The following is a 144,179-nucleotide window of genomic DNA, read 5'->3' on the forward strand; positions in this document are numbered from 1 at the left end:
CATGGTGAGCAAAGCATACCGTACGAAAGAATCGTGAAAGAATCTCATGGTTCAATTTTGGCTCAAATTACCGCCCCTATGCCCAGTCATTTCAGTATTTCGGGTCAAAGATACTGAATAGTTTGAATAGATTGTACATACTGTTGTTAAATAGTACTCTCTCTGTTTCAGTTTATATGGACCCATTTTCTTTTTGATCCGTTCCAAAAAGAATGACATCTTTCTAAATTTGGAAACAATTTAGCTTAAATTTACACTTCTATCCTTAATGAGAAGCTTTTATAACCACACAAATACTCTGAGCCCCTTTTTAACTTGTTTAGGACCACAAATTCCAAAAGTCTTCAATTTTTTTTTAAACTCCGTGCTCAGTCAAACAGGTTCACATAAATTGAAACGGAGGAAGTAATATTTTACTATTTGGTTTGACTGTATCGTACTGTACTGTAACTGATAAGTTTACTAAAATACCCTTAATTATTTAAATATTAAATTTATCAAGAATACCACATAAAAATAATTTAAGAAAACTCCTTTCTACTAATTTATGAACAAAGAATTGCAGTTAAAGTAATTCTATAAGAGGAAAAAACGAAACAAAAATCTCATTAGGAGGAAAAATGAATAAAAAATAAGACAAAACCTATATGTTGGAGTTGGAAGCGGTAGAAGTTCTAAAAAAAAGGACGAAGACAAAGTAGGTTTTTAGGTTAGAGATTTGGAGTTAAGCTTAAACAAAAGATAAAGGGTAAAATAAAATTATGGAGTAATAAGTTAGGGCATAATAGGAAAGAAAAATAGGAAACAATTCCATCACACCAATAGGCTATTTCAAGAAGTGGAACTTTTCGTTGTTCCGGAATAATGGATTTAACAATACAATACAACCAATTTTAATAAAACAAACACAACAAACATTGTTTTGAGATAACAATACAAATGATACAATAGTTAACAACCATCCAAACAAACTGTAAATGTGTTTGTGGCTGTAAATTTTAAATACGATAAAATTCACGATTCTTTCGTACTGTATGCTTTGCTCACCATGAGATCCTGCTACAGGTGTGCATCAGTTTCCACCATCCACTTTCTTAACCAAAGAATTTTATTATGTTCACGAAATAAAACGTGTCCAACTCAACAAGAATTTTATTGTGCGTTTCACTTCTCTTATGTACGCAGTATTCTTGTCAATTATTTCTGCATTTTGGTGAGGCTTTTAGCATGAAAAAAGACACAGTCCATCAACAAACCTTTACATTGTCTATCTGTTCTTCTACAGTTAAGAAGGAGAGCGCTTTTTAACTGTTTGTGGTCAGTAAAATCACGCGCTCCCTTGGTTAGAGCATCTACTACTGTTATTGCTTTTTAATAAAATTGCTCTCCGTTCGATGGTATGTGAACTTATTTTCTTTTTGATCCGTTTCAAATAGAATGATTGATTTCCAAAATTTAAAATAATTTAGCTTAAACTTCTAATGAGAAGCTTTTATAACCGTACAAATACCAACTCTTTTTAATTTGTAAATTTTAAAAGTTTTATTTTTTCTTAAATTTCGTGGCCAGTCAATATGTTCAAATAAATTGAAACGGATATAGTACTAAGAGATTCAAATTGTAGTACGTACTTTTGTTTAAAACTTGAAATAAGTTAGCGCGTCTAGTCACTAAAGTGACGTCTTGTTTGTCCCGCAAGAAGCCTACCCTTGTATAAATTTTCATTACACTACTTAGTTATTTTGCAGCTCGTAATCGTTTGATCCAAAAATTTGAAGAAATATGTTTTTTCTCTTGGTTGGCCCACAAATCGTACTCCCTCCCCGTTTCAGTTTATATGATTATTTTACTTAGGAAATTTTACCTTTTATAGCAAACCAGTAGAATTCTACCTTTTCTATTTTATAGTAAAATTAGTATTTATTTATACCTACCATTGAAACATGAAATACGCCAGTTATGTTCTCTCTCTCTCTATCAGCAAGATTCTCAATCCTCTCTTTTCTCCCTCAAATCAGCAAAACTGTTACACCCTAGGTGAACGGATCTGGCCATGACTACGTCAGAGAAGATTTGAGGGACAATGTATACAGTATTTTGCTGGGCCGAAAAATGCCATCTCCGGCGAACTTTCTTCTTATTTTTGCTATTTAGTTACATATAATGATACAAATACACATTATATTCTGTACAAATACACTCAAATATATTATATTTTTGTATAAATACATTATTTTTTCGCTTGTATTTATATATTCCGAAAGTCTGTATTGTTTGAATATAACCGAATATCGCAGTTGTTTTGTGATTTTTGTTGTTTGAATATAGTCAAACACATTCAATACAATGAATTGAAATAAATACAGTCGTGAGAATACATGAAATACATTAAACAGATGTAATCCTTATTTTTAAGCGGATTACCTCACTGTATTTATAAATACAGTCGCGCGAATACATGGAATATAACACAGTAGCTACAAAATTTATATGGAATTGATTTTGTTAAGTTAAATTAGGAGTGATACACGCTAATTGATCCTCTTTATGTTATTAAATAGCTGGATTCCCCTATTTTTAGGCGAATTCCGCTATTGCATTCATGAATATAGTAGCGCGAATATAGGGAATACGATCTCATAGCGGGACTCCCCTATATTTAGGCGAATTTCGCTACTGTATTCATGGATATAGTAGCGCGAATACAACGAATACAAACACTGTTTAACAACTAAATAGTAACTATAAGAAGTAATAGTGATTTCTAAAAATTCCACTATTACTCTGTTTGAAAAAAATAATATGTAAGAACAATTTAACTTTTAACTTTTTATTTACTCATTTTATTTTATGAGTTAGGAGAAGATGAGACTATGAACAAATGGTTTTATAATATTGTTCATGAATTTGAACAGCGAGGAACCTTTTTTAATTATTTAGTTCGAAGGGATAAAGCGTATTTTGCTTTCTTTGTTCAACCTTTAACTTTCTTCCTTTTTATGTACTTCAGCTTCTTCTATTTAAAGCAAGCGGAGATCAGAAAAACCTTCCCAACTTAATTCACTCATTCTTTCTGTTATACCAATTAATTACAGTATAGGAATCCTGCTTGTAGCTTCTTCTACAACAATGGGTTCTTCTGCCTTTTTGGGAAAAAAGTTTTGATTATTGGTGTAACGATTCGGCCGGTCGTTTTATGAGTTACCGAGCCATTTCCCCCATTTCTGCTTCTTATTTGTCTTGTTCAGCTATATTATGTGATATCGGGTTGGTTGGTTCAGGTTCGGAGAAGTTTTGGAAAGGAATGAGACACTTAGTCTCTTTTGAATAAACTTAGGTTGAAAAAGTCAACCGAATGTTGGCTTATGTGAAAAAGTGCTCAGATGTGAATTTCAATGACTCGAATAGTTTCGGGAGGTGATTTGGAACTTAGGAGCGTGATCGGAAGGTGTTTTGGAGGTCCGGAGTAGATTTAGGCTTGAATTGGCAAAATTGGAAGTTTGGCGTTTTCCGGTTGATAGGTGAGATTCTGATATAGGGGTCGGAATGGAATTCCGGAAGTTGAAGTAGGTTTATTGTGTCATATGTGATGTGTGTGCAAAATTTCAGGTCATTCGGACGAGGTTTGATAGACTTTTTGATCAAACGGAATTCGGAAGTTTTTGGAACCTTAGGCTTGAATCCGATGTTATTTGGTTGATTCGATGTTGTTTTGGGTGTTTCGAAGATTGGTAAGTTTGGATGGTAGAATGTGACTTGTTTGTATTTTTGGTTGAGGTCCTGGGGGCCTCGGGGTGATTTCGGATGATTGACGGGGAGTTGGAGTTGGAAAGTTACAGCCGAAGTTGCTGAAGTCTGTCATAACCGCACGTACGGCTTGGGGATCGCAGATGCGGAAGTTGGTGTGAAGGGCTGAGCGCATGTGCGGATGATTTCGTCTCTACGAGACCGCATGTGCGGATGATTTGGTCTTTGCGAGACCGCAAGTGCGGAAGACTAGGCGCAGGTGCAGACTTCTGGTTTTAGGTGAAAATCATAGATGCGGTGCTTTGACCGCAGATACAGTACCGCAGGTGCATAAAGCCCGGGTTAGAAAGTATATATTTGGTCCTTCGCGATTTTCAGCCTTTCTTCACTATTTTAAATCGATTTTGGAGCTTTTTTTGGATTTTGAAGAGGGAATCCAAAGGAACTTCATTGAGGTAAGATTTTTGAACATAAAACTAGTTCATGGTGTTATTTCATTGATTAGGCTTGAAATTTATGGAAATTTGTGCGTAAATATTGAAGAAACTAAGGCTTGAGATTTGAGACATTTGATTAAGGATTTGAGGGGTCATTTGTTGTCAGATTTTGGTATTCTTGGTATGTATGGACTCGTGAGAGGATAAGGAGTTTATTGATATAAATTTTATCGGATTCCGAGATGTGGGCCCGGGGGTCGGGTTTTGTCAATTTCGGAATTTGTGTTGTAAATTGATTAATTTTGCATGAGCTTCGTTCCCTTAGCATATTTTGACGTCATGATTCTGATTTTGGATAGATTCGACGCGAGTTGAGGCCAATTCGAGAGGTAAAGGCATCGCGGGCTGGAGTTTGGACCGGATTGAGGTAAGTAATGATTGCAAATGCTGTCCTAAGGGTATGAAACCCCGAATTTTACATCGTTGTGCTACTTGAGGTGACACACACGCTAGATGACGAGCGGGGGGCCGTGCACCATTGGGGATCGTGACTTAGTCCGTCCCGTATGACTGTTTAACCACGTATTTGATCGAAAACTATTTGCTATCATCATGTTTTGGGCTGAATGGCGTATTTGGGCCTCGTGCCAACTGTTTTGGACCCTTAGGGGATTTTTACTGCTATTCTTCACTGCTTTGACTTCGTATTTGTACTCAGTCATGTTATATTCTACTATTTTCACAACTCAATCATCTTTACTCGCTTGTGATATTTTAAATGATATTTTGGGACTGAATATCATGTATTTACTGTTGCCCGAGTGGCTTGTGAGATTTCTGACTGAGTGAGGCAGAGGGCCCGTGTTGTGAGGATACTATGGGATCGGGCTGCGCGTCGCAACAGCGATGTATTGATTCATGATTTTAAGGTCGAGGGCCTGATTTGTTACGCCACAACGTGGCTTGATATGAGGCCGAGAGCTTGTTTGATTATGCCACGAGATGACTTGATATTACGCTTGGGCTGCAAGGATCCCCTCCCGGAGTATGTACACCCCCAGTGAGCGCGGTTACCCAATGTGTGATATTGGCCCGAGGGGCTGTTGTTGTTCATGTTATTGCACGAGGGGCTGATACGAATGATTGTGAGATAGCCCAAGGGGCTGGTTCTGTTGGTATTTATTTATGTTTCATTCCTTATCTCCCTATTTTCATCACTCGTTTGAACTACTAAAAGATGTTTTAAAGAGGTTTTCACTGAAGTAAGGTGTTTTTACGAGCTTTTACTGTTTTATTGCATTGTACTGGTTTTATACTGTTTTGTTGTCGCATCTTGCTGTGTTTTACGTGCTTTCTTATCGCTCAACTGCCTTTGCTTTTATTACTTACTGAGTTGGCGTACTTGTAGACAAGTGATTTTTGACCCTCCCCAAGATTTTTCATATTTTAGCACGTAAATATTTAATTTAGGGCTAATATAGCTATTTTAATTAATTTTGATTATTTTACTTTATTTTATTACAAGAAAATGAAAATTATAAGAAAATAGTTAAATTAATGTGCTGTAGTAACTTTTAATCTTGAAAAATACCAAAAAAATAATTTTAAAAAATAGTTTATTTTAACGGTCAGTCTTATTTTAATAGTTTATTTTGCTTAAGTAGGATTAATTAATAAATAAGGTCGTGTTTTTAATCTCGTTCGCGGGGAACGAATAAAACTTGGGGTCAAGCAACCTATCTTTAGGCCTAATTTTGGACATAGCCCATAATTCCAAGGCCTATACCCCTAACCTAATCCCTACCCCTATATAATAGTACCCAATCCCTAAACACCCCGGGGAAAAAAAAAACCAAAAAATTCTGCCGTTTTCAGAAAAAATAGAATCATCTGCTTCTTCTCTAAAGAAAGCAACCATGACCATGGCTTTTTCTTAACAAAAATCCACCAATCTATGGCCACAGATCCCAAACAAGAATCTCCATGTTTATTTTTAGAAGAAAGACAATCGACTCCTATATCTCCAAAATCCTTTAAGCTTCAACCCCCACTCCCCTCAAAAATTCCAATAGTGATTTAGTCACTGAAGAATAACAGCCCCCCACAAACACATTAAAGAGAAGGGACGAAATGGAAGGTAAAACAAAAAAAAAGAAGTGAAAAAGAAGAGATAAAATCGGATAGAAATTTGGAGGTCTTTGGACAAGAAAAGTGAAGAAAAATCAATTTCGTCTAGTTTCAATTTTACTTCAAAGTCAAAGATCCAAGAAAAATCAGTTTTCTCCTTTTGGATTTTTGTTCAAAATGGAGTAAAGCCGAGTGGTTGTTCGAATTTTGGTCGCTAACTTAGGTTTCGATCGAGGTTGCAGTTCGTGTTGTTGTTCCTCCTCGTTCGGATTTAAGGTTCAAAGCCCTGTAGCCGACTTCATTTTTATTATCAAAAGGAAACTTGAATTCTCAGGTTCAATCTTATCCCCTTTATTTTATGCTTTGGTTTTGGCGATAATATGGTTTGAATCTTGGCTAAATTAGATGAATGAACTTTGAATTCGGTTGGGCTTCATTCCATGACAAAAATAGTGTTCAGATTCCTCGTTTAATTTGAAGCTCTTGTTTGAATTTTCTTTAGCTTTCTTAGAGTTATATTAGTAAAAGAGTAGATAAATATGGTGGAATTCTTATTATTTGAAAATTTGTCCTACTGTCAGATGCTTTGAACAATTTTACACTATTTGAGCCAAATCTAATTTTTAATCTTTCGTAGTGTCGAAATATTGTCCTTATTAGTTGGGTTAGAATAATTGCCACAAGTCAGTTTAATCCGTTTTGCTCGAACTTTAATCCGTTTTGCTCGAGACAAGTCAGTTTTGGGGCTCGTGGTTGGGGATAAATGCAGTTTTCATTCTCTTGTTTCAATTGTGTGATCCTTTAACGTTGGATTTTAGACTTTAGTTTCGACAGATTCAAGGCACTATCTCGCGTTGCCAATATTCAAAATGAGTCATTTGATTTTGATATATGGTTTTCAAAAATCTAATCCACTGGAACGAACATGTTTCGTCACTTTAGTGATTTATTTTGTGAATTAATTGACATATGGGAGATAATGTTAAGGAATTGAATAATGTGTTAGACACTTGGTATTTGATTATTTGAGGAATTAACATGGATAGTTAAAAGGGATTTAAATGACTTCTGAAAACTTTGATTCACTTTACCATGCTCGTTACCTTTTCGATTTGCGTAGTTTTATTTCTTGCTAAATGATTCGGTGGTGCATTTCATGTAACCCGATCATAACAACTCCGAATAATAAAACCCTTTGAAATAATTTGAGGCGTGCCATGCCAACTAAAATCCCTAAGCCCATGACCCTCACAAAACTAGTTAGATTTTATAGAAAATTTGAGGTTTGCCATTTTTATTAAATAGTCCATGATCCTCATTCAATTAGTTTTAACTCTTTCAAAAATTGAGGTGTGCCATCAATTGAACTTTCCATGGCTCTCGCAAACTTTGTCATTAATTTGAACTTTCGTAGTTGCTTTAGGCGTGCTATTTAACTTGATTTTCTTTTATTAAATTCGGGTGTGCATTTCATGTGACCCAAATCCAAATCTCAACAACGTTAAATAAAATATGTCGCGGACCGCGGGTGCATTTATGTGATGTGGTTCAAGACGTGTTTTGGATGACGTTGAATCTTTCCTAAAAATAATTAAATAAAAGCGGTTTTAAAGTTGAAATTACACCATAGTCTAAAACATATACTAAAATCAAGTAAATAGGCCAATAACAACAGTTGAGCGACCGTGCTAGAACCACGGAACTCGGGAATGCCTAACACCTTCTCCCGAGTTAACAGAATTTCTTACCCGGATTTCTGTGTTCGCGGACTGTAAAACAGAGTCAATCTTTCCTCGATTTGGGATTTAAAACCAGTGACTTGGGACACAAAAAAATTATCCCAAGTGGCGACTCTGAATTTTAGATAAATAATTCCGTTTCGATTATCACTTAAATTGGAAAAAAACTCCCTTATACTCCTTACGGGGGTGTAGGAAAAAGGAGGTGTGACAGCTCTGGCGATTCTGCTAGGGAAAAGAACCCAGAATCTCTGGTTCAAGGTTCAAGAATTCGAGCTTAGAATAATTGTTATATTTGGCTTTATTTATTATATGATTTATTGCATGTTTGAGCCTAATGTGCTAAATGCCGCTTGTTACCACTTTGATATTATTTGAACTGTATATAAACTGTTACGAAACCCTTCTCTTCTCATCTTCGGGGATGTGCACGCTGGCGTGACTCCTCCTTCTGTTAGTATCATACCTTGAAATAAGAAAGAGGCTCGGACAAGTTACAAAGCCGGATGACCTTTTGGTTCCCAGTACGTAGCCCCCCAGCTCAAGTTGTCCGCTCGGGTACACAAGTTTAGAACAACATACCCAGGTTTTGAACTTAGAATAACTCAGCCTCATACCAGATCCCTAGTAGGAACGCTTGTTTACCTCATGTGCATTTGACTTTGGGGATCCAACACAGGGGTTGGGTCCGTCTAGGACAAGTGTACCCAAATTAAAAGTCCATCCTGATGCATCTTACGTGCTACTTGCGTATCTATCTATTTCGGCTTGCATGTTGACTGGCTTCAAGAATAGGGAAAGAAAATTAAAAAAAGAGAAAAAAAGAAAATCAAAAAAAAAGGAGAAAGAAGAAAAATGAAAAGAGAGTGAGAGGTAGGTATTTGAATTACCCTGAAATTCTGTTGAAATTTTGAAAAAAAAAGAAAAGCCATTTCAAATTAAGTAATATTTTTCTGTTGCGTCAAAATTGGCAAACTACGCAGGTCTGATTCTCACCGGATGTGAAATACGTAGGCAAACCTCATCGGTTCCGGCACATAATTTTCAAAAAATCCAAAAATATTTTCCTTTACTTCCTCTCAAGAAAAATCTTTTTTTTGAGACCCCAATTTTCAAAAAATCCAAAAATATTTTTCATTACTTGCTTCTTTATAAAGCCTTTCTTTTAAACCCTAATTGTTTTTTAAAAAAATATACAAAACTATTTTCTTTAAATTTCTTTCAAAAATCCAAAAATATTTTCTTTCTTTTAGAAGCATTTCTTTCATAAATTCAAAATAAAATTCCAAAAATATTTTCTTTCTTCTTTAGAAGTTTTTCTTTCAAAATTCCAGAAAAAAAAATTCAAAAAAAAAAATCTTTCTTTGCAAAAATGTTGAAGAAAAATCAAAATCAAAAAATATTCTTTTTCTTCTTTATAAGTCTTTCTTTCGGAAAAATAAAATAAAAATAAAAAAGTTAGTTTATTTACTTTATTCATGATCTTCCTGAACTACGCAAGATCTGATTCATGTTCCCACATGATACGTAGGCAACCCATATCAGGTTCGATCCCCATTAAAAAGAAATTAAAAAATATTGATAATAATAAGTACCGACTGAGTCAATTCTAACATGTTTTGTTTTGAATTGTGAAGAAAGTTGAGGTGGTCGGTTTGTGGTAAGCTGGAAACACAAGATCCAAGGAAAAATGATAACTGACATCGAAGTGTTACAAGTGCTCAAGAGACTCAGGGTCAGAGGGTTCAACAAGAGTCTATTGTGTTTGAGAAAAATAGAATACTGAAACAGCAAATAACCGAAATGTGTCAAGCATGGGCCAGTGGTCAAGGACAGCCTCGTCATGAGTCACAATTTGCTACACAACAAGAGCAGTACCACTCGTACTCGTTTGATCTTCCTGCAAACATTGAGAAGCCTGCCCGAAAGATGGTACAGGAAGAAATGATCCAAAGAGTTAAAAGCTTAGAACAACGGTTGAAAAACATGTAAGGGTTGGTAGGTCAAAAGAGTGTTGCCTTCAAAGATCTATGTATGTTCCCCGATGTCCACTTGCCGCCTGGTTTCAAGACTCTCAAATTTGAAAAGTATGATGGACATGGAGATCCCATAACCTACCTGAAAAGGTATTGCAATCAACTGAGAGGTGCGGGAAGAAATGAAGAATTGTTGATGACTTATTTTGGGGAAAGCGTTATGGGAGTAGCCTCCGAATGGTTTATGGATCAAGACACGTCTCGTAGGTATGTCTGGGATGACATGGCACAGGCCTTTGTCAAACAGTTCCAATACAACATTGACATTGCCCCAGATCGCAATTCCCTTTCAAACTTGAAGAACAAACCAACTGAAAGTTTCAGGGAATATGCCATTAAATGGAGACATCAAGCAGCTAGAGTTAAGCCACCCATGGATGAACATGAGTTAATCACTGTCTTCCTTCAGGCTCAAGAGCCAGATTATTTTCAAAACATGATGTGCGCAGTGGGTAAATCCTTCTCGGAAGCAATCAAAATGGGGGAAATGATTGAGAATGGTCTTAAGATAGGCAAAATTATAAGTCAAGCAATTCTCAAAGCCCCAACTTAGGTTGTCCCGATTGAATCCGATAACTTTAGTGACACGAATGAGAAACACGAAGAAATCATTATGACATCAGGGTCGAGAGGAGGTTCTAGGAGAGCATCTCGAAGGTATGAGCAACCTCATCAGGTTTCCCATGATTCCCTTGAATACTATTATCCACTTTAGAACCCTCAATACTCTATTGCTGCACCTCAGTATGTTGCCCGGCCACCAAGACACCCCAGAAGGCGAGCACCAGCACCGCAAAATCTCCACCAACCTCCATAAAATTTTCAAATGCCCTATAACCCACATCCAAGCCAGGGATATAGAAGGGAACAAAGGCTGAAAGATAATTTTACACCAATAGAAGAGTCCTATGCAAGCTTGTTTGAGAAATTAAAGGAGTATGACATGATTGCACTTATTCCTCCAAATCATGTGGACTCCCGTGCAAGAAGCTTTGACCCTTCTAAAAGGTGTGAATACCATTCCAATGCCCAGGGGCACAATGTTGAAAGTTGTCGGGATTTGAAAAGAGAAATAGAAAGGATGATCCAGGAAAACCTGATTGTGATCCAAGACAATGACATCCAGAATATTGCGTTGAATCCTTTACCTGCACATAATGATGTACACTTTGTGGGGATGATGCCTGGTGACACGGAGTATGAGAATCCTCTCGGAAACTTGCTAATTGAAGTTAATGATGTTGAAATTGGAGAAGGCTCTGCTAATTCTGATGAGCAAATTTATGGCTAAATGTCAAGCCTAGCAATTGAAAAGTCATTCCCTCCTCATTAGGAAGGAATCTTGGTAGCTTGTTTTGATGCTTTTTATATTATCTGGGTTATTTCAGGGTTGTGATCCAGATTTTATTTGTTTTATTGAGTCAAACCCTTCTATCCCTCCATTCTTTTTGTGTGAGTCTTGTCTGTCTGTTCTGTTGCTATTTTCATTATTTGGGTTATTTTTAGAGTTGTAACTCGTATTTTGAGTTGCTTGTTTAATTGTAAAACTCTTTCATCCTTTACTCAATAAAATACAGTTTGTCCTTTTGTGTCATTCTGTTCCTAGTTCTTTTGTCGCTAGTTCTAATGACATGACATGCATGCGAAAATTTTGGCCAGATCTTAGGAACTGATTTAATCTGGAATTGGATAACTAAAAAAAATAAAAAAATAAATTTGAGGATGAATAAAGAGTTAGAATACTTTGAAACTAAGGTCGAGTAGAATTCACCTTCAAATCAATGTGAAGATCGGGCTTGAGGATGTTTAATCAACTGAAGTTTGTTGGAAAGTTTGTCACTAAGGGCTGAAAAATGTCTTGTGACCACGACATACCAAGAAGACATACATGTTCGTCAATGTTGTGATCGCAAAAAGATACCATGTTTGACGTTCTCAAGGTTGGGAGGCCCTTTTTCTGCTACCCAAACACTTTATATCCTTCGCTACCGCTTTTGAGCCTGTGTTATTTTCTTTGACTACCCTCTTTTGGAATCAAGTTTAGAGTAAAAAAAAAAAAGAAAAATAAAAAAATTCATGTACCAAGAGTACAAACTAGGGCAATTCTTAGGAAGTTAAAAAACAAAGATTTGTCAAAGGTCCGTGCCCTAAAAAATAGGAGCTGGGGCAACTTGTTTTGAAAAAAAAAAGAAAAAGAAAAAAAAGAAAGAAAAATGAAAAAAAATTAGTTAGGTCAGATGTTTGAACTACGTTCGACCTGATTCCTTAAAAAATAAGGATATGTAGGCAGCCTCACGGTTTGGTCCAACCAAATAAGAATTCAAATAAAAGATCCAAAAAAAAGCCCAATAGCTGAAACTAGGGCAGAGATTTTTATTTCACTTGTAAAAGAGTCGGTTCCAAGAGTTGTAAGTGCATAACCCCTCATTTTGAGTTTACTTTGAGCCGTCATACCGACCCTTCTTTCCAACCCTATCCAAAAACCTTCCAAATAAAGACCTCCCGATGCGCCTTCAAGGATGCCAAGAGAAGCATGCACTGAGCAACGGTTGTCACGCGACATAGAACACTGTCAAGTTTTCCACACAAGAAAGCAACAGAAAAAAAAGAAAAAGAAAAATGAGAGTCTTACTAGTGAAAACCTTCACGGGCACTGTAAGGCGACAGTAAGTAGAGATAAATAAATGAGAGAGACTTGTAGGTGAAAATCCCTCGGGACACCACTAGTCGAAAGTGAGTCGTGAAGCTGATGCAAAGGAATGACACAAACAAACCCGACTTCAAAGGTCATAAGAATGGTAAAAGGGAAGATTGGATTAGTTTGATCAGGCCGTTGAGTCCAAAATACATGTCATGATCATTAAGGCTAGTTATTGAAAGAAAAAATGAAAAAGAAAAGAAAAAGAAAAAAAATTCTTCCTTCTATCCTTCCGACAGGGGCATTTCTTGTTAATACTTGTTTCCTGCACCATTGTGTCCTTCACTCTGAGTCCGTCCTTGTCAAAACAAGCAAGAAAAGATTTCAAAATCTGCTACCAGCTTTTCAGTTGCACAAAGTAAATTTGGCCAGCACACTCAGTTGTTACTGTCAATATACCTTGAGGATTCATACAAAGGCTTCCCCAAAAAAGACTCTTGCCAGCTTATTTGGCGCAATCAAAGATAACTGGTGATTCTCTCTGACAGACAAATTGCTCAAAAGCAAGAAATCATTCAAGATATCGGAAAAGGTCACCTAAGCAAAGATCTCCAATTGGGATAAGGCTGTTTGAGCTGCAAATACAAATGGTACTGGTGTAAAACAATCAGAGTTGGTGCAGAACAAAAGTCTTTTGAGACCGACTCAAGCTGATTGAGCATAAGCCAAGCTGCCCAAGATCAAGGCCACAAATCGACCATCATTTTCAAAACTGACCAATTTTTCTTTGTGTGAAACAGGAACGAAGCAGTGCAAGGAAAGTGGTTCAAAAAAAAAAAAAAAAAACTAAAAAAGAGAAGGAAAGAAAAGAAGAGAAGAGACTACAAAAGGGAAGTTTCTCAAATCTTTGCCTTTGTTTGTCTTGCTATTGTGCATAAAATCTTGTCATTGATCTTTACATTTTTCCTCCTAGGATAAAAAGTCCTAGTCTGATGAATTTTCTCCTACGATAAATGTCTTAGTCTGATGAATCTTTCTCCTAAGATAAGAACCTAGTCTGATAAATCTTTCTCCTAGGATAAATGTCTTAGTCTGATGAACCTTTCTCCTAAGATAGAAAACCTAGTCTGATGAACTTTCTCCTAGGATAAACATCTTATTCTGATGAATATTTCTCCTAAGATACAAAAAAAATTTAGTCTGATGAATTTTTCTCCTAATATAGAAAACCTAGTCTGATGAATTTTCTCCTAGGATAAACGTCTTAGTCTGATGAATCTTTCTCCTAAGATAACAAAAAGAATACCTAGTCTGATGAACTTTCTCCTAGGATCAAAATCTTAGTCTGATGAATTTTTCTCCTAAGATAGAAAACCTAGTCTGATGAATTTTCTCCTAGGATAAACGTCTTAGTCGGATGACAACAAAAAAGGAAATTAAAGACAACAACAACAACAACAACGACCCAGTATAATCCCACAAGTGGGGTCTGGGGAGGGTAATATGTACGCAGACCTTACCCCTACCCCGAAGGGTAGGGAGGCTGTTTCCAGGAGACCCTCGGCTCAAAAAACAATAGGAGATGATATATTAGTACCATAAAAATGCGTAATAAAAATAACAACAATATATAAGAGATATGAAATATGAAATATAGGATATTAAATACGAAAATACGAAAATACGAAATAGATGGTTGGTATAGTACAACTAGAAGGTAAAGCCCTGCCTCAATAGATGACCAATGACATTCCTAGTCTAACTCCTAATTGGATAGTCTCCCTCTATTGTGTTGTAGAAATATTCACACTCTCCCCTAACCTACAACCCTAATGCTCGACCTCCATAAATCCCTATCAAGGGCCATGTCCTCAGTAATCCTAAGTCGTGCCATGTCATGTCTGATCACCTCTCCCCAATACTTCTTAGGTCTCCCTCTACCTCTCTACGTGCCCACTACAGCCAGTCGCTCACACCTCCTCATCGGTGCATCAGTGCTCCTCCTCTGAATGTGCCCGAACCATCTGAGTCTCACTTCCCGCATCTTGTCCTCCATGGGGGCCACACCCACCTTCTCTCGAATATCTTCATTCCTAATCTTATCCATCCTTGTATGCCCGTACATCCACCTCAACATCCTCATCTCTGCTACTTTCATCTTCTGGGTGTGTGAGTTCTTTACCGGCCAACATTCAGTTCCATACAACATGGCAGGCCTAACCACTGCTCTATAAAACTTTCCTTTTAGTAACAGTGGCACTTTCTTGTCACACAAGACTCCCGACGCTAACCTCCACTTCATCCACCCCACCCCTATACGGTGTGTGACATCCTCGTCAATCTCCCCGATCCCCTGAATAACCGATCCTTTCTCCTAAGATACCAAATACAAAATAAAAAAAAAGAGAAAAAAGGACATAGTCTGATGAATTTTCTCCTAGGATAAAAGTCTTAGTCTGATGAATCTTTCTCCTAAGATAGAAAACCTAGTCTGACGAATTTTCTCCTAGGATAATTTGAAAAAAGGAAGTCCGGATTTGAAAAAAAAAGATTAATGTTTAGTTTTCTTGAAATCAGGGGCCCCGCATGGAGAATAGGGTTAGTATTTACTTTAGTCAAGCTTAGTTTACAGTTTTTCGCAAGCTCAATCACTTTTAGGAGACGCACATCCTAGTCTAGTCTTTAGTTTACTCTCATCATTGCATCAATAGTATAAGTGGTTTACAATATTGCTAACAACTCACAAATCTTCCTAGTACAAACTGGGGCAGAAAATTTCGTTTGTTTTGTTGGTTTTGATTGCAGGCACCCACATGGAAAACAAGGGAACACAGAAAGTGTCAGTAATCAGGAGCCCACTTGAAGAACAAAGCAATTCAAGTGTCGTTAATCAGGAGCCCACCTGAAGAACGAAGCAACAATTCAAGTGTCAATAATCAGGAGCCCACCTGGAGAACAAAACAATTCAAGTGTTAGTAATCAGGAGCCCACCTGGAGAACAAAGCAATTCAAGTGTCGGTAATCAGGAGCCCACCTGAAGAACAAAACAATTCAAGTGTTGGTAATCAGGAGCCCACATGGAGAACAAAGCAATTCAAGTGTTGGTAATCAAGAGCCCACCTGAAGAACAAAGCAGTAATTCAAGTGTTGGTAATCAGGAGCCCACATAAAGAACAAAGCAGCAATTCAAGTGTTGGTAATCAGGAGACCACCTGAAGAACAAAGTAGCAATTCAAGTATTGGTAATCAGGAGCCCACCTGAAGAACAAAGCAGTAATTCAAGTGTTGGTAATCAGGAGCCTACATAAAGAACAAAGCAGCAATTCAAGTGTTGGTAATCAGGAGACCACCTGAAGAACAAAGTAGCAATTCAAGTGTTGGTAATCAGGAACCCACCTGAAGAAGAAAGCAGCAATTCAAATGATAACAATCAGGCGCCTACTTGGAGAATAAGGGAATTCACTTCAGAACGCAACTCAAGTCAGCAACAAAAGAAGCTCGCGGCAAGAATGCGAGTCAATAGTCTGAGATGATCAACGGAAGTTAGTCACAATCCAGAAAAAAAGAAAAGCAAGAAGTGAAGCCAAATATATAAGTTGATGAAAGATGTGAGCTACTCAAGACATAACTGAAGTCACAAGCATGGTGTGTCTGGTCTTGATCCGAAAAGCTGAAAAAGAACGAGCTAGCACCTGTAACTAGCAAGCGTCAAGGTTCAAATCCAAAGTCTGCATGAAGAACCCTTCAAGACTCAAGCTTCAGAAGACTTATAGATAGGAATCTTGTAACTCGTAGTTGACAAGCTTAGCTAGTCTTTTCCATGTTTTAATTTTGATGTAATAACAGGACCGCGAACCGGAACCTCGGCTGAACGACACCTCAACTGGCTCTCCACCTCGGCATACTTCATCATCTCACTCACTTCTGAACTAAACGTGGCCTGATTCCTTTATAGCCAAGGATATGTAGGCAACTCAGATACCAGGGCTCAGTCACATTTCACTTTTCTCTTAGTTTTAGTCTTTCCAAATAAGGGTCGAGTCAAAAAACCTGTCTAGTCGTTCTTTGTCTGAAAACTCTTCGCGTTTCCAGTCAAAGAGGGGCTGCCGTAGACATGTGATTTTTGACCCTACCCAAGATTTTTCATATTTTAGCACGTAAATATTTAATTTAGGGATAATATAGCTATTTTAATTAATTTTGATTCTTTTACTTTATTTTAATACAAGAAAATGAAAATTACAAAAACAATAGTTGCATTAATGTGCTGTAGTAATTTTTAATCTTGAAAAATACCAAAAAAAATAATTAAAAAAATAGTTTATTTTAACGGTCAGTCTTATTTTAATAGTTTATTTTACTTAAGTAGGATTAATTAATAAATAAGGTCGTGTTTTTAATCTCGTTCGCGGGGAAAGAATAAAACTTGGGCTCGAGCAACCCATCTTTAGGCCTAATGTTGGACCTAGCCCATAATTCCTAGGCCCATACCCCTAACCTAATCCCTACCCCTATATAATAGTACCCAATCCCTAAACACCCCGGGGAAAAAAAAAACCAAAAAATTCTGCCGTTTTCAGAAAAAATGGAATCATATGCTTCTTCTCTAAAGAAAGCAACCATGGCCATGACTTTTTCTTAAAAAAAATCCACCAATCTACGGCCACAGATCCCAAACAAGAATCTCCATGTTTATTTTTAGAAGAAAGACAATCGGCTCATATATCTCCAAAATCCTTTAAGCTTCAACCCCCACTTCCCTCAAAAATTCCAATAGTGATTTAGTCACTGAAGAATAACAGCCCCACACACACATTAAAAAGAAGGGACGAAATGGAAGGAAAAACAAAAAAAAAAGAAGTGAAAAAACAAGAGATAAAATCGGACAGAAATTTGGAGGTCTTTGGACAAGAAAAGTGAAGAAAAATCAATTTCGTCTAGTTTCAATTTTACTTCAAAGTCAAATATACAAGAAAAATCAGTTTTCTTCTTTTGGATTTTTGTTTGAAATGGAGTAAAGCCGAGTGGTTGTTCAAATTTTGGTTGCTGACTTAGGTTTCGATCGAGGTTGCGGTTCGTGCTATTGTTCCTCCTCGTTCGGATAAGGTTCAAAGCCCTATAGCCGACTTCATTTTTATTATCAAAAAGAAACTTATATTCTCAGGTTCAATCTTATCCCCTTTATTTTATGCTTTGGTTTTGGTGATAATATGGTTTGAATCTTGGCTAAATTAGATGAATGAACTTTGAATTCGGTTTAGCTTCGTTCCATGACAAAAATAGTGTTCAGATTCCTCGTTTAATTTTGAAGCTCTTGTTTGAATTTTCTTTAGCCTTCTTAGAGTTATATTAGTGAAAGGGGAGATAAATATGGTGGAATTCTTATTGTTTGAAAATTTGTCCTACCGTCAGATGCTTTGAACAATTTTACACTATTTGAGCCAAATCTGATTTTTAATCTTTCGTAGTGTCGAAATATTATCCTTATTAGTTAGGTTAGAATAATTGCCACGCTGAATATAAAATAATCAGTTTTGCTTGAGACAAGTCAGTTTTAGGGCTCGTGGTTGGGGATAAATGCAGTTTTCATTCTCTTGTTTCAATTGTGTGATCCTTTAACGTTGGATTTTAGACTTTAGTTTCGACGGATTCAAGGCACTGTCTCGCATTGCCAATATTCAAAATGAGTCATTTGATTTTGATATATGGTTTTCAAAAGTCTAGTCCACTTGAACGAACATGTTTCGTCACTTTAATGATTTATTTTGTGAATTAATTGACATATGGGAGATAACGTTAAGGAATTGAATAATGTGTTAGACACTTGGTATTTGATTATTTGAGGAATTAACATGAATAGTTAAAAGGGATTTAAATGCCTTCTGAAAGCTTTGATTCACTTTACCATGTTCGTTACATTTCCGATTTGCGTAGTTTTATTTCTTGCTAAATGATTCGGTGGTGCATTTCATGTAACCCGATCATAACAACTCCGAATAATAAAATCCTTTGAAATAATTTGAGGCGTGCCATGCCAACTAAAATCCCTAAGCCCATGACCCTCACAAAACTAGTTAGATTTTATAGAAAATTTGAGGTTTGCCATTTTTATTAAATAGTCCATGATCCTCATTCAATTAGTTTTAACTCTTTCAAAAATCGAGGTGTGCCATCAATTGAACTTTCCATGGCTCTCGCAAACTTTGTCATTAATTTGAACTTTCGTAGTTGCTTTAGGCGTGCTATTTAACTTGATTTTCTTTTATTAAATTCGGGTGTGCATTTCATGTGACCCAAATCCAAATCTCAACAACGTTAAATAAAATATGTCGCGGACCGCGGGTGCATTTATGTGATGTGGTTCAAGACGTATTTTAGATGACGTTGAATCTTTCCTAAAACTAATTAAATAAAAGCGGTTTTAAAGTTGAAATTGCACCATAGGCTAAAACATTTACTAAAATCAAGTAAATAGACCAATAACAACAGTTGAGCAACTGTGCTAGAACCACGGAACTCGGAAATGCCTAACACTTTCTCCAGGGTTAACAGAATTCCTTACCCGGATTTCTGTGTTCGCGGACTGTAAAACAGAGTCAATCTTTCCTCAATTCGGGATTTAAAATCGGTAACTTGGGACACCAAAAAATTATCCCAAGTGATGACTCTGAATTTTAGATAAATTATCCTGTTTCGATTGTCACTTAAATTGGAAAAAAACTCCCTTATACTCCTTACGGGGGTGTAGGAAAAAGGAGGTGTGACAGTACTCACATTACTCCCCGCACCCTGTGTATAGATTCAGGAGTCTCGAGTCACGCTAGCGAATGCTGATTTGCTTTCCAGCAGGCTGTTCGGAGTTGACTAGGCAGCTGCTCGACGTTCGCAGCCCAGTGCTTCTCCTTCCTATCTTTATTTCGCTTTGTACTAGCCTTGTATTAAACTATGTTGTCTTTTCATACTCTTAGACGGATTTTAGATGCTCATGATTGGTGACCCGGATGTCGGGCTATGTTTATTTCCGCACTGTTCCATTCTACTCTATATTTTAGGATTTATAGTTTATTAATGACTTTAAATAAATTACTATATCTGTTTAATTGATTTGGGGGTTTGTATCGGTTGACCTTGTTTCACGATAGACGTCATCACGACTGGTTCCTATTTAGGGTCATGACAATTGGTTTGGTGCCCTCCTTTTCCATCCATTCATACCACACAACTTTGGGAATAGGCAAAGTACGTATTGATTATGTTTCATTGGAAATCAACTGATCTTTCTCAATTGCTTCCTCTGGTCCATTTTAATTAATTTTTTGGTCTTGTTCATAATATTTAATTTTTTTTTGAGATATCACAGAGTTAACTTCGTTTTTTTTTCAAAGTTACCCTTGGATTAAAGAGTCTAGGAATATTTGTTATATTTTTAATGAATAAATTAATGTTAATATAGTTAATTGTATTATTAATTAATGTTAAAAACTAAATTCCTTAATATGTGTGATAATAACGAAAAAATTAATTAAAATGGACCGAAGGGAGTATTTCTACTTGTAGCCTAAAAAAGATATAATTTTTTTAAGGAAAAGGGTTAGATGTGTCCCTCTACTATCGGAAATTAGTTATAGGTAGCCTCCGTTATACTATTCTTCACTATCTGCCCATGCCGTTACCAATTTTAATATTTCTACCCCTTCATCTAACGGACCAATTCATAAAGACACGTGGAAACATCTTAAACAACCTAACCATTTACCCTTTTGCATTAGTAGAAATGGCGTGGGATAGCCATTTTTAAAGTGGTATTTACTTTTTATCCAGCGTTTTTAATGCTGAGCAAAAGTAGCCACTACTCTATTAAAACTAATATAAAAAGACGAAGTTACCCTTTCTTCTGTTCTCTTTTCCATCCCTAACCCTCTATCAAAATTTCCTAAACTCGTTACTTCTCTTCCTCGTGCAATAAGTTCTTCCCCAACTTCATCCCGCTTCCTAAACCCAAAGGCATACCACTTCCTCGACGTTGCAGACCATTTCTCCAACTTTATTTATTTTTCTTTTTCTTTTGGTTGGTTAGGTTCTTGTTGTCTTTTAGGCTTCAGTTTTTAATTAATCTGATAGCTATTATATGTTATATGTAGTGGTTTTGACTGTACTATTTCCATTTAGTTGATGGGACCCTTTACCATTTTATGAAATTGAATTTTGATTGGAAAACTGAGAGATCTAAATTTTCAAACAAAAAAAATTCAAAAAAAAATTGTTTCTTTTTGTTATTAGCTTTCTGTTGTGTAATTTGACATCAATTATGTAAATTGCAATTATTATTATTTTTATTTTTATTTGTAAAAAAATACAAATAACGTTTGGTTTTCTGCTACGTTATGGATTCTGAACTTACAGTTACAAGTTCAAAAGTTAAGGACACCTGGTCCTGAACTTCGAGTTCCAAGTTCAAAAGTTAATGACACTTGGTCCTGAATTTAGAATTACAAGTTCAAAAGTTAAGGACATGTAATCCTGAAGTTAAGTTCAAAAGTTAAGGAAATGAGCATAAGGGTATTTTCGTCCGAGTAGTTAAAGTTTATTAAAGCGTGACTAAAGACATTTAAAATAGTGGCTTAAAAGTAAATATATATGTTATTAGTGGCTAACCGTGCACTTCCCCTTTACATTACCCGTATTCGCCCTTTAAAAGACCTAATCTTATTTTCTTCTCCAAAACTAGGATTTTGTAATACGATGGCGGATCCTCCACGGTTTCCAGCGATCTAACCGGTGCTGGAGTGTCAGCGACAAAGCAGAGAGAGGATTTAATGAGCAACAAACGATTAGATTTAACAATTCCTTAAATTCCTTGACTTTGATTAAAGTGCTAGTAGTATATATTGGGGTTTCCGTTTTGGTATCTCAGATTGTCGGTCGCATATTAAAATTTTGAATAGTTTATCGGGTTTAGATGAGGATGGTGCTGGTATTTAGCATTGGGCGATCTTCACATCCCGCATAGAGCTGCTGGTTTTCCTAAGAAATTAATCCTACGCTTGTTCTTGGCAAGATTCAACATATCATATGTAGTGGAAATTTTTACATTAAAGGAAGTGTTTCTCTTCCTTTTAATTAAAAGTAGTGGAATACGTTATATAACATATAACCAAAGACATTGATATAATTTAATTCATCAAAAGTAGTGATAATACTCCAATGTGGGTTGAGAAGTGGAATACGCTGTGGGTTGGGTCCCAAAATGTAACCAAAGCTTTTATGATGTCACATCTAAGTCTGACGTTCAACAAACTGGTGAGACCTCCCAGATGTGGTTTGATCTTATCTCGCTCTGACTTTTCCAAATCCTCCCACCACAAGCGCAACTCCAAAGGGATCTTGCTCCTAACTGTTACCGACAAACTTGGACCCGTGCTCATTCTGCATGTTTGTTTGGGGTGATTAAGACTCATTGGACTCAAAGAAAGAATAAACTAAAATTGACACACATTTAAATAAAACTCCGGTCTTGTCAATACGGCCTTTCAGCACTTCGAAGAAGATTTAAAGGCTGTGTTTTACCAACCGGACAAAAACCTTGAAAATGACCAACAATGGCTGTTCTCGCAAAAACAGCCTTCCGGCGTCTTTTCAGGGACATTCGGCTATTTTTTACAAGAATGGAATCACCCGACTTATTTATGACGAAAATTAAAATTTTGACAATTTTGTAAAGGGGAGGTTGGACCCGATGAGGGTTGCCTACGTATCCCGCACCCTGTGAGAATCAAACCGGCGTAGTTCGGGTAGATAAAACAAACTTCTTTTGAAAACAAGACTCTTTTCAATGGCAAATAAAAACCATTTTTCATAAACAACCCCCCTTTTTTTTCATTTTCTCAAAAATTCGACAGAGTTTTGACGCTATTTAGACATTGATTTTTTTCAAAACAGGCGATTAACTACCTCTATCTCTCTTTCTTCAAAGTATTCAAAAGCCGGTCAGCATGCAAATTCGAAGCAAACAAATGCACAGGTAGCAAGTTGGATGCATCAGGATGGTCTTTTGTCGTTTTAGTACACCTGTCCTAGACAGACCCAACCCCTGTGTTGAGTCTCCAAAGTCAAATGCACATGATGCAAACAAACGTTCCTACTAGGGATCCGGCATGAAACTGAGTTATTCTAGGTTCGTAACCTGGGGTATTTGTTCTAGACTGTGTACCCGAGCGGACAACTCGAGTCGAGGAGGGGGCTACGTACCGGGGACCTACGAGATCGTCCGGCTTTGTAACTTGTCCGGCCACTTTCTTATTTCAAGGTATGACGCTAACAGAATAGAGAGTCTCAACCAGTAAGCACATCCCCGGAGGTGAGAAGAGAAGGGTTTCGGCACAGTTTTTATACAGTTCAGATAATATCAAAGCGGTAAAAGCATCATTTAGCACATCAGGCCCAAACATGTAACAAAATCAGATAAAACCAAATATAACAATTTATCTAAGCTCGAATTCTGAACCCTGAACCAGAGATTCTGGGTTCGTTCCCCAGCAGAGTCGCCAGAGCTGTCACACTTCCTTTTTCACCTGGCGCCCCCGTAAAGGGGCGTAGAGGAGTTTTTCCAATTAAAGGATAATCGAAATGGGATTTTATTTAAAGATTCAGAGTCGCCACTTAGGAGATTTAGGGTGTCCCAAGTCACTGGTTGAATCCCGAATCGAGAAAAAGATTGACTCTAATTATAGTCCGCGAACCAGAAATCTGGATAAGGAATTCTATTAACCAGGAAAAAGGTGTTAGGCATTCCCGAGTTCTGTGGTTCTAGCACTGTCTCTCAATTGTCATATTCGGCTTATTTATCGGATTTTAATACATGTTGAACCTATGTGCAAATTTTAACTTTTTACCGCTTTTATTATTATTATTATTATTTTAAAAGAGAATTGCAACGTTATTAAAACACGTTTTGAACCACGTCACATCAATGCACCCATGATTTTGGACACGTTTTAACATCGTTGAGATTTGGATTTGGGTCGCATAAATGCGCACCCGAGTTTAGGGAAGTAATATTATTAAAGGCGCGCCTAAAGCGATTAGTGTATTATTATTTTGGGTAAAGTCGTGAAATTTTGCTAAACGGCCCATCCGAAATCTAAGTAATTTTACCAACACGTATAGAGGGCCCCGTAGCTTGTGTACTTTTATTTGTTGAGGCTCGTCTCATTCATTATTTTTAAAGGAATTTGCAACGTCGTGGAAATGCATCTCGAACCACGTCACAATCAATGTACCCGTGATTAACGACACATTTCGACTCCGTTGGGATTTGGATTTGGGTCACATAAATGTGCACCCGAATTTGAGAAGGTAATGTTATTTAAAGTACGCACCTAAAGAGATTAACGCGTGGTTATTTTGGGAAAAAGGCCGTGAAGTTCACTAAGCGGCCGATCCCAAGTTCTAAGTAATTAATACATACATTTGTGAGGGCCCCGCAATCTATGCGTTTCACTAGGCGAGGCTCATCTCGTTTATTTTAAAAAGACAATCCTAAAGTGACTACATTTCTATTAAGTTCGTCTCTAAAATAAAAGAGAAGAAGTCCTAATTAGTTAATATTATAAAAGCGGGCTTCGAGTTCAAGTTCGAGTCCAAACAAAAGGACGGACCTTTTAATTTAAACCCGCTACCTAACTCAAAGCTCCAAACTTATATTGTGTTAACTATATACTGAAACCTTTAAATCAGGCCCAAATTAAATGGGCCAACTAATTCTACTTGTGAACGAACAACAACCGGTGGGCCTTGAGGCAAGCCCAAAACCGAATGGGGCGTGCCAAGTTGCGTAAGAGAGATTGAGGGATCGAGCCCCTGAAGTCAAGCATTTACTTATTCATTTGCATGTCATTAGGTAAGCATCCTGATTTTATAGTGAAACCAGTACGTCGTTCTATTTGGAACAACTTGAACAAAATAACCACAACACTCTTTATGGACCAATTTTAACATGCCATGATGTAGCAAATAAACAGTCCTATTTTAGTACAAAACACATGACGACCATTACTAAAGGTTCATTGCAATGTGAATCGCTTTCAAATGACTTCACGAAACAAATTACCAAAATTGAAATTAATCTAACTATCCTATTAACCTAACATAAAACTAAATACAATCACTGCTCGAGATCACAGGCTTATATACATTCAAGACATATCGAGTGATAATCTAGCTAATAAAGAAACAGTTTCAGTTTATTTATACAGTCATGTCAAATAGAACTAACAGCTGTATTTCCATTTCATCTCAACTTCAACTTCAAATTCGAGCTTACATCAACACAGGTTTTTAGAATGTGTACCTAGATAGGGAATACAATGGAGAATAAGAAGGAGTGATCAGCACAATAGATAGCACATCACAACAGCAACAAACAACAACACAGTGACAGAACAAACCAGTAACAGATTTAAAAGGAACCAGCAGAATTCCAGCAAACCCAATGAAACAGTAGCAAATAATCAATAGCAAACACAAACATCCAGCAGAATTCCCAGCAATACCAACAACAACACAAACACCCAGTAACTGACCCCAAAAACAGCTTGATAGCAACCAAATATCAATCAAAACACAAGCAGAAACACCCTTAGAATTCAGTAATCAAGCAAAACTCGAAAATACAACTCCACAGTTAAAGCTGAAACTCTTTTTAGTTTCAATGGGATAGCACTAGTTGAACTAGACTAGCTCTTAAAACTCTCTTCCAGTTTTCAGAATGTTCAAACCCTTAAGATTTCCCGAGTCTTTTCTCTTCTAAAGTCTGCCCCAAAGAACAGCCAGACCAGACTAAAAAAGGATCCCCCCTAATTCTGTCCAAACCCCTATTTATACCCAAACCTCAGCCCCTTTCCAGCTCTAAGGAGCACTTAGCTAATTAGGAAAGTATTTCTGCCCACTACTACATATTTTGTTCTCCTTTTAATTCACTTGTTCCCCACTAGAGTATGTCTTTTCCCATTATCCCTTGTCCTTCCCTTTATTTAAATTCAAATAGGTATGGGCACCTATTTCTTAATCCATTTCCTTTCAACCTTCCCCCACCATTATGTTTTGTTCCCCATTAGCATTTAAACAATTCATTAGTTTAATGGTACTTTAGTACCCTACTGTCAGAACATTCAACTTAAACCAATTTCAAACCTTTCAATCCCAAAATACCCTCCTGAAGTCCCTGACATTACTGCCCTGCCCTAAACCTCTTAATCTGATGGTAGAACTCTATAAGTTATAACCTTAACAACTGATTTCTAACTGATCACTAAAGTACTACAGCTATAACTAATTCACAACCAAATTTAAACAATGATTCAATCAGAATTGAAGCAATATGAATCAAATTATTATCAGGTTATTCTAACATTCAAGCATGTAAAACTAATCGACGACACTTATCTAATCGACTACACGAATTACAACACATACAATCAGTAGAAAAGCAGAATCGAACAGGCACATAGGTGATTCGAGTCGTATTGATAGAAACAGGAATTTATAATAAAACTTAACTAATCGACGAAACTCATTCAAATCGATTATATAGTTTATCATATACTTGACCATGACTAGAAAAAGTTCGACCAAATAAAAGGTCATTGAAGAAGGACAGAATCAATCGACAAAAAGAATTGAAAAATCAATAAAACTAAACAAAACAAATAAACAGATATAAACAAATACAAAATGGAACAAACAGGAAAGAAAAAAATACCTCAAGAACTCGGAAAACTGGACGACCCTGACTTGGACTCTGACTCGGACTCTTTGAGGTCGAACAGACCTTAATCGAGTGTTCTCAACTGAGAACACTTCGACGAAGGTCGATTAGACCCCAAATCATCCTTTAATTTGGACAGATTTCAAACTTTGATTTTGTAGGGTTCTTCGGGGTTCGATTTGGGGTTCGAACAGTTCTAGCCTGATTCGAACCAAACCAAAGGTGGTTTGGTAACGAGGGAGGTCTGGGGGCGTCATGGTGTGAGTTTGGGGCTGGTTGGGGTAGTTTCAAGTTTTGCTCGAATCTTCGATTGAAGATTCGAGAAGCTACAGGCTGATTCAAGCAAAACGGATAAGGGATTCGTGGAGAAGGTGGTTAGGTGCTCTAGGGGTGTTAGTTTCATGGCCAACGGCATCGTTGCCACCGGCTTTCAGGCGAAGGGGTTTCAGGGCGGCTAGGGTTTTGAGGGGTCGTCTCTGAGAGAGACGACTGAACAGGGGGGTGTTTGGAAATGAAAGGGGGTTAATGAGTCTGGGGTATTTTGGTATATTAGATTGAGGGGATTAATGGGATCCGTTGGATCCATGAAGATCGACGGTCCAGATTAGGTTAGGGGGTCAAACGGGGTCGTTTTAGTTAAGTACTGAGGCGGGTTTGGTTCGGGGTAGACGGGTCGGGTTTGGGAACGGGTAAGGGAGATTGAATATCAGCCGTTGGATCGATTTAATCCCACGGTCTTGATTAAGAGTGACCAAATGACGTCGTTTTAAGACGTCTCTGGCCAGGCCAACTGGACCTGGTACATGGGTGATTTGGGCCTGATTTTTGGTCCAAAAATAATGGCCCAATCCGATTTTCACTCTTTTCTTCTTTTTCTTTCATTTTCCTTTTAATTCCTAAATACCAAAATTCCTAAAATAAATTGTAAAACCAAGATTATTTTAAAAAGATATTAATTAACCCTTAACAATAATTAACACACAATATCAAATATTGATTAAAATAAAATCACACAATTAAACAATAAAAATGACAAAGCTGCCAAAGATTCATATTTTTGTGATTTTCATTCTTTAAAATAGGACATGGTTTAATTAATTCAAAAATGCATAATTAAATCCTAAATATGCACGCAACAGGTATTTTGATATTTTTCAATTACTTAAAACAAGGTAAACATTCACAGACAAAAATAATTATCCAAAATGTCACGCAAAATTCTCAAAATTGTACCCAAAGGCAATTTGTTTTATTTTTTGATTTCTTTTGGGGTAGTTTTCGTGAAGCAAAAATCACGTGCTCACAGTTGCCCCTCTTTGTCTGAAAACACAAAGAGTTTTCGTGCAAAGATAAAGTGAGCGGATACGAGCGATATTTGCCCGTTGGAATACTCCGTGTGAAGCATTTTTGAAGAGATTTAACCGAACCTTTGCTTCACAGGTTTCCTACATATCCCTGGCTAAAAGAGAGTCCGATTAATGTAGTTCGGGAAGTTTTGGTAGCTGGGACTACCATGGGACTGCAATGTTGCTGTTACTGTTGTTGCATGTTGTTACTACTGCTTTCCGACCTCCTTATTACACCGTGCTAAAAAGAAAACAAAAAGCTAAGCTAAACTAATGATTACAGAATCTTATCTATCTTCGACTTGCTCTTGTAGTCTTCTTTCTGATTTCTGAAATGAGATTCATGCTGGGGGTATTTTTGTTGTAACCCTCCGTATTACTGACTTCTGACTTGGTCTTGAAATGTATTACTGGAGATGCTAGCATTGAATGAAGGTGATTCGCCAGTATTTGGAATAAAGAACCTTCTATAATGAAGAATAGGATATGAGCGAAGTCTAGTCGACTAAAAGAAGAGAGGAATGTACCTACCAATCCAATAAGGAGATAGAGTGGAAGAGAAGGGAGCCTTATTCTTAGTCAAAGTTTATTCAATATACCCCATAGTCTAGTGGTTAGGACACCTCTCTTTAAAGGAGGTGGCGGGAATTCGAATTCCCCTGGGTTATGGGTTACTACGAAAGTAAGTTGAATATATTTTGTATTATGGTAAGTTTCATGGACGTTGCAATGGAAAACTATGATTAGTAAAAGTTTGTATTTTTATGTGTATGTTTAGTAATTCTTGAGAATTTCTCTCTATCATTATCAACGGAGTACACATTGATGCAGAAAAATCTGAATTGGCCACTTGGGTGGCCAATTGGAGGATATCTTGGCCCTCAGGTAGTGATAAGAAGCTATTCTTCAAGTTCTTTGTTTCCTTTTCATAGTTAATGTTTCCTGGTTTCATAAACAAATATCTGTATGGCATAATAAACTTTTCTTGTGCCCTCACCGGGTAATAGGGACCTTACTATTGTTCAGTTGGCGCAGACAAAGCCTTTGGCCGAGATATTGTCAACTCCCACTACAAAGCTTGTTTATACGCCGGCATCAACATTGGTGGAATTAATGCGGAAGTTATGGCAGGCCAGGTAAAACTGTAAAGAAGAAAAAAAGAACACTTTCATGTAAACCCCATGATGTGGTCAAGAGAGGATATTGCAGAGAGTTGGATTAGGGAAAAACCTCATGTCTGGTCCAGAGGGCGGGGAGTCGTGATTCCAGTATCATTATGCTTGCAATGTTATTTGGTTCATGTCTATTTGTGATTGAAACTATTTGTTGCCCCTCAAATTGCACCTAACTTATGTTTTTACTTTGTTTTGATCTAGTGGGAATTCCAAGTTGGACCACCAGTAGGCATTTCTCCTTGTGATGACCTTTGGGTTGCTCGTTATGGTAGTTCTCTTTCACTTCAAGGAAAAGTTAAAAGGAAGTTTTAACGTCCTACTTTAAGTTTCTTTGTTGTGGTTCTAACAGAGGATTGCAGAAGCAGCTGGTGTAATTGTTTCTTTTGATCCAAAACCTGTTGAGGTTAGGTTTGTTTATGGAGATTAATCTTTTATTATACCGAGAATTTGTGTTTTCACATCGGGGAGCCTTGACGTAACGAATAAAGTTTCTGCCGTGTGACCAAGAGGTCACGGGCTTGAGCCATGAAGCAGCCTCTTGCATAAATGTAGGGTAAGATTGCGTACAATAAACCTTTGTAGTCCGGCCCTTTCCCGGACCCCGCATAGCAGGAGCTTAGTGCACCGGGTTGCTGTTTTTTTTTACATCAATATGTCAAATATCTGGCCATTTTATCACCCATCTTTGATTCTTAATTCGTCTCTGTCACACCTCCTTTTTCCGCACCCGAGAGGGGGCGCAAGGGAGTTTTTTCCAATTAAAGGACAATCGAAATGGGATTGGTTTATTTATTTCAGAGTCGCCACTTGGGAGGTTTTAGGGTGTCCCAAGTCACCAATTTTAATCCCGAATCGAGGAAAAGAATGACTCCATATTACAGTCTGCGTACCAGAAATCCGGATAAGGAATTCTGTTAACCCGGGAGAAAGTGTTAGGCATTCCCGAGTTCCGTGGTTCTAGCACGGTCGCTCAACTGTTATATTTGGCTTGATTATCTGATTTTATACAAATATGAACTTATGTGCAAATTTTAACTTTTTACCGCTTTCATAATTATTATCATTATTTTTACAAGGAATTGCAACGTCGTGAAAATATATCTCGAACCACGTTACATCAATGTACACGTGGTTGTTGACATATCTCGACTCGGTTGAGATTTGGATTTGGGTCACATAAATGTGCACCCGAGTTAAGGAAAATAAATTATTAAAGGCGCGCTTAAAGCAACTAGAGTATTGTTATTTTGGGGAAGGCCATGAAATTCGCTAAACGGCCTATCCCGAATTCTAAGTATTTTTAATATGTATACATTTAGAGGGCCCCGCACTTTGTACGTTTTTATTTGTCGAGGCTCGTCTCATTCCTTATAAAAAGAATTTGCAACGTCATGGAAATGCATCTCAGACCACGCCACAATCAATGTACCCGTGATTAGAGACACATTTTGATTCCGTTGAGATTTGGATTTGGGTCACATAAATGTGCACCCGAGTTTAAGGAGATAACATTATTAAATACGTGCTTAAAGAGACTATCGCGTTATTATTCTGGGAGGGCCGTGAGATTTGCTAAACGACCCGTCCTGGAAACTGAATGCTTCGATATATACATTTAACGAGGGCCCCGCAACTTGTGCATTTTTTATTTGTCGAGGCTCATCTCGTCTTTATTTTAAAAGGATATCCTATAGCAACTACGTTTCTTGTCGCGTTTGTCTCTACTGATTGAAAGCAGAGATAGTCCTAGTTAATTATGTGCTTGCAGGTCATTTATAGCAGGATTCAGAATGCTTTAAAAAATCAGAAACAAGGCTGCGCCCCACGGACAAGCGATCGAATCTCATGGGCCCAAACCCAGTTTTGTGCGGGATTGGCCAGGCTTGGGCCACTGATTTTCCGACGAGGCCTGCTTGGTCCGTTTCAACTTGGGCTCGACCTTCATGAGGTTGAGACCGTAAACTTGTGTTCTTTGTTCTAAAGGTGTGGTTTATCACTTATAATAAGGCAGTTTATCAAAAGGAAATGAACCTAACTAGTAATGGATAGTTTTCATGCTTGGCATGTATTAAAGAATATGCTACACATTTAGACTAAGTCTAAGATACAACCTACTGCATTGGGAATACTTTTATCTAACAGCCTACATATACAAACTAACATTCAATCACCATACATTGATATCTACTAGGCGTGCAAGCTACCTTCAGTATCCAAACAAGACTGCAAACTATTATACATTACATGAGGTTTAATATAACAGTCTATGTATGAAATAAACATCTTTAGCTCTTCTCTTTTATATTCATGCTCAGCTTTCAAGTTACATTGACACTATTAATCGTGTACCTGGTATAGCAAGGTAAAAGAAGAAGGAGAATGGTCAGTTGAGTCATATGCAGCGAATATAGCAGCAGCAGATAAACAGCAACAACACAGCAACAAACAACCAGCCACAATGATGAAGTTCACAAGTGGCCGAGCAACAAACAAGCAGTCCCAGAAACAGAATGGTGACCCAGTAGAAAAAACCAGAGTATTCAATGTAACAGCACTAACAGTTCAACAATCACAAATAGCTCGGCAAATAACCAACAACAATTAGCAAAGACAGCTTGGCCAACTGGAACTCCTAAGCAGTTTTCAAACAGTGTTTGGTTACAATATTCTGAAAATTTCTTTATGTTTCTTTCTATTTCTGAAGACTAAAAGTCCAGCCCCTTTTATGTTCTGAAACAGTCCCATTTATAGGCAGAAATGGCAAGCACTAAGCTGCCTTGAACCCCTTTTTCTCCTTTCTGCCCATAAATTCTTTTTAAACTAAAAGTATTCCCCCATGCCCATCCATTCGACAGGCCTTTAGCCTGTATTTTCTGCCCAAAAGCATGGGCAGCCCTTTTTTATTCAATCAGCCCCATGCTAACAAGTTTGGCTCCCCACTATTACATTATTTTAATCCTAATCCAGTACCCTATTTGTCAGCTCATTTAAACTAATTATTTCTGCTCTTTTTTACACCCAAATTACCCTTGTTAAAACCCTGGTTATTACTATATTAACCCTTTGCAACAGTAGGGCATTTTTGAACTCATGAAAGTTCAAATTCAGAGCTGCCCTGGACTGAATCTTTTCAGTTGTTTTGCAATGCAAACAAACTAATTTCAAACAATGTCGGGCATTCAGTCAATGACAGGGTTCAATCAGTCATGTGAAGTTGTTAATCCATTTGATCATTCAGTCATAGAAAATTAATCGACGATGTTTATCAGGTCGACTATACTAATTATAACCAGGTATAACAAGTCGATTAAATAAACAACACGTACGGGGTCCTGAATAACTTCAGACAACTTTGCACAATATTGGGAGGCCATATGAATTATTTATGCGACGACTAATCTCATCGAGCATATATATCACAAGACGTATTCACATATACACAGAAGAACAAGTGACCAAATAAAAGGTCTTTACAAAGACGGAAGAAAATTGAAAAAATATCAGAAACACCAAACAACTACAACAAAACATGCTTAACAAATTCGGACAATACTTAAACAAAACTGAAAAGAAAAAGAAAACTTACTGAAAATGTTCAACCAAAGCCGACCCAGGTCTGAATTAGATTTGACCATTTGAGGCCGAACAAACTTTAATCGGGGTGTTCTCAACCAAGAACACCTTGATTAAGGTCTATTAGACCTCAAACCCCTATTAAAACTGGCCGGATTCCCCAGGTTCTTGTGTTCTAGGGTTTGGATCCTCAGATTTGAAATTTTAGGATTTGTGGGTAAATTCGGACCAAACCAAGCTTAGTTTGGTCACGAGGGAGGTCAGTGGGTTGTCCATTGTGAGTTTGGGTTGGTTTGGTGTAGATCGGGGTTTGGTCTAGAATCTTCAAATCAAGATTCGAGATGATGGAGGGTGATTCGAGGCTAGGGGGTAGTAGATTTGGGTTTGGGGTGGTGAGATGCATCAGGGGTGTTAAGGGGGTGGTCACCGGCGTCCTTGCCGCCGGCTTTACGGGGAAGATGAAGGGGGGCGACTAGGGTTTGGGACGTTAGGGTTGGGCTCTTGGGGACGATGGAACCGGGGGTGTTTGGATAGGGGGGGCGTGGGGTGTGATGGAGGGTTTATATACGGAAGGGGGAGATAGATCAGGGCCGTTAGATCAAGTGATCTCAACGGCTTGGATCTACTGGTGATGGACGAGACGGGGCCGTTTGGTATAGAAAAGGGGTCGTTTGGTTTAAGTGAGGGGTTGGGTTGAACCGGTTACTGGGTCGGGTTTGGAAACGGGTTGCTGAAAGGAGGTCCTGGGCCGTTGGATTGGCCTGGACGGACGGCACAGATCAAACGCCTTTATACGGCGTTGTTTGGGGGGATTTGCCTGAGCAGGCCTGGTTTGGACTGGGTCAGATGCAATTAATTTTGGGCCTCAAAATTCAGAATAAATAGGCCCACTCCGATTTCTAAACAATTTGCATTAATTCTTTTGTTTTCTAATTTTAAACACAATTAAAAATAAAACGAAATTTAAAACACCCATTAATTAACACTTAACACATTTATCACACACATATTAAAATATTTAAATAGGTTAAATCACATCCTAGAATAAAAGATGCATATTTTGTGAATTTTCTTTTAATGACCGAATTATGGTTTAATTACCAAGACATACATATTTTGTATTTTGTTTGTTGAGACTCAATAAAAAAAATGGACCGAAACACAAATGACTACCAGCCCATGTCACGTGAAAATTGTACCGCGATGCCATTTATTATTTTTGATTTCTTTTGGAGTGATTGTTCGTGGAGCAAAAATCACGTGCTTACAGCTGCCCCTCTTTGCCCGAAGACACGAAGGGTTTTCGCGCAAAGACAAAGCGGGCGATTTTTGCTCGTCCGAGTACTCCGTGTGAAGCATTTTTTCGAAAAAGATTTGACCGAACCTTTGTTTCAGAGGTTTCCTACATATCCTGGGCTGAACAGGAATCAGGTCAATGTAGTTCGGGAAGTTTTGGTAGCTGGGACTACCATGTGACTGTCATGTTTGCTGTGGTTGTGTTGTTACATGCTGCTGTATGCTGTCATCGCTTACCGATCTCCTTGTTACATTGGGATGAAAAGAAAGCAAGAAGCTAGGCTATACTATGGATCATAAGATCTCATCTATCTTCAACTTGTTCTTGTCGCCTCGCTTTCTTGTCGGCTTGCGCTTTCCTCCGATGCTTTTATTTTGTGAACTTGAGGGATGGTACTGGCCCTTTGCTCTTATGAGCACCAGTTTTCATCATTTTGCTTGGTCCACTGGGGATATGACCTTCTTCAATAAGCTTTTCAATGGTTCCTCTGGTGGCACGACTCTCTTCATCCAATTTGTTATGCTGGGCATGGTCTAATGTTCACAAACTGCTTCTTTCAAAACGCGTCCTTTCTTCCTTTTGCCGCATGCAATTGAGTTTGCACCCTTTTGCTTCCCGGTGCTGGGGTTTTTTTATTGTTTCCTTGCTGGGGATTCCTGTTGTAACCTTCTGCCTTCCGATAGGGTTACTGATTCCAAAATTTGTAGTACAAGACTAAAAAGCTGTCTGAATGCAAAATTATGAAATGTATGCCCGCATTATACTGGTGGGTGACCTAGAACATAATGGTATTCCCGCATTATACTGGTGGGCGACCTAGAACTGAAAAGTATTCCCGCATTATATTGGTGGGCGACCTAGAACTGAAATGTATTCCCGCACTATACTGGTGGGCGACCTAGAACAGAAATGTATTCCCGCATTTTACTGGTGGGCGACCTAGAATATAAAGTATTCCCGCATTTTACTGGTGGGCGACCTAGAACATAAAGTATTCCCACATTTTACTGGTGGACGACCTAGAACAGAATGTATTCCCGCATTATACTGGTGGGCGACCTAGAACAGAAATATTCCCGCATTTTACTGGTGGGCGACCTAGAAATGAAATGTATTCCCGCATTATACTGGTGGGCGACCTAGAACATAATGTATTCCCGCATTTTACTGGTGGGCGACCTAGAACAGAAAGTATTCCCGCATTTTACTGGTGGGCGACCTAGAACATAAAGTATTCCCGCATTTTACTGGTGGGCGACCTAGAGCAGAAAGTATTCCCGCATTTTACTGGTGGGCGACCTAGAACAGAAAGTATTCCCGCATTTTACTGGTGGGCTACCTAGAACATAAAGTATTCCCGTATTTTACTGGTGGGCGACCTAGAACAGAAAGTATTCCCGCATTTTACTGGTGGGCGACCTAGAACATAAAGTATTCCCGCATTTTACTGGTGGGCGACCTAGAACAGAAAGTATTCCCGCATTTTACTGGTGGGCGACCTAGAACAGAAAGTATTCCCGCATTATACTGGTGGGCGATCTAGAACTTAAAAGTATTCCCGCATTTTACTGGTGGACGACCTAGAACATAAAGTATTCCCGCATTATACTAGTGGGCGTCCTAGAACTAAAATATTCCCGCATTTTACTGGTGGGCGACCTAGAACTGAAATGTATTCCCACATTATACTGGTGGGCGACCTAGAACATAATGTATTCCCGCATTTTACTGGTGGGCGACCTAGAACAGAAAGTATTCCCGCATTTTACTGGTGGGCGACCTAGAACAGAAAGTATTCCCGCATTTTACTGGTGGGCGACCTAGAACATAAAGTATTCCCGCATTTTACTGGTGGGCGACCTAGAACAGAAAGTATTCCCGCATTTTACTGGTGGGCGACCTAGAACAGAAAGTATTCCCGCATTTTACTGGTGGGTGACCTAGAACTGAAATATTCCCGCATTTTACTGGTGGGCGACCTAGAACTGAAATGTATTCCCGCATTATACTGGTGGGCGACCTAGAACAGAAAGTATTCCCGCATTTTACTGGTGGGCGACCTAGAACATAAAGTATTCCCGCATTTTACTGGTGGGCGACCTAGAACAGAAAGTATTCCCGCATTTTACTGGTGGGCGACCTAGAACTGAAATGTATTCCCGCATTATACTGGTGGGCGACCTAGAACATAAAGTATTCCCGCATTTAACTGGTGGGCGACCTAGAACAAAAAGTATTCCCGCATTTTACTGGTGGGCGACCTAGAATAGAAAGTATTCCCGCATTATACTGGTGGGCGACCTAGAACAGAAAGTATTCCCGCATTTTACTGGTGGGCGACCTAGAACATAAAGTATTCCCGCATTATACTGGTGGGCGACCTAGAACATAAAGTATTCCCGCATTTTATTGGTGGGCGACCTAGAACATAAAGTATTCCCGCATTATACTGGTGGGCGACCTAGAACTGAAATATTCCCGCATTTTACTGGTGGGCGACCTAGAACTGAAATGTATTCCCGCATTATACTGGTGGGCGACCTAGAACATAATGTATTCCCGCATTTTACTGGTGGGCGACCTAGAACAGAAAGTATTCCCGCATTTTACTGGTGGGCAACCTAGAACAGAAAGTATTCCCGCATTTTACTGGTGGGCGACCTAGAACAGAAAGTATTCCCGCATTTTACTGGTGGGCGACCTAGAACATAAAGTATTCCCGCATTTTACTGGTAGGCGACCTAGAACAGAAAGTATTCCCGCATTATACAGGTGGGCGACCTAGAACAGAAAGTATTCCCCCATTTTACTGGTGGACGACCTAGAACATAAAGTATTCCCGCATTATTCTAGTGGGCGACCTAGAACTGAAATATTCCCGCATTTTACTGGTGGGCGACCTAGAACTGAAATGTATTCCCGCATTTTACTGGTGGGCGACCTAGAAATGAAATGTATTCCCGCATTATACTGGTGGGCGACCTAGAACATAATGTATTCCCGCATTTTACTGGTGGGCGACCTAGAACAGAAAGTATTCCCGCATTTTACTGGTGGGCGACCTAGAACATAAAGTATTCCCACATTTTACTGGTGGGCGACCTAGAGCAGAAAGTATTCCCGCATTTTACTGGTGGGCGACCTAGAACAGAAAGTATTCCCGCATTTTACTGGTGGGCTACCTAGAACATAAAGTATTCCCGTATTTTACTGGTGGGCGACCTAGAACAGAAAGTATTCCCGCATTTTACTGGTGGGCGACCTAGAACATAAAGTATTCCCGCATTTTACTGGTGGGCGACCTAGAACAGAAAGTATTCCCGCATTTTACTGGTGGGCGACCTAGAACAGAAAGTATTCCCGCATTTTACTGGTGGGCGACCTAGAACTGAAATGTATTCCCGCATTATACTGGTGGGCGACCTAGAACATAAAGTATTCCCGCATTTTACTGGTGGGCGACCTAGAACAGAAAGTATTCTCGCATTTTACTGGTGGGCGACCTAGAATAGAAAGTATTCCCGCATTATACTGGTGGGCGACCTAGAACAGAAAGTATTCCCGCATTTTACTGGTGGGCGACCTAGAACATAAAGTATTCCCGCATTATACTGGTGGGCGACCTAGAACAGAAAGTATTCCCGCATTATACTGGTGGGCGACCTAGAACAGAAAGTATTCCCGCATTTTATTGGTGGGCGACCTAGAACAGAAAGTATTCCCGCATTTTACTGGTGGGCGACCTAGAACAGAAAGTATTCCCGCATTTTACTGGTGGGTGACCTAGAACTGAAATATTCCCGCATTTTACTGGTGGGCGACCTAGAACTGAAATGTATTCCCGCATTATACTGGTGGGCGACCTAGAACAGAAAGTATTCCCGCATTTTACTGGTGGGCGACCTAGAACAGAAAGTATTCCCGCATTTTACTGGTGGGCGACCTAGAACAGAAAGTATTCCCGCATTTTACTGGTGGGCGACCTAGAACTGAAATGTATTCCCGCATTATACTGGTGGGCGACCTAGAACATAAAGTATTCCCGCATTTTACTGGTGGGCGACCTAGAACAGAAAGTATTCTCGCATTTTACTGGTGGGCGACCTAGAATAGAAAGTATTCCCGCATTATACTGGTGGGCGACCTAGAACAGAAAGTATTCCCGCATTTTACTGGTGGGCGACCTAGAACATAAAGTATTCCCGCATTATACTGGTGGGCGACCTAGAACAGAAAGTATTCCCGCATTATACTGGTGGGCGACCTAGAACAGAAAGTATTCCCGCATTTTACTGGTGGGCGACCTAGAACATAAAGTATTCCCGCATTTTACTGGTGGGCGACCTAGAACAGAAAGTATTCCCGCATTTTACTGGTGGGCGACCTAGAACTGAAATGTATTCCCGCATTATACTGGTGGGCGACCTAGAACATAAAGTATTCCCGCATTTTACTAGTGGGCGACCTAGAACAAAAAGTATTCCCGCATTTTACTGGTGGGCGACCTAGAATAGAAAGTATTCCCGCATTATACTGGTGGGCGACCTACAACAGAAAGTATTCCCGCATTTTACTGGTGGGCGACCTAGAACATAAAGTATTCCCGCATTATACTGGTGGGCGACCTAGAACATAAAGTATTCCCGCATTTTATTGGTGGGCGACCTAGAACATAAAGTATTCCCGCATTATACTGGTGGGCGACCTAGAACTGAAATATTCCCGCATTTTACTGGTGGGCGACCTAGAACTGAAATGTATTCCCGCATTATACTGGTGGGCGACCTAGAACATAATGTATTCCCGCATTTTACTGGTGGGCGACCTAGAACAGAAAGTATTCCCGCATTTTACTGGTGGGCAACCTAGAACAGAAAGTATTCCCGCATTTTACTGGTGGGCGACCTAGAACTGAAATGTATTCCCGCATTATACTGGTGGGCGACCTAGAACATAAAGTATTCCCGCATTTTACTGGTGGGCGACCTAGAACAGAAAGTATTCTCGCATTTTACTGGTGGGCGACCTAGAATAGAAAGTATTCCCGCATTATACTGGTGGGCGACCTAGAACAGAAAGTATTCCCGCATTTTACTGGTGGGCGACCTAGAACATAAAGTATTCCCGCATTATACTGGTGGGCGACCTAGAACAGAAAGTATTTCCGCATTATACTGGTGGGCGACCTAGAATAGAAAGTATTCCCGCATTTTATTGGTGGGCGACCTAGAACATAAAGTATTCCCGCATTATACTGGTGGGCGACCTAGAACTGAAATATTCCCGCATTCTACTGGTGGGCGACCTAGAACTGAAATGTATTCCCGCATTATACTGGTGGGCGACCTAGAACATAAAGTATTCCCGCATTATACTGGTGGGCGACCTAGAACAGAAAGTATTCCCGCATTATACTGGTGGGCGACCTAGAACAGAAAGTATTCCCGCATTTTACTGGTGGGCGACCTAGAACAGAAAGTATTCCCGCATTTTACTGGTGGGCTACCTAGAACATAAAGTATTCCCGTATTTTACTGGTGGGCGACCTAGAACAGAAAGTATTCCCGCATTTTACTGGTGGGCTACCTAGAACATAAAGTATTCCCGTATTTTACTGGTGGGCGACCTAGAACAGAAAGTATTCCCGCATTTTACTGGTGGGCGACCTAGAACAGAAAGTATTCTCGCATTTTACTGGTGGGCGACCTAGAATAGAAAGTATTCCCGCATTATACTGGTGGGCGACCTAGAACAGAAAGTATTCCCGCATTTTACTGGTGGGCGACTTAGAACATAAAGTATTCCCGCATTATACTGGTGGGCGACCTAGAACAGATAGTATTCCCGCATTATACTGGTGGGCGACCTAGAACAGAAAGTATTCCCGCATTTTACTGGTGGGCGACCTAGAACATAAAGTATTCCCGCATTTTACTGGTGGGCGACCTAGAACAGAAAGTATTCCCGCATTTTACTGGTGGGCGACCTAGAACTGAAATGTATTCCCGCATTATACTGGTGGGCGACCTAGAACATAAAGTATTCCCGCATTTTACTGGTGGGCGACCTAGAACAAAAAGTATTCCCGCATTTTACTGGTGGGCGACCTAGAATAGAAAGTATTCCCGCATTATACTGGTGGGCGACCTAGAACAGAAAGTATTCCCGCATTTTACTGGTGGGCGACCTAGAACATAAAGTATTCCCGCATTATACTGGTGGGCGACCTAGAACATAAAGTATTCCCGCATTTTATTGGTGGGCGACCTAGAACATAAAGTATTCCCGCATTATACTGGTGGGCGACCTAGAACTGAAATATTCCCGCATTTTACTGGTGGGCGACCTAGAACTGAAATGTATTCCCGCATTATACTGGTGGGCGACCTAGAACATAATGTATTCCCGCATTTTACTGGTGGGCGACCTAGAACAGAAAGTATTCCCGCATTTTACTGGTGGGCAACCTAGAACAGAAAGTATTCCCGCATTTTACTGGTGGGCGACCTAGAACTGAAATGTATTCCCGCATTATACTGGTGGGCGACCTAGAACATAAAGTATTCCCGCATTTTACTGGTGGGCGACCTAGAACAGAAAGTATTCTCGCATTTTACTGGTGGGCGACCTAGAATAGAAAGTATTCCCGCATTATACTGGTGGGCGACCTAGAACAGAAAGTATTCCCGCATTTTACTGGTGGGCGACCTAGAACATAAAGTATTCCCGCATTATACTGGTGGGCGACCTAGAACAGAAAGTATTCCCGCATTATACTGGTGGGCGACCTAGAATAGAAAGTATTCCCGCATTTTATTGGTGGGCGACCTAGAACATAAAGTATTCCCGCATTATACTGGTGGGCGACCTAGAACTGAAATATTCCCGCATTCTACTGGTGGGCGACCTAGAACTGAAATGTATTCCCGCATTATACTGGTGGGCGACCTAGAACATAATGTATTCCCGCATTTTACTGGTGGGCGACCTAGAACAGAAAGTATTCCCGCATTTTACTGGTGGGCAACCTAGAACAGAAAGTATTCCCGCATTTTACTGGTGGGCGACCTAGAACAGAAAGTATTCCCGCATTTTACTGGTGGGCGACCTAGAACATAAAGTATTCCCGCATTTTACTGGTAGGCGACCTAGAACAGAAAGTATTCCCGCATTTTACTGGTGGGCGACCTAGAACAGAAAGTATTCCCGCGTTTTACTGGTGGGCGACCTAGAACATATAGTATTAAAATTGTTTCCTCGTTCTTCTGAGAAATTTTTTGACAATGGCAGAAAATTTTCTGCCCCGGTTTTGGTAATTTCCCTGGCATCGCGTCCTGCTGCCATCATCAACCCTTTATTTTCCTGCAGCAGACAAAAAGGATTTTGTTAGTTTTAATCCTGGTGGGTAGAGGTGTCTTTCCGATGGGGGATGATTTTTCCTCTCTCTCTCTTTTCTTGCTCTATGCCCCCACAACTGGTTGGTGGACAAAGTTGCTTGCTGGGGATTGGTTTTCCATTTATCCCCTTTTCTGCTTTCTCTTTACAGGACATGCTGGGGGAGTCTGCTTTTACTCCCGAAACCACTCCCTTTAGGAGTTTACTTCCTCCCAGAACTGCAAGGCACGGCATTGCGTTGCCTGGGGCTAGCCTTTAGGACGGTTGGGGTTATCCTGCGTCGGATGAATTCCCTTCGGTCTCTGGTAGTAAGCTTTGAAAAATTCTTTTCCAAACAAATTTTAGAAAGAAAAATGAAAAAGATAGAAAAGGAGAAAATCTTTCTGAACCAAAACTTGGTGAAAAAAAAGAACTTATCTGGATGACCTGACTGGTCCTTGTGATCATGACGTGTACCATATATTCCCGACCCAGTCTATTTGTATCAATCGACTTTACCGATGACCTTACTTGCTGGGGATAAATGGGTGTCCATTTCTTTGCGAACGTGGACCCTTTTGTTGATCTGTCTTGTCGCCGCATAGTGCCCTTCGAGGGGTTTTCACTAATGAGACTCTCTCTTTTCCCTCAGCTCCCGGCGCCTTATGGTGCCTGTGAAGGTTTTCACCAATAAGACTCTCTCGTTTTATATCTCTCATCTTTCGTCGCCTTGTGGTGCCTGCGAAGGTTTTCACCGCCAAGACTCTCTCATTTTATTTCTTCAACGGAGGATCGGAGTGCTGTCGATATGATCCTCTCTTTTGGGGATTCCTTTGGACTATCAATTCATTTCCAGTTTTATGATCCTCTTCTTTGCTGGGGATCAGTGTATTGTTCTCGGCTTTATTTGCCTGACTTGGCACCTCTTGGATATTGATCGGGAGGTCTTTTGGGCGTCAATGTTGGTTTTGGTGTGGGGCTAAAGAAAGGCTATCAAAATGAAATAATTTGATGGGTGATATGCTACAACTTTTGGAATCAAACCTTTGTTGGAACCTTAAAACATAACCTCTGCCCCAGTTTTCTTGCTTGGGAGATTTTATTTTTACTCTATGTTGAGCTATGTGCATTACGCAGCCTATTATGCATGCTATGGACATTATGCACACTATGACCGAGCCGTGAGGCGCCTACGTATCCTCTTTGAGGAATCAGGTCAAACGTAGTTCCCACGGTTTTGTATTTCTTGTGATTTTTATCTCTCTCTTTTTCTTCTTTTTCTTTTAAAATTTTCTTTTTTTTTCTTTTTTTTTCTTTTTTCATATCTTTTCCATTAGTGATTCCAAAAGAGGGATATGAAAGAATAACTTAAGGCTCAAAAGGGGGAAACAAGGGTAAAAAGTATTTGGATAGAAGAAAGAACTGCCTCCGTCATTTCATTATCCAACAAGTACCAAGTACAACCAAACGAACCAATAATTGCCACAATCAAAGAAATTACACATAATATCTCTTGACTGCATCCGAATTGATAGCCATGTCAACACATCTTCCCTCGATATCCGTCAAACACAAAGCTCCATTGGACAATACTCTGGTCACGATATAAGGCCCTTGCCAATTTGGGGCGAACTTGCCTTTTGCCTCGACCTGATGTGGGAAGATCTTCTTCAATACCTGCTGCCCTACTTCAAACTTCCTGGGGCGTACCTTCTTATTATATGTCCTTGCCATTTTCTTCTGATACAACTGACCATGGCATACTGCTACCAATCTTTTCTCGTCTATCAAGCTCAACTATTCCAATCGAGCTTTGACCCATTCATTATCATCAATCTCAGCTTCAGCGACAATCCGGAGGGACGAAATTTCGACCTCCGCTGGTATTACGGCCTCAGTTCCGTATACCAACAAATAGGGAGTTGCACCTATGGAAGTCCGTACGGTAGTGCGATAACCCAACAAAGCAAAGGGTAATCTCTTGTGCCATTGTCTAGATCCTTCCACCATCTTTCGCAGTATCTTCTTGATGTTTTTATTGGCTGCTTCGACCGCTCCATTCGCCTTGGGGCAATATGGGGTGGAATTGCGGTGTGTAATCTTGAATTGTTGGCATACCTCTCTCATCAGACTGCTGTTAAGGTTCGCACCGTTGTCCGTAATGATCACTTTTGGGATCCCAAATCTGCAGATGATATGGGAGTGAACGAAATCCACCACTGCCTTTTTAGTTACCGACTTGAAGGTTTTAGCCTCAACCCATTTGGTGAAGTAGTCAATGGTTACTAGAATGAACCTATGACCGTTGGATGCTGCTGGCTCGATATGTCCAATGACATCCATGCCCCATGCAACAAACGGCCAGGGTGCTGACATCGTATGTAAATCTGTTGGCGGAGAATGAATTAGATCTCCATGTATCTGACACTGATGGCATTTCCTCACGAAAGTGATACAGTCATGTTCCATGGTGAGCCAATAATACCCTGCTCTAAGGATCTTCCTTGCCAATACATATCCGCTCATATGTGGCCCGCAAACTCCAGCATGTACTTCTGCCATAACCGTCGTGGCTTGACCGGCGTCTATACATCTTAACAATCCCAAATCCGGGGTTCTTTTGTACAAAACTCCTCCGCTGAGGAAGAAACCATTCGACAAATGCCGAAGGGCTCTTTTTTGGTCTCCAGTGGCCTGTTCCGGATATATCCCCATTCTAAGGTATTCCTTGATATCATGAAACCAGGGCTCGCCATATGCTTCTTCTTCCACCGTGTTGCAATAAGTGTGCTGATCACGAACCTGGATGTGCAGAGGGTCAACATACATTTTGTCAGGGTGGTGCAACATTGATGCTAAGGTAGCCAATGCGTCCGCAACCTCGTTATGAACTCTCGGGATATGTCTGAATTCCACTGATCGAAATCGCTTGCTCAGGTCGTGCAAGCATTGTCGATATGGTATGAGTTTTAGATCCCGCGTTTCCCATTCACCCTGAATCTGATGTACCAAGAGGTCCGAGTCTCCCAAAACCAAGATGTCTTGGACATCCATGTTCGCAGCTAATCGCAGACCCAAAATGCAAGCTTCATACTCGGCCATATTATTGGTGCAATAGAAGCGTAATTGAGCTGTAACAGGATAATGGTGTCCTGTTTCAGAAATGAGTACTGCCCATATTCCAACCCCTTTCGCGTTCGCAGCTCCATCGAAGAAAAGCTTCCAACCCGGTTCCTCGGGTAACTCCCGCCCATTTGTATGCATCACTTCTTCGTCGGGAAAATACATTCTTAAAGGCTCGTATTTCTCATCGACGGGATTCTCTGCCAAATGATCGGCCAGTGCTTGGGTTTCATGGCGGTCCTCGTTACATAGACGATATCGAACTCTGTGAGCAGAATTTGCCATTTGGCCAACCTCCCTGTGGGCATAGGTTTCTGAAAGATGTACTTCAACGGGTCCAAATGGGATATTAGATAAGTAGTATACGAGGACAGGTAGTGTTTCAACTTCTGAGCTACCCAAGTTAGGGCGCAACATGTTTTCTCGAGCTGAGTGTACTTGACCTCATATACTATGAATTTCTTGCTGAGATAGTAAATGGCCTGCTCCTTCCTTCCTGTGTCATCATGTTGCCCCAGTACACAACAAAATGAATTTTCCAGGACCGTTAAATAAAGAATTAAGGGCTTCCCTGGCTTAGGCGGGACCAACACGGGTGGATTAGACAGATACCCTTTGATTTGGTTGAAAGCCTCTTGACACTCTGTCGTCCAACTTACCGCAACATCCTTTTTCAGCAGCCGAAATATGGGCTCACAAGTTGCTGTGAGTTGAGCGATGAACCTGCTGATGTAATTGAGTCTACCCAGCAAACTCATTACCTCTGTTTTGTTCTTTGGCGGTGGCAAATCTCGGATGGATTCGATCTTGGATGGGTCTAACTCAATCCCCCGTCGACTGACGATGAATCCTAACAGCTTTCCTGAAGGAACCCCGAATGCGCATTTGGCCGGGTTGAGCTTGATATCATACCTTCGGAGTCTTTGAAAAAATCTCCTTAGGTCTGCTACATGGTCCTCTTGACGCCAAGACTTTATGATCACATCATCTACGTACACCTCAATTTCTTTGTGCATCATGTCGTGAAACACAGTAGTCATTGCTCGCATGTACGTTGCTCCGACATTCTTCAATCCGAACGGCATTACCCGATAGCAGTAAGTTCCCTATGGCGTAATAAAAGCTGTCTTTTCCGTATCCTCCTCGTCCATTAGGATCTGATGATAACCCGCATAGCAATCCACGAAGGATCCAATCTCGCGCCCGGCGCAATTATCGATCAAGATATGGATGTTGGGCAATGGAAAATTGTCCTTGGGACTTGCTTTGTTGAGGTTGCGGTAGTCGACGCACACCCTGATTTTCCCATCCTTCTTTGGAACTGGTACCACATTGGCCAACCACTCGGGATATTGAGTGACCCGAATGACTTTCGCGTGCAACTGCTTAATCACCTCTTCTTTGATCTTTACACTCATTTCTGTTTTAAATTTCCTTAACTTTTGCTTGACCGGAGGGTATGCCGGGTCAGTGGGCAATTTGTGAACCACTAACTTGGTGCTTAATCCCGGCATATCATCATATGACCATACAAAAACATCTTTGAATTCCACGAGGGTTTTGATCAATTCTTCCCTGACATTCGGCTCAATATGGATGCTAATTTTGGTTTCTCGGACATTATCAGTGTCTCCTAGATTTACAGCCTCAGTGTCATTTAGGTTAGGTTTGGGTTTTTCTTCAAATTGGCACAGTTCTCGGTTTATCTCTTCGAAGGCTTCGTCTTCGTCATATTCAGATTCATCATCACAAACGACCTCTTGTATCATTGAGTCGGATTCAGATTGATTTATTAGACTAGGTCGAGGATCCGCTGTGCATGCCATGTCATTAGAACCAGTAAAAAGAGAACTGTTCAGAAAGAAAGAGAACAAAACAAAAATTAAAATAGGACAAAAGAAGAGAACTTTATTAAACTCGCGGGATAAAAGGGTTCACACTTTTACAAAACAAAAGTAAAATTTGGATTACACTCTGGAATAATCCGAACAAAACAAAACAAACAAAACATAAATCAAAGCCTACTACCAAGACTCCCCTCGGACAGGAAGAGGAGTAACTGTCCAATTGTTGGTTTTGGCCTCAGGCCCCACAAACTGTATCTCTGCTCTGCTGGAACCTTCTCCAGCTTCTACCATACTGACATCAGCGAATAGCCTCTCGAAACTCTGATTCAGGTCCCCATCCATACCAATCAATGGTCCTAGAATCATTGGGACCGGTGGACCTTTGGCGCTTGCTCTGACAAAAGATCTTGAGAGACGTGGCATGGGTTTGGGAAGATACCAGACTTTCTTCTTCATTTTCCGTGCTTGTTTTACATCTGCTGCGGTTGGTTTGAACCCTAATCCGAAAGTTTCCAGATTTTTAGGCAGGGAGATAGGTTGGATAATCCCCTGAAGCTCGACTCCCAGGCCCTTTCCCGGCACAAATCCATTACCCAGCATTTCTGAGACCATCATGACTGTCGCGGCAGCTACCCTAGGGTGCGGGATGATTTCTCCTTCAGCAATTTTGTTCGCCGACCCTGTATCGAAAATCTGGTAGACCCAAGGACCTTTGTCATCATCGGTCTCTATGAAGGGCGCAATGGCGCCACCCATGGTGCACGCCGTGTCTTCGCCGTGCAATACGACCTCTTATCTATCCCACTCGAACTTAATCATCTGATGTAGGGTGGAAGGGAACTGCTTTGGCTGCATGAATCCATGGTCGTCCTAACAGAAGGTTATAAGATACTGTGGCATCCAACACCTAGAACTCCATGGTGAACAAGACTGGACCGATGGTCAATTCAAGCACGACATCCCCCACAGTGGCTGTTCCGTTTCCGTCAAACCCTCGGACGCAGATGCTATTCTTGCGGATCCTTCCGTGGTCGATCTTTAACTGGCTTAGGGTGGATAATGGACAAATATTGGCGCTTGAACCGTTGTCCACCAATACCCGAGTGACTACCGAGTTTTCACATTTGACAGTTAGGTAGAGAGCTTTATTATGCTCCGTACCTTCCATCGGCAGATCATCATCTGAGAATGTTACCCTGTTCAACTCGAAAATTTTATTGGCAATGGTTTCCAGGTGGTTTACAGAAATCTCGTTGGGCACATGAGCTTCGTTCAATATCTTCATCAGGGCCCGGCGATGCTCCTCAGAATGGATTAGTAATGACAGCAGCGAGATATGGGCCGGTGTTTTCCTCAGCTGTTCGACCACGGAGTAGTCCTGCATTTTAATCTTTCTCAAGAACTCCTCAGCCTCTTCTTCGGATACAGGTTTCTTGGTCGCAGCTGGGTTGGTTCTTCTCAACTCTACCGGAGCGAAACACCATCCTGATCGAGTCAGCCCTTGCGCTTCACAACTAACCTCTTCCACTTGTTCTCCCTTGTACATCACTACTGCCTTCTCATATTTCCAAGGCACGACCTTGCTATCAATCATAGGTAGCTGGACTATAGGCTTTATGGTGACGAGTTCTCTGTATACCCCCTTCAACACAACTGCGGGTGTGGGTGGAGTCCCTGATATTACCAACTTGTTTAGCTCGGGTTTGCTTTTTCTGGCGGACGGGCTCTTTCCCAATATCACTACTGGCTTGACGCCTTCTCCCTGCGATTGTACCCTCGTTCCTCCACTGGTTGATCCTTCTTTTGGGGCGGCCTGGATCATCATAACTGTCTGTGAAGGTTTTCTCAACTCTCCTCCCTCATACACCAACTCAATCATGTGAGTCTCGTGGTGCGCTGTCAGTGGGTTCTGGTTGATGTTAGGAGCCTCCGGTGTATGGACCTCGATCTTATTGGTGTCAATAAGATCCTGTATGACATGCCTCAATTTCCAACACTTTTCGGTATCATGCCCCAACATCCCTGAGCAGTACTCACAGCTTATTGATTGGTCCAAGTTTTGGGGCGGGGGATTTGGTCCTCGAGTCTCGACCGGACTAACCAAACCCAATTGCCTCAATTTGTGGAACAAAGCGGTGTAGGTTTCTCCCAGCTCAGTGAAACGTTCTCTGTTTCCGCAGCCTGTCATTCCTAGCAGCTGGATTTCCCCAAAAGCCTGCCCCTGGAGGGTTTCTATATGCCCTCGGTGGAGGATAGGTGTTTGGTGGTGGTGCATATATGTTCTGGGGAGCCGGCGCGCGCCATTGCGGGCGAACCGGTGGCTGAGTGTATGCCTGGGCCTGGTGTACGGAGCAATGTGGTTCTTGAGGCGGATAGCAATGTTGCGGTGGGTTGTATGGGTAGTTTGTCCTGTGAGGTCTGGGTTGGTTGTAGTGTGGCTTGCCAGCCCTGGACCGACTGCCTGCCTCGACCGTGACAATTTCTTCTTTCTTTCTTCTTCCCAGCGCACCTCCCGTGCCGCTCTGAATAGCCTGGGTCGTGGCCTTGAGTGCCGAATAATTCAAGATTTTGTCAGACCTCAGGCCTTCTTCTATCATGACCCCTATCTTCACTACCTCGTTGAAGGATTTTCCAACTGTCGTCACCAAGTGACCAAAGTAGGTTGGATCCAATGTTTGCAAGAAGTAGTCCACCATCTCTCCCCCTCTCATGGGAGGATCGACTCTGGCCGCTTGCTCTCTCCAGTGGAACCCGTACTCGGGAAAACTTTCCCCGGGCTTCTTCCCGGTCCTCAACAATGTGAGACGGTCAGGGACTATCTCGAGATTGTATTGGAAATGACATGCGAAAGCCTGCGCCAGATCATCCCAAGTGTACCATCTACTGGAATCCTGCCTGGTATACCATTCTAGTGCAGATCCGCTCAGACTTTGGCCGAAATAAGCTATCAGCAGCTCATCCTTGCCGCCTGCCCCTCTCATTTTGCTACAGAATCCCGGAAAATGTGCCATGGGATCACCGTGCCCTTCATAAAAATCAAACTTAGGCATTTTGAAACCAGCCGGGAGTTGGACATCGGGGAAAGGGCATAGATCTTTGTAAGCCACGCTGACTTGGTTGCCCAATCCGTGCAGGTTTCTGAAGGACTGCTCCAGGCTTTTGAACTTCCTCAATACCTCATCTTGTTCAGGGGCTTTAACCGGCTTTTCAATCTCTGCCGGTACCTCCAAGTGCGGATTGTAGGCCTGTGGTTCGGGGGCATGGAATGTGGGCTCAGGGGGATAGTATTGCGTATCGTGAGCCTGAAACAATGGCTCACTGGTCGTTCTTTGCAGGGTGGCTGATGTAGGTCCCACAAAAGTGGGAATATTTGGTGTTGGGAGAGGTTGATGGGGTGGTGGAGCTTGGGAATCATGTGGGCTTCTTTCCTGATGATAACGGGGATTCGAGAGGCATGTTGAAGGACCGGAGTGAGGGTATTCCGGCATGTTCCCCAGTGGCTCAGGGCTCTTTTGTGCTTTGGCTAAAGCTAGCTGCATTGCATTCATCTCTAGTCCCATCCTTTCAATCTTTTCCATCGCTTCTTTTAACAATTGGCTCATCGGCCTTTCTTCCTCGTTACTATTCTCTGAAGTAGTCATGCTTATTGCTACTGGTCCTTTGGATCTGGTTTGGTAAGGGTGTGTTGCCAGAATTCTTTAACAACTAACTGTCTGGATTCAGACAACAACAAACTTTGTTAGCGTTAGAGCTTAACAGATTTGATCATAACACATAGAGGATGCAATGCTCCTAGGCAGTTAACCGTTTCTACATGCTTTGCTTCAAACAACATGCGTCATCCCGGCTTGCTCATTCGTCCCCTTTAAAAGTACTTTGGGAAACCCAGTATTTTATTTTATTTTTGTATTTTCTTTTCTTTCTTTATTAAAAGCGGTCGAATCTTATGGGGATTGCCTACGTATCACGTCCCCGCGCGAATCAGACCAGGCGTAGTTCTGCTACAAAGTAAAGACACATAAAAATTCTTCTGGAATCACTTAATTTCATTATCAAAATTTTGCTATTACAGACTTAAGCCAAGAATAGCAATAGTAAAGACTCCAAAGTTCTTAACCTTATTTGATTAAAGAAAAAGAAAACAACACATGGGAAAACAACAAAGCCAAATAAACAGGACTTTGACCAAAGATTAATTTTCCAACTTAGGGGCCCACGAGGCATCATTCGGCCCTTTCGCGGCCCTAGGTATAAGGTCTCTCTGCAAGCTTCTCAATTCATTCATGATCCGGTGGACGCAGCCCATGATGGAAACAAGGAGGGTCTTCCGTGGTATTTGCTCACATGCTAGGCATTTCATGTAGATGTAATGCCCAATTTCGTCGATCCTTCCTCGAATGTTGTTCCTTTCAATGAACAATTGCCCGATTTGTTGGTTCTTTAGTCCCAGTGCCTGAGCATTGTCAGCAAGTTGATCCTGGAACAACTCCATTTGTCTCTCCATGCAGGCCATTGCATCGTAACAACGTCTTCTGTCAGCCTGAGCGTCTCGTGCTTGTTTGATGATCCGATCATGTAGAGTGGAGTTCGTTTCCCTTAATATCCCGATGCTCATTTCATAATCCCTTATGACCTGTTGCAGACGCTGCCTCCGGGCCATTGTACCTTATGCCCATTTGACCTTCATCCTTGCTATGCAAGTTTCTGATTGTTCTAATTCTTCTTGGCTTTGGATGACCTGATTTCTCAAACTCGCTATCAATCTTTCGTCGGAGCGACGCTTCTGCCGGTCAATGTTACTCTTACTAGCTTGGCGAAGGCGGGCCTTCAGGGTCTGGTTCTCTTGGGCTAGCTTGTTTCTTTCAGCCTGCTCCGAGGTGATTTGCACGTTGTTTTCAAATACAAGCCTTTCAACTTGTCGCTTTAGCTTCCCGATTTCAGCTCGGTAACCTTCCTCTTTTGCGAGTCAGCCCCATTGTTCTTGTGATGACTCAACAAAATCTTGGAGGTGAGGCCGTTTGGTTGGCCGCTGCTCTGCAATGTTCTTCTTATTATGCCAAGCAAGATAGGCCGGCGGAACTTCACCTCTAGATACATCATCTACCCGAGTATTTACCGTCAGGTACTGGCATTCTCCCCATATGCAACGAACTATCTTTTCAGGAAATTGGCCGTCACTGCTGACCTCGACTGCATAAGTGCTGAGATCTTCGTCCGGGTGCACCACTTGACACCTTCCCAATTGCCTCATCACCCTGTAAGGGGCATAAGGCTGAATACCTCTGAGTCCCATTAAAAGGAAGTGAGGACCAGTGGCCGGCATGTATACAATTTCTTCCACAGGAAGCCAACCTAAAGTCCAATTTATTTGTTCTGCAGTGATGGCACGGAGATAGGATATCCATTCTTCAAACCCTTCTGGTAATCGGCAACCTGAAACCCTCAGGTGATAACCTTCGATGCAGTCTCCGTTTGTAGAAATGTAGCGCATATACTGAGGATGGCGACACAAGTGTTCGATCATCCACATCTGTAATAACAAGTTGCACCCTTCGAAGAAATCTGCGCCGACCTTACAAGCTGTGAGGGCTCGGTATATTTCCGACACTATCATAGGAGCAAAGATGCTTTTATCGTTGGTAATCAAGACTTTGACGATTCCTGCCACCTTAAGATCGATATTTCTATCTTTTCGGGAAAACACCACAATGCCCAAGAATGCCACCATGAAAGCGAACCGCCTATGCTCATTCCACTTTGCCAGATTTCCTCTACTGCAGACACCACTTTTCGGATCATTGAATCCTCCTATGTGCCCGTACCTCTGGTATATGAATTTCAGGGTAGAAAAACCTCTATCCAGTTCAGCGTATGGGACTCCCTTGATTATCTTCAACAGATCCATGAATTTGTGTGAATTCACAGCTCTTGGAGCGATCAGGTATTTGTGTCTCAAGCCTTCAGTGACGTCCATGTAACCTGCCACTTCTTCTAAGGTTGGGGTGAGTTCAAAATCCGAAAAGCAGAATACGTTGTGGGCCGGGTCCCAAAATGTAACCAAAGCCTTTATGATGTCGCATCGGGGCCTGACATTCAACAGATTAGCCAGACCTCCCAGGTGCAGTTTGATCTTGTCTTGCTCTGACTTTTCCAAATCCTCCTACCATAATCGCACCTCCAGAGGGATTTTGCTCCTAACTGTTAGTGGCAAACTTGGACTTATGCTCATTCTGCATGTTTATTGGGGGTGATTAAGCAAAGATCCAGACTTATTTGACTCAAATACCAAATTGACACACCTCTTTCCTAGAAAAACGAAATTTGGTTGTTTCTGAAAAGCATGATGTCACCTTGACTATTTCAAAACTTTTGTTCTTTTGGACTGTACCCATTTTTGAAAAAGTAAGTTGGGCCCGATGGGGGTTGCCTACATATCTCACACCCTGCGAGAATCAAACTGACGTAGTTCGGGCGGAAAATATAAACCAAATTTTGGAAACCATATTTCTCATGACAAACTATTTTTCCTTATCTGTTCAAAATGAAACAAAATCCATTTTTTTTCTTTTCTATTTTCTTTGGCTTTTTAATAAAACAAATTGATAAGACACATTTTGTTTATTTTCTCAAAATTTCGGCAGAGTTTCAACCGCTTTTGGGTATTGGTTTTTTCGAAAATAATTAATTCCCTAACCGTTACTTCCTCTTTTTTTTTTCTTCTTCTTTTTCACAACATTCCCGATATTCAAAAGTCGGTCAGCATGCAAGTTTGAAACAAGTAAATGCATAAAGCAAACAGGATGTAGCAGGATGGTCTTTCATTTTAGTTTGCTAGTCCTAGACGGACCCAACCCCTGTGTTGAGTCCCCTAAGTCAAATTCACATGATGCAAATAAGCGTTCCTACTAGGGATCCAGCATGAGGCTTTGTTATGCTAAGTTTAAAACTTGGGTATTTGTTCTAGACCTGGCTTACCCGAGCGGACAACTCGAGCCGAGGATGGGAGCTGTGTACCGGTAACCAAAAGGCCATCCGGTTTTGCAACTCCTCCGAATCCTCGTTCTATTTTGGTGTATGATGCTAACAGAAAGAAGCCACGACCAGCGTGCACTCCTCAAGAGAGAGAAGAGAGGGGTTTCGGCACAGTTTATATATATAGTTCAAATAATATCAAAACGGTAAAAAACATCATTTTGCACATTTAGGTTAAAACATATAATAAAATCGGATAATAAAATAAAGCCAAATAATAACAATTATTCTAAGCTCGAATTCTAACCCTGAACCAGTGGTTCTGGGTTTTTTGAATTCCCCAGCAGAGTCGCCAGAGCTGTCACACCTCCTTTTTCCGCACCCGAAAGGGGGCGCAAGGGAGTTTTTTCCAATTAAAGGACAATCAAAACGGGATTGGTTTATTTATTTCAGAGTCGCCACTTGGGAGGTTTTAGGGTGTCCCAAGTCACCAATTTTAATCCCGAATCGAGGAAAAGAATGACTCCATATTACAGTTTGCGTACCAGAAATCCGGATAAGGAATTCTGTTAACCCGGGAGAAGGTGTTAGGCATTCCCGAGTTCCGTGGTTCTAGCACGGTCGCTCAACTGTTATGTTCGGCTTGATTATCTGATTTTATACAAATATGAACTTATGTGCAAATTTTAACTTTTTACCGCTTTCATAATTATTATCATTATTTTTACAAGGAATTGCAACGTCGTGAAAATATATCTCGAACCACGTTACATCAATGTACACGTGGTTGTTGACATATCTCAACTCGGTTGAGATTTGGATTTGGGTCACATAAATGTGCACCCGAGTTAAGGAAAATAAATTATTAAAGGCGCGCTTAAAGCAACTAGCGTATTGTTATTTTGGGGAAGGCCATGAAATTCGCTAAACGGCCTATCCCGAATTCTAAGTATTTTTAATATATATACATTTAGAGGGCCCCACACTTTGTACATTTTTATTTGTCGAGGCTCGTCTCATTCCTTATAAAAAGAATTTGCAACGTCATGGAAATGCATCTCAGACCACGCCACAATCAATGTACCCGTGGTTAGAGACACATTTCGATTCCGTTGAGATTTGGATTTGGGTCACATAAATGTGCACCCGAGTTTAAGGAGATAACATTATTAAATACGTGCTTAAAGAGACTATCGCTTTATTATTCTAGGAGGGCCGTGAGATTTGCTAAACGACCCGTCCTGGAAACTGAATGCTTCGATATATACATTTAACGAGGGCCCCGCAGCTTGTGCATTTTTTATTTGTCGAGGCTCATCTCGTCTTTATTTTAAAAGGATATCCTATAGCAACTACGTTTCTTGTCGCGTTTGTCTCTACTGATTGAAAGCAGAGATAGTCCTAGTTAATTATATGCTTGCAGGTCATTTATAGCAGGATTCAGAATGCTTTAAAAAATCAGAAACAAGGTTGCGCCCCACGGACAAGCGATCGAATCTCATGGGCCCAAACCCAGTTTTGTGCGGGATTGGCCATGCTTGGGCCACTGATTTTCCGACGAGGCCTGCTTGGTCCGTTTTAACTTGGGCTCGACCTTCATGAGGTTGAGACCATAAACTTGTGTTCTTTGTTCTAAAGGTGTGGTTTATCACTTATAATAAGGCAGTTTATCAAAAGGAAATGAACCTAACTAGTAATGGATAGTTTTCATGCTTGGCATGTATTAAAGAATATGCTACACAATTAGACTAAGTCTAAGATACAACCTATTGCATTGGGAATACTTTTATCTAACAGCATACATATACAAACTAACATTCAATCACCATACATTGATATCTACTAGGCGTGCAAGCTACCTTCAGTATCCAAACAAAACTACAAACTATTGTACATTACATAAGGTTTAATATAACAGTCTATGTATGAAATAAACATCTTCAGCTCTTCTTTTTTATATTCATGCTCAGCTTTCAAGTTACATTGACACTATTAATCGTGTACCTGGTATAGCAAGGTAAAAGAAGAAGGAGAATGGTCAGTTGAGTCATATGCAGCGAATACAGCAGTAGCAGATAAACAGCAACAACACAGCAACAAACAACCAGCCACAATGATGAAGTTCACAAGTGGCCGAGCAACAAACAAGCAGTCCCAGAAACAGAATGGTGACCCAGCAGAAAAAACCAGAGTATTCAATGTAACAACACTAACAGTTCAACAATCACAAATAGCTCGGCAAATAACCAACAACAATTAGCAAACACAGCTTGGCCAACTGGAACTCCTAAGCAGTTTTCAGACAGTGTTTGGTTACAATATTCTAAAAAATTCTTTATGTTTCTTTCTGTTTTCTGAAGACTAAAAGTCCAGCCCCTTTTATGTTCTGAAACAGTCCCATTTATAGGCAGAAATGGCAAGCACTAAGCTGCCTTGAACCCCTTTTTCTCCTTTCTGCCCATAACTTCTTTTAAAACTAAAAGTATTCCCCCATGCCCATCCATTCGACAGGCCTTTAGCCTGTATTTTCTGCCCAAAAGCATGGGCAGCCCTTTTTTATTCAATCAGCCCCATGCTAACAAGTTTGGCTCCCCACTATTACATTATTTTAATCCTAATCCAGTACCCTATTTGTCAGCTCATTTAAACTAATTATTTCTGCTCTTTTTTACACCCAAATTACCCTTGTTAAAACCCTGGTTATTACTATATTAACCCTTTGCAACAGTAGGGCATTTTTGAACTCATGAAAGTTCAAATTCAGAGCTGCCCTGGACTGAATCTTTTCAGTTGTTTTGCAATGCAAACAAACTAATTTCAAACAATGTCGGGCATTCAGTCAATGACAGGGTTCGATCAGCCATGTGAAGTTGTTAATCCATTTGATCATTCAGTCATAGAAAATTAATCGACGACGTTTATCAGGTCGACTATACTAATTATAACCAGGTATAACAAGTCGATTAAATAAACAACACGTACGGGGTCCTGAATAACTTCAGACAACTTTGCACAATATTGGGAGGCCATATGAATTATTTATGCGACGACTAATCTCATCGAGCATATATATCACAGGACGTATTCACATATACACAGAAGAACAAGTGACCAAATAAAAGGTCTTTACAAAGACGGAAGAAAATTGAAAAAATATCAGAAACACCAAACAACTACAACAAAACATGCTTAACAAATTCGGACAATACTTAAACAAAACTGAAAAGAAAAAGAAAACTTACTGAAAATGTTCAACCAAAGCTGACCCATGTCTGAATTAGATTTGACCATTTGAGGTCGAACAAACTTTAATCGGGGTGTTCTCAACCGAGAACACCTTGATTAAGGTCTATTAGACCTCAAACCCCTATTAAAACTGGCCGGATTCCCCAGGTTCTTGTGTTCTAGGGTTTGGATCCTCAGATTTGAGATTTTAGGATTTGTGAGTAGATTCGGACCAAACCAAGCTTGGTTTGGTCACGAGGGAGGTCAGGGGGTTGTCCAGTGTGAGTTTGGGTTGGTTTGGTGTAGATCGGGGTTTGGTCTCGAATCTTCAAATCAAGATTCGAGATGATGGAGGGTGATTCGAGGCTAGGGGGTAGTAGATTTGGGTTTGGGGTGGTGAGATGCATCAGGGGTGTTAAGGGGGTGGTCACCGGCGTCCTTGCCGCCGGCTTTACGGGGAAGGTAAAGGGGGGCGGCTAGGGTTTGGGATGTTAGGGTTGGGCTCTTGGGGACGATGGAACCGGGGGGTGTTTGGATAGGGGGGCGTGGGGTGTGATGGAGGGTTTATATACGGAAGGGGGAGATAGATCAGGGCCGTTAGATCAAGTGATCTCAACGGCTTGGATCTACTGGTGATGGACGAGACGGGGCCGTTTGGTATAGAAAAGGGGTCGTTTGGTTTAAGTGAGGGGTTGGGTTGAACCGGTTACTGGGTCGGGTTTGGAAACGGGTTGCTGAAAGGGGGTCCTGGGCCGTTGGATTGGCCTGGACGGACGGCTCAGATCAAACGCCTTTGTACGACGTCGTTTGGGGGATTTGCCTGAGCAGGCCTGGTTTGGACTGGGTCAGATGCAATTAATTTTGGGCCTCAAAATTCAGAATAAATAGGCCCACTCCGATTTCTAAACAATTTGCATTAATTCTTTTGTTTTCTAATTTTAAACACAATTAAAAATAAAACGAAATTTAAAACACCCATTAATTAACACTTGACACATTTATCACACACATATTAAAATATTTAAATAGGTTAAATCACATCCTAGAATAAAAGATGCATATTTTGTGAATTTTCTTTTAATGACCGAATTATGGTTTAATTACCAAGACATACATATTTTGTATTTTGTTTGTTGAGACTCAATAAAAAAAATGGACAGAAACACAAATGACTACCAGCACATGTCACGTGAAAATTGTACCGCGGTGCCATTTATTATTTTTGATTTCTTTTGGAGTGATTGTTCGTGGAGAAAAATTCACGTGCTTACAGTCTCGTGACAGGGTGATCCCAACGGTGCTGCTGCTCATACAAATTACAGGTACATTTTGCTCCCTAATGTATGAAAAGTTGCCCTCACAATATGTGGTAAAAAGAACATAGTTTATCAAGGAAAATACATATTCAATGAATAAGAGTTTGGCTTGACGTAATATTTCTGTTGTGATCAGTACCAAGTCCATGAGGGCTGAAGAAGGGCTACGAGTAATAAAGAAAGCCATTGAGAAGCTTGGAAAAAGGCACAAGGAACACATTGTTGCTTGTGGCGAAGGCAACGAGCGTCGTCTTACTGGAGAGCATGAAACAGCTGACATCAACACCTTCAAATCTGTAAGTAACACTTTTAGCTCTATTTCCCTTTTGGTTTCTCAGGACGATTTTTATTTTGGACTTATCAAAGTAAAGCATTGTGTTTACTTTTCCATAGGGAGTAGCGGACCGTGGAGCGTCGATTAGGATTGGAAGGGAAAAAGAGAAGGCAGTGTTCAACAATAAAATTGAGATTTCGGTCAAAACTTTGATTTTAGAAGAACTCGGGTTACTGATAATCAAAAGTATATATGAAAGAGAGTAATTTTACTAGCAATGATATAATCAGAAGAAAGAAAGTAAACCAGTATATTCAGATTGTTTCTTCGTCTCCCTTACAATTGACCCACTCTCCCCTTTTATAGCTATTTTGGGGATATGCATTTTGCCTTTGTCATAATAAGGCCATTATAGACAATTAAAGACATTAAATGCTACGTTACATAATCATTGCATTTAATACAGATTCTCTAAGGTTTTTAGTATTTAAGGCTCAATAAATACTGTATCTATACTCTCATGTAATGTCTGATTCATTCCCCTTAATTCTTGGACTTAAATAAGCACGAGCGCTGAGTCTTTTACATAACTGCTCGTGCCTCTTCCTTTGCCTCTGCTCGCATCTGTTGCAACTCGTGCCTCTTCCTTTGCCTCTGCTCGCATCTGTTGCAACTCGTGCCTCTTTGCCAGTTGTATCTTTTTGACCAGTCTATGTGTCATGACACGTCATCTTTACACCACTTTAATATGTAAACTCAATTTTTCCCAATACAGATAGTCCCCCCACTTGTCATTTATTCATCGATTGAATATTTGGGAAGTGAATTTCATTAAAAATGAGGATTTTTGTCACCAATATTGCTATGACAGAATCGATACTTTAATTGTCCCTTCCATTTAATACTCTTTACACGTGTCATTTTTTCATTAGTTCTGCAGTTTTGCAGCTCTTTTTAAGGCTTTTTCATGGTTTCACTATTCACGCAGCGTCAATTATCATTATTATGGTCCTTCCATCATTGTACCTTTTCCTTTGGCAGTTGCTTATCAGTATAAATATAACTTCCTTCTTTGTCTTTACCACATAAAGTTTTTTGAACATCCCATTTTCTTAAATCTCTTTTTGCTTCTTCATCGTATCATCATGTCTTCATCAAACTCTAACCCTAGAAGGATTCCCATAGTTGATAACTTCCCTGATGTCCCCAGTAGGAGCAGAAGAGGAGGTAGGCTTCGTAATTTGGGATCTTCATCCTTGCGGGGTTCTTCTCTTCCTTCGCCTAGTTCTGGCCCCTCTTCTAGAACTAGGGGTTCTCTTTCACAAAGATCTTCTTCTAGGGGTAAAGAACTTTCTGAATCTCTTCGTGAACCTTTAGTAGAAGAAATAGTTCCTGCGGAATTATCTTTTTTCAATGACAGAGAATCTCTTAGAAATCAAGTATCTTCTTTAGACCGTGCTGACATCTATCCTACTCAAATTACTGAAGGTTTGATTTCTTTAGTTTGTAAAGACTGCCATTGGGATTATGACTTTCCTATCATTATTCCCAATCCGAATCAAAGAATTACCTCCTACTTAACCGGATTTTCATTTGTCTATACGTACCCTTTCACTTTAGGATTCAAACCTGCTATCGATCCTGTTATTCTCGAGTTCTGCCATTTCTTTGATATTTGCTTGGGTCAAATTGGCCCAATAATATGGAGGGTTGTCGCCTGTTTGAGGTATTTGACCAACACAGCCAGTGTGCCTTTTACTTTCCCGCACCTAATTCACCTTTACTCCCTTAGACTCTTTCGCAATGGTATTTTTACACTAGTAGCCAGGAGCAGAGTTCTAGTTATCCCTGAAGATGACAAAGACCGTGGATGGTATTCCAGGTTTGTTGCTGCGCCCACTGTTGGTTTAGTGGGTGATGAGAACGTTCCCTTCCCTGAGAAGTGGAATTTTGCACGTGAGTCTTCTAACTTTCTCGTACCTTTTTCTTCAATTTTGTTGATTTATCTAATTTTGCCTTTCTTTTTCAGCAACCATAGGAGTTGTAGAAGATGTTCCCAATTTTCGTGATTGGATAGACAAGCTATTGAAGATTGCGCCAATGGATGGTAGATCTTGGAAAACCATTTCTCAATGATTTGGTTGGAAAGTAAAAACTCATGGTAAGAGCTTTTAACTTACATATATTTTTTTTATTTCTCTGAACTAATTTCAATCCTTTTTTCTATCAAGATTTTCTATTCGAGGAGTTACTGCCGAGGCGGTCACGACTTCTCGTATCTCTTTGGAAAGGGCCCAAGAAATAATCTTGGATTCTTTATCGAAAAGAAAAGTCGTTAATAACCAAGGCTCTGAAGAAGAGGAAGACGGGGGCTCTTTGATAACAAGGCCACGGGCTCGAAGACGCATCATTTCTGATGATGAAGAAGAAGCATCCCCCCGCCGTTCTATTCCCCTTACCGAGTCTATTGAAGCCCCGGTAGTGATTCTTGACGATGATGTTGCTCCCGCTACTACTCATGACTCTGTTGAGCAGCTTTTTATCAGCAGGTTTGGTGGTGAAGGCTTAGGCCCAGTTTTGGATGAAGCACCTCTGGCTTCTTTTTCTACACCTGTATCTATGACTCCTTCTTTGCCGATCTTCGGCTGTTTCCATTCCTTCCCAGACTGTCTTTACTACTTCCACTGTCCCTGCTTCCACTGTTCCTCCTTCAACAATTCCTCCCCCAATCATTCACCGTGCTGAAGTTGGCTCCTCAAGTAGGAGTGGTGCTATGAGGCAAGTGATCATTGAAGTCCCTGCTTAGGGCAATCTCTTAAGGAAATTGGGTCAAGCAGATGTATGGCTAAAGACCTTAATCGGACCAATTGAAAGAGCCAAGCTAGAGAGCCATAGCTCCTTGACTTTGATGAATGATATTGTGCATGTTTCTTTAAAGGTATTCCCCTTCTCTTTTTTCCTTTGTTGTACTTTAAAATTTTCCTATATTTGAGATACTTATGTCCCTTCCTTTTCTTTTTTTTTATAGGCCAATCTTATCGGCATGGAGATGATGAAAAGGGATGCCCTCTCAGAGCAATTAGTGCATAATTCTCAATTAGAGGCGTGCAATTGGAAAGAACAGTATGAAAGCCTTCAAATTGATGTGGAGTACTTAGAAGAAAGTAAGAGTACCTTGGAGCAGCAGGTATGGGCCTTGACTTCAAAGTTGGCAGTTGAAAAGGCTTCCTCAAGTCAAGCGGATAAAGAAAAGGCTCGTCTTGAAAACTCTTTCTCCGAGCAACTGTCCAAGGCAAGTGAAGAGATTAGAGAGTTGAAGGCTCTCTTAGGTGAGAAAGAGGCTTATGCTGGAGAGCTCGTGCAGAATTTGACTCAAGCACAAGAAGACCTCTGAGCTTCTTCTGATAAGGTTTGTGCCTTGGAAAGTTCCCATGCCTCTCTTCAATCTTCTTACACTTCTGTCTTGGCTGAAAATGAGAAATTAAAGAATGAAATTGCTGACTAGGAAAGGGATTATGAAATCCTTGAGGATAAATCTGCCATTGAAGTGAGTTGGGCATTTTTGAATTCTCGCCGTGATACCCTAGTTGAAGCTAGCCAAGAGAGTTTTAACTTGGAATCTGAGTTAGCTAAAAGCAATGAAACTATTGAGAAGGCTCAGCAAACTCAAGATTTTCCTTCTCCCGTGGTCGAAGCTTCTGTGAATGTTGAAGTTGGTACGGGTATCCCAACTCCTTCAAGCCCAGTTGAGCCCGCTGCTGTTGATGCACCTACTTCAGTTCCTACATCTTCTTAGTGATAAGTCTAAGTCATTTGAATTTCTTTGTGTTTTTTTGGAAATATTGTGGTAAAACCCTTGGTCTCATTTAAGGGTTTGTTTTGGAAATTCAAGTCCCCGGACCTTTAATATTAAGAAGTTTTCTCGTTATTGTCTTGAACTTCCATTTAGTTTATTCTTGCCTTTATTTCTAAGGACTTATAGAATAATTTGCATTTTTATTCTTTAAAAATGCTTCTATTAACTTCATGAATATTTACATTAATCATGAATTTATAAAAGAGGGCCCTTTTATATTCGACACTTAATGAAGAAGACGTCTCAACTTCATAATGGTGTTAACATACGATAAAAGAAATAGGAATACACATGTTTCTTTGAAATAACTTTGACAAGTTTTTATTTGAACTTTGTCTAGTTTTGAATAACACTTTACACGTATTTAAATTACATCTATAACTTTCTCGTAACTATTTTTCTTGTAACAGATTTAAAAAAGAAAAATAAATACGAGGTTTTTATCTATAACCCATTTCAGTATATAGCCTTTACCCTAACTATGGTAAGGTTTTTCTTTGGCCTTAGCTCGTGACTTTGCTCTGTACTTCCTTCAATGAGTGAACTTTTGAGGGCTTGATCTTCTTTGCCTTCCTTATACACATGCCCGTGTATATTATGTAGTCCCCCAAGTGTTTGAGCGTTGAAGTATGAAGCCTCGAGCACTTGATTGTTCCTCCTATTTGGTCCTTTCCCAGTAAAGGAAAAACATACGGGACTCGGAGGTACGATTATAGATGAAGACTGCTTAACCCGTTTGAATTTCTATCAGAATAATTGTAATCCTAGGCCAGGAAGTTTAATTTATTCCACGTGCCTTGCAGGTCGTGACTCATCATTTAGTACGGGTTAGCGTTTTGCCTATCATATAAAATCATTAGTAAAATTTTAACAATTCAAAAATTAAATTTTAAAATATGGATACCTGATCGTGGGTATTCTTCAGAAATAATATCTCTTTAGATGAACAACATTCCAATGTGACAGAAGTATCTTGCCATCCATTGTTTCCAGCTCGTATGCTCCTTTACCTGCAATATCATGAATTTTATAGGCTACTTCCCATGTTGGACTTAATTTCCTCGAGTTAGCTGCCTTCGTAGATTGAAAAACCTTTTTGAGCACGAAGTCCCCAATTTTGAAGAATCTGAGGCGTGCTTTTCGGTTGTAGTATCGTTCTATGACCTGCTTCTGTGTTGCCATTCTTATTAGTGCAACTTCTCTTCTTCCTTCAAGTAAATTAAGATTTACACTAATTTCCTCGTCATTAGATTCTTCGGTCGCCTATGTGAATCGTGTACTCGGTTCTCCTATCTCAACTGGAATTAAAGCTTCAGCTCCATAAACCAATAAAAATGGTGTTTCTCCTATACTTGTTTTTGCTGTTGTGTGATATGCCCATAAAACACCAGGTAACACTTCTGGCCAATTACCTTTGGATTCCTCTAAGCGTTTCTCTAAATTGTTGATAATGACTTTGTTTGTTGACTCAGCTTGCCCATTACCCACCGGATGATAAGGTATGGATGTAATCATTTTGATTTGCCAACTTTGAAAGAACTCTGTGATTTGAGCTCCTATAAACTGAGGGCCATTATCACACACGATTTCCTTTGGCACACCGAATCGGCATATGATATTCCGCCAAATGAAATCTCTAACTTTCTTTTCTCGCACCTGTTTGAATGCTCCTGGCTCCACCTATTTAGTAAAATAATTAGTGAGCACGAGCAAAAATTTTACCTGACCTTTTGCTTGTGGTAGTGGACCCACGATATCCATCCCCCCACTTCATAAATGGCCACGGTGCAATGACCGGATGTAGTAACTCTGCAGGCCTATGCATATTATTACCGTACCTTTGGCATTTATCACATTTAGCCACAAAATTTTCCGCTTCTTCTTCCATTTTGGGCCAATAATAACCTGCCCTAATCAAGGTTCTTACCAATGACCTTCCTCCTACGTGATTCCCACAATGCCCCTCGTGTATTTCTCTCATTACATATTTCGTCTGAGAAGGTCCGAGGCATCTTGCTAAGGGACCACCGAACATTTTTCGGTAAAAATTGCCTTGCTTTAAGCAATACCAAGCAGCCTTTTTTCGAAGCGCATGAGCTTTTTTCTTATCTTCAGGGACGGTACCATACTACAAAAAAGCAACAATCTCGTTCCTCCAATCCCAAGTTAAGTTATTAAAATTTACCTCATTCTTATCGAGGTCGAGAACTGAATGAAACAAATGAACAATTGAAGCATTTTCATTGCTTGCCACGTCTGTCGCAGATGCAAGATTAGCCAAAGTGTCAGCTTTAATATTTTCATCCCTTGGTATTAGTGTTACTTTCCAGGTTTGAAATTGCTTTATCAAATCCCATACCTTCGCTAAGTATTGTTTCATCCTTGCTTCCCTGGCCGTATAAGTCCCCAGCATTTGATTAACTACGAGCTATGAATCACTTTTGATTATAATCTGATTAATGCCAAGTTCTCGTGCCAGTTCTAAACCTGCAATCACATCTTCATACTCTGCCTCATTGTTAGTTATAGAATGACATTTAATGGCCTGTCGAATGGTTTCGCCCATAGGTGGTACCAAAATAATCCCTAAACCAGCACCCTTTACGTTAGATGAACCATCAGCAAACAAGGTCCAAGTTCCTGGTTTAGCTCTGTTGAACACCTGCAACTCTTTTTCTGCTTCTAATTGCATCCCTTGGCTAAAATCAGTGACGAAATCAGCCAACACTTGAGATTTTATAGCAGTTCTAGGTTGGTAGGTGATATCATATTCACTTAATTCTATAGTCCACTTAGCTAACCAGCATGACAATTCATGCTTATGTAATATATTGTGTAATGGATAAGCAGTTACTACAACAATAGGATGACATTGAAAATAAGGCCTTAATTTTCTAGATGCCATGATTAATGCAAGTGCAAGATTTTCCAACTGAGGGTACCGTATCTCCACATCTAACAAAGATTTGCTAACATAATAGATTGGAGATTGTTTACCTTGGTCCTCACGGACTAAAACAACACTTACCGCTACTTCTGAAACAGCAAGGTAGATGAGCAATCTTTCCACAGCTTTTGGTTTTGCGTGCAATGGTGGATTTGATAAATATGTCTTCAAATTTTTGAGTGACTGTTGACATTCCTCATTCCATTCAAAGTGATCTTGCTTTTTAAGAGCTGAAAAAAATTTAAAGTACTTTTTTGATGATTTAGAAATGAATCTTCTCAAGGCTGCAATTCTTCCTGTCAACCTCTGCACTTCTTTTTTGCTTGAAAGCATATTAGGAATTTCTTTAATGGCCTTAATCTGTACGGGATTCACTTCAATACCACGGTTAGAAACAAGAAAACCCAAAAACTTACCTGACGCGACACCAAATGCACATTTCTTCGGATTTAATTTCATATTAAATTTGCGTAAAATCTGAAATGTATCAGACAAATGTGATATATGATCTTTCAAATGCTGAGTTTTAACAAGCATATCATCTATATAAACCTCCATGGATTTTCCCAAATGTTCTTGAAATATTTTAGTAACCAGCCTTTGATATGTTGCACCAGCATTTTTGAGACCAAAAGGCATTACTTTATAACAGTAAGTCCCCCTGTCTGTTATGAATGAAGTTTTTTCTTCATCTACCGGATCCATTTTGATCTGATTGTACCCTGAATATGCATCTCGCGGATGGATCCAATCTTCAGCAATTTTTGAACCATATGTGGTAGTGGGAAAAAATCTTTAGGACAAGCTTTATTAAGGTCTGTGTAATCCACACAAACTCGACACTTACCATTCTTCTTTGGAACTACGACAGTATTGGCTAACCAATTAGGATACTTTACCTCACGGATGGATCCAATCTTTAGCAATTTTTGAACCTCTTCTTGAATCACCTGATTCTTGAAAGTTCTTTGCTTTCTTTTCTTTTGTTTGACAGGAGAGTGTCACACCTCCTTTTTCCGTCCCCGCGTGGGGTGGAGGGGAGTTTTTCCAATTAAAGAACAATCGAAACGGAATTTGTTTATTTATTTCAGAGTCGCCACTTGGGAGATTTAGGGTGTCCCAAGTCACCAATTTTAATCCCGAATCGAGGAAAAGAATGACTCCATATTACAGTCTGCGCACCAGAAATCCGGATAAGGAATTCTATTAACCCGGGAGAAGGTGTTAGTCATTCCCGAGTTCCGTGGTTCTAGCACGGTCGCTCAACTGTTATATTCGGCTTGATTATCTGATTTTATACAAATATGAACTTATGTGCAAAATTTTATCTTTTTACCGCTTTCTTACTCATTGTTATTATTTTACGAGAATTACAACGTCGTGGAAACATATCTCGAACCACGTTACATCAATGCACCCGTAGTTGTTTGGCATATCTCGACTCGGTTGAGATTTGGATTTGGGTCACATAAATGTGCACCCGAGTTAAGGAAAATAAATTATTAAAGGCGTGCCTAAAGCAACTAGCGTCTTGTTATTTTGGGGAAGGCCGTAAAATTCGCTAAACGGCCTGTCCTCGAATTCTAAGTATTTTAATATATACATTTAGAGGGCCCCGCAGCTTGTGCATTTTTTGTTTGTCGAGGCTCGTCTCATTCATTATTAAAAAGAATTTGCAATGTCATGGAAATGCATCTCAGACCACGTCACAATCAATGTACCCGTGATTAGAGATACATTTCGATTTCGTTGAGATTTGGATTTGGGTCACATAAATGTGCACCCGAGTTTAAGGAGATAACATTATTAAATACGCGCCTAAAGCGACTAGCGCAGGGTTATTTTGAGAAAAAGCCGTGAAGTTCGCTAAGCGGCCGATCCCGAGTTCTAAGTAATTAACACATACATTTGTGAGGGCCCCGCAATCTATACATTTTACTAGGCGAGGCTCATCTCATTTATTTTAAATGGACAAATCCTAAAGCGACTACATCTTTTCTATTAAAATTAGTCTCTAAAATAAATAAAGAAAATCCTAATTAATTACGAGCCTTTTTTTATTATTTAAGAAAGCATGGCATACTAATTGCTATATTAATACAAATATTGATGAACAGGAATTTTACTAAAAAAAATTCGAAATTATAAAAAAAATAAAAATTCGACAACTAATATTCAAAAGAATCAAATATAGTTAGATTGAAGCTCGCATTATTGTATATAAAAAAAAACTATTGGAACTAATTATTCACAACCATTTGAAACTGGATTTAACCATAATTACTAAAGCTTATTAGAAAGTTTATTAGACTTAAATGTTCTTCTAATTTTGTTTGAAGTCAAATCATGCCTTAATACCTAATTCACGAAATTTAGTTCAAATTCATGCCTTAGCTAAGTTTAACTACTTGTTCACGATTAACCTACTGTTGATAATCTTAGAACCTTCATAGCTAGTGAATTAACCCGTTTTGCCAAGCCGATTCATTAAAGACTAACTTATGTTATTTTCTCTTATTCCAATTATTATTCAATAATACATAAAATAGCCTAAATACAATCAATAAAAGGAACAGAGAAAAAGCGAAATTAAAACTTCAAAATTCGATTCTTCATATGTATTCATGCTTCCACATTTTTAGCTTGCAATAACTAGTATTACATTCGTGTACCTGGTATTGGAAAACAAGAGAAGATGAAGATGAGAAGCAACAACAGTAGTAACAATGCAACACAACAACGACAGTCCAGCAACACAGGAATAGACCAGTAACAGTAGGAATAGCAGAAAACCCAGGAGACTATAAACGACTCCAAGTATAGAGAAGAAGTAAAAGGCAGGAAGGTTCTGACTATTTCAGATCTTAAGCGAGGCAATGAAGCAGTAACTATTCTTTTTCAACTTCAAAACTCTCCAAAATGAATTCTGCCCCTGTATATTCAGTGTATCCAGAATGTATATCGGGTGTATACTTCTCTCTCTATCTAGTTTTTCCTCTTTTTTCCACCCCCCTTCTTCCTAAATTTTCTCTTCTATTTATAACAAAATTTTCGAAATTTTCAGATTTGTTTTTTTATTATTTTATTATTTTTTTAATTAAAAGAAATCCCACTTATAAATTGCTTTTATTTTTTTAGAAAAAGAAATCCCACCTTTATTTACTTTTATTTTTAAAATTCAAACTTTAATTACTTTATCTTATTTAAAATCCCATTTTTTATTTTTTTAAAAGAGAATCTCACTTTATTTAACTTTTCTTTAAAAAACAAACCACTATCTTTTCTTTTTCTTTCAAAAATGCTACTTTCAATTACTTTAAATTTTTTTAAATTTTCAGATACCTTTATATTTATTTTTTAATTCCAACCTTCTTTTACTTTTAAATTTTTTAAAAAATTTCCACAAAACTTTTTATTTTTTTTTTAAAATTTTCTACATTCTTTTACTTTTTTTAAAAAAAAACAAAAGAGAATTTCACCTATTTTTACTTTTATATTTTTTTTTATTCAGTACTTCCCTTTTTCTTATTTTTTTTAAAATCATTCCCGAAATTATTATTTTTTTTAAAAAAAAAAATAATAAAATAAAATATTTTCGGATTTTTTATATATTAAAAAAACAAAAAATAAAACTATTAATAGTGATAATTCACATTTTATTTTTTTATTTTTTTGGTTTTGTTTTGTGTTGGACAAAAATGAAAAAGGGGTGTTGGGTTAATGGAGCGGACCGGGTCGACCCGGTTTGAAGTGGACCGGGTCATGGGGAAAGTTGGGCAATTATTTGGGCCTGTGGTTTGAAATTGAAGAAGTGGCCCAATCCGATTTTTCTTTGTATTTTTGTTCTCTTTTCTTCTTTTATTTTTCTAAAACTAAATTATAAAAGTCTTAAATTATTATTAAGAACTAAATTAAGTTATAAAAGCGCAAATTAACTTCCAATAACAATTAACGCACAATTAAGTAATAATTAAGCATAAAATTGTTCATTTGGACATTAAATGCTAAAAATGCAAAAAATGCCTATTTTTGTAATTTTTAATTTTTGTAAACAAATTTAATTATTAACAATTGTAGAATTAAATCCTACATGCAAAATGCGACATATTTTGTATTTTTTATTAATTTAACAAATAAACATGCATAGACAAACATACAAATAGTTACACAAAATATCACAAAATATCACAAAAATTGCACACCAAGAAAAATTATTTTATTTTTGAATTTTTTGGGAGTAATTCTCATATAGGGCAAAAATCACGTGCTTACAGCTGCCCCTCTTTGCCCGAAGACACGAAGGGTTTTCGTGCAAAGATAAAGCGAGCGATTTTTGCCCATCCGAGTACTCCGTGTGAAACATTTTTTTTTGAAAAAGATTTGACCGAACCTTTGCTTCAAAGGTTTCCTACATATCCTGGGCTAAACAGGAATCAGGTCAATGTAGTTCGGGAAGTTTTGGTAGCTGGGACTACCGTGGGACTGCAATGTTACTATTGTTGCATGCTATTACCACTGCTTACCGATCTCTTTGTTACACCGTGCTTAAAAGAAAACAAGAAGCTAGGCTAGACTGCAACTTGTTCTTGTTGCCTTGCTTTCTTGTCGGCTTGTGTTTCCTCCGGTGCTTTTCTTCCGTGAATTTGGGGATGTGGCCTTTTGCTTTTCTGAATACCAGTTTTCATCATTTTGTTCGGTCCGCTGGGGACATGGCTTCCTTCATTAAGCTTTTTGGCGGTTCCTCTAGGGGTACGGCTCTCTTCATCAGATCTGTTATGCTGGGCATAATTTAATGTTCATAGGGCGCTTCTTTCAAGACGCGTCTTTTCTTCCTTTTGACTCATGCGCTTGAACTTGTGCTGGGACCTCTTGTTGCAACCTTCTGCTTTCCGGTGCTGGGGATTTTTATTGTTTCCTGCTGGGGATTCCTGTTGTAACCTTCTACCTTCCGGTGGGCTACTGATTTCAAGATCTGCAGTATAAGACTCAAAAGTATTCCTCTCGTTATACAGGTGGGCACCTGAATGCAAAAATATGAAATGTATGCCCGCATTATACTGGTGGGCGACCTAGAACAGAAATGAAAAGACAGAAATGTATTCCCGCATTATACTGGTGGGCGACCTAGAACAGAAATGAAAAGACAGAAAATGTATTCCCGCATTATACTGGTGGGCGACCTAGAACAAAAATGTATTCCCGCATTATACTGGTGGGCGACCTAGAACAGAAATGTATTCCCGCATTATACTGGTGGGCGACCTAGAACAGAAATGTATTCCCGCATTATACTGGTGGGCGACCTAGAACAGAAATGTATTCCCGCATTATACTGGTGGGCGACCTAGAACAGAAATGTATTCCCGCATTATACTGGTGGGCGACCTAGAACAGAAATGTATTCCCGCATTATACTGGTGGGTGACCTAGAACAGAAATGTAATCCCGCATTATACTGGTGGGCGACCTAGAATAGAAATGAAAAGACAGAAATGTATTCTCGCATTATACTGGTGGGCGACCTAGAACAAAAATGTATTCCCGCATTATACTGGTGGGCGACCAGAACATGAAATGTATTCCCGCATTATACTGGTGGGCGACCTAGAACAGAAATGTATTTGTTTCCTCGTTCCTCCGAGAAAATTTTTGACAACGACAGAAAATTTTCTGCCCCGGTTTTGGTGACCTTTCTGGCATCGCATCCTTCTGCCATCATCAACCTTTATTTTCCTGCAGCAGACAAAAGGACTTTGTTAGTTTTAATCCTAGTGTTAATTTTCCGGTTTTCTTTTCTTGCTCTGTGCCCCCACCACTAGTTGGGGAACAAAGTTGCTTGTTGGGGGTGACCTGTCTGATGGGGATGGTTTTCCCCCTTTTCTGCTTTTCTCTTTACAGAATCAAACTGTGGGAGTCTGCTTCCCTCCCGAAACCACTCCTTTAGGAGTTTTATTTCCTCCCGGAATGGCAAGGCATAGAATTGCATTGCCTGGGGATATCTTGCACCGGATTAATTTCCCTTTCTTGTGGCGTCTGACCACTTCGGATTTGGGTCCGGGATTTATCAACATTCTGCGGGGAAACCTTCTCGGAACTTGGTCCACAAGTTCTTCACCCGTCATTTTCCGCTCTCTTTACGTCACCCTTCTTTCTACATAATTCATCCTTTGGTTTTGCAGCCGATGCCTTTTGTCTTATTGCCTCGGCTCTTGGCCTATCCTTTCGTATTTTTCTTTTGTACCCCTTCGGCCTCTGGTAGTAAACTTTGAAAAATCTTTTTCAAAACGAATTCTTAGCAAGAAAAATGAAAAAGATAGAAAAGGAGGAAAATCTCTCTGAACCAATACTTGGTGGAAAAAGGAGAAGAGAAGAACTTATCTAGAAGACATGACTGGTCCTTGTGATCCTGACATGCACCGTAGATTCCTGACCCAGTCTATTTGTATCAATCAACTTGCCTGATGACCTTACTTGCTGGGGATAAGTGGGTGTCCATTTCTTTGCGAACGCGGACCCTTTTGTTGATCTGTCTTGTCGCCTCATAGTGCCCTTCGAGGGGTTTTCACTAATGAGACTCTCTCTTTTCTCTCAGCTCCCGGCGCCTTATGGTGCCTGTGAAGGTTTTCACCGATAAGACTCTCTCATTTTATATCTCTCATCTTTCGTCGCCTTGTGGTGCCTGCGAAGGTTTTCACCGCCAAGACTCTCTCATTTTATTTCTTCAACGGAGAATTGGAGTGCTGTCGATATGATCCTCTCTTTTGGAGATTCCTTTGGACTATCAATTCATTTCCAGTTTTATGATCCTCTTCTTCGCCGGGGATCAGTGTATTATTCTCGGCTTTATTTGCCTGACTTGGCACCTCTTGGATATTGATCGGGAGGTCTTTTGGACGTCGATGTTGGTTTTGGTGTGGGGCTAAAAGAAAGGCTATCAAAAAATGAAATAACTTTGATGGGTGATCCGCTACAACTTTTGGAATCAAACCTTTGTTGGAACTTTAAAACATAACCTCTGCCCCGGTTTTCTTGCTTGGGGGATTTTATTTTTTACACTATGTTGAGCTACGTGCGTTACGCACACTGTGCCTATTATTCACACTATGTACACTATGCACACTATGACTGAGCCGTGAGGCGCCTACGTATCCTTTTTGAGGAATCAGGTCAAACGTAGTTCCCACGGTTTTGTTTTTCTTGTGATTTTATCTTTTTCTTTTTCATTTTCTTTTACAATTTTCTTTTTCCTTCTCTTTTTTTTTCTTTTTATATTTATTATTATTTTTTTCATTAGTGATTCCAAAAGAGGGATATGAAAGAATAACCTAAGGCTCTAAAGGGGGAAACAAGGGTAAAAAGTGTTTGGATAGAAGAAAGAATTGCCTCCGTCATTTCATTATCCAATAAGTACCAAATACAAACAAACGAACCAATAATTGCCATAATCAAAGAAATTACGCATAATATCTCTTGACTGCATCCGAATTGATAGCCATGTCAACACATCTTCCCTCGATATCCGTCAAACACAAAGCACCGTTGGACAATACTCTGGTCACGATATAAGGCCCTTGCCAATTTGGGGCGAACTTGCCTTTTGCCTCGACCTGATGTGGAAGGATCTTCTTCAATACCTGCTGCCCTATTTCAAACTTCCTGGGGCGTACCTTCTTATTGTATGCCCTTGCCATTCTCTTCTGATATAGCTGACCATGGCACACTGCTGACAATCTTTTCTCGTCTATCAAGCTCAACTGTTCTAGTCGAGCTTTGACCCATTCATCATCATCAATTTCGGCTTCAACGACAATCCGGAGGGACGGAATTTCGACCTCCGCTGGTATTACGGCCTCAGTTCCGTACACCAACAAGTAAGGAGTTGCACCTATGGAAGTCCGGACGGTAGTGCGATAACCCAACAAAGCAAAGGGTAATCTCTCGTGCCATTGTCTGGACCCTTCCACCATCTTCCGCAGTATCTTCTTGATGTTCTTATTGGCTGCTTCGACCGCTCCATTCGCCTTAGGACGATATGGGGTGGAATTGCGGTGTGTAATCTTGAATTGTTGACATACCTCTCTCATCAGGCTGTTATTAAGATTTGCACCGTTATCCATGATGATTACTTTTGGGATCCCAAATCTGCAGATGATATGGGAGTGCACAAAATCCACCACTGCCTTTTTAGTTACCGACTTGAAGGTTTTAGCCTCAACCCATTTGGTGAAGTAGTCAATGGTTACTAGAATGAACCTATGACCGTTGAATGCTGCCGGCTCGATAGGTCCAATGACATCCATGCCCCATGCCACAAATGGCCAGGGTGCTGACATCGTATGTAACTCTGTTGGCGGAGAATGAATCAGATCTCCATGTATCTGACACTGATGGCATTTTCTCACGAAAGAGATACAGTCATGCTCCATGGTAAGCCAATAATACCCTGCTCGAAGGATCTTCCTTGCCAATACATATCCGCTCATATGTGGCCCGCAAACTCCAGCATGTACCTCTGCCATGGCCGTCGTGGCTTGACCGGCGTCTATACATCTTAACAATCCCAAATCCGGGGTTCTTTTGTACAAAAATCCTCCACTGAGGAAGAAACCATTCGACAAACGCCGAAGGGCTCTTTTTTGGTCTCCAGTGGCCTGTTCCGGATATATCCCCATTCTGAGGTACTCCTTGATATCATGAAACCAAGGCTCACCATCTGCTTCATCTTCCACCGCGTTGCAATAAGCGTGCTGATCACGAACCTGGATGTGCAGAGGGTCAACATACATTTTGTCAGGGTGGTGCAACATTGATGCTAAGGTGGCCAATGCATCCGCAACCTCACTATGAACTCTTGGGATATGTTTGAATTTCACCGATCGAAATTGCTTGCTCAGATCGTGCAAGCATTGTCGATAAGGTATGAGTTTCAAGTCCCGTGTTTCCCATTCGCCCTGAATCTGATGTACCAAGAGGTCCTAGTCTCCCAAAACCAAAACGTCTTGGACATCCATGTCCGCAGCCAATCGCAGACCCAAAATGCAAGCTTCATACTCGGCCATATTATTGGTGCAATAGAAGCGTAGTTGAGCCATAACAGGATAATGGTGTCCTGTTTCAGAAATGAGTACTGCTCCTATTCCAACCCCTTTCGCGTTTGCAGCTCCATCGAAGAAAAGCTTCCAACCCGGTTTCTCGGGTAACGCCAGCTCACTTGTATGCATCACTTCTTCGTCGGGAAAATACATTCTTAAAGGCTCGTATTTTTCATCAACGGGATTCTCTGCCAAATGGTCGGCCAGCGCTTGGGCTTTCATGGCTGTCCTCGTCATATAGACGATATCGAACTCTGTGAGCAGAATTTGCCATTTTGCCAACCTCCCTATGGGCATAGGTTTCTGAAAGATATACTTCAATGGGTCCAAACGGGATATGAGATAAGTAGTATACGAGGACAGGTAGTGTTTCAACTTCTGAGCTACCCAAGTTAGGGCGCAACATGTTTTCTCGAGTTGAGTGTACTTGACCTCATATACTGTGAATTTCTTGCTAAGATAGTAGATGGCCTGCTCCTTCCTTCCTGTGTCATCGTGTTGCCCCAGTACACAACCAAATGAATTTTCTAGGACCGTCAGATAAAGAATTAAGGGCTTCCCTGGCTTAGGCGGGACCAACACGGGTGGATTAGACAGATACCCTTTGATTTGGTCGAAAGCCTCTTGACACTCTGCCGTCCAACTTACCGCAACATCCTTTTTCAACAGCCGAAATATGGGCTCACAAGTTGCTGTGAGTTGAGCGATGAACCTGCTGATGTAATTGAGTCTACCCAACAGACTCATTACCTCTGTTTTGTTCTTTGGTGGTGGCAAATCTCGGATGGATTCGATCTTAGATGGGTCCAGCTCAATACCCCGTCGACTGACGATGAATCCTAACAGCTTTCCTGATGGAACCCCGAATGCGCATTTGGCCGGGTTAAGCTTGATATCATACCTTCGGAGTCTTTGGAAGAATCTCTTTAGGTCTGCTACATGGTCTTCCTGACGCCAAGACTTTATGATCACATCATCTACGTATACCTCAATTTCTTTGTGTATCATGTCGTGAAACACAGCAGTCATTGCTCGTATGTACGTTGCCCCGGCATTCTTCAGTCCGAACGGCATTACCCGATAGCAGTAAGTTCCCCATAGCGTGATAAATGCTGTCTTTTCTGCATCTTCCTCGTCCATTAGGATCTGATGATAACCCGCATAGCAATCCACAAAGGATCCGATCTCGCGCCCAGCGCAATTATCGATCAAGATATGGATGTTGGGCAATGGAAAATTGTCATTGGGACTTGCTTTGTTGAGGTTGCGGTAGTCGACGCACACCCTGATTTTCCCATCCTTCTTTGGAACTGGTACCACATTGGCCAACCACTCGGGATATCGAGTGACCCGAATGACCTTCGCCTGCAACTGCTTAATCACCTCTTCTTTGATCTTTATACTCATTTCTGTTTTAAATTTCCTTAGCTTTTGCTTGACCGGAGGGTATGCCGGGTCAGTGGGCAATTTGTGAACCACTAAATTGGTGCTTAATCCCGGCATATCATCATATGACCATGCAAAAACATCTTTGAATTCCACGAGGGTTTTGATCAATTCTTCCCTGATATTCGGCTCAATATGGATGCTGATCTTGGTTTCTCGGACATTATCAGCGTCTCCTAGATTCACAGCCTCAGTGTCATTTAGGTTAGGTTTGGGTTTTTCTTCAAATTGGCACAGTTCTCGGTTTATTTCTTCGAAGGCTTTATCTTCGTCATATTCAGATTCATCGTCACAAATGACCTCTTGTATAATTAAGTCGGATTCAGATTGATTTATTAGACTAGGTCGAAGATCCGCTGTGCATTCCATGTCATTAGAACCAGTAAAAAGAGAACTGTTCAGAAAGAAAAAGAACAAGACAAAATTAAAATGAGACAAAAGAAGAGAACTTTATTAAACTTGCGGGATAAAAGGGTTCACACTTTTACAAAACAAAAGTATAATTTGGATTACACCCTGGAATAATCCGAACAAAACAAAACAAACAAAAAACATAAATCAAAGCCTACTACCAAGACTCCCCTCGGACAGGAAGAGGAGTAACCGTCCAATTGTTGGTCTTGGCCTTAGGCCCCACAAATTGTATCTCCGCTCTGCTGGAACTCTCTCCAGCTTCTACCATACTGACATCAGCGAATAGCCTCTCAAAACTCTGATTCAGGTCCCCATCCATACCAATCAATGGTCCAAGAATATTTGGGACTGGCGGCCCCTTGGCGCTTGCTCTGACAAAAGACCTTGAGAGACATGGCACCGGCTTGGGCAGAAACCAAATTCTCTTCTTCATTTTTCGCGCTTGCTTCCTATCTGCCGCGGTTGGTTTGAACCCCAAACCGAAGTTTTCCAAGTTCTTGGGCAGGGAGACAGGTTGGACAATCCCCTGAAGCTCAACTCCCAGGCCTTTTCCTGGCACGAACCCGTTGCCCAGCATTTCCGAGACCATCATGATTGTTACGGAAGCTACCCTAGGGTACTGAAGGATCTCACCCTCAGAAATCTTGTTTGCCGACATTGTATCGAAAATCTGGTAGACCCAAGGACCTTTGTCATCATCGGTCTCTATGAATGGCACAATGGCGCCACCTATGGTGCATGACGTGTCCTCGCCGTGTAGTATGACCTCTTGTCTATCCCACTCGAACTTGACCATCTGATGTAGGGTGGAAGGCACTGCTTTGGCTGCGTGGATCCATGGTCGTCCTAACAGCATGTTATAAGATACTGTGGCTTCTAATACCTGGAATTCCATGGTAAACTGGACCGGACCGATGGTCAATTCAAGAACAACATCCCCCACAGTGGCTGTTCCATTTCTGTCAAATCCCCAGACACAGATGCTATTATTGTGGATTCTTCCGTGGTCGATCTTTAACTGGTTCAGAGTGGATAATGGACAAATATTGGCACTCGAACTGTTATCCACCAATACCCAAGCAACTACCGAGTTTTCGCATTTGACAGTTAGGTAGAGAGCTTTATTGTGCTCCGTACCTTCCACTGGCAGATCATCATCTGAGAATGTTACCCTATTCACCTCGAAAATCTTGTTGGCAATGGTTTCCAGGTGGTTTACAGAAATCTCGTTGGGTACATGAGCTTCGTTTAATATTTTCATCAGGGCCCGACGATGCTCCTCAGAATGGATTAGTAATGACAGCAGCGAGATCTGGGCCGGTGTTTTCCTCAGCTGTTCGACCACGGAGTAGTCCTGTACTTTCATCTTCCTCAAGAACTCCTCAGCCTCTTCTTCATACACATGTTTCTTGGTTGTAGTGGGGTTGGTTTTTCTCAGCTCCACCGGAGCAAAACACCGACCTGATCGAGTCAGCCCTTGCGCTTCACAACTAACTTCCTCCACTTGTTTTCCTTTGTACATCACCACTGCCTTCTCGTATTTCCAAGGCACAGCCTTGCTATCAATCATCGGCAGTTGAACTACAGGCTTTATGGTGACCAGTTCCCTGTATACCCCTTTCAACACAACCGCAGGTGTGGGCGGAGCCCCTGATATTACCAACTTGTTTGGCTCGGATTTGCTTGTTATGGCGGACGGGCTCTTTCCCAATATCACTACCGGCTTGATGCCTTCTCCCTGGGACTGTACCCCCGTTCCTCCACAGGTCGGTCCTTCTTTCGGAGCGGCCTGGATCATCATCACTGTTTGTGCGGGTTTTCTCAATTCTCCTCCCTCATACACCAACTCAATCATGTGAGTCTCGAGGTGCGCTGGCAGTGGGTTCTGGTTGATGTTAGGAGCCTCCGGTGTCTGTACCTCGATCTTATTGGTATCAATAAGATCCTATATGGCATGCCTCAACTTCCAACACTTTTCGGTATCATGCCCCAGCATCCCTGAGCAGTACTCACAGCTTACTGATCGGTCCAAATTCTGGGGTGGGGGATTTGGTTCTCGAGTCTGGACAGGACTAACCAAACCCAATTGCCTCAATTTGTGGAACAAAGCGGTGTAGGTTTCTCCCAACTCGGTGAAAGTTCTGTGTTTCCGCAGCTTGTCATTCCTAGCATCCGGATTTCCCCGAAAGCCTACCCCTGGAGGGTTTCTATATGCCCTCGGTGGAGGATAGGTGTTTTGTGGTGGTGCATATGTGTTCTGGGGAGCCGGCGCGCGCCATTGCGGGCGAACCGGAGGCTGAGTGTATGTCTGGGCTTGGTGTATGGAGAAATGTGGTTCTCGAGGTGGATAGTAGTGCTGTGTTGGGCTGTATGGGTAGTTTGGCCTGTGGGGCCTGGATTGGTTGTAGTGGGGTTTTCCAGACCTGGGCCAACTGCTTGCCTCAATCGTGGCAATTTCTTCTTTCTTCCTTCTTCCCAGCGCACCTCCCGTGCCGCTCTGAATAGCCTGGGTTGTGGCCTTGAGTGCCGAGTAATTCAGGATTTTGTCAGACCTCAGACCCTCCTCTATCATGACCCCTATCTTTACTACCTCGTTGAAGGATTTTCCAACCGTCGTCACCAAGTGACCAAAACAGGTTGGATCCAGTGTTTGCAAGAAGTAGTCCACCATTTCTCCCTCTCTCATGGGAGGATCCACTCTAGCTGCTTGTTCTCTCCAGCAGAACCCGTACTCGCGAAAACTTTCCCCGGGCTTCTTCCCGGTCCTCAATAATGTGAGACGGTCAGGGACTATCTCGAGATTGTATTGGAAATGACCTGCGAAAGCCTGCGCCAGATAATCCCAAGTGTACCATCTGCTGGAATCTTGCCTGGTATACCATTCTAGTGCCGATCCGCTCAGACTTTGGCCGAAATAAGCTATCAGCAGCTCATCTTTGCCACCTGCCCCTCTCATTTTGCTACAGAATCCCCGCAAATGCGCCATGGGATCACCGTGCCCTTCATATAAATCAAACTTAGGCATCTTGAACCCAACCGGGAGTTGGACATCCGGGAAAAGGCATAGATCTTTGTAGGCCACGCTGACCTGGTTTCCCAATCCGTGCAGGTTCCTGAAGGACTGCTCCAGGCTTTTGAATTTCCTCAATACCTCATCTTGTTCTGGGGCTTTAACCGGCTTTTCAATTTCTGTCGGTACCTCCAAATGCGGATTGTAAGCATGTGGTTCGGGGGCATGGAATGTAGGCTCAGGGGGATAGTATTGCGTATCGGGAGCCTGAAACAATGGCTCGATGGCCGTTCTCTGCAGGGTGGCTGATGTGGGTCCCGCAAATGTGGGAACATTTGGTGTTGGGAGAGGTTGATGCGGTGGTGGAGTTTGGGAATCGTGGGGGCTTCTTTCTTGATGATAACGGGGATTTGTGAGGCTTGTTGAAGGGCCGGAGTGATGGTATTCCGGCATGTGCCCCAGTGGCTCAGGGTTCTTTTGTGCTTTGGCTAAAGCTAGCTGCATTGCATTCATCTCTAGTCCCATCCTTTCAATCTTTTCCATCGCTTCTTTTAACAACTGGCTCATCGGCCTTTCTCCCTCGGTACTATTCTCTGAAGTAGTCATGCTTGTTGCTACTGGTCCTTTGGATCTGGTTTGGTAAGGGTGTGTTGCCAGAATTCTTTAACAACTAACTGTCTGGATGCAGACAACAACAAACTTTGTTAGCGTTAGAGCTTAACAGATTTGATAACAACACATCGAGGATGCAATGCTCCTAGGCAGTTAACCGTTTCTAACATGCTTTGCTTCAAACAACATGCGTCATCCCGGCTTGCTCATTTGTCCTTTTAAAGCACTTTGGGAAAACCTGTATTTTATTTTATTTTTGTATTTATTATTTTTCTTTTTCTTTCTTTATTAAAGGCGGTCGAATCTTATGGGGATTGCCTACGTATCACGTCCCCGCGCGAATCAGACCAGGCGTAGTTCTGCCACAAAGTAAAGACACACAAAATTCTTTTTTGGAATCATTAAATTCATCATCAAAATTTGATATTACAAATTACTTCAAACAAAAGAATAGCAACAGTACAGACTCCACAGTTTTTAAATTGATTTGACTGAAAGAAAAGAAAACAACATATGGGACAGCTACAAAGCCAAATAAATGGGATTCGACCAAAGATTAATTTTCCAACTTAGGGGCCCGCGAGGCATCATTCGGCCTTTCCGCGGCCCTTGGTGTGAGGTCCCTCTGCAAGCTCTTCAACTCGTTCATAATCCGGTGGACGCAGCCCATGATGGAAACAAAGGAGGGTCTTCCGAGGTATTTGCTCACATGCTAGGCATTTCATGTAGATGTAATGCCCAATTTCGTCGATCCTTCCTCGAATGTTGTCCCTTTCAATGAACAATTGCCTGATTTGTCGGTTCTTCAATCCCAGTGCCTGAGCATTGTCGACAAGTCGATCCTGGAACAACTCCATTTGTCTTTCCATGCAGGCCATTGCATCGTAACAATGTCTTCTGTCGGCCTGAGCATCTCGTGCTTGGTTGATGACCTGATCATGTAGAGTGGAGTTCTTTTCCCTTAATATCCCGATGCTCATTTTATAATCCCTTATGACCTGTTGCAGACGCTGCCTCCGGGCCATTGTGCATTTTGCCCATCTGACCTTCATCCTTGCTACGCGAGCTTCTGATTGTTCTAATTCTTCTTGTCTTTGGACGACCTGATTTTTCAAACTTGTTATCAACCTTTCGTCGGAGCGACGTTTCTGTCGGTCAATGTTACTGCTGGCTTGGCGTAGGCGGGCCTTTAGTGTCTGGTTCTCTTGGGCTAGCTTGTTCTTTTCGCCCTGCTCCAAGGCGACTTGCACGTTGTTCTCAAATATAAGCCTCTCGACTTGTTGCTTTAGCTTCCCGATTTCAGCCCGGTAACCTTCTTCCCTTTTTAACCAGCCCCACTCTACCTGTGAAGATTCCTCAAAGCCTTGGATGTGAGCTTTCTTAGTTGGTCTCTGATGTTCAAGCTCTTTTCTGTACCACGAGAGGTATTTTGGCGACACTTCGCCCTTGGCCCGATCTCGTACACAAGTATCTAACTTCAAGGTTTGACATTCATTCCAGATCCTCCGAACGAATGCTTCAGGGAACTGCCCACCTGGTCCGATTTCGACCACCTGGCTACTGAGATCTTCTTCCTTCGGGATTATTTGGTATCGTCCCAACTGTCTCAACACTCTACATGGTGCGTAGGGATGGATACTTTGGAGACCCATCAACAACAAAGAAGATTCGGTGGCTGACATGTGTATGACCTCGTCTAGGGGTAGCCACTAGAATGCCCACTCTATCTGGTTTGCTGAAATAGAGCGCAGTAGCGTGACCCATTCGGCGACCCCTTCCGGCAATCTGAAACCGTCGATCCTGGTGGGAAACTCTTCTATACAAGTCTTTTGTGATGACCCATATTTCAGCAATTGAGGGCGATGACATAGATGCTCTATCATCCACATTTGCAGTAGTATGTTACATCCTTCGAAGAAAACCCCTCCGGTTTTGCAAATAGTGAGTGCGCGGAAAATATCTGCTATTATCATTGGTGCTAGAGTGCTGTTTTCTTGCTTGAGCAAAGTGCTGACGACCCCAGCGATTTGTATGTTAATTTTCCCATCCTTTCTAGGGAACACCAGAAAACCTAGAAAGGCTATCATGAAAGCAATACATCTATGCCATTCCCATTTCAAACGGCTTTCCCCACTGCAAATCTTATTCTCGGGGTTGTTGAACCCTCCCAAATGACCGTACCTGTCATACAGAAATGCAAAACTACAAAACCCTTTTGATAACTCTGGGTTATGTACCGTTTTACGGATCTTTACGATGTCCAGGAATTTGTGTATGGTTACGATCCTTGCTGCAATGAGATACTGCTCTTTCATAGGGATGTTAGGACATCCAATGTATCCTGCCAACTCCTCCAGTGTCGGGGTGAGTTCGAAATCTGAGAAGTGAAATACGTTGTGAGCGGAGTCCCAAAATGAAATTAGAGCCCTGATAACGTCCCCTCGTGGATCGATGTCCAGCAATCCAACAAAATTTCCCAAGTATATTTTGACTGTATCTTGCCCTGATCCTCCCAAGTCGTTCCACCACATGCGTAAGCCCAGAGGAACTTTGTTTATAATGGCCTCAGATGAACTCCTACTTGTGATCATTCTGCAAATTTATTAAGGTGATTTTAGACAAGGATTTTTTTTTTTTATTTATTTTGACTCCAAACATTTTTTTTTGAAAGAAATAATATGTGTATATACATACATGGGTATATATATATAATTATTGGTAAAACAAAATCGGGGAGTTGGACCCGACAAGGGTTGCCTACGTATCCCACATCCGGTGGGAATCAAACCGACGTAGTTCGGGTAAGAAATTTATCACGGTTTTTTCAAAAATATTTGGACACTGCCTTTTAAGCGTGAAATTTTGAAATTCCTTTTTTCATTTTTTATTTATTTATTTATTTATTTATTTATTTATTTATTTATTTTTCAAAATTCTCGTTACCACCTGCCGGTCAACATGCAAATTTGAAGCAAATTAATGCGATAACAGATAAAATGCCACATGATGGTCTTTTTTTGTTCCAGGTTGCTATTCCTAGACGGGCCCAACCCCTGTGTTGAGCCCCCTAAGTCAAATGCAACGTGATGCAAATAAGTGCTTTCCTACTAGGGACCCGGCATGAAGTTATGTTTTACTAAGATTCAAACTGGGCGTTGTTCTAGACCTGGCTTACACGAGCGGACAACTCGAGTTGAGGAGGGGGCTACGTACCGGGGACCCGCGGGGTCGTCCGGCTTTGTAACTTATCCGAGCCTCTTTTTACTTGGGTATGACACTAACAGAATAGGGAGTCTCGACCAGCGAGCTTCTCCCCGGAGGTAAGAAGAGAAGGGTTTCGGCGCAGTTTATATATACAGTCAAATAATATCAAAGCGGTAACACACGTCATTTTGCACATGAATCACATATAAGAATATCAGATAATAAATAAAGCCAAATAGAACAATTATTTCAAGCTCGAATTTCTAACCCTGAACCAGTGGTTCTGGGTCTTTCGTCCCCAGCGGAGTCGCCAGAGCTGTCACACCTCCTTTTTCCGTCCCCGCGTGGGGTGGAGGAGAGTTTTTCCAATTAAAGGACAATCGAAACGGGATTTGTTTATTTATTTTAGATTCGCCACTTGGGATATTTAGGGTGTCCCAAGTCACCAATTTTAATCCCGAATCGAGGAAAAGAATGACTCCATATTACAGTCTGCGCACCAGAAATCCGGATAAGGAATTCTGTTAACCCGGGAGAAGGTGTTAGGCATTCCCGAGTTCCGTGGTTCTAGCACGGCCGCTCAACTGTTATATTCGGCTTGATTATCTGATTTTATACAAAAATGAACTTATGTGCAAAATTTTATCTTTTTACCGCTTTCTTACTTATTGTTATTATTTTACGAGAATTACAACGTCGTGGAAACATATCTCGAACCACGTTACATCAATGCACCCGTAGTTGTTTGGCATATCTCGACTCGGTTGAGATTTGGATTTGGGTCACATAAATGTGCACCCGAGTTAAGGAAAATAAATTATTAAAGGCGCGCCTAAAGCAACTAGCGTCTTGTTATTTTGAGGAAGGCCGTAAAATTCGCTAAACGGTCTGTCCTCGAATTCTAAGTATTTTAATATATACATTTAGAGGGCCCCGCAGCTTGTGCATTTTTTGTTTGTCGAGGCTCGTCTCATTCATTATTAAAAGGAATTTGCAATGTCATGGAAATGCATCTCAGACCACGTCACAATCAATGTACCCGTGATTAGAGACACATTTCGATTTCGTTGTGATTTGGATTTGGGTCACATAAATGTGCACCCGAGTTTAAGGAGATAACATTATTAAATACGCGCCTAAAGCGACTAGCGCAGGGTTATTTTGAGAAAAGGCCGTGAAGTTCGCTAAGCGGCCGATCCCGAGTTCTAAGTAATTAACACATACATTTGTGAGGGCCCCGCAATCTATACATTTTACTAGGCGAGGCTCATCTCATTTATTTTAAATGGGCAAATCCTAAAGCGACTACATCTTTTCTATTAAAATTAGTCTCTAAAATAAAGAAAGAAAATCCTAATTAATTACGAGCCTTTTTTTTTTATTTAAGAAAGCATGACATACTAATTGCTATATTAATACAAATATTGATGAACAGGAATTTTACTAAAAAAAATTCGAAATTATAAAAAAAAATAAAAATTCGACAACTAATATTCAAAAGAATCAAATATAGTTAGATTGAAGCTCGCATTGTTATATATAAAAAAAACTATTGGAACTAATTATTCACAACCATTTGAAACTGGATTTAACCATAATTACTAAAGCTTATTAGAAAGTTTATTAGACTTAAACGTTCTTCTAATTTTGTTTGAACTCAAATCATGCCTTAATACCTAATTCACGAAATTTAGTTCAAATTCATGCCTTAGCTAAGTTTAACTACTTGTTCACGATTAACCTACTGTTGATAATCTTAGAACCTTCATAGCTAGTGAATTAACCCGTTTTGCCAAGCCGATTCATTAAAGACTAACTTATGTTATTTTCTCTTATTCCAATTATTATTCAATAATACATAAAATAGCCTAAATACAATCAATAAAAGGAACAGAGAAAAAGCGAAATTAAAACTTCAAAATTCGATTCTTCATATGTATTCATGCTTCCACATTTTTAGCTTGCAATAACTAGTATTACATTCGTGTACCTGGTATTGGAAAACAAGAGAAGATGAAGATGAGAAGCAGCAACAGTAGTAACAATGCAACACAGCAACGATAGTCCAGCAACACAGGAATAGACCAGTAACAGTAGGAATAGCAGAAAACCCAGGAGACTATAAACGACTCCAAGTATAGAGAAGAAGTAAAAGGCAGGAAGGTTCTGACTATTTCAGATCTTAAGCGAGGCAATGAAGCAGTAACTATTCTTTTTCAACTTCAAAACTCTCCAAAATGAATTCTGCCCCTGTATATTCAGTGTATCCAGAATGTATATCGGGTGTATACTTCTCACTCCGCCCCCTCTTTTTTTCTTCTCTCTATCTAGTTTCTCCTCTCTTTTTTTCCACCTCCTCTTCCTAAATTTTCTCTTCTATTTATAGCAAAATTTTCGAAATTTTCAGATTTTTTTATTTTTTTTATTTTTTTAATTAAAAGAAATCCTATTTACAAATTGCTTTTATTTTTTTAGAAAAAGAAATCCCACCTTTATTTACTTTTATTTTTAAAATTCCAACTTTAATTACTTTATCTTATTTAAAATCCCACTTTTTATTTTTTTAAAAGAGAATCTCACTTTATTTAACTTTTCTTTAAAAAACAAACCACTATCTTTTCTTTTTCTTTCAAAAATGCTACTTTCAATTACTTTAAATTTTTTTAAATTTTTAGATACCTTTATATTTATTTTTTAATTCCAACCTTCTTTTACTTTTAAATTTTTTAAAAAATTTCCACAAAACTTTTTATTTTTTTTTAAATTTTCTACATTCGTTTACTTTATTTTTTAAAAAAGAAGAGAATTTCACCTATTTTTACTTTTATATTTTTTTTTATTCAGTACTTCCCTTTTTCTTATTTTTTTTTTAAAATCATTCCCGAAATTATTATATTTTTTTTAAAAAAAAAAAATAATAATAAAATAAAATATTTTCGGATTTTTTATATATAAAAAAAACAAAAAATAAAACTATTAATAGTGATAATTCACCTTTTATTTTTTTATTTTTTTGGTTTTGTTTTGTGTTGGACAAAAATGAAGAAGGGGTGTTGGGTTAATGGAGCGGACCGGGTCGACCCGGTTTGAAGTTGACCGGGTCATGGGGAAAGTTGGGCAATTATTTGGGCCTGTGGTTTGAAATTGAAGAAGTGGCCCAATCCGATTTTTATTTGTATTTTTGTTCTCTTTTCTTCTTTTATTTTTCTAAAACTAAATTATAAAAGTACTTAAATTATTATTAAGAACTAAATTAAGTTATAAAAGCGCAAATTAACTTCCAATAACAATTAACGCACAATTAAGTAATAATTAAGCATAAAATTGTTCATTTGGACATTAAATGCTAAAAATGCAAAAAATGCCTATTTTGTAATTTTTAATTTTTGTAAACAAATTTAATTATTAACAATTGTAGAATTAAATCCTACATGCAAAATGCGACATATTTTGTATTTTTTATTAATTTAACAAATAAACATGCATAGACAAACATACAAATAGTTACACAAAATATCACAAAAATTGCACACCAAGAAAAATTATTTTATTTTATAAATTTTTTGGGAGTAATTCTCATATAGGGCAAAAATCACGTGCTTACAGAGGGTACGTTGGGTCTTCATTCAATTTGTGAGTCATTACCTCCGGTGGTATTCATGTCATGTCAGAGTGGGACCAAGCAAAACAGTCCACGTTAGTTTTCAAAAATTCAATTAACTTACCTCTCATGCCTTGGCTTAGATTAGCCCCTACGTAGACTTTCTTATCAGGCCATTGTTCAAATAACGTCACAGCCTCCACTTCTTCAATTGTTGTTTTGATATTTTCCTTTTCTTCTGGTTCTTGAACGGTATCAGGCCTCGAATCCACATCTGTCCGCCCTTGTTTTGTTGAGGTTTGTGCTGTGGTGCCCTCAACTGCCTTCTGTGATTGCTATTTTTCTTCTTTTTTCGTACTTGAATCTACTACATAATTGATGCTCCTAGATGTAAGTTGATCCCCGTGGATTTGACATATTCCCAATGGTGATGGAAATTTGATAATTTGATTCAAGGTTGAAGGAACAACATCCATTTCATGGATCCATGGTCTCCCAAGGATCATATTGTAAGTCATCTCCATATCTACTACTTGAAACTTTGTATCTTTGACAACTCCTTCTGCGAATGTGGTGAGTGTTACCTCTCCTTTCGTCACAACACTAGAATTGTCAAATCCAGATAAAGTATGTGCCTTTGGTATTAATCTATCCTCAGCTTGCATCTCACGTAATACTCTTAGCAAAATAATGTTCACGAAATTACCTGGATCAATCAAAACTCGTTTCACATTAGTGTCATGTACAATTAAAGATATTACCAAGGCATCATTATGAAGAGATAATACGCCATCCGTATCAGTATCATCAAATGTAATGTTATCTTCTTCTAATACATGTCGCACCTGTTTTCCTTGGGTAATTGTGAATTTGAAAATTTTATTAGCTACAGTGTACGTTACGCCATTGATGTCTTCACTCCCGCTTATAACATTAACGGTCCTTTTTGGAGAAGGGGGTTTAGGGGATTCTTGCCTATTCTTCATGTAAGCTTGCTTACCTTTCTCACTGAATAACTCGGTGAGATACCCTTGTTTTAATAAATGATCAACTTCACTTTGTAGAAATCTATAGTCTGCTGTTTTATGCCCGTGATCATTATGAAACTCACACTAATGATTAGGGTTGTGCGTGTTTGGATTCAATCTCATCTCTTTTGGACATCGTACCTTGTCACCCATGCTTCTCAAAACAGCTACGAGCTCGGAAGTGCTCACATTGAAATTGTAACCGCCAAATCTCGCCTTCAAATTTCTATCATCATCTCGTGACTCATGGGTGTTTCGGTCATTCCTAAATCTTGATGAAGAGCCTGACTCTCTATTCCTTGATCTGTGATCATACCTTTGACTGTCCTGTTTTGATCGTGAATTTTTTCCCGCAGGTCCCATGTATGGATCGTACCTGTTTTACCGGACATTTTTTTGGTTTCCGCCCGTCTCGAACTTACTTTTTCTTCTTTTTGGAATCGTGGAATAGTATCTTCTTCTATCCTTAGCTTCGTGCTATACCTGTTGTAAACGTCATTCCACGTTGTAGCTGGGAATTCACGTAGACTTTCCTTGAGTCGCCTAGTAGCTTCTGAACTCTTTTCATTCAAATTTCTTGTGAAAGCTATAGCTGCCCAATTATCAGGTACACGTGGTAATGTCATTCTTTCACGTTGAAATCTGTCCACGAACTCCCTAAGCAATTCTGAGTCGCCTTGCTTGATCTTGAAAATATCTTCCATTCTTTTTTTGACTTTTTGAGCTCTCGAGTGTGCTTGGATGAAAGAATCTACAAGCTCAGTACAAGAATTTATAGAATTTTTGAGTAAAAGGGAATACCATGTTAATGCACCCTTGGTGAGTGTTTCACCGATTATTTTGACTAATACTGATTTAATCTCCTTCTTGGTCAAGTCGTTGCCTTTTACGCCTGTTGTGAATGCAGTCACGTGGTCTCATGGGTCTGTTGTTCCATCGTATTTTGGAATATCAGGCATTTTGAATTTCTTTGGAATCAGGAGGGGAGCAGCACTTGGCTTCCAGGGTTGTTGCAAGTATTTATCTGTATCTATCCCTTTAATTACGGGCGGCACCCCAGGTATTTGCTCTATGCGGTCACTTTGCTCCTTGAGTTATTTTTACAATGTTAGTACTAAATTTTGTAAATCAGAATTGACTAAGTTACCTGGTTCTCCCTCCTGTGATTCGCTGGGGGTTCCACCGCTACCTGAGTTGACAAGCCCGGAACGAGGGTTCTCCAAAGTGTTGTTGTTTGGAGTGGGTGTGGGTGATGCAACAGGTAACTGGCTAGCAAAAGCCTCAAGAGCTTTACTGACCTGTGCAACAATTAGTTTCTGCAAAGCTTCATCAATAGCTTCAACATTTTCAAATTGAGCGTTTTCATTTGTATGAGATCCATCAGGAGAGCCTTCACGAGATCGCCGAGGAGAGCCTCGTGGAGAAGGGACCGAGGTTTGATTACCCTGTGGATTTCCCTGAAGTTGTTGGTTTTCTTGGTTTCCTTGAATGCTGTCATTGTTGTTCGACATGGTTGATGTAACAAGGAAAGTTAAGCTAAAAGAGGGTAGATTATCAGATTTCCGGTAACAGAACCAATTTGTTTAACCAAAAAATGAGATTTCGGTCAAAGCTTTAATTTTAGAAGAACTCGGGTTACTAATAATGAAAAGTATATATGAAAGAGAGTAATTTTACTAGCAATGATATAATCAGAAGAAAGCAAGTAAACCAGTATATTCAGATTGTTTTTTCGTCTCCCTTACAATTGACCCATTCTCTCCCTTTTATAGCTATTTTGGGGATATGCGTTTTGCCTTTGTCATAATAAGGCCATTATGGACAATTAAAGACATTAAATGCTACGTTACATAATCATTGCATTTAATATAGATTCTCTAACGTTTTTAGTATTTAAGGCTCAGTAAATACTGTATTTATACTCCCATGTAGTGTCAGATTCATTCCCCTTAATTCTTGGAACCTAAATAAGCACGAACACTGAGTCTTTTACATAACCGCTCGTGCCTCTTCCTTTGCCTCTGCTCGCATCTGTTGCAACTCGTGTCTCTTTGCCAGTTATATCTCTTTGACCAGTCTATGTGTCATGACACGTCATCTTTACACCACTTTAATATGTAAACTTAATTTTTTTCAATACAGGCAGGAAAAGGATACTTAGAGGATAGGAGGCCATCTTCAAACATGGATCGTTATGTTGTGACTTCTATGATTGCAGAAACAACCATCCTTTGGAAACCATGACAGAATTGAAAATTTCCAGTTTTTGGTGGCTAATTACTCAATTGTTCTTTTCAAATGGATTAGTGGTTTGTTCTAGGGACAGGATTTCTGGTTTTTGCCTTTTCGCATATGAATGAAAATTCAGTAGAAAGAGAATCTTGAGATTAGATTAAACTCTCTTTTTATGTGAAGGCCTCACTTTTTCTATACGTGATCTTTTTTTTAATCACTTTCTAAAAGATTCAAAAGAGTAAATGATAAAGCAAAATAGACAGATTCTTTTCTTTTCTTTTCTCAGAGACCACTATGGCTGTTGTTTGTTCAATCAAGATTGTGATGGAGTTAAGAAGCAGAAAATGGAGTAAACAGAAAGCTAAGAAATTCAAAGACGATATCCTCTAAAAATTATCATAATTAAACATGCATCAAATTTTCTGTAATTGTTGGTGTAAAAGGAGTATTTACTTCTCCACCACAACCCTTGTTGGTGTTTTGTTAATTGTTTATACTTGAAAATATGGATATCAAGCTGGAATTTTCTTTTCTTTAAAAAAAATTTTCTGATGTGGCAATGGTGTCTTTTTCCAGTGACAAAAACTTGACTTTCTACGGAGTTGTACTATTTCTATGAAACTAACACGTGATTCAGTGATTTTGATAAATGAAAAATTAATATTTTGATTTTATTAATACAACGGGTAAAATTCGTGACTTTAACTAGACAGAAAAAAAAAAGAAAAGAAGTTGTTCTAGGTTTCTGTTGATACAAGAGGTCCAGTAATACAAAAAAACAATTTTCTGACTTTACTAATAAGTAAAAGTCAATGATCACGTATGAAATTAACGTTTCAAAGAACAGTTAAACACTTTTCACAAGTAATTTAGTTTTTTGCTTTCTTTAATATTTATTATTGAAAGAAAAAAAAAACACTTTTCACAATATTAGGTGCTCAATTAGTTTTCTTCTTTAAAACTTCAGACTTCTTTGAGTTTGTTTTCTTTGTGAAGAACTGACATTATCATAGATAAAGATACATTTGCGAAATTCGAATAAAAATGCAAAAAAGATACAATTACAGAAATAGACTTTTGCTAAGTGCAAAATTAATAAATGATACGATAATTAGATAGCCATTCATTATATTCTCTTCTATTCGAGAAAAGACCGTCTTATCTTTTGGTGTTTATTACGTTAGTTAATTTTCATTTTTCACGTACTATATTGTATAATCAAAAGATCCATTAGTCATTTTATTTTTTTCCCAATAATAGTATTTGTAATCATAAATTTGACCAAATTGCACGGGATTAGTTACGGTAGTAGCCTCGAACATCTCGAACTCGGGATGAGATTCCCTCCGGTGCTCTAATATTCAGCAATTCTCAATAGCTACCTAGATGTATGCCACGTGTGCAATTGAAGTTTCAAAGGCTTGGATTTACTTTGTGATTTTTAGAGTTGTCTATTTGCATTATTAATAAATTATAGTTTCTGTTATTTATTTATTTATTTATTAAATAGACAAAAAATGGTCGCTGCTGCATAAAAAATGGTCCAGATCATTCTTTTTTCAAATAAATGATCAATTTGTGAATCTTAAATTTAAGAAAATTCATCATATCCATGTAGAACAAGGTATGTTTTCTCTGGAAACTCAACTGAATTTTCTTCTACTAAGTGAATGTTAAAAAAAATTGGCATCTAGAAAAATGAAATAAATGAGATTTTGGTTACTTTAAAATAATGTGAAAGTGTAATAATGAGTGTAAAGAAAATCACAATGTTGAAGAAGAGAACAAAGTTAGTGAAGGAAGGTAAGAAAATGGCGTAAACTGATCATGTCAATTTTTTTTAATTTTCTAAGCATTATTTATTAATTAAGCAAATAAAGAAAGAATAGTATAACATAAATCCAGGCCATTGAAACTTCAGCTGCACACATGGCATCATCTAATTAATCTATTGAGAATTACTGGACATTATATTAATGCAGGGGATCTTAAATTTTGTCGCATAAATTTATATGTTTTGAATTTTTGATATATATAATCATTCACGATAATACCACCGCATATAGTTCAAAAGAGGTCATCAAATCTCGGTCGCAAGATACATGAGTTTACATTCTAAAATATAAAAAAAATAAAAAAATACAAGCTATAAAAGCAAAAGACAATCAAAATATAGTTAGAAATTTACCATTTCTTCTAAAAATCTAGTGTGACTCACATATTAGGTAATAAATTATTTACCTTGTTTCTCAAGTAAATAATATATCATATAATATTATGTAGTTATGTATATATGGTTGATGGAAAGAAATATTTTTTTATTAAAAGTCCTAGGGCAATAATAATTTATGGAAAAGTTCTTAGGGCTAATTTTACCTAAGAGTCCCTAGCCTACGTAGGCCTATAAATACTCTTGTGCCTATCGTAGAAGGCTCTCTGCTAAAAGTTTCAAAGGCGATTCTCGACAACGCTTGAACAACAATGGTTGAAGGTACGTTCCTATTAATATTTCGGCGTGAAGGTTCGTGTGTGTGTTCGAATTCAACAAATACATGCTACATATTTCAGTTCCGTTGCCGTTTAAATTTGTTTTATGTTGTTTTTCGATCATAAAAGACGAACTTAAAACACGCAGTTATCGTAACAAAAAGAAATACTAACTTAACCGCCTTAGCAATCCAGCTAAGACAAATTCTAAAATTCTCAATTGTCCGAAATAATAAACTAGAGGTCAAAATGTAAGCATAAACACTAATTTATACTAGGATCTTGAACATGATAATCTAACACAAAATCGTTATAGAAAACATACCTGAAGCGAAAGTCATTATCGTGAAGCGGGAGCGTTAGTTGAAATTGATTTCTCGCCCCTTGCCCTAGCTTTACGTTACCGCCGACTTTAGTGATGGAAGAGAGAATTAAAAAAATACGGTAAACCTAATGGGTAGGGAGATGACCAATTTATAGAGGTTCTCACTTAATCCGGTATGTCCTTCAAGTAACCGATCAGACGGATGAGATTTACTCATTAATTAAATATTAATTATGTGCCTTAAACTTATTGGGCCACCAATAAACGTAAGAAAATCTTACATTCTCCCACTTGGCCCAATAATCACATAATATTAATATTTAATATAGGAATATTAATTGTGCATAAACAAATCTCTTCTATAATGTCCATCATAAATACCACAATACAATAAACTAGTAAATGTGAGTTATGGCGGTTATATATAATTTGTCTACATACTCCCTTCCATATACTACAACATTAGTAATTTATCGTATCAGGTTCATAAGCTATAAAATATTATGGTCCACAATAATGTCTACTGAGACTTATCCTGTAACATCTCAAAACAATAATGTGTACACCATTATAAGAAACAGGAAATCACAAATGTGTATCAGAAACACGTAAATGAGCTTAGAGTGTCAAAACATCATAAATACATCAATCATAAATACAGCCAAGACCCATTCTATGTACGTGTTCTTTAAATATCTTTGGCTGTAAACCTTTCGTTAACGGATCTGCAATCACGAGATCTGTTCTAATATGCTCAAGTAACACTCTTTGTTTCTGAATTTCCTCCTTGACGGTAAAGTACTTTAATTTCATATGTTTGGCACATTTGGAGTACTTATCGTTCTTGGAGAAGAATACTGCTACAGAATTATCACAGTAAATTTTCAGCGGCTTGGTAATGGTATTGACAACCTCAAGTCCTGAAATAAAGTTTCACAGCCATAATACATGAATCGTGGCTTCAAAACATGCAACAAATTCTGCTTCCATCGTGGATGTAGCAATGACAAATTGTTTGACACTCTTCCACGATATTGCTCCTTCAGCTAATTGGAACAAATAATCAAACGTAGACTTTCTAGTGTCAATACATCCAGCAAAATCTGAATCCGAGTATCCAACAACTTCCAAATGCTTGGATCTCCTATACATAAGCATGTAATCCTTCGTTCCTTCCAGGTACCTCAAAACTTTCTTTGCAGCTTTCCAGTGATCAATTTCTGGGTTACTCTGATATCTTCCCAACATTCCGACTACAAAACTAATATCCGGTCTTGTGCAAATCTGAGCATAGATCAGACTACCAACAATAGAAGAGTAAGAAATTGATTCTATTTTTTTTCATTCTACATCATTCTTAGGGCATTGCATGAACTAAATTTGTCCCTTTTTTGAATTGGAACAATTCCTGCTGAATAATTGTTCATGTTAAATCTCTCTAGAACTCGTTCGATATAGCCTTTCTGAGATAATCTCAATAATCCTTATGATCTATCGCGGAATATTTCTATTCCTATCATATAGGATGCCTCACTCATATCTTTCATTTCAAAATTCTTAGAGAGAAAATCTTTAATCTCACGCAATATACCTAAATCATTAGCAGCAAGTAGAATATCGTCAACATATAGGACTAAAAATATAAACTTGCTCCCACTGATATTTTGATATATATACCGATCAACGATATTTTTCATAAATCCAAAAGATGCTATGGTATCATTAAATTTTATATACCATTGTCGTGAAGCTTGTTTAAGTCCATATATTGACTTCTTCAGTTTACACACTATTTGACCTTTTCCTTTTGTTTCGAAACTCTCTGGTTGGTCCATATAAACTTCCTCCTCGAGATCTCCATTAAGAAAGGCAATTTTTACATCCATTTGGTATAACTCTAAATCATAATGAGCCACCAAAGCCATAATAATTCTTAACGAGTCTTTCTTTGAGACCGGTGAAAAGGTCTCTTCATAATCAATGCCTCCTTTCTGAGTATAACCATTGACAACAAGTTTGGCTTTATATCGTTCAATATTGCCATTTGAATCGCATTTGGTTTTAAAGACCTATCTACTCCCGATTCTTTTAGAACTTTCTGGCAATTCAACGAGATCCCAAACTTTAGTGTATTCCATGGATTTTAACTCTTCCTTCATGGCATCAATCCATTTGTCAGACTTATTACTTTCTATGGCTTGTGAAAATGAAATCGGATCCTTATTAAGACCAATGTCAAAATCTGACTCTTGCAAATAAATTACGTAATCATCCGAGATAGTCGATTTTCTAACTCTTTGAGATTTTCTTAATATCAGATATTTATGGGTTAGTTTCTTCATAAAGTGTTTCATCCAAATATCAGTGTTGTCAAAGTGTTCTTCAACAACTGGAACAATATTTGATATTTGTGTGGAAGTAGGCACATTCGTGGGTAATAGAATATTGACCCTCACTTATTTTATTTTCCACACTTTGCTTTTCAACACTCACACTAACTTCACCATTCTCAATGAATCTTGTCGGTTTCAACAATTCTCAAACTATGGTTTGGACAGTAAAACACATACCCTTTAGATTTCTCTGGGTAACCAATAAAGTAACTACTTACTGTTCGAGAATCTAATTTCTTTTCTTGTGGATTATAAACTCTAGCTTCCGCTGGGCAACCCCAAACATGCAGGTGCCTTAAACTAGGTTTACTTCCTGTCCACAGTTCAAAAGGGGTCTTTGGAACTGCCTTACTAGGAACTCTGTTTAATAAATATACAACGGTTTTAAGAGCATACATACACAACGATTTGGGTAATGAGGAATTACTCATCATGCTCCTAACCATATTCATAAGTGTTCGATTACGTCTTTCTGCAACACCATTTTGTTGAGGCGTTCCAGGCATAGCATACTGTGCACATATGCCATGTTCCTCGAGGAACTTTGCAAAAGGACCTGGACATTTTCCTGATTTATTATATTTTCCATAATATTCACCACCTCTATCTGACCTAATGATTTTCACCTTTTTATTTAATTACCTTTCAGCCTCATTAACAAACACTTTGAGAGCATCTGTTGCTTGAGATTTTTCTTTCAGCAAATCGATATATCCATAACGTGAACAGTCATCGATAAAAATGATAAAATATTTTTCTCCACCAAAAGAAGCTGGGTGCTTCTTGTGGCACCTTTCTTTGGATATATGACCTAAACGTCTATGCCACAAGTAAGCTGAACTTTCATCTAGTGAGCTACATTTACAGTAAGAAGGGATTCAGAAAAACCAATATCAAGTTTCAATTTATATAAACCATCACTAAGAAAACCAGAACTATATGGAACTATTCAAGCAACTTTGAAGAGAGAACACCCTTGCAACCCAAGGGGACTGGAGTAGGATTCACATTGAATCGGAATCAGTATTAAAATATAGGTGTGTTTAATTCCTGCACTTTACTTCTGCTTTCATTTATATTCTGTCTTTATTTTCAGTCGACTAAGCGGTAAACTAGTCAATTACTCAGGATATAAGAAGAAAAATTGGCAATTCACGCCCTCTCCTCTTATACTTTCATATTCAACTATATGGGTGTCACTAAAGACATCGAGCAAGCAAGCCACATGCTGGTACAAGCTCAACAAAAGGAAGAAGGCATAAAGTAGACGAGGTGGGACGGTACCAATATTATTGTGTTGTAGTCACCATGCAGGCAATAGACAACCTGAAAGTTTTTCTTGAGGATAAGCCAAGTTGGAGTGGAACAATAGATGTGAAGTCTGGCAACGAGAAGAATTACAAGAGGATTGGGGAGTTGGCGGAGTATATTGACTTTAATTAAGCGAAAGAAAAAGTAGTGTCTGCTCTATGTGTGCTGGTGTATGTGTTTTTCTTTCCCCGGAGTGTATGTACTATCTTTAGACGATCACTTGGTATGGATCGTGCAGTTGTATTTTTTTTCTTTCTTTCCTTTTTCTAAGTTTTTACCAACTAACTCTTCCTCCCTTCCTCTTTAAACTATCCCTTCCAGGAAGAGGAAACCGACATGAACTCTACTCTTTTTCTCGATCACAAGGGTAACACGCATTTATAGAAAAAGAAAGGTGCGTGCTGGAACAAGCTCGAAAAGATGAAAGAGAGAAAGCAGAATAGGTGGGAAAACGCAGATATAATCGTACTATAAATGGCATGAAAACTGTGGATGGCCTGGATGTTTTTCTTGAGGATAAGCTAGGTTGGAGTAGATGTGAAGTCTAGCAACAAGAAGGATTACGACAAGAGGATTGGAAGGTAATTACCTTTAAGCTGGAAGAAGTAGTATTTTTCTTTTCCGGACCCTACGTGAACACCGAATATTTCGTGCACCAGATTGCCCTTTGTTAGGGGTATGTGTTTGTGCTCTTAGTGTTGGAACTTGGAAGGAATAAGTTGTACCAACTGCGTGCGTGTTAATATGTTTACGTATCTCCAATGTTTGTGTTTAGTTTCCATTATATCATTATTATTAAATAAACAGTAAGTTCTCTATATGTAACTTGCATGAAGCGTATATACTTCACCCTGTACGCAACGCCAAGTGTGAACAGGCCGAGAGATTAAAGAAAGTTGATAAAGTCATGACATTCAGATCTCAGTTTTATCACTTTAATTAAGAGACTCTACCTCATGGTTTAAGTTAGAGACTATGATCTTAAAAAAATCAGAAATAAACAGATAATATGTTACGTGCAGCCCACGCTAACCATTTTCCTTCCTTGCAAATTACTCCCTCCGTTCCAATTTATGTGAACTTGTTTGACTGGGCACGAAGTTTAAGAAAAAAATGAAGACTTTTGGAATTTGTGGTCCTAAACAAGTCCAAATGGGGCCAGAGTATTTGTGTGATTATAAAAGCTTCTCATTAAGGATAAAGTTGTAACTTTAAGCTAAATTGTTACCAAATATAGAAAGAGTTCATTCTTTTTGAAATGAACCAAAAAAGAAATAGATTCACCTAAACTGGAACAGATGGAGTAAAAGAAAACGAAAAGAACAAAAGGAAGTATTTTTATTCAAAGCACTCTTACGCAGTGAATATTCCGTACCAAATCCTTGTTTTAATTTATGACCACTAAAGGATATGAAATTACTATCTGTCCATAGCGCCTGAAGATAAGAGGTTGTCCAATTTAGATCTAAAATAGGTGCTAGTTCGTTTATTGTAAAAATAAATAATGTGCTATTACATGCACGACACTACTAATCACATAGACTAATTAGACTTAATTAGGAACTTTCTTAACTTTTTTATGTTCCGAAATGAAACAATGTCCAAAATGTAATGCTTAATATATCCCTGCTACAATTAGTAAAATTATGATAAGGATAACTACACTAATTAGATTTTTCAAATTTGTGAGGTGAGAACCTAATAGTAGCTGTTCTTTTTGATGAAATTAAAATACTTATCAACTATTGTATGCCCTGCCTTTAAATAGATGAGATTGAAACACTTATCAACTATAACTAGATAAGATAGGCCCGTGCAACATTCTGTATTATACTATATTTTGTTTAGAGAAATATTGTATGAATCTATATAATATTTTTCAGGCAGTATTTATATACACTTCTCTCAACTTGGCATCTGATAAAAAGTTATATAAATTTACAATAAGATTTTAAAAGGTTTAGAGGTTTGGAAATTCTTTTCCAAGAAAAAGAGTGATAAATAGTAAAATACAGCCATTGATATGAGATATTTGTCATCTAGAAAAGTATTGTCCTTAGTATGTCAACTGAATCAATGAAGACTGAAATCATTAAACTAAAACTTAGAAAGACAATAAATAGGAGTATTCTATATTATATTCTTAAAGATGCCACACGGTAACACTTAAAGTTACATGTGAAGCATAATGTGATATGGTATATCTCATGCTCAATTCTAAGTAAGCTTTCACGGCACCTTGACTCTACCAAATATGATCCCTGCAGTTTGCTGGATTATGCCTTCAGTATCACTATAAACTGAGCAACCTCGAAAGTATTAAGCTTTGTTGAGAATCAAAGAAAACCTAGTATAACCTGAAAGAAACTGTTACGAAGAAGCAAATGCCTCTCCAGTACCAGTACTATTGCAAGTATTGCACTTTATGCGGTTACTGAGATATAAATCCTCTAATATGAAGTAACATATGCATCATAGAACAGCTAAAGCACTTAAAGACTTGGATGACAATATTAGGTGACCGGTTACTACAGTTAGCTGATGTATGAAAGAGTAAATTAAGTCATAATGAGTACATAAAATGTTTAGTAAGCAGTACATAAAGAATCAAACAATCAAGTGCTTTTACAATGCAATCAAGTATTTAGTAAGCAGCCCTCTTTGTGTTAATCAGTACATAAAGAATCACACAATCCCTTTTGCAATGAACTGTCTAAGGAACTGTTAGATCTGATTCAAGCTATGGAAAATAGGTTATTAGCTCATTCATATTTTATTGGGAGAGAAAAAATAGCTCATTCATTATTTAGAGGAGCACAAATTGTTACCTTTGTTTTTAAAAGAGCTGCTAACTCTAATTTGATAGGCACCTAATAGTAGATCCCTTGCCTTTCCACGTTATAAATTAATCATCTAAACTCATCCAGCAATCTCTAAACTCTCATAAGAATCTATTGTTCTTAACAGTATAGCCTCACTGTAACATAAAGTAACTCACTCTACTCACATCGTATAGCTATCTAGTTTAATCTTTCCATGAGCTTTTACTTCCATAGAAAAGTCACTTAAATTGGAATTTGTTTCTACATGCTTAGTTGAACAGATAAAATGTTGGTGCTTTCTCAAAAAGAAGCTGGTCACTCTTTTTCAAAAGAATGTCATTCATCTTGTGATACAGCTTCTACAATGCTCTTGGAGAAATCTAACCAATCAAGTTCCTTTTCTAGTCTTAAGAGGAAACAATAACACAGTTGTGCCTATGAATTAGCATCGAGGTTCATAGAAGTATGTATTGTTTCTTTCTTTAAGCAACAAACGACATATAAAGGAGAAGTGGACCAACAAAGTAAATATGTTAAAGAAAGGAACAGAGCAAAATATCAGAAATAATGTTCTCCAGAAATAGCCTGCACTACACCACTCCCATCTGGTATAAAGTTTTAAAGTTTACAGTTTAATTAACAAAACACAACTAAAAAACTATGAGACAGCTAAAAGCTATGTGAAAATTTAAACCAATTAACTCAAGATGACCACAGGTCCATTGTTATATTACTGATTTACTGGTAGTAGCCACTCTTCAGTTTACTCATGAATTTTTCTAAAGTAATTCTTCGAGCTTTAATTAATCCACTTCAGATTATTTCCTACTTCTGCCCTTCCTCTACTTATTGCTTTTACTTTACTGAACGTGATGAATAGGCATTACTTTATAATTCTCAGTCTTTCTTCAATGTCACTCAAAACAATCTCCAGAGATCAACGAAATGTTAAGCACAAGAGCATTTTATTCAATTACAAATGATCTAAAAATAGAGCATTTTATTCAATTATATAAGAAGTATCACAGAGTTTAAATGCAGCAACTTATCCAAAGAAAAGAATTATATGTGGAACAACTTACTCATCACTTCTAGTTTCTGAATCTGATATTTTAGTTGGTCAGGATCCTTCTTCAATATACCCACTTCTGTCACTTTCTTCCTCTCTTTCTTGTTCTGGGAAAGAGCTCTTCCTTAGAACCATCCTCAATTTTCCTTTTGTTTCCAATAGATGTCCCATAAGACTCAAAGCTTGTTTGTGCGTACGTAAAAATGTAAAATATGCAAGTAAAAATAATAGGCTTCAAGGTTATGTCCACAAAGCATATAAGCAAAATAATTAATCTGAAATTTCCTAATTTTCTGTCGTATCATATTATATATGATATAAACATATAGCCATTGCTAGATAATAGATCTTTCCTATCAAAGAGTTAATCTCACAACTTCAGACGAATCCTATAATAAGGATGAAGTATATGAAGCCACTCAACATTTAAGACATTTAGAATGAGGATACATGAGCATATATCTATAACAGTACAAGTGCAAGAAAAAGGTCAACTAACATAAACTTATAGCTACTTCTATTTCTCAAATTTCTCATCAGTAGTAAAATGTAAGAAAAATCACATGACCTCTTTTTAGGAAAAAAAACTCAATATTTAAGAAAGAGGGGTTAAAGGCGACATTCAAATCAGGGTAAAGCTTCAGGACACAATTAACTAAAGTTCATTTTCAACTCCTGTTTGATACAATAATGCTTAAAAAGCTTTCAGCCACTTTTTTATTTTTCATTATTTTGTTCCAAGTAATGTAATTCTATACTATTTATATGCGACAACAAAATTACCTAACCTGTTTCACAACAAAGCAATGAGCCCTCTTATAACAGGAGAATCCTGCTTCGTAAAAATACTGCTAGACCAAGAAGATGATGCATTAGCTGAGTCACGAATAGCTAAATTGTCAAGCAAACAACATTTTTCCAATTCAATTTAATTCAGCTCTGTATGGTCGTTGTAGAACTAAAAGGGCCTTCTTTTTGTCTACATTGTGGAAAGTCGATATCTCAATGCAAAGAAACTAACCAATGGAAACGAAGTGGACAAAGTAAAAGCCAACGGAAGAGCGATACTCACCAGAGTTCGAAAGTCTGAACACACACAAGAATGTGCACTTACCTAAACACGGAGTGAAACCTGAAACAAAAATATGGCGGCAGAAGCAGTAGTAATATACTACAATTTAGTACGAAGATAACCATTTAATTTTTCAATTGTATTCTGTAAAAGTAAGAATGAGTTCCACTGCAAAATATGTAAATTCTGATGTCTTTACATGTTCCCAAAAAATATTCCATCGGGGTGTTGCAGTTGAGTCAGTTATTTAATAAGCACATTCGTATCTAATGGAGCTAGAAAGCAACTCAAAGGACTGAACAACTCAGATCCCCAAGCCGAATGAGCAGGCGAAAATCCACAATACTGATTGATACGATAAAGCAAAGCAACCTGGCCCACAGCTCTTTGTGTTGGGGCTTGATTCCCGGCCGAGATAACCATTTCATACCTCCCCTGACATTACACGAAGCGAGAGTGCATGGTCAACACACACCTAAAGCGCCTACGTTCCGCTTGCAGCCAATACAACCAGAACCTAACTTGCACGAGATTCAACAACCGAAGCTACGATTTCAAAATCCTAAAGAATAAAAGTTGATGGAACTTACCCAAATTAAAAGTAATAATATTTGAGGGAAAAACTAACCTGAAGCTTAAAACAACAAGATGAGGAGAACAAAATGAGAAGATGGCAGAACAAACCAACAACAGAGCGTAGAATTAGTATAGAAGATAGAAGCGATTCAAACAAAAAGCTCAACCTGCAGAAAAAAAGTAAGGAATAAAAAAAAAGATCTGACTATAATAGGAGAAGCCACGTATAATAAATTATACAGCTATATACTTGAAATTACATAAATGGGTGAGAAAGAAAATAAGAAACTTAATCCTTTCTCATTCTCCTTCACAGACCTCCAAGTGCCAACCCAGGAATTAAGTCAAAAAAATATTTCAGTTTGTCTCACAATAATCTTCTCTGCCTTGGAAAATTTGGATTCTCAAGATTCGGAGAAGGGCATCAAAATTTAAGCATGAATACATGATACTTCTCTCTTCAACAATCAACCCCTCTTACAAACACATATTCAAAACTTCAAAGAAGTAAATAAACACACAAATTTCCACTAATTTGTACTAATAATTTCGTATTCATGCAATTCTCTCAACTTTGAACTACTCTTTTCTTTTCCCTTTGTGACATGCAATTTCACAAACACATAACAGGCAAACTGAAAGCAAAGTTGCCAAAGAAAACCAATTAAAACCTAGCAAGCAATTGGTGATTCCTGAGACTTATTTAAACCCAGAAGCAACACACGAAGAAAGAGAAGTAATTATCTCCAAACGCAGGGATCAAATCTTAGAAGTAGTGCAAGAAAAAACCAAATAAAGAGAGACACAAATTGAGAAACATGGAGATTTTTAAAAAGAAGAAATATGACCATCGGATATAGAAGAGAGAGAGTCAAAGGAATCAGTAGTAAAACAGAAGAACCGGTTCTTGCACCACGTTGGACTCCTTGCAGCAGCTTTCGGTAAAATATTAAAAAGACCAAGTTGCCCTTGGTAAGCAGGCGTGACAACCCTGACCTGCTTCCTAAGCTGCTTCTATATAGTAATAAAATAGTAAAAAATATATTTATGTAATGTATCATAGTGAGGTTCATAATGCCCCGACCTATATATGTGTTTTACATTCTACAAAAAATTTCTAATTAGTTTGTTCAAGAAAAAATAATATTTTTCTATTTAAAAATAATTAAACTTTAGACTTTTTAATCGTTTTACCCTTAATGGTGTGCCACTCCATCACTAAAGCAAATTCGGACGCACAATTGTGTAGTAAAATAAACTTAATCCAAATACTCGAACTGGGAGTGTTCTCGATAGAGCCAAAGTTAATAAGTTAAAATCTCAGCAACCGTATATCATTAAGCATGAACTTTCAATCTCTCTTCATTGGGCAGTAGAAAATTGGTCCTCAAATTTATCATATTTTGTTTTCAATATCTGATACATATACATCATTCATGAATACTACTGTATAGTTCAAAAGAGGTCGTCGAATAAAGATTGCAGGCACGGAATTTTTCTAATTCTCAATTGTAAGAATTTAATAAACTAGAGGTTAAAATCAAGAATTTAATATTTTTCTAACCATTTCCTTTTTTCTTACATAAGCAGTACTTTTATCAATTATTTCTGCATTTTGGTGAGGCTTTTAGCATGAAAAAAGACACAGTCCATCAACCAAACAATTACCCTTGTCTATCTGTTCTTTTGCAATTTCCCTCTCAAAAAATTACATCTGCAACTTGTTGGGGGTAATTTTTAATATGGAAGGAGAGCGCTTTTAACTGTTTGTGGTTAGTAAAATCACGTGGGTTCTAATTATTCTCAATTTATCTTAAAAATTCACTAAATATCTATATTATTAATTTAGAACTAAATAACTTTAAAAACTAGGATTCAGAATTGATAAAGTTCAAATTCTGGCTCCGCATGTGATTTGAAGTAAAAAAAAAATCATCAAAATGAAAGTTAAAATATTAAAGGAGTGAATTGAAAGTTTTGCTTTTATATATTGAAAAAATACTTGAAATTTAATTTTACTAACATAAACTATATTTCTTTAATTAAATTATCTATTTTATATCTTGAGTTTGGGCCTGGTCTTAGCACGAGCCTCAAGAACTAGTGTGTGTATATATATATATGGACCGTGTAAAGAGTTTTGTAGTCCTTAGTTACATTGTAACTATCTTGTTAGCTTGCCAACCAAAGGGGTTTGTTTTTCCAAATATGTCCTTATATTTGTTATTTATTACTTCATATACTAAAATATGTTTCCAATAAATCAAAATACTTTCAAACCTTTTTTGGTAATACATAGCTCCTTAACCTAACTTTTTGCAGGTAAAGTATGCACCATAAGTTTTTTGCCCTTACTTTATTTCTTTTTTGCTTAGGTTCCTATATTTAATTTGGTAAATATATTATTCTTTAAGCCCTTCAAAAATGCTTGAAAAGTTGTGAATGATGGTGAATAATTATGCACAAAGATAAATTTAAAATGATGATAACAAGAACCTTGAATAACTCATTTGATATTGGGAGAGTACTCTGTCGATCAAATTTTCATAGTACTTCTAAAATTATAATTAAATTTCTCTTCGGCCTTATTTTTAATAGAAAAAATATTTTGAAAATATAATTTAGATTTAATGATTTAACTCAATTATACAATGGAAAATAAATTTCAATTTTTTTAAAATTAATAGATTAGAATCTTGAAAATAAAATAAAAAAATATTTAAATTTTATCCAATTTAGTTAATCAAATGGGGATAGAACAAAAGAAAAGGGAGAGGTGCTTAGCAAGTGATCAACTTGTAATCTCACATTTATTAAATACGATTGATGGTCACATGCTATTGAAACAAAGATATATTTTTTCTTAAAATAATTTAATTTGTCAGAAATTATATAATCATTAATTGGTTGGGTAGCGGAATTTTCTTTTAAAAATAAAGCATTAATGAGTTAATGACAAATTAAATTAATTCTTGGACTTTGTTTCAATGAATTTGGGTTTTTCTAAAACTAGACTTTAATTACCATATTTTTTCTAGCATACACTATGATCATATGAAATTATGGACAGTTAATCAATAAATACCAAAATAATCAATTAAAATTTCTTCTTTATTTCTACCTCTAGTTAGAAATTATGCTCACAAATTCATAAAATATTAAAATATCTTCTTTAATCTATGATTATAGCCCATTTGGAATCATTTTGCATACTTTAAATTATGTTACTAAATATCAACATTTGTCCCTTTGATATATGCTTATTCCTTGGCACATTTGTTTTCTTATAAATATTTCTTTTAATAATTGTCTAATGACATGATCAGAAAACATAAATAATGAATAATAAATGGTTAAGAAGAGATGATCTTAAAAAGTTATGCCTAAAAATGTAACACAAATTATTATTATTATTATTATTATTATTATTATTATTATTATTATTATTAAGTAAAATCATTATGATGGACTTTATTGCCCTTATCTTGGGTCGAGGCTCAGCATGGGCTTTGCAGGACTAGTATTATAATATATTTAAGATCATAAATTTTAAAAATATTTTATTATCTTTTTAAACTTTGTATCGAATCAAACCTATATTATATTGATTGAGAACGAGGGAGTACAAAAATTATTACTCCATATGATTGGGGCAAGTGCACATGTAGCCATTCTTAGTGATGCTATTTATAGATTAACTAGTACTTATTTTGTTCTGAAATTATAAATTAAAAATCTTAACTTCAGGATAAATTAGAATACTCTTAACCCGAAAAACTGAACTAAAATAGAAATTCAGGATACACTAGCTAATTTTTAAATAGTGGCTAACTGGTGTCATTTCTTCGTATGATTGGTGTCTCAAGTCCCAACTCAGAAACCAAGATGGGAATTAGGATCCTTATCTATTCCTCAGCTTGTAAGTGGCAATTTATTCCCAGAAATAAGGGGAACGAATAGATAAATCAAAGAGTTAGAGATTTTTTTGGGTTTATTTTAATCCGAAAATTTCTACTTTTAAAAGTTATGCTACAGCTAGGGGTGTACAAAGGAAATCGATAAACCGCACCAACCTGATAATCCAAGTCAAACCGAAAATAAAAACCCGACTATAGTTTGGTTTGATTTGATTTGGTGTTGAGAAAAAAAACTCGACCATAATTGGGTTGGTTTGGTTTTAACTAAAGAAAGTCAAGCCGAAACCAAACCAACTCGATATTACATATATAAAAAATTTAGATATATTTAATATATAAATATACTTATTATGATGTAATTTATAAATATTTCTTAAAAAATTTCATAATTTTAACTTTTAAGGTATTAGTTCAAGATTGGACTTAGAACTATTGAATGCTCCAATAAGTTTTATAGCCATCAATATTAGTAAATTAAATAATGCTAACAAAAGCGCAAACCAAAATCAAATCAATACTAATGCTAACAAAGACATTCAATTCTATATTACGAACGTGAATGTATTGAATATCTATTTTTTATTTTGCAAAAGTTTAGATAAAAATGCATAATCTATTTTTATTTTTCTTTAGCGTTTAGTCATGTAATTAATACTCCTTTATTAGTCTATTTATTTTAGCATGGCTTAGTACTTTTAGATTATGTTTATTTTTATTATGGCTCTTTAATTAGCAATATTTATATTACATAATTTTATTATCTTTATTGTTGAATATTTTAAGATAATGCCATGACACATCTCATATTTTGTATTATTTTCTTGGAAAATACTTTATATAGTTGTATCTTACTAAGATTAAAGAAATATTTTGAGCACACGTTATATATTTTGTTCTACGAAGATTTTACCGGAAAAAAACCCGAAAAAAATAGAGATTGAAAAACTCGAGTTTTATTGGTTCGGTTTGGTCTTTGGATTTAATAACCCAACACAATTGATTTGGTTTGATAATTGTAAAATACGAACCAACCCGACCTATGTACACCCCTAGTTACAACCATTTTTTTCTAGTTAATTTTATGAATATTTTGCTTAAAATAAATTACAGAAAATTAATAAGTCCAAAATATTAAATCATGAACTGAAAAAGGAGCTAGGAGAAGATGATGCTATAAAGAAATGGTTATATGACACTCTCTCCGGTCCACAATAAGTGATTTTTTGGCTATTTTCACACATATTAAGAAATTCATCTTTTAACATTAATTAGCAATAAAATTGATCATATTAACCTTTACTATCTCTTCACATAAATACTCCTAACACATACTCCAATACTATTTACTCCAAAGGCAATGCAGAAAAAAATAATTAATTTATTCTTGAAATTGGACAAATCAAATTACGTAGTTCGAAGGGATAACGCGTACTCTCTTTGTTCAACCTTTAATTCTCTTCCTTTTAATGTATATCTCCTTCTTCTATTCTGTCACGACCCAAAATCCTTCCGAAGAAGTCGTGATGGTACCTAATCTCTAAACTAGGTAAGCATAACATTTATAGAAATAACACCAACATAGCAGTAACACAGACACGTAAAGAAAAATGTACTCAAACAAGGAAGGCGATGCCAACTCAAAAAAATCATATCGTTTCTGATGCACAATTTCCATCCATCTCAAACTCGATGTCTCATATCATAACCTCAATTACCAAACTTTTAGCACACCGACACCTTGTGCCCACATATTTCTATCTCATTTTATGCCACAACGTTCTCATGTTACTCAGTTCATAGGGTCTATAACCAATACAATTAAGATGTTTAAGGAGTCTGATTTACATAACATAAGTGGAGTAAAACTCTTAAACCAATTAGGAACTCAGCAAGAAAAGATGAAGTTATTTTTAAAAATTATTTAAATAAAAAAAGTACCATTTTCAATTAAAGTACAACATCGAATGAAATATTACTTTTAACAAGAAATTTAATAAATTATCTTAGTAGAAATTCCATTTTTTTAAAGTAAAATACAACCTCAGACGGTTTAAGGAAATTTAATTAAGTAACTAAATGAATTGAAGATGAAACAATTATTGAAATTTGAAGTATTGAAAAATATGTATATAAATACGGCAGAATATTGAAAACATGATGGGGTCCCTTCACAAAGGATCACAACGGTAAAGGAATCTGAACAGTTAAAACACTTGAATTGGTAACAACAAATAAACATAGCAAACAAAAAGTGCACGATTCCAAAATCCAATGACTAACAAGGATAAGGAAAACAAACACAGAATTTCACTTTCATTTCATATCTTATTGCAGGCATGCAACCCGATCCCATTTCATATATCTCGTTGCATGCGTGCAACCCGCTCCCATTTCATATATCTCGTTGCAGGCGTGCAACCCGATCCCATTTCATATATCTCGTTGCAGGCGTGCAACCCGCTCCCATTTCATTTATCTTGGTGCAGGCGTGCAACCCGCTCCCATTCATATATCTCGTTGCAGGCGTGCAACCTGATCCCATTTCATATATCTCGTTGCAGGCGTGCAACCCGATCCCATTTCATATATCTCGTTGCAGGCGTGCAACCCGCTCCCATTTCATATATCTTGTTGCAGGCGCGCAACCCCCTCCCATTTACAAATCATCATCAAACATAAAAGAATTCCGGCAAGGGAACAAGAATATAACAACAACATCCCGGCAAGGGAGACAATATCATAAACAATAAAATCCCGGCAAGGGAGACAATATCATAAGAAATAACATCCCGGCAAGGGAATCAACAAGTACATAAAGAAGCACGATAACCTCAACAAAAACAACAAGACATAATAAGCACGTGATAACTACACCGGTAACCATAACAATTGGACCTGTAACATATTAGCACGAAGTCATAGAGGAATCCACAATCAAGAAGTATCAAAACAATAAGAAAGGCAATCACTTCAATTAAGACAATTAAGGGTCAATGTAACACGTAAGAATTAAAGGAAAGCTAACAACGTCATATGGAGCATCTAGAGGCAAGTTAAGCAATTAGGAAACCCAATCATAACGGGATACTTTTCACATAAGGACCTAAGAATCCTAGAGGTAAATTTCCCACAAATAAGTCCGAGCACACACTCGTCACCTCGCATGCATGAACTACAATTAGCATAGAAGACTCAATTCCTAAGGGGAAGTCCTCCACACAAGGTTAGACAGGATACTTACCTCAAAGACGACAAACCGATCATCTAAAATGCACTTCTCGGGTGAAAAGACCTCCGGACACCTCAAACCTAACCAAATTAACTCCAAAGCACAGATAAAATACATAAGAGACTATTCTGGATCATAAAGTCTCAATCTTGATCTAATTCTAAAAATCGGTCCAAAAGTCGACTCCCGGGCCCGCACCTCGAAACCCGATAAATTTTACAAAAACTGAATACCTATTCCGATACGAGTTCAACAATACCAAATTTATCAAATTCTGATACCATTTGATCCCTCAAATCACGATTTTTTATTTTAGAATCTTTCTTCAAAACCAACTCCTTCCCCAACCCAAAACACAATTTAAATGATAAAAATAAAGACAAATTCAAGGAATATATTTAATTATAGTTGGATAACACTTACCCAATCAAATTTTGTGAAAAACCCACCAAAAATCGCAAAGAACCGAGCTCTAGAAGTCAAAATGTGATGAAAATGGTGAAACCCTCGATTTTGGAATATGTTCTGTCTGCCCAGGTTTTTAAGCATCGCGAACGCGGAAGAAGTATCGCGTTTGCGAAGAAGAAAAATGAAGGCTGCCCAGTTGTGCTTCGCGAACGCGAAGAAAGAAAATATTATAGCCCAGAGATTGCTCTTCGCGAACGCGTGAACTAGTACGCGAACGCGAACAGTGGAATTGTATAGCTACGCGAACGCGTGAGGGGGATGCGAATGCGATGATGTATAAAGCAAAGCCTTCGCGAACGCGAAGAAAAATTTCTAGGTGGTCAGCAACAAAGCTTCGCGAACGCGAAAGGCTGTTCACGATCGCGAAAGAGGATACCAGAAGCAGAAAACAACAGTTCAAAAACAAGGGAAAATGACCCGTAGCCCACCCAGAACACACCCGAGGCCCCCAAGACCCCGTCCTAACACACAAACAAGTCATATAACCTAACACAGACTTGCTCGAGGTCTCAAATCACATCAAACAACGCCAAAACATTGAATCACACCAAGATTCGAACTTAAGAACTTTCAAACCTTCTAACTTCCAAAACTCGTGCCAAAACCTATCAATTCAATCCGGAATGATGCCAAATTTTGCAGACAAGTCCAAAATGACATAACGGAGTTGTTCCAACTCTCAGAATCGCATTCCGACCCCGATATCACAAAAGTCAACTATGGGTCAAACTTCTCCATTTTCCAAACTTCAACTTTTTTCCAACTTTCGCCGAAACACCTTAAATTACCCTACGGACCTCCAAATCCGAATTCGGACGCGCGCCTAAGTACAAAATCACCATATGAAGCTGTTGAGATCACCCACGACCTATTTCGGGGCCGTTTACTCAAAAGTCCAATTCCGGTCAAATTTTTACTGTTTAAACTTCCAAAACTAGGTTCCTTCTTCCAATTCAACTCTGATTCCTCCATAAACTGAATCCAACCATGCACACAAGTCGATATACATAATGTGAAGCTGCTCGAAATCTCAAACTACCGAATCAGACGCAATTGTTTAAAACGATCAGTTGGGTCGTTACATATTCAAACCAAGTGGGATCAAGAAAATTTCCCAACTTAATTCGCTCGACTTAATTCTGCCTCATGGGAAAAAGGCTTGGATTGTTGGTTTGGTCCCCCCCCCCCCCTTTTCCACCCATTCACACCATATTACTTTACTTTGGAAATAGGCAAACGTACACGTAGTGATCATGTTTCATTGGAAATCAGCTGATCTTTCTCAATTATTTCTTCCTTTAAGCCTAAAAAATATACCACATCTATGAACTCTTTTGCAATCCACCCCCCCCCTCCCCCCGCCTCCCTCTTCCCCTTCTTGCTTGGTTTCCCTGTATTCAAACTTCTTATATTCTTCCATTTCAACATCTCATTCAACCAATACTAAAAGCTTTTCTTCTTTCATTGCATTAATTAAAATATCAGCCAAGGTAGCAAAAGAGGTGAACGGGAAAAGGAAAGGATCCACTATTACCAATTAACTCTTTCGCCCGTGCAAACCACAGGTTAAAAAGGGAGGGGGAAGAGTTAGTTGGTAACAACTTAGAAAAAAAAACACTATCGGATGAATCCATACCAAGTACTCGTCTATTGTGGCCTTTGCTTTTCCTTTGCCACGGCTGCCTTTTCCTGACATTTGCAATGAAGGAAGAAAGTTATACCAAACACTAAGCAGCAACAACAACAACAACAACCCAGTATAATTCCACAAGTGGGGTCTGGGGAGGGTAATATGTACGCAGACCTTACCTCTACCTCGAGGGGTAAAGAAGCTGTTTCAAGGAGACCCTCGGTTCAAGAAAGCAACAAGAGACGCTATATTAGTACTATCAATAGACTCATAATAAAATAACATAAAATCCATAACATAACATAAAATACCATAAAATAACAAAATAACAACAATATAAGAAATATAGGAAATACGAGAAAGATGTAAAGTATACTAATAACCAACAGATAAAGCTCATCATCAGTAGCTGATCAGTAACATCCTAAGACTAACTCCTAACTAGTTAGTCTCACTCTAGTGCACTGTAGAAATATTCACAATTTCCCCCTAACCTACAACCTTAATACTCGACCTTCACAATTCCCTGTTAAGGGTCATGTCCTCAGTAACCCTATGTCGCGCCATGTCCTGCCTGATCACCTCTCCCCAATACTTCTTAGGTCTCCCTCTACCTCTCCTCGTACCCACCACAGCCAGTCGCTCAGACCTCCTCACCGGTGCATCAGTGTTCCTCCTCTGAATGTGACCAAACCATCTGAGTCTTGCTTCCCGCATCTTGTACTCCATGGGGGCCACACTCACCTTATCTCGAATATCTTCATTCTTAATCTTATCCCTCCTTGTATGCCCGCACATCCACCTCAACATCCTCATCTCTGCAACTTTCATCTTCTGGATGTGTGAGTTCTTAACCGGCCAACACTCGGTCTCATACAACATGGCAGACCTAACCACTGCTATATAAATTTACCTTTAAGTAACGATGACACTTTCTTGTCACATAGGACTCCCGTCGCTAACCTCCACTTCATCCACCCCACCCCTATACGGTGTGTGACATCCTCGTCGATCTCCCCGGTCTCCTGAATAACTGACCCAAGGTACTTGAAACTACCCCTCTTAGGGATGACTTGAGAATCAAGCCTCACTTCCACTCCCGCTTCCGTCGGCTCGGCCCCAAATTTGTACTCGAGGTATTCCGTCTTCGTCCTGCTCAACCTGAAACCTTTTGACTCAAGGGCATGTCTTCAAACCTCTAGCCTCTCGCTGACGCCGCGTCGTGTCTCGTCAATTAGGACTATGTCATCAGCAAATAGCATGCACCATGGCACCTCCCCTTGAATATGATGCGTTATGGCATCCATCACCAGGGCAAATAGGAAAGGGTTGAACGCAGACCCTTGGTGCAACCCCGTAACAACCGGAAAATGCTCGGAGTCGCCTTCTGCTGTCCTAACCCGAGTCTTAGCTCCATCATACATGTCCTTAATCACCCTAATGTAGGCAACCGGGACCCTTTTAGCCTCAAGCATCTCCATAAGACCTCCCTAGGAACCCTGTCGTACGCTTTCTCTAGATCGATAAACACCATGTGGAGATCCTTCTTCTTATCCCTGTATTGTTCCACCATCCTCCTAATAAGGTGGATAGCCTCTGTGGTAGATCGCCCCGGCATGAACCCGAACTGGTTGTCTGAAATAGACACCGTCCTTCGCACTCTCATTTCTACCACTCTCTCCCAGACTTTCATGGTATGACTTAGTAATTTGATACCCCTATAGTTGTTACAACTCTGGATATCGCTTTTGTTCTTATACAACGGAACCATTGTACTCCACCTCCACTCTTCAGGCATCCTATTAGTCTTGAATATAACATTAAACAACCTAGTAAATGTCAGAAATAGACAGCCGTGACAAAGGAAAAGCAAAGGCCAAATTGACGAGTACTTGGTATGGAATCATCCTATAGTGTTTTTTTTCCTCATTTTTTTTAAGTTGTTACCAACTAACTCTTCTCCCTTCCCTCTTTAAACTATGCTTTGCAGGAAGAGGAGACCAACATGGACCCGATAATTCTGTTCAAATACATCTGTGTTAAAGAAGAAATAGAGGAAGCAAGACGCATACTGGTACAAAACCAGCAAAATGAAGAAGCCAAAATGGTCGATATTGGAACGAACTATAATCATGTTGTTGACTCTATGGAGGAAGTAGAAGGCCTGGAAATTTTTCTTGAGGCTAGGCCAGGTTGGAGTGGAACAATAGAGGTGAAGTCTAGCAACGAGGAGGAGTACAAAGGGGTAATTAACTTTAAGGGGAAGTACTGGTGTCTGCTCCTGTTGGAAGGAATAATTAGTTGTAGCAACAAACATGGTGTTGTATAGTATGGTTTGTTTGTGTCTGTTGTATGGTCTCTGTGTGGGAATAATGGTTATGTCTTTGAAGCTAAGATCTTTGTTGAAATTGGTTTAAGCTTTTTATTTATCTTTTTGGTTTATTGTATGGAAAAGTATCTAAGAACATAAAAACCCAGTAGTCATGAATAAATTCTTTTGATGTGGTCAAGCAGTACAAGTTTGGGCCGTGTAATGCTCTGTAAAATCGTAATGTACACTGTATTTTCTGTCTCTTTTTCTCTTGTTGAAAAACTAGAAGGGAATGCATGGGATACACATGAAGAAGAGTATATTGATTATATTGTTAAAATTGAATATCAGTTAGTTAAAGGTAATATAGTCAAATGATTGCACAAAGTAGGATTACACAGACAAATAGAACTTCAAAAGTTGATACCAAGTTCATTATGGTCCATTCAAACCACCATCCATCTGAAATTTTAAGCTACCTACCACGAAAAGCCTGAAGTGTGAAAGAGTGAGCAGAACAAGACAAAAATGGAAAAGGAGAAAACAAAGGAAAAAACAAACAGAACTGCATCTGCGCTTGCAATGCAACCTAATTTTACATAAGTACACGTCTACACCAGTTAAAACTTTCCCTTGTATGTATTAGCAGCAAAGGCGGACCCATGATTTGAGCGCAACGGAGTCACCATAATTTTATATACGCAAATTACTAGCGACAAAAGGCAATTCTTTGAAAACGTAAATGATTATGATAAAATATCAACAAAATACAAATTTAATATTATCGAATATCATTAATTTGGTACTAATATAATAAAAGTACATCATGGGCTCATACTTGACTCTATACATTTTCATATGCAAAGGGCAAACGTTTAAATTTTAATGTAAAATATTTATATAGAATGTCCTGGTGTGATTGCAGCTAATAAGATATGAGTTAAATGTTTAGGTATCGCTAATTAGAATTGAGAAAATATATATCTTGCTAATGCATAAAAAATCACAACCCAAATAAATCTTTCAAAAAAGAGAAAGTTCTAAGCAAAGAGTGAGGAGGAATTTGGAAAAGAATAAAATAAATTAACTATTATATACTAATAATAAACTAATTTTTAAAAGATAAAAGAAAAAACTAGTAAGGGAGTAGTAGAAAGTTAAAAAAGGGGGGGGGGGGAGTGAGGGAAGAACTGGAAAAGGAATAAAATAAATTGACAATTACGTAGTAAAAATAAACTAATTCAGAAAAGATTATAGAAAAAATATAAACAAAATGACTAGTAAGGAAGTAATAGTAAGTAAAATAAGGAGTGATAAGTATCCATGATTTTTTTTTATAAGAAAACGTTACAAAAAACAATTTACAGAACAAACAATCAAGTTGTAGAGTAGGTTTCAAACCCAGGTATACGGGTAAGGAAAGGAACTAGCGCAGTCTAGAAACCAGTATCGCCATTCAACTTCCATGTTCAAGGGGGCCAAGGAAAATATATAAGGGGTTCTCAGTATACATACAATCATATATATACATGGTTTTTGCCGAGGCTAATGGAGTCATGTGACCCCTCAACACTCGATGCAGGTCCGCCCCTGATTACCAGTAGAGTTTTGCATGTGCTTAGGGATGGCAAATGGGGCGGGGCGGGCCAAAACACATTTTCAAAATAGTTAATGGGGCAGGGATAGGGCAGAATTTTAGATAAATTTGGTCAACACTCTTAGTTACCTCATTCAGATAAATTTTTGTCACGACCCAAAATTTTCACCTTCGGGGCCGTGATGGCGCCTAACATTGTACTCACTAGGCAAGCCAACGTTACAAAATATTTTACCTTTTTCCTTTATCTTTTAATAATTAAAATTTAACAAAAGTAGTTTAGCGAAAATAAATACGGAAGAACACAATTAAAAAAGATTATTTTTATGCTAATAACGAAAACCGAGGTAAATTCCATCCAGAACAGGAGTCACAACTCACGAACAGTCTACAAATACTACAAATAATCGTCTGAACAAAAGTTTATATTTGTCTCGAAAGTAGATAAAACAGAAATGAAATAGGATAGAAGGGGACGCCAGGCCCTATGGATGCCTGCAAGACTACCTTGGGTCTCCGGAACGCAGCAACAACAACCAACCTCTCGATCAGCCACTAGCTCTGAAATCTGCACAAGAAGTGCAGAGTGCAGTATCAGTACAACCGACCCATGTACTGGTAAGTGCCGAGCCTAACCTCGACGAGGTAGTGACGAGGCTACGGCAGGGCTTAATCAACATATATAACCTGCAACAGTTGATACTAAAACAGAAAGGAAATACAGAATGAAATATAATTGTAATTTGCATTAAATGAATACGGAAATCAGTTCTTCTACCAATACTAAGTTATAACTAATCCTTAGGGAATTTCAACATCTCAGTAATGAACTTCAGCAGAAATGAATACTAAAACAAGAACTGATGCGACGTGCATCCCAATCCCACCATATAAACAATAACAATATCAATATTCACCCTTATTACTCCTTGTTGCGGCGTGCAACCCGATCCCACCAATCTACCCTTATTACTCCTCAACGCATATCACCCTTATTCCTCCTGTTGCGGTGCACAACCTGATCCCACATGTCACCCTTATCACTCCTCGTTGCGGCGTGCAACCCGATCCCACCAAACAATCACATATCACCCTTATTCCTCCTGTTGCGGCGTACAACCCGATCCCAATATATCAGTACCAAGTCACAACATAAAAACAGATGTTTCACAATTTAACTTAGAACCTTCCACAACATCTATATCTTAAATCATAATAACGGGAAATCTATGCCATTACGGAATCCGAACAGTTAAAACTACTCAGCGAAACCAACCAAGGTATATTATGAAGCTCCAACAACCAACTCCAAACAACGAGGAAATTAAATAAAGTTGTGTAACAATTTGTATATCAATAGAAGAAACAACAGTTAATATGATACAATTAGACATAGAAACAATTATGAGCAAGTAAGAATTAAGGCAAGAAACAGTATATTAGGAAACGGGAAAGGGAGCAAGCTAAAAATGATAATTTGGTGGCGCATAGGTACTCGTCATCACACCCATACGCCACACACATGGAATTACACATAGCAAATAGGTCGGGGATCCCTAATCCCTCAAGTCAAAGTTAGACAAAATACCTACCTCAAGCCAACGGGTATTTCAAAGCTCAATCACCACTTTACCTCTCGATTCCACCACCAATTCACTCGTATCTAGTCATAATTAACTTAATAATATCAATAAACACTAAAGAAATCGATTCCAGTGCTTAATTATAGGTTTTATAACATTTTCCCCAAAATTCAAAACCCGACTCCGGGCCAGCATGGTCAAAACTCGAAGTTCGGACCAAAACCCAATTATCCATTCACCCCCGAGCCCGGATATGCAATTGGTTTTGGAATCCGACCTCAATTTAAGGTCTAATTCTCCAAATTTTGAAATTCCCAAATTTCACCCAAAAAACACCTAATTTCCCATAAAAATCCCTAGATTTTGTGATGAAATCTTGTAAAAAGATGAAATAGATTGAAATAATTGAGTTAGAAATTGTTTACCTGTGATTTGGGGAAGAACTTTTCTTTGAAAAATCGCCTATGGAAGCTTAGGGTTTGAAAATTTGAGAAATGAGTTCAAAATACCGTCTAAGTTGTGTTTTACACAGCTGCAAGTATCACATTTGCGTTCACAGGTTCGCAAATGCGAACTCGCAAATGCGACCAATACTTCGCAAATGTGAGGGTCCCCCTCCCTGCCCTCTGATCGCAAATGATATGGAACTTCATCGCATTTGCGAGCCATTGCGAAGTCTGCAGATCTGCAACACACCAGCAAATTCCTTAAGTCTCAAAAAACTCCGTAGCCTATCCAAAACTCACCCGAGCCCTCGGGGCTCTAAACCAAACATGCACACAAGTCTAAAAGTATCATACGGATTTGCTCGTGCGATCAAATTGCCAAAATAACATCTTAAACAACGAATTTAGCATCAAAACTCTCATGAAACTTTCAAGATAGTTCAAAATTACTAACTTTTCAACCAACGGTCCGAATTACATCAAATCACCTCCGTTTTGCACAAAACTCTACAGATAATGTCTAAATATCATAACGGACCTGTACCAGACTCCGGAACCAAAAATACGGGCCTGATACCAAAAAGATCAAATCTTATTAATTTTTCAAAAACCATTATATTTTCAGTTAAATAATTTTCTTCAAAAATTTATTTCTCGGGCTAGGGACCTCGGAATTTGATTCCGGGCATACGCCCAAGTCCCATATTTTACTACGGACCCTCCGAGACTGTCGGAATACGGGTCCGGATCCGTTTACCTAAAATGTTGATCGAAGTCAACTAAAATCATCTTTTTAAGCCAAAAATTTTTTCTTCTTAAATTTTTCACACAAAAGCTTTCCGGTATCGCGCCCGGACTGCACATGCAAATCGATGAGAGATAAAAGGAGATTTTCAAGGTCTTAGAATACGAAAACGAATTTTAAAATAAAAATGACCTTTTTCATCCTTGCAGTTCACAAAGTAAACAATGTTGTCGCAAGATCGTCAAAACATACTCTAGGTTGTCCAAGCTTATTCAATAAAAATAAAAATAAAACTAAATTAATTGGCATTAGCAACATTGTGAATATTAGTTTAAGTTAAGCTGTCCTTTAGCTAGAGAATGTTTCTTTGATTGTTAATCTTGAGATTGAGATTTACTATGGATCGCTGCCTAGACTCATTGATTTGATTACAATGAAATTCACTCAACTGGTGAAACTTCCACTTGAAGTAAAACCTCTTCAATATGAGGTAAGCAATTTTCCCCTCCCATAAAGAACAAACGAAAGTTGGAGTGCCTTTTTTTTTTCACTCTTATTTTTGTTTATTATAATTTTTCAGGATGTTGATTATTATCATTCTTTTCCAAAATTCAACAATCTCAAATGGCTTATACTTACTGTTGACGAAGCTATCGATAGCAGTCTACTTAATGTTACTCCACTTTTGCAAGCGTCTCCATACCTGGAAATATTCGAGTTCAAGGTATATAGAGGTGTTTATTCTTTTTAATTAATATGTCACCCCTTTTTGGCTTGTCCATCTCAAAGGCTGGACAATTTTCAGGTAAAAGAAAAACCAACTTTCTCCATTTTTAGCCTTATCTCTGTCCCACAGCGTTTACATTTTTACCCCCATGTCTGAATAACCAACTGCTTTCATCTTTTGTTTTTGTTATAATATTCTTAAAATATATTACAATGTATGGAACTTTTGAGGGTTAGATATATGTCATCTAGTGTTTTACTTGCTTTTGTATGGAAACTAATGTTGGATGTTCAGAGGAATGTAGCACTGTTATAGGATGTGGCAAAACCGTGAAGTGTTGTCAAATTAACTAGTACACAACTTTCTTTGATATATACACATTCAATTTCTGATTTAGATTTTGAAGGAACCTGTTACTCCACTATATTTCAGAGTATAATTGTATTTATTTTTTTGCCTTTTCAGGTTAAGTGGACTAATACAAGGATCTTTGATCAATTTATCCTGGACATACGTAGGCAAAATCCATATCAACATCTCAAAGTGGTGAGATATGGAGGTTATCTTGGGGGTACAGCTGATAAGGAATTTATAAGTCACCTTCTTAAAAAATCGTTAGCACTTGAGAAAGTCATCGTCAGTGTATTGGGAAAAAACTGAATTTACATTGAAGGTGAAGTGGCATGACACGAGGACTGGTCAAATGGTAACATGATGATCAGTTAAGAGGCACGAGTGACAACAGATACGGGGAAAGGAAAGCTAAATAGGCACGAGAGACAATTCGAATAATACAAACTTCGTACCTATTTAGGTCATTTAAAGCCAAGAGATCAGAAGGCATTGAAGACATTGATATGACGAAAATGAGTCCAAATTCACTATTAAATACCCAATACGTTAGAGAATTGGTATTAAATAGGAATGATTGTGTAACGTCTTATTTAATGTCATTTATTGCTCATAATTGTCTCATTAAGAATAAGGTATTACTCATTTACTTAGAATCAACTATAAAAGGAGGAGGTCTCGTCATTTGTAAGGACAGAGGATATCAAAAACATTACATTGGAATACAAACCTATTTACTGCTTATTTGTCATTCTCAAAGAGTCTATTATTTCTTTTTCGTCTCCTGATTATCAGTAGCCCGAATTTCTATTTGTCTTTAGCTTTGACCAAAGAATCACATTTTTGGTTAAACAAATTGGTTCCGTTACCGGGAAACTGATAATCTTTTCTTTGAAGCTACATTTTATTCATCTCATGTCAAACAACAACAACAACAACAACAACAACAATAACAGTGATAACACATTGGGAAACCATGAAAATCAAATCCAGCAAAATCAAGGAGACCTACCGAACATTGACGTGGTTCCCTCCCCTCCAAATTCACCACGTCAATCTCGTGAAGGCACTCCCGCTCCTGAATCCCGTGCTGATCAACAAGAACAATCTGAACATTTTGAAGGAGGTGCAAATGAAGCTTTACAAAAGCTAATTGATGCACAGGTTGGCAAAGCTCTTCAGGCTCTAGTTAGTCGATTGCCTGCTGCACCACCCACACCAACTCCTAATAATAATACATTGGAGAATCCTCGTTCTGGTCTTGTTAATTCTGGAAATGGAGGAACCACCAGTGAACCACAGGAAGGGGGGCCAGGTAATCAAATAATTCCTATTTGCAAAATTTAGTACTAACCTTGCAGAAATAGATTAAGGAACAAAATGAGCGTATTGAGCAAATCCCTAGAGTTCCGCCTGTAATAAAAGAAGTAGACATGGACAAATACTCACAACAACCTTGGAAGCCAAGTGCTGCTCCCCTTCCAATTCCGAAAAAGTTCAAAATGCTTGACATCCCGAAATATGATGGTACTACAGACCCACGTGACTGCATTTACAATAGGCGTGAAAGTCAACGACTTGACCAAACAAGAAATTGAATCAGTACTGGTCAAGAAATTTGGAGAAACACTCACCAAGGGTGCATTAACCTGGTATTCTCTTTTATCTGAAAATTCAATAAATTCTTTTGCTAAGCTTGCAGATTCTTTTATTAAAGCACACTCGGGAGCTCAAAAGGTTGAGAAAAGAATGGAAGATATTTTCAAAATCAAACAAGGGGATTCAGAGTTGCTCAGAGACTTTGTTGATAGATTCCAACGTGAAAGAATGACTCTACCCCGTGTACCTGACAACTGGGCTGCAATAGCTTTTGCAAGTAATTTAAATGACAAAAGTTCTGAAGCCACGAGAAGACTCAAAGAAAGCCTTCGAGAATTCCCTGCAACCACGTGGAATGATATTTACAGCAGGTACAGTACGAAGCTGCGAATTGAAGAAGATACCGTACCTAAGTTTCATCATGAAGAAAGGGGCGGTTCCAGAAGATCAGAAATCGAAAAAAGATCAGGTGAAAACAGGTACGATCCATATATGGGACCTGCAGGAAAAGACTCACGGTCAAAACAAGATAGCCAGTAATATGATCAAAAATCGAGGAACAGGGAATCTGGTTCTTCATCAAGATTCAGAAATGATCGGAACATACAAGAGTCACGAGATGATGACAGAAGTTTAAAGGCAAGGTTCGGCGGATATAACTTTAATGTCACTACCTCCGAGCTCGTGGTTGTTTTGAGAAGCATGGGAGATAAGGTACGATGGCCAAAAGAGATGCGGTCAAATCCAAATAGACGCAATTCAGATCATTAGTGCGAATTCCACAATGATCACGGGCACAAAACTTCAGAATGTAGATTCTTGCAGAGTGAAGTGGATCATCTATTGAAGCAAGGGTACCTCACTGAGTTATTTAGTGAAAAAGGTAAACAAGCCTATATGAAAAATAGGCAAGAGCCACCAAAGCCTCTTTCACCCAAGAGAACAGTGAATGTGATAAGTGGGGGAGAAGATATTCACGGCATAACCTACACAGCTTCCAACAAGGTTTCTAAAGTAACAATTACACATGGGAAACGGGTACGACAGGTTTTAGAAAATGAAAGTATTTCATTCGATGATGCAGATACCAAATGAGTAATAACCCCACATAATGACGCATTGGTAATATCTTTACTTGTACATGATACTAATGTAAAACGAGTTTTGATTGATTCAGGGAGTTCCGTAAATATTATACTACTAAGGGTATTACGTGAAATGCAAGATGAAGACAAAATGATACCCAAGGCGCATACCTTGTCAGGCTTCGACAATTCAAGTGTGGTAACAAAAGGAGAGGTAATTCTAACAACTTTTGATGCAGGTGTTGTTAAAGAAACTAAATTTCAGGTAGTTGATATGGAAATGGCCTACAATATGATCATGGGGAGGCCTTGGATCCATGATATGGATGTTGTTCCATCAACTCTACATCAAGTTATTAAATTTCCATCACCATGGGGGATTTGTCAAATTCGAGGGGATCAGCAAACAGCCAGGAGTATCAACGCTGTAACAGATACGAGCACCGTAAACAAAGAAAAATAGCAATTACAGGAAACAGTTGAAGGTGTCAGCAATCAAACCTCAACTGAGCGAGAGAAAACAGATTTAGACTCGAGACCTGATACAATTCAAGAACCTGAGGAGAATGAAAATATCAAAACAACCATCGAAGAACTCGAGGCTGTGATATTATTTGAGCAGTGGCCTGAACGGAAAGTTTATGTTGGAGCTAATTTAAACTCAAACATGCGAGGTATGTTAATTGAATTTCTAAAATCTAACGTGGACTGTTTTGCTTGGTCCCATGCTGACATGACAGGGATACCACCGGATGTGATGACTCACAAATTAAACGAAGACTCATCCTTTACACCAATAAAGCAAAAGAAAAGAAAGCAAGGGGCTTTCAAAAACCAGGTGATTCAAGATGAGGTCCAAAAGCTATTAAAAATTGGGTCAATCCGCGAGGTAAAGTACCCTAATTGGTTAGCCAACACAGTTGTTGTACCTAAAAAAAATGGTAAGTGGCGAGTCTGTGTAGATTATACAGATCTTAATAAAGCTTGTCCAAAAGATTCTTTTCCTTTACCACATATAGATCAATTAATTGATGCAACTGCAGGACATGAACTTTTAAGTTTTTTAGATGCATATTCAGGGTACAACCAAATTAAAATGGACCCTAGTGATGAAGAAAAAACTTCTTTCATCACAGACAGGGGGACTTACTGTTATAAAGTAATGCCCTTTGGTCTCAAAAATGCTGGGGCAACCTATCAAAGGTTGGTCACCAAAATGTTCCAAGAATATTTAGGAAAGACAATGGAGGTATATATAGACGATATGCTGGTCAAAACCCAACAGTCTCATGATCATATTTCTCATCTATCTATTACATTTGAAGTTTTGCGAAAATTTAATATGAAACTCAACCCAGAAAAATGTGCATTTGGAGTTGCATCAGGTAAGTTTTTGGGTTTTCTTGTTTCTAACCGTGGTATTGAGGTAAATCCTTCTCAGATCAAAGCAATAGAAGAAATCCCTGATATCCTTACTAATAAAAAGGAAGTTCAAAGATTAACGGGAAGAATTGCAGCTTTGGGGAGATTTATTTCCAAATCTTCAGAAAAGTGTTTTAAGTTTTTCTCTGCACTCAAAAAGCAAGATCATTTTGAATGGAATGAAGATTGTCAACAAGCCCTTAGAAATTTGAAAGCTTATTTGTCAAAACCACCGTTATTGGCAAAACCAAAGGTGGGAGAAAAGCTTCTCATCTATCTGGTTGTGTCTGAAGTTGCGGTAAGTGCTGTTTTAGTCCGTGAGGACCAAGTTAAACAATCTCCTATTTATTATGTAAGTAAGTCCTTACTAGATGCTGAAACACGATACCCACAACTAGAAAAGTTAGCATTAGCTTTGATCATGGCATCTAGAAAATTAAGACCTTATTTTTAATGTCATCCCATTGTTGTAGTTACTGCTTTTGCGCTTCGAAACATTTTGCATAAACATGAATTGTCAGAGAGGTTAGCAAAATGGGCTATAGAATTAAGTGAATACGAAATCATTTATCAACCTAGGACTGCTATAAAATCTCAAGTATTAGCCGATTTCGTAGCTGATTTTAGCCAGGGGATGCATTTAGAAGCAGAAAAAAAATTACAAGTTTTTAATGGTGCAAACCCGGGGACTTGGATTTTATTCACTGATGGATCATCTAATGTAAAAGGAGCAGGTCTGGGTATAGTTCTCATACCACCTACGGGTGAAACTATTAGGCAAGCTATAAAATGTCATTCTTTAACTAACAATGAAGCAGAGTACGAGGCTGTAATTACAGGTTTAGAATTGGCAAGAGAACTCGGCATAACACAAATTATAATCAAGAGTGATTCTCAACTCGTGGTCAATCAAATGCTGGGGACTTATACAGCCAGGGAAACTCGAATGAAAGAATATCTCGAAAAGGTACGGAAACTAATAAAGCAATTCCAAACTTGAAAGGTAATGCAGATCCCAAGAGATGAGAATGTGGAGGCAGATGCTTTAGCTAATCTCGCATATGCAGCTGACGTAGCAAATGACACAAATGCTTCAGTCATACATTTATTTCATTCCGTTCTCGAACCTGATAAGAATGAGGTAAATTTTAATCATTTAACATGGGATTGGAGAAACAAAATTATTGCTTTTTTACAGCACAGAACCATGCCTAATGACAAAGGGAAGGCTCACGCGCTTCGCAAAAAAGCCGCTCGATATTGTTTATATCAAGCAAATCTTTATCGAAAGATGTTCGGTGGACCACTAGCAAGGTGTCTCGGACCCTCTCAAACAGAATATGTGATGAGGGAAGTGCTCGAAGGATATTGTGGAAATCACGCAGGGGGAAGGTCACTGGTAAGAACATTGATTCGAACAGGATATTATTGGCCTAAGATGGAAGAAGAGGCAAATAGTTTCGTGTCCAAATGTGATAAATGTCAAAGATACGGCAATAATATGCACAGACCAGCTGAGTTACTACACCATGTTATAGCCCCGTAGCCCTTTATGAAATGGGGAATGGATATCGTAGGTCCACTACCACAAACAAAGGGTCAGGTAAAGTTTCTACTTGTACTCACAGATTATTTCACTAAATGGGTAGAAGCAGGAGCATTTAAACAGGTACGAGAAAAGGAAGTTAAAGACTTCATATGGCGAAATATAATATGCCGCTTTGGAGCACCAAAGAAGATCGTGTGTGACAATGACCACAATTCATAGGAGCTCAAATCACAGAATTTCTTCAAAGTTGGCAGATTAAAAGGATAACATCTATGCCATACCATCCAGTGGGTAATGGACAAGCGGAATCCACAAACAAAGTCATTATCAACAACTTGAAGAAGAGGTTACAAGATTCAAAAGGTAATTGGCCTGAGATATTACCTGGAGTACTATGGGCTTATCATACAACGACAAAAACAAGCACTAGAGAAACACCATTTTCAATGGTTTATGGTGCGGAAGCCTTAATTCCAGTTGAAATAAGGTGAATCGAGCACACGGTACGTTCAGGCAATGGAGGAATCTAATGATGAAGAGATGCGGGTCAACCTTGGTTTGCTTGAAGGAAGAAGAGAAGCTGCATTGATAAGAATGGCAACACAAAAGCAAGTAATTGAACGATATTACAATAGGAAAGCACGTCTCAGATTTTTCAAAATTGGGGACTTCGTGCTTAAAAAGGTGTTCCAATCTGCAAAGGCTGCTAATTCAGGAAAGCTAAGTCCAACGTGGAAAGGACCATACAGAGTTCGTGACATTGCGGGAAAAGGAGCATACGAGTTGGAGACAATGGACGGCAAAGTTTTACCCTCACATTGGAATGCCGTCCATTTAAAGAGATATTACTTCTGAGAAAGTACCCACGGTCAGGTATCGCCATGTTAAAATTTTTCTTTTGAATTATTAAAGTTTTACTAACGATTTTAGATGCTAGGCAAACACCCTAACTCGTGCCAAATGATGAGTCACGACCTGCAAGGCAAAATGGAGTATTCTAAAATTCCCAGCCCAGGGTTACAATTAATCTGATGGAAATACACACGAGTTAGGTAGTCTTCATCTATAATCGCACCTCCGAGTCCCGTATATTTTTCTATTTCAGGAAAAGGACCAAATTGAAAGAAATAAACAAGTGCTCGAGGCTTCATACTTCACCGCTCAAACACTTGGGGGACTACATATTATACACAGATATGTGTAGAAAAACAGATACGAATATCGAACAAAAGTCGGCCACAAAGAGACAAGTGTTGAGAAAAAGTTACGAAGTCTTCAGCATTCATCATCGTGTTCAACAAACACAAGACATTCATCATAATGTTTTTCCCATGAGAACAACAGAGTCATCTCTCAAACTCATAAACGAAGTCACCTCTCAAACCCTTCCTAATATATAAAGATAGGGTCATGACTATGTACTGAAAACAGGTTATGAAGAAAAACCTTGTTTATTTTATATTATGTAAAAATCTGTTACAAGAAAAACAGTTACGAGAAAGTTATAGATGTATTTTAATACATGTAATAGTCAAAAAACTTGTTAAAGTTCATGAATAAAAACTTGTCAAAGTTGTTTCATACAAAACATGTGTATTCCTATTTCTTTCATCGTATTATAACACCATTATGAAGTTGAGACGTCTTCTTCATTAAGTGTCGATAAAATAAAAGGGCCCTCTTTTATAAGCCTCATGTTGATAATCCATGAGAAGAATCATAAAGCATTTTCAAAGGATAAAAATGTTAAGCTATTCTATAAGTCCTAGATAAATAGGCAAGAATAGAATATACAGAAGTACCGATAAAACTTCTTAATATAAAAGACTAAGTACAAACTTAGTCAGCAAAATATTTGTTTTTTACAAATGCCCCATTATGATAACTGGGGACTTCATCAAAAGATCCCTTAAAGTTGCTAAGGGATAACACCACCGATTAATAAAAAAAACAGTAAAGTTTGAAATACATTCAACTAGTCACTGAAGGGGTTGGAACATCAGAAGTTGCAATCTCATTTTCAGGGGCAGTCACAGGCACGGTAACAACTTCTAAGGGAGCAACAATAGGAGCGGTTTCAACTGGGCCTGGAGTGTTAAAATCACTGAGGGAAGCAAGAGTCACGGGAGCTTCAGCTTCCATGGACTGTGTCATAGAAGTTTCACCCTTGGGAGCCGGAATTGCAACTCCAATTGCCGCAATAGCCACTTCTTCATTTAAAAGCTCTTCTGCCCCAGGAGTTCCAAGTGCAGGAGAAGGAGTATCAACTGGTTGTTGGCTTTTTCAATAGTGTCTAAGACTTTGGCTAATTCAGATTGCAATTCAAAGTTTTCTTGAGTAGCTTCCATCAAAGCATCACGGCAAGATTTTAGAAAAGCCCAACTTACCTCTATGTTGAAGTTCTCCTCAAGAAGTCCATACTCCCTTTCCCACATAGCAAGATCGTTCTTCAATATCTGGTGTTCAGCTAAGTAGGAGTCAAGGGAAGCTTCAAGGGAAGCATGAGAACTCTTCAAAGCACGTATCTCGTCAGAGGAGATCCTTAAGTCAGCCTGAGCTTGAGTCAAGCTTTTCACTAACTCCCCTGCATATTCTTCTTTCTTCTCCACAAGTGCCTTAAGCTCTCTGATTTCTTCACTGGCCTTTCTGAAAATGAGCACTCCAAAAGCTCCTTATCTTTTTCAAATTGGCTTGAAGAAGCCTTGGCAATTGCTAGCTTCGAAGTCAAACCACGCTTTTGCTGCTCCAGGTGATTTCTACTTTCTTGTAACTCCTCTATGGTCCCCAGAGCATTCTCAAACTGCTCCTTCCAGTTTGCTGCCTCAAGCTGGGTTTCCTTGGCTATTCTCCTAGCCTCAGAGATGGCCTTCGCAGACTCTCGATCCTTCTTCTCTAGAGTGGAGATTCTTCCCATTAACTCAGTACCAATAAGATTAGCCTACAAGGGAAAGGCATCAAATGTGAGAATATAGAGAGATATAAAAAAAAACTTGTAAGTTAAAAGAGAAGTACCTTCAAGGTAGAATGAACTATGTCATTCATCAGAGTCAAGCAACTGTGGCTCTCCATCTTCTTCTTCTCAATATCTCCGATTAGAGGCTCGAGCCAAACATCAGCTCCACCAGTCTTTCTCAAAAGGCTATGATTGGCAGGAACTTCAAGAGTAACACTTCTCATAGTCATGCCTCTGCTGCTAGAACCCGCCTCTGTATGCTGAACAGAGGGAGGGGGAACAATGGAAGGAGGAGTAGTAGAAGAGGTAAAAACAGTATGAGCAGATATGGGAACCAAAACAGGTAAGGAAACATGAGTCGATAAAATAGGCAAAGAAATACTCGTGGTTGTCACAGGAATAAAAGGAATAGAAGAAATGGGAATGGAAGAAGAGAGGGGAGTTTCATCAAGAACTGGTCCAAACTCTCCACTCTCAAAACCACTAACAAAGAGACATCGAATTGATTCATTATAGCCTCTTGGAGTGGTATCCTCATCAGAAAGGATTTGAACAGGCTCGGAGATAGAGGCTCGAGCAGGAGTATCTTCAACTTCATCCCCATCAATGACGCGTCTCCTGGCTCTTGGCCTAGATATCAAAGAGGTATTCTCTTCTTCCTCATTCTCAGAACTTTCTTCTACAACTTTTCCTTTTGGTAGCGTGGCCCGAGTCTTTTCCAAATCAAGTGAAGCGGTTGAAGACGCTTGAATGGCAACGGCTACCTCAGCTGTCATACCCCTGATAGCAAATCCTGATAAAAAGAGGGATAAAGAATTAAAATAAGAAAGAATTCAATATACGGCAAAGCATAAGGAAATACATATCATGGGTCTTCACTTTCCAACCATTCAAAAGAGAAATTGATTTCCAAGTTCTCGCCTCCATAGGCGCAATCTTCAAAATTGAATCTACCCAACCATGAAAGTTAGGAACGTGTTCCACATCTCCCATGGTTGCTACAAAAAGCCAAAAAGAGACGAGATTAGAAAAGAAATCAAAATTCTTAAAAAATAGATACGGTAAGAAAAAGAAAAACTTACGTGCAAAATTCCACTTCTCAGGGAAGGGAATGTTTGTTTCACCCAACAAATCCACCGTACGTACAACAACGTAACGACAATACCACCTTTGATCCTTGTCATCTTCGGGGTTTACCAAAACCTTCTTGCTTCTTGCAGTCAAGGTAAAAACTCCATGGCGGAATAATTTGGGGTGGTATAGGTGAACAAGATGGGAAAAGGTAAAATTAACATTGGCTTTGGTAGACAAATACCTTAAGCAAGCCACAGCTCTCCAAACAAGAGGACCTACTTGTGCTAAGCAAATTTTGAAAAAGCGGCAAAATTCAAGTATAACTGGGTCAATGGCAGGATTAAATCCCAAAGTAAAGGGATAAGTATAAACAAAAGAGAATCCAATTCTGAGAGAAGAAATTCTCTAGTTTGGGGCAGGAATCATCATACGAAGATTATCTCTCCAATTACAATCTTTCCTAACAGTGAGAATCACAAGTTCAGTTATTAAAGAAGGATAGGTGTCAGCTTTTTCTAAATTTTTAACTTGTTCTTGGAGAGATCTTCTATCATTCCCAAAAGATAAATCATTAGGTACGATTTCTTCATTTAAAGGCTCCTGAGTAGGTTCAGAAAGTTCTTTACCTTTAGAAGAGGGGGTCTTTGGGATAGAACTCCTAATACCAGAAGAAGAAGAAGCAGAACCAGATGAACTACCACGAGTGGATCCTAGGCTCAAGCTCCGAAGCCTACCTCCTCTTCCTCTCCTTTGTCTTACGGGGGCATTGGGGAAGTGATCTAGAATTGGAACTTTTCTAGGGTTAGGGTTTGGAGATGACATTGTTGAAGAAGGATGAACTAAAGGGGAGAAAAAGCAAAAGTGAATAATAAATTGCTTGTTGAAGATCTATGAAGAAGAAGACAAAAGAAAGAGGGTTAAATATGTTTATAATGACAACCGTCAAACTTAGAAGTGTAATGATGGAAAGCCTATAATAAAGGCAACTATCACTTCGTGAATAGTGGGAATGAAGAAGCCTTGAAAAAAGGGCGCAGAATTGCAGAACCAATCAGAAAGTGACACATGTGTAGAGCATTAAATAAAAGGTGACACGTATGCAAAACATTAATTAGAAGGGACAATTGAAGCGTTAGTACTGTCATAGTATTAATTACGGCAAAAATTCCCTTTTATGAAGATCCACTTCCCAGATATTTAATTGATAAATAAATGGAAAGTGGGGGGACTATCTGTATTGGGAAAAAACTGAATTTACATTGAAGGTAACGTGGCATGACACGAGGACTGGTCAAATGGTCAAAACATGATGATCAGTTAAGAGTCACGAGTGACAACAGATACGGGGAAAGGAAAGCTAAATAGGAACGAGAGGCAATTCGAATAATACAAGCTTCGTACCTATTTAGGTCATTTAAAGTCAAGAGATCAGAAGGCATTAAAGACATGAATATGATGACGAAAATGAGTCCAAATTCAATATTAAATATCCAATACGTTAGAGAATTGGTATTAAATAGGAATGATTGTGTAACGTCTTATTTAATGTCATTTATTGCTCATAATTGTCTCATTAAGAATAAGGTATTACTCATTTACTTAGAATCAACTATAAAAGGAGGAGGTCTCGTCATTTGTAAGGACAGAGGATATCAAAAACATTACATTGGAATACAAACCTATTTACTGCTTATTTGTCATTCTCAAAGAGTCTATTATTTCTTTTTCGTCTCCTGATTATCAGTAGCCCGAGTTTCTATTTGTCTTTAGCTTTGACCAAAGAATCACATTTTTGGTTAAACAGTTAGTCCTTGGGGTTAATTTCACCAATGGTCATTAACTATCTTTCAATTTCACTAAAGTCACTCAATTATTTTTTGTCACTTACAAGTAACTAAACTTTATTATTGTCACTTAAAAGTCATTTGACTCAAACCGCTACCATAAATATGATATGACATAAAATTTAATGAAAAATTCAAAAATAAATGCCACATAAGCTTAAATGGACCATACCCACTTTAAATCTATTTCTCCCTTAATGTGATTTGACCCATAACCCAAATGGTTTCGATAAAAAAGATATTAAATTTCACATTAGTTTAAAATGATTATCTTATACTACAAAATTCTTGCATTTTCTGTTACATAATGCCATTTATAATTATTATATACTAAAAAAATTATCTTGTTTGTATGCCCCATCCGAGTCGTTTTATAACTCTAATATTAAATTCCACATTAGTTTAAAATGATTATCCTATACTACAAACTTCTTGCCTTTTCTGTTACATAATGCACATTTATAATTATTCTATACTAAAAAAATTATCTTGTTTGTATGCCCCATCTGAGTCGCTTTATAACTCTACTGAAGTAAAAATACTACTGTATCTAACTCACATAACATATTTATAATTTTCTAGTGAAGTTAAAATAGTATTGTATCCATCTCACATAACATATTAATGTATCATAAGCATACAAGAATAATAAGGCTAATAAGAGTCTATTTTCACAATGAACATACAATTACAGTCAATCTATTACAATTGTTTAGACAAAAGAAAGATTGTATAATATATTAATGTATCATAAGCATACAAGAATAATAAGGCTAATAAGAGTCTATTTTAACAATGAACATACAATTACAGACAACCTATTGTAATTATTTAGATAAAAGAAAGATTTTATCTGTACGATAAAAACCCCATAAAAAATCACAAGACCTAATTATATTAGGGGTGTGCATTTTTTCCCCTATTGAAACCCATTTGGGTTATGGGTCGAATCACATTAAGAGAGAAATAGATCTAAAGTGGGTATGGTCTATTTAAGCTTACGTGACATTTAATTTTAGATTTTTTACATTAAATTTTATGTCATGTCATATTTATGGTAGGGGGTTTGAGGCAAAATGACTTTTAAGTGACAATGATAAAGTTTAGTTACTTTTAAGTGACAAAAAATAGTTGAGTGACTTTAGTGAAATTGAAAGATAGTTGAATGACCATCAGTGAAATTAACCCTTAGTCCTTGCGACCATTCGTCATATTAAAGAAAGAAATGTTTTTGCCCTTTCTATGAAATTGATTTTTTTCTGCCTTATTGGGAAATAATTATGGGTGTCAAGATGTAAGTAGTGTTTTAAAAGGTATTTTCGGGGCGAGCCCCAGGGCGAGGCGCACCAAAAATGTCCCGAGGCGAAGGCGTGGGGCGAAAGTCTCAAGAGGCGTACGTCAAGCAATTCGGGGCGTATGCCCGGGCGTTTGGGGCATACGCTCGGACGTTCGGGGCGCATTTTTTTAGTGAGGCTTAAGCCCCAAAAATATTTTCAAATTAAAATAAAATTTGTTGAATAAGTCCTTTATATAATACCCAAATTCTCAAAATTTAGCTTGATAATTACTCAAAAGTTTTAAAAAGGAATTGAAATGCATTACATTTAAATGTTAAGACCTTTTTTATTGATTGAAACCCCAATTCATGGTCTTTCCCAATTCTTTATCTTGTCCGCCAATTTGCTAATATCTCCCAAAAGCAACGAATATTCATTTTTTTTACAAATACAAAGAGAACTACATTCTCCTTCATAGCAGCAAGTTCAAAGTTCAAATTGCAGGTTAGTCATCCTTTTTGTTCCTTCATGTAGAAAACTTTATTCTTTTCGACTCAAGTTACTTGAGCTTTTAAGCAGCGTATAATAGATTATTTTGACTATTTTTTGTGGGAGTGAAGTGCGCGCGCGCGCACACAAACACATATATATTGTTTTCTTTATTTTTATGCAATTTTACCAGTTTATAAATATTTACCGTAATTATATTATTTTATATATACCACAGCGAGGCGTAAGCCTCGTAGGTATTTAATTTTTAATATTTTTAATATAGGTATGTAATCACTCCAACCACTTACGCTGGATATAAGCTTTGATTATTGGTTCCTTCCCACCCTCCACTCCCACCCCACCCCCACCCACTCCACACAACAAGCTTTGAGAATAGGCTTGATTGAAACGTATTGATCATGATTCATGTCATGTTTTATTGGAAATAAGCTCTCTCAATTATTTTGATTTTAGCCTAAAACGATACAATTGTTCTACCAATGCATTACCTTTTTGTATATATATCCTTTTGCGGTTCCCCTCCCTTGTTCTTGGTTGGTTTCCCTCTATTTCAACAACTTATATATGTTCTTCCACTTTCGAATCCTTCATACATAGAAAAAATATAAATCCTTCTTCCTTCACTACAAAAATAAAAAAAATAAAAAAAATAGGCGAAGGCTACAACAAAAGAGATGCAAAAGAAAAAAAACTACAATTGAGTGAGGACAATTTTGGAGTGGATTGTGCAATAAAAAGAATTCTTTTCAATTAAATCCTCAATTGTATCTTTCGCAGAATTGTAATAGAAAGAATTTGACTCTATATCGGTTAGGACAATATCGATGTAACCTAAAATTTGGGTTTAAGTCAAATCAATTAAATATATAATAGAGACCTAAAACAATTGAATTTGGGCTAAGTGTTTTTCACTTTCAAGAATGTTTAGAGCATAAAATAAGAGTAAACAAAAATGATAAACGAAATAAGACTGAAAGGAAATTCTTATATAGTTATCTTAGTGTAGCTTGATGGCTTGCTATAACTGAGTAAGAATAACAATTTTAGCAGAGTGATTGTTTGACTCAAAAGATATTAAAAACTTTTTGAACAAATCAATCGAAGATGATGAAGGGGCTTAGTCAGACATAATGAATTCCAGATCAAAGAGCTAGTTGTATGGACTGTATATTGGACGAAAAAGATGCAAACGATCTTATCGAAATTCAACATTGTGACTCCCATCAATCGATGGGGGGACAGCTTTACATGTTCTTCTGTAGATTGCTTCTTTCATATCAAGATTACAAGAAGAGAGCTTCAGAGAGAGAAAGGGGGGAGAACCCCCCACAATTGAAGATTTTCCCTTACTATATATAGTCAAGGCACCCTTGCCCTTTACTGGGTCCGACGCCCTCTCGCCTCCAATGTGTCATAGTCGTCCTCTTAGGCACTGCGCCTTCCGACTCGACGGATGTCGGAAAAGGGATGTAGAGTGGGCTATGTTATCTTTCACTGCCCAGTCACTTAGGCAGGGCGTTGGACGGTTCGGTCGTGATGGTCAGATTTTGACCAATACAGTCAGGCCCTCCGTCTATCAGGGTCGTCCTCTGTCGGGCTTGGCGGACGGATCATGATTGCTATGAATTCGAGCTAAATCTGACTTCTGACTTCTCATTCCTTAGTTACATTACTTGGGTTTTAGGAGGGGTGGCGGCGTTCTTTTGATACCCATGGACCGTTGTGGCGGTTTCGGAACTGAAACGTCGTTTGGTATCAAAGGTTGTTTCATGGTAACTTCCATTATGGCACACGTTCCTAGGGAACTAAAACATTTCATGCCCTATCAGATTCGATTAGCAACTCTTGAGTTTCGTGCTCGGGGGATTTATGTCTCTTTTAGATAAAGGGAGCTTATCATTCGATTGCCACATTTCTTTACCTTTTACTCGAGAGAATTCTACAGATATACTTTCTTTCTGACACTCCAAGTTTCGTTTGCCCTTAATCAATTGAAAATCTCCATCCTTTCCTTCCGTTGTCTTTTTGCCGCATCATCTGGACAAAATGGCTGGTGATTCCTCTCGCATCGATCTCCCTGCCACAGCTCTGGCACCGAAAAGCGCTACTCAGGCCACCGGAGGGGTAGATGCGGTGGAAGACGAGGAGATCCCATCAATAGTTGAGATTTTGCCTTGCCCTGGGAGGGAATTGACCGACTTCAGCACTCATGTCGGGCGGAGCCGGAGCCTGTCCCTTCTATTCTGAGAGAAGCGGACATTGCGGAGTTGAAAACCAGGTGGGGGATCCCCGACTATATCGATATGCGACCGGCAGTAGGAAAAGACATTGTTTATTTTGACCATCCTGGGTACTGTGTATTTTACGCCTACCCCTTCCTTATTGGATATACACTTCCTCTCCCTCTCTTGGTGGTAGACTTCTACCATTTTTATGAGGTATGCCCCACTCAACTTTCGCCGTACCTGTACAAGTTGTTCTTTATGTTGCTCAAGTTTGCGGAATTCTCCGGTCGTGAGATCACTTTGGACCATCTGCTCAGTATTTTCGCCCCTCAACTCATCCGCGGCACGATGCTTCACATGCGTCCTCAGGGGTCAAAGAGTCTAGTGGTGAAAATGGACGACAGGACCAATCGCCATTTTTATGAGAATTATTTCTATGTGCGCACTGAGCACATTGTGGAGGATCCGACGGGGTTCCCCAAGAAATGGAACTTTGCACGTAAGTCTCATGCTTCTAGTAGGAGATATATCCGACCATTTTTGTTACAGTACTAAATCCTGTTATGTTTTTGCAACTGAGAAAATACTGCCTCCCCCTGTCGAAAATATCTGCGAGTGGGTGAGCGCCATTCTCCCTCATACGGCAGGGGTCCGCACATGGGTAGCCTTTTATGACAAGTATGGTGCAGGCCTCTTTCTGGTAAGATGTCGTTTCTGTTCGCCATTTTTCTTTTCTCCCTCTTTGTATTTAATTCCTCACGTGTTGTTCATTGGTGTCAGGGAGGGTGAGGAGAGTGAGGGCTCTTCCGTTGGCTTTCCGACAGCCGGCCTCATCTACTCACCCTATCGTGGTACCCACCGCTCGACCTTCGTCGAGGGCTACTTTAGTTGAGTCTGCGGCCGTGGTTACTCCTGCGAGGGCCGCTTCTCAGGCTGAAGTTCCGAGTAGTATCGCTCACCCGACGGGTGAATCTCTGTCTACTGGGGAAGAGGAGGGGCATCGAAAATGCGGCGAGTGGAGTTTGAGACCGCGCCCCCAACAGTGATTCATCTAGACGACTGCCCTACGATGGGATCTGGAGAGGGGGTTGTCGTGGATCCCCCCGTAGGGACGGAACCAGCCGTTGACTCGGCTCAATCAGAGATTCCCACAGTTGTCGGTGGTCAACAACCTATTGTGGCGGAAGGTTAGACTTCTGGGGCTGTCGTTATAGTTTCGGACGTGCCCTCATCCTCTGCAGTTGGTCATGCTTCCTCTTCAGCTGCTGAAAGAGGAAAAGGCATGGTGGTCGATGATTACGAATTTGAATCGGACCTCAACCCTGATGATGTCAGGATGTTTGAGGAGGGCCTTACTCACTCGGTGGTTCGTGTGAGAGGCTCGACTCGTATTATTGATATCCCTTCGGATAACAACTCTTGGGGTACATAAAGTTTCTGTGCCGCAGTTCAGCATGTTATGCTCCGCAGCCGAGAATGCGGCCCTTCGGTCCGTTCCTGATGTTGATTTGATGGATGAGGTGGCCACTATGGTCTTAAGGGTATGTTACGCTTACTTTCGATTTTCCCTCGCCTCTCTTGACGATACGATTCTAACTCGTCTTTACATTTTTCAGACGTATATGGTGGAAGTGGAAAGCATTCGTAGGGCCAACATTCGGGCCAAGATTTTCTTGAAGATGTCGGAGAAATATCATCGCTACCGCAACAAGTGTCGTGAGATGCATGAGCGGCTGAAGGCAAACCCCGGTAATCGGGCTCTTGGTGAGGAGTTGGAGAAAATGGATCATGAATTGATGCAGGCTATCTGCAGTAGGAGTGTGCTTGAGAGGAGAAACTTCGAATAAAGGACGAGGAACTCGAGTTGGGCAAGGGGGTCGCCGAAGAGTGCGAGCATCTGCAGGAGAAATTGAGGTCAATGTAGTCGGAGATGGATTAGAACTTGATTAAGGTCGAGGTGCTGAGCGTGGAATGGATGGGGAAATTGACTGGGCTGGAGAACAAGGTTGCTGGGTTGGAGAGCATCGAGAGTGCTTGGTCTACGGCTTTGGCGAGGGCGGCGGCCCTGGAGAATACCATTCGCGTCCTCCAATCCGAGAAGGAGTCGGAAAGAGCGACGGCTACCCTTATAGAGGCTAGGCTTGAGGAGCGCATTAGCGAGATTGGTCAAGAGGCATCGGTTTTGGGGGATCAGGTCGCAGCACTAGAGGCAGAAAATGGGCGACTGTTGGCTCAGATTGAATCTTCCTCCACCGTCGTTGCTCCCCGCTGCCTACACGAGCTTTTGGTTCATGCTGAAGCTCAGCGGGGTATATACAATAGTCTGTGGGAGGCAAGAAATATTACTGAGGCCGCATATGAAGAAGCACAAGCAAAGGCATGGGAGGCCCGTGTAAACTGTGGTTATGACTCTGCAACTCTGGAGGTCGAATAGGGCACAGATGATGAGGGAGAGCTTCCCGGAGATGATGGTGGCGGTGATGACGCCGAGTGAAAGAATTCTGTCTTAGTCTATTTTCTTGTTTTCTTTTTTATTCATCGTTGATTGTCGTTGTTCCTTCCTTTCTTCTTCTTCCTTTTTTTTGTTGGCTTAGGCCGTATGTAATCTGTGACCGTTAGCGCGGTGACCTTATATAAAGAATAATTTTTTTGTTGTTATCTGTCTCGTGCTTTATCTTTGTTTTCGCTTTTTGTCACTTTGGCGCAGGATGGATTCCCGTATGGCGAGTCCCGGTCTTTTCTTCCCTTTTTGTTTACTGACGGCCCTTGGCCTTAGATATATCTCGAACTTTTCCCTTTGACGATGGCTTGTAGACTTGAGGGTGTGATTTTGAACTTTTGTCGAAAAACTGACTCGTCGCTGTTTGATTAAGGTCGAACTTCTTTTTGGCGAAGGCCCTTGGCCTCAAAGGGTGTTATTTCGAACTTATCGAAATGGTAACTCGTCGTCGTTCGATCGAGGTCGAACTTTTCTTTTTGGCAAAGGCCTTGGCCTCAAAGGGTGTTATTTCGAAGTTATCGAAATGGTAACCCGTCGTCGTTAGATCGAGGTCGAACTCATCTTTTTAGTGAAGGCCCTTGGTCTTAAAGGGTGTTATTTTGAACTTATCGAAATAGTAACCCGTCGTCGTTCGATCGAGGTCGAACTCTTCTTTTTTGTGAAGGCCCTTGGCCTTAAAGGGTGTCATTTCGGACTTATCGAAATAGTAACCTGTCGTCGTTCGATCGAGGTCGAACTCTTCTTTTTGGCGAAGGCCCTTGGCCTTAAAGGGTGTTATTTCGAACTTATCAAAATAGTAACCCATCGTCGTTCGATCGAGGTCGAACTCTTCTTTTTGGCGAAGGCCCTTGGCCTTAAAGGGTGTTATTTCAAACTTGTTGAAATATTAACCTGTTGTCGTTCGATCGAGGTCGAACTCTTCTTTTTGGCGAATGCCATTGGCCTTAAAGGGTGTTATTTCGAACTTGTCAAAATTGTAGTCCGTCATCGTTCGATCGAGGTCGAACTCTTCTTTTTGGCGAAGACCCTTGGCCTTAAAGGGTGTTATTTCAAACTTATCGAAATAGTAACCCGTCATCATTCGATCGAGGTCGAACTCTACTTTTTGGCAAAGGCCTTTGGCCTTAAAGGGTGTTATTTCGAACTTATCGAAATAGTAGCTCATCGTCGTTCGATCGAGGTCGAACTCTTCTTTTTGGCGAAGGCCCTTGGCCTTAAAGGGTGTTATTTTGAACTTATCGAAATAGTAGCCCGTCGTCGTTCGATCGAGGTCGAACTCTACTTTTTGGCGAAGTTATTTCGAACTTATCAAAATAGTAACCCATCGTCGTTCGATCGAGGTCGAACTCTTCTTTTTGGTGAAGGCCCTTGGCCTTAAAGAGTGTTATTTCAAACTTGTTGAAATAGTAAACCGTTGTCGTTCAATTGAGGTCGAACTCTTCTTTTTGGCGAATGCCCTTGGCCTTAAAGGGTGTTATTTCGAACTTATCGAAATTGTAGTCCGTCGTCGTTCGATCGAGGTCGAACTCTTCTCTTTTGCGAAGACCCTTGGCCTTAAAGGGTGTTATTTCAAACTTATCGAAATAGTAACCCGTCATCATTCGATCGAGGTCGAACTCTACTTTTTGGCGAAGGCCTTTGGCCTTAAAGGGTGTTATTTCGAACTTATCAAAATAGTAGCTCATCGTCGTTCGATCGAGGTCGAACTCTTCTTTTTGGCGAAGGCCCTTAGCCTTAAAGGGTGTTATTTTGAACTTATCGAAATAGTAGCCCGTCGTCGTTCGATCGAGGTCGAACTCTTCTTTTTGGCGAAGGCCCTTGACCTTAAAAGGTGTTATCTCGAACTTATCGAAATAGTAGCCCGTCGTCGTTCGATCGAGGTCAAACTCTTCTTTTTGGCGAAGGCCCTTGGCCTTAAAGGGTGTTATTCCGAACTTATCGAAATAGTAACCCATTGTCGTTCGATCGAGGTCGAACTCTTCTTTTTGGCGAAGGCCCTTGGCCTTAAAGGGTGTTATTTCGAACTTATTAAAATGGTAACTCGTCGTCTTTCGATCGAGGTCGAACTCTTCTTTTTGGCGAAGGCCCTTGGCCTTAAAGGGTGTTATTTCGAACTTGTCGAAATAGTAGCCCGTCGTCGTTCGATCGAGGTCGAACTCTTCTTTTTGGCGAAGGCCTTTGGCCTTAAAGGGTGTTATTTCAAACTTATCGAAATAGTAGCCAGTCGTCATTCGATTGAGGTCGAACTCTTCTTTTTGGCGAAGGCCCTTGGCCTTAAAGGGTGTTATTTCGAACTTATCAAAATAGTAACTCATCGTCGTTCGATCGAGGTCGAACTCTTCTTTTTGGCGAAGGCCTTTGGCCTTAAAGGGTGTTATTTCAAACTTATCGAAATAGTAGCCAGTCGTCATTCGATTGAGGTCGAACTCTTCTTTTTGGCGAAGGCCCTTGGCCTTAAAGGGTGTTATTTCGAACTTATCAAAATAGTAACCCGTCGCTTGATCGAGGTCGAACTCTTCTTTTTGGCGAAGGCCCTTGGCCTTAAAGAGTGTTATTTCGAACTTTTCGAAATAGTAACCCGTCGTTGTTCGATCGAGGTCTAACTCTTCTTTTTGGCAAAGGCCGTGTGCCTTAAAGTGTCTTATTTTGAACTTATCGAAATAGTAGCCTGTTGTCGTTCGATCGAGGTCAAATTCTTCTTTTTGGCGAAGCCCCTTGGCCTTAAAGGGTGTTATTTCGAACTTACTGAAATAGTAATCCGTCGTCGTTCGATCGAGGTCAAACTTTTCTTTTTGGCAAAGGACCTTGGCCTTAAAGGGTGTTATTTCGAACTTATCAAAATAGTACCCCGTCGTCGTTTGACCGAGGTCGAACTCCTCATTTTGGCGAAGGCCCTTGGCCCTAGAGGGTGTTATTTCGAACTTGTCGAAATAGTAACCCATCATCGTTCGATCGAGGTCGAACTCTTATTTTTGGCGAAGGCCCTTGGCCTTAAAGGGTGTTCTTTCGAACTTATTGAAATAGTATCCCGTTGTCGTTCGATTGAGGTTGAACCCTTTTTTTGGCGAAGGCCCTTGGCCTTAAAGGGTGTTATTTCAAACTTATCAAAATAGTAACCCGTCGCCGTTTGATTGAGGTCGAACTCTTCTTTTTTGCGAAGGCCCTTGGCCTTTAAGGATGTTATTTCGAACTTATCAAAATAGTATCCCGTCATCGTTCAATCGAGGTCGAACTCATCTTTTTGGTGAAGGCCCTTGTCCTTAAAGGGTGTTATTTCGAACTTATCGAAATAGTAGCCCATCGTCGTTCGATCGAGGTTGAACTCTTCTTTTTGGCGAAGGCCCTTGGCCTTAAAGGATGTTATTTCTAACTTATTGAAATAGTAACACGTCGTCGTTCCAGTTTTTGGAGAATCAGACATCCTCTGGGGGAGTCCCAGTTCGTTTGACATTTTTTGCATCAGAGGGTGCAACGTCGGAGAGTACGAAAGGTTGTTGTTTCGCTTAGGCTCATTCTGCACACACATCGTAGTTTCCTTGTCTGACTCCTGCCTTCCGGCTTGGAGGTGTCACCAGCAGGCGGTATTTCGGTTGTTTTGTGGTAGTTTCTTGTTCTTCAATTGAGATATTTCTTTGCTCGCTCGCCCGCATGGTATTTGTGTTCCTGCTTGAGCAAAGAGCAGAAGGTGAGCTAAAATTATACTTTCCTTACCCCCCCTTCCGATGGTCCGGTGAAGAAGAGCAGGTTTGTAACGTTGTTTGTTTTGTTTGGCATTTCGATGGTCGATGGGGCGAGGATTTCTAAATTCAGTGACTCTACTTGGCTCTCCTTCCCCTTCTGTGTTGCGCCTTTGTCCCGCGTGGGTTGGGTTTTGCCTTAGTGCTCTTTTCGGTGGGTAATCATGTTTCTTGTCTTTGATCTGGGAGAGACTAGGAAATTTCACTAAGAAATCCCCATAGACAGCGCCAAATTGTTTGACTCAAAACATATCAAAACCTTTTTGAACAAATCAATCGAAGATGATGAATGGGTAAATCTTAGTCAGACATAATGAATTCCAGATCAAAGAGCTAGTTGTATAGATTGCATATATGACGAAAAAAATGCAAACGATCTTATCGAAATTCAACATTATGATTCCCATCGATCGATGGGGGGACAACTTTACATGTTCTTCTATAGATTGCTTCTTTCATATCAAGATTACAAGAAGAGAACTTGGGAGAGAGAAAAGGGGGAGAACCCCCCACACAAGCCCGACATCGGGATATCACAAGTCACGAGCAACGACAAGATCAGACTGAGTACAAGAAGCGCTATCATAGTCCGGAAATACAATTATTAAGAACAGTCTGAGTAAAGTAAGAAGGAGAAGTGCAGGGCTGCGAACGCCAAGCAGCTGCCTTGCCAACTCCGAAGACCTGCTGAAAGAGCAATCAATGCTCACTATCACGACCCGCAACTCGTGGATTTGCACACAAGGTGCAGGGAGTAATGTGAGTATGCCAACTCAGTAAGTAATAAAAGTAAATAAATAATGAGAAGTAAGAAAAACATGTAATCCATGTCATAACACTACAACAAAACAATATATGTCCAAAACAGTACAGAAATCGTATATCTCGTAAAAATAGACTCAGTTTCAGTAAAACTTCCTTTAAAAACTTCTTTCAATAGTTTCAAACGAGTGATAAAAACAGTGAGTAAAAATGATAGAAAACGTAAACAGCCCCTCGGGCAAAAACATGTACCATAAACCGCCTATCGGGCATAATATCAACAGAACCCGCCCCTCAGGCTACATCACAATCACTCGTTGTCACGACCCGGATTTCCCACCCTCGGGAATCGTGATGGCGCCTACTCGTTAAAGCTAGGTAAACCACATAATATAGAATCACTAACTCTTTTATTTAGCCTTTTTAACAATTTAAGTTAACAATGAAATATTAACGACAAATAAATACATACGGAAGACTTAATATGATAACTAGCCAAAATTAGTACGGCAATACAAACATACATCTCTACCCAGAATCCGGTGTCACAATATCACGGACTGTCTACGAATATTACATACAAATGTCTAAAAAGAAAAGTACAATTTGTCTCGAAAGCAATGAAAATAGAATACATATAAAGATAGAAGAGAACGCCGGGCCTGCAGATGCCTGCAGGACTACCTCAGGATCTCTAACTGGACTGAAGGCAGCCACCCAATACTACGGTCCAAAAGCTGCTGCTCCGGGATCTGCACATAGTGCAGAGTGTAGTATCAACACAACTGACCCCATGTGCTGGTAAGTGCCTAGCCTAACCTCGGCGAAGTAGTGACGATGCTAGGACCAGACTACCAAATAAACCTGTGCAGTTGTACAATATGTAGCGGAAAATAAAACAGGAATAAACAAGTAAAGATGGGAGGGGGTACATGCTGTGAGGGAATATCTTTTATCAAAAGAAATTCAAGAGAAAAATATAAAGACAATTTAGAATTCACAGCAAAAGAATAAGGAAATCGTAACCAACCAATAAACACTTTTATTATCTAATGTTACGGCGCGCAACCGATCCAAATCATAAAACACTGTTGCGGCGTGCAACCCGATCCATATTATTTATCATTGTTGCGGCGTGCAACCCGATCCAATTATATTTTTGTTGCGGCGTGCAACCCGATCCAAATATATTATTGTTGCAGCGTGCAACCCGATCCAAATATAAATTGTTGCGGCGTGCAACCCGATCCAAATATAATATTATTGCGGCATGCAACCCAATCCAAATATAATATTGTTGTGGCGTGCAACCCGATCCAAACATAAATTGTTGCGGCGTGCAACCCGATCCAAATATAATATTGTTGCGGCGTGCAACCCGCTCCCAATATACAATTCAACACCTATCACAATGGATCCCCGACAAGGGAACAATAAAAGAACAACAAAATCCTCACAAGGGAATCAATAACAACATAATTGAATCAAGTAACAACAGAAAATCAGAAATAAACGTAAAGGACAACATAACTCAATTATCAGCAAGATTCAGGAAAATCAAGGACAAGTGCACGGCATCACCCTTCGTGATTTAATACTCTCTTGCTAAAACAATACTCACAAGAAATGAGGGCAAGGAAATAGATGAAATCACAATAAAATCCCGGCAAGGAAACAACAGTACAACAATCGAATCCCGGCGAAGGAACAATATCAAAAATCCTCTTATCGTTTCCTTTTCACATTTACTTCACAACTCACTTCACAACTTGAGCCAATACTCTATAGGGTTCAATTGCCAATTATACTTCCACAACATTTTACAACTTGAGCAAACGCTCTTCAATATTCAAATTCCAATATTACTTCCACGAGCCTTGCTCAACAATAGAAATCCCCACAAAAGGCATGGACAATACAAACGGAGTCACATTAATCATAGTATAAGACTCACATGCATGCTTGACACCAACGTATAGATACTCGTCACCATGCCTATACGTCGTACTCAATAAATAACACATAACAAATAGGACACAACTCTTATTCCCTCAAGCTAAGGTTAGACCAAACACTTACCTTGATGCACGAGCACAATTCAAGCCTATACTATCGCTTTACCTCTTGATTCCACCACCAATTCGCTCGTATCTAGCCACAAGTTACTTAATTACATCAATAACCGCTAAATGAATCAATGCCAATGCATAAAAATAAGTTTTCCAACGTTTTACCCAAAAAGTCAAAAATCACCCGGTCCTACATGGTCAAAACCCGAGGTTCGAACCAAAACCTGATTACCCATTCCCCCACGAACCCAAATATATAATTTGTTTTGAAATCGGACCTCAAATCGAGGTCCAAATCCCCAAATTTTGAAAAACCTAAGTTCTACCCAAAACACCCAATTTTTCCCATGAAAATCATTGATTTTGAGTTGAAATCATGTGAAAAGATGTTAATGATTGAAGAAAACGAGTTAAAATTAACTTACAATCGATTTGGAAGAAGAGTTGTCTTTGAAAAATCGCCCAAGAGTGTTTTGGTTTTGAAAGGGTGGGAAAAATGAAAGATTTTCAGCTAAGTTATAAAATTGCAGGTTGCAGATGTCGCATTTGTGACCAGGGTTCAAAATTGCTAACCCAGACTTCTGCTAAGTTTGCATTTGCGAAGAAGTTCTCGCATTTGCGAGTTGGGAATTGCGAACAACTTGTCGCATTTGCGACGACTGGCTGAAACTGGGGGGAATCGCATTTGCGATAGAATCCTCGCAATTGCGAGGTAGGCTGGCCTAGGCTACATTTCGCATTTGCGACATGGCCCTCGCATTTGCGATCCAGGTGCAGGCTTGCACTGAAACAACTGAAAACCTGCAATTCTCCAAGTCCAAAATTCACCCCGTGGCCTATCCAAAACTCATCCGAGCCCTCGGGGCTCCAAACCAAATATGCACACCAACCTAAAAATATCATACGGACTCGCTCGTGCAGTCAAATCACTAAAATAACCTCAACAACTATGAATTTAGCATCAAAATCATAAATTTTTTTAAGAACTTCAAATTTTCCAATTTTCTCAAAAACAATCCGATTCACGTCATTTCAAATCCGTTTCTTACCAAATT

General features: G+C 39.0%; 1 long non-coding RNA gene and 1 pseudogene across 2 annotated transcripts; one reads left to right on the top strand and one right to left on the bottom strand.

The window, feature by feature from the left end:
• Nucleotides 1–17,894: 17,894 nt before the first annotated feature.
• Nucleotides 17,895–89,465, top strand: LOC107804167 (glutamine synthetase cytosolic isozyme-like; annotated as a pseudogene).
• An 8,617-nt stretch (nucleotides 89,466–98,082) lies between these two features.
• On the bottom strand, nucleotides 98,083–102,546 carry LOC107774028 (uncharacterized). Of its 2 annotated transcripts, XR_012703722.1 has the most exons (3): nucleotides 101,564–102,486; nucleotides 99,877–101,452; nucleotides 98,083–98,272 (listed from the first exon to the last, which is right to left on the bottom strand). It is a non-coding gene; the product is annotated as an uncharacterized LOC107774028 (long non-coding RNA). The 2 variants fall into 2 exon arrangements; XR_001645409.2 differs by having other exon boundaries at nucleotides 98,083–101,452; nucleotides 101,564–102,546.
• Nucleotides 102,547–144,179: the final 41,633 nt, after the last annotated feature.

Source organism: Nicotiana tabacum, chromosome 20 (assembly GCF_000715075.1).
Source record: "Nicotiana tabacum cultivar K326 chromosome 20, ASM71507v2, whole genome shotgun sequence".
Lineage (NCBI taxonomy): Eukaryota > Viridiplantae > Streptophyta > Magnoliopsida > Solanales > Solanaceae > Nicotiana > Nicotiana tabacum.